General features: G+C 41.9%; 3 protein-coding genes across 6 annotated transcripts; 2 read left to right on the top strand and 1 right to left on the bottom strand.

Annotated features, from left to right (window-relative positions):
* Positions 1–18069: 18069 nt before the first annotated feature.
* On the top strand, positions 18070–83487 carry LOC101478573 (uncharacterized). Of its 4 annotated transcripts, none has more exons than XM_023152657.3 (15): positions 18070–18320; positions 23148–23213; positions 29515–29701; positions 33368–33802; positions 34477–34980; positions 40042–40188; positions 46063–46245; positions 49704–49780; positions 51602–51707; positions 58086–58310; positions 71636–71706; positions 72912–73022; positions 73126–73223; positions 78069–78138; positions 81482–83487. In XM_023152657.3, the coding sequence occupies exons 1-15, from the start codon at positions 18171–18173 to the stop codon at positions 81731–81733; spliced, it is 2682 nt and encodes an 893-aa protein (XP_023008425.3). In that variant the 5' UTR covers positions 18070–18170; the 3' UTR covers positions 81734–83487. The 4 variants fall into 4 exon arrangements, with proteins under 4 accessions (XP_023008425.3, XP_023008424.3, XP_004548510.3 ...); XM_023152656.3 differs by having other exon boundaries at positions 34474–34980; positions 46066–46245; XM_004548453.3 differs by having other exon boundaries at positions 34474–34980.
* A 2132-nt stretch (positions 83488–85619) lies between these two features.
* On the bottom strand, positions 85620–87998 carry ascl1a (achaete-scute family bHLH transcription factor 1a). The gene is made up of 2 exons (XM_024805574.2): positions 86540–87998; positions 85620–86449 (listed from the first exon to the last, which is right to left on the bottom strand). The coding sequence occupies exon 1, from the start codon at positions 87120–87122 to the stop codon at positions 86556–86558; it is 567 nt and encodes a 188-aa protein (XP_024661342.1). The 5' UTR covers positions 87123–87998; the 3' UTR covers positions 85620–86449; positions 86540–86555.
* Positions 87999–89591: 1593 nt separating this feature from the next.
* On the top strand, positions 89592–99581 carry itfg2 (integrin alpha FG-GAP repeat containing 2). Its single transcript, XM_004548455.3, has 12 exons — positions 89592–89795; positions 90516–90611; positions 90686–90727; positions 90819–90996; positions 91073–91212; positions 92023–92171; positions 92257–92351; positions 92764–92817; positions 93042–93133; positions 93730–93847; positions 95394–95567; positions 99431–99581. The coding sequence occupies exons 1-12, from the start codon at positions 89700–89702 to the stop codon at positions 99496–99498; spliced, it is 1302 nt and encodes a 433-aa protein (XP_004548512.1). The 5' UTR covers positions 89592–89699; the 3' UTR covers positions 99499–99581.
* The last annotated feature ends 1718 nt before the right edge of the window (positions 99582–101299 follow it).

The raw sequence follows: 101299 nt of genomic DNA, 5'->3' as shown, positions 1-101299 counted from the left end.
TAGACCTGGATGTTCTTTACATGGTCCGGCGGGCCATTGCTGGTGCTGTGATCGTTGTATGATATTCCCTAAACCTTTCTTCTGAAGTTCTGCTGTGACATCTAAGAAAAGTAAATAGTAGAGCAGGGCGATATGACCAAAAATATTTATCACGATATACATTTGAAAATTTGTGATAACGATATAACTGACGATATAATTGACACTAGATCACTTTACAACTCCATAACTTTATTAGTGCAAAAAAACCCCAACAATGTATTTTCACTTGAACAAGCAGCTGTTTTTTATGTGCATTAAAGTTATATAAAAATTTTACAGTGCAAATGCAAATCCTTGCTGACAGTTTAACCAAAAGGCATTTCCAGTGGAAATTGGCCGACATATCCTCAGCATAACCATGTATAATATCCACAAAACTTAAAAAGAGGTAATACACACACACAATAGACTATGTGCATGTTAGCATATGCCACTTCTGGTGCGAAAACTCCTGTGGGGAGCTTTGTTTCCGGTTTCCTATTCGCGCCTTGTTTACGGTCCAAAACAAGTTAAGCAAATGAATGAATCAAGCAGCGATTTACATTTCTATAGATGTCTTGAGCATTTACCCAATATATCTGTAAATGATGTTCATCAACTTGTCGATATTTTTCCCCCGCGCCTCAGAGGAAAAGAGAAAAGGGATTCAAATGTTATATTTCTCAGTATCTGTAAACAGAGGTCCCTCGTTTATTGCGGGTGTTATGTTCTAAAAATAACCAAGTAGCCAATTTTATTTTTTGACGGTGCAAAACGTTTCGTGGACATCGTGGACATACAGTACTGCACTTCAGAGTCACACTGATACCGATCAATGCAGCGATTCTGCACTGTACAGGAGAGACGTCATGGAGGAGATCGTCTGCAGTGATCAGGGCGCAGGACATGTGATGTAAAAAAAATAAGCATGCAAACTTGCACTAAAAAATCCGCGAAACAGCGAGGTGAAAGGTGAACCGCGTTATAGCGAGGGACCACTGTAATTTTGAAGGTAAGTCACAACATACCCTTCGTAAATACTAATGTATAGAAACCGTTACCAGCAATCATTCATTTTTTGTGTGGCTTTTTTTCACGGTTTGTTAACATGCTGTGTAAGTGTGTACTTGACTAGCTGGTTTGACTATTGTTCACCTGTAATTTGAATGCTGAACATTTGCCTGTTTAAATCATAAGACCAGTATACAGAGATGTGCTTCTGAATGTGGACAATGTGTCTTCTGATTTTGTAATGCAGTTCTGCTTGTGTTGAGTGATGTAAACAACTGATTGATCTAAACTCTTTAAACGTCAAAATTGATCATTAGATTTTTTTATGACACAACAGTGGTGAGTGTTCCCACCTTCTGCTCTTTGTAACTTAACGCGATCTTTCTCATTTTCGAGTTTTGGACATGATTTTGGAGTATATCTTCGCAGTAGTGATTGGCCGCAAAGTAAAGCTACTGGAAATGTACAACCCTACATCCGGTCTCAAACCATGAAGTTAGCATTTTCTCGTGCACAGGGTCTATACGGTAATATTGGTTTTGTCCAAATTCAAGGCTGCATCCTCCTGAGGACCCGGCCTTCGCGGTCTACGTGGGCCGGGTCCTCAGAAGGTCAGGTAGGCCGGAAGTAAACGGCTGGGGAAATTGGACGGTCTAGCCTTCTGATTAGCGTCACTGCTATCTCGGTGGAGTTTAATAAACTCAGCCGTCTGCTCCTTGCTATCTAAAACATAACAGGACACTGGCGTAAATTCTCGACTGTCTCATACTTCTGTTTAATCAGTTTTCTGTTTGACGTTTAGTCAGCTGTGTAAAAACCAAGGAGGAACCCACCAGGGGGATTAATAAAGTTTTATTTTATCTAATCTAATCTAATAACTTTAATCTCAGCCAAACCGATTTACTCACGAACAAACAAAACACTGAAAAAAGCCCAACAATAACATTTTTAGGTTGTCTAAGTGACTTATATATTACGTTTAACCTGAGTAGCGAAACTCCGCAGTGATCTGAAAATGATGTGCCGGGAGTTGTGCCGTTCTCGGCGGCATCAGTGACCATCGAGCTTCCGGCTAGCTATTGAGCTGGTGGGTAGCAGACGTCTCCGAAAACGTCGAAGCACTTTAGCAAATATGCGATATCTTGATAAACCGAGCAGATATTTGATGTTTACACAGCTACTTTCTCGCCTGAAAATATGTTAAAAGTTTATTTTGTGACCCAGAAAGATTAGTAAGAGTAATTCTAAAACTTAGTAACGGCTACCATTGTTGGAAACTGGAGTTTGGCTGGGCTGCGCTATGAATTCTGGGATATGGTAGGCGACGAAGGACACACCCGACCTATCCTTCAAATTCGGGGAAAAGGAGGACGCATTTGTCGGCTGCATTCGGAGGAGTCTACGAATTTGGACAGCCTTCGGCGCGTCGCTGTGACGTAATCGGTCTACAAATGCGGCCTCAGGAGGATGCAGCCCATGAATTTGGACACGACCATTATGTTGAAGCACAGTATGTATCACTCCGCGAGGCTCCTGCCTACGATAGCTGTAATGCTCCGACAATCCATCAAGCGGTGCAGGTTTGTAGCTTAGCAAAGTCGTACTAAAACATTTGACAGATTTTCGAGCACCGTGTACCACATAAAATCGCTTCGAGGTCAGTAAACACAACCAGAATTCATACATAAGGCACACGGGATTATAAGGGACACTGTCGATTTTCAGAAAAATCAAAGTGTGCCGTATTTTCCAAAAAACACGGTAATAACGACGGCCCGCTAGCATGCTCTACCAAAAATAGTGCTTTGTTGTGTATCTGACAGACGAAAGCTAAACCAGTTGCACACCACTGAAGTTGCAGCATTTTTACAAACCAATTCGGGTTCATCCGTTTCATTTAACAGTCCGCTTTTGCCCTCCTCATTCTCCGTTGCCGCCATGCTTTTTCCGCCATGTGTGTATGAAAACAAAGGCACTGCGCATGCGCGTTTTACCCATATTCTATTACCGTATGATATGGCTCAGCCCTAGTAAATAGTACATTTCCAGAAGACGCTAAAACCACTAGAGAATGTTTAAGAGAAGCTAATGTTGTAAATGTATTATTGTAGAGTCTTTACCTTACAATATAAAGAGCCTTGAGGCAACTGTTGTTGTGATTTGGCGTTATATAAATAAAATTGAATTGAACTAAATATGAACTTTCAGCAGACGTTTAAACTTCATGTACCAAGCAATTTTAGCAGTTAAGGCCAAACAAGGCTTTGAATATGCTTTTTTTTTTTGCACACCCTACTGGCCTCATTTAAATGCACATCAACATACAGTTTCTCTGCCAATTAGGACCCACAATGGACCTCTGTATGTGCTTGTCTCCTCTGGTTAGCAATTTGCCCATGAACCCATCTGGGACGTGATGTCACATGAAATCCAAAAGGTTTCTCAGTGTTGTCCTCACACTGTACAGTAGATGGAGAGCTCCCTACTGCGTCATTTACTGTCATTAATGGTGATGGACACAATTGCTCATTTATCACAAGAAGTGGTGCAGTGTGTGTCTACAATGGCCTTCTCCATAGGGCCTCAGCCTTATTCACACACTGAAGATCCATTCTCACACTGATGATTAGACAGATGCAAGTCAGAGTTAATGTCTGATAGGTTTAACATGTTAGGAATGAGCTTCTGAACATGCTGCAGCTGTCTACACTCTAAAAAAATAATAATTTGAGTTTTTCTCCTGATTATACAACTCCATGTTTTTTTATAAGTGGAAAAGTGCAGTTAAACAAGGAAGGCCGACTTCAGCACAGAGCATTGCTGTGCAGGAGGAGTAGCAGGGGTGCTTAGAGATGATAATCGGTTATAGAGTTGTGAGGCTCCTAATTGTGCTTTCATAAGACGTTGCTGATTAATGGACTAGTTGACAGACATCCTGTGAATGTTGTCCACATGTGCACAGTCCACAGGGGTGCTGAAGAATCCACTTCAGCCTTCCAGCAGCATTGTGGAGACTCTTTTCTGAGAGGAGGAGAGCTAGAGTGGGAGGGGAGGGGAAAAAAGGAGTGGGAGCAGGGAAAAGAGAATGAAACTTGGAGGCTTTCGGCAGCGCTGTTGTAAAGGAGAGTGAATGAGAGCAGGGGCCGTGCAGCCAGCCACATGGGCAGTTCTCACTCGGAATAATGGGAGCCTTTCTGTGGCTCTTAACCCCCTTGTCGCATGCTGGGAACGGGCAGCCGTCCGCCCGCCGCTCACAACAGACACGCTCAGCCACGCTCACCCGCTGGATAATTGAATTTTACACCCAAGAAAGTCATCCCTTTCCCTGGTCATGTCCCCTGTTACACGTGGCCCTGACAGGAACTCTCCCAGGATCAACTTTTTATCCAATGAGAAAGTCTGATGAATATACTGAGAGGCAAGTTAGCAGTGTGATTCAGTGGACAGCTGAAAAATCCCAAATACTATTGGCTGGATTGCCATGAAATTTGGTAGTTTTAAGTGAAACAAATGGTCAATTGAGTGGGGGTACTTTTAGCTTATTTCTAACAGCCCCTTAACTATAAGTGGTTATAACAGTTAATAGTGTATGTTTCAGACCCTTGGTGCCAGTGTGAACAAGTTCCTTTAGATGAGGCAGAACTAAAAACTTTGAAAATGAGCTTTCTAATGTGTTTTATGTTGGAAAAGACTCAGCAAACTATCTCTGAACAAGTGGGCGTGGTACCTAAAATGAACTAAATTTAAAAATAGACTCAGGTGAGACTCAGTCTCTGTATTCCCTCCAACCCAGCTTAGTTCCTAATGCAGATTTTGTCACCTTTTGGAAGGGGACTTGTGTGTTACAGTCGGTAGAAACAAATGGCTGATATCACTGTGTATTTGGGACACTTCTTGCATGGTTGACAGACTGACTTGTAAGTTTGGTGACCATTTGAAACTGGGGTAGGAAACCTGTTTCTCGCCATCTTGGGCAAACAAATCCATTGTAACTCTTCAGCATATTATACTTGAAGAGGCCTCACTCCAGTACCACCTCACAGTGTTTTAGAAAGTCTAGACCATGATGGGGCCAATCTCAGGTCTGGTTAAGTCATGAGGTGAGCAGGAGAAGTAGTACAAAGAGCAAAAAAGACCATGTAGTAAGGAAGCAGTGGTGACACAATAGGTTAAGTGGAGGACTTTGACCTGCGAGAAAGGAGATGTCAGAGACGGCATATTTTTGGTGTGTATAATGCACATGCACATGTGTGGGAGCTAACTGATCGAGACACTGGGCTAACCACACTACAGGGTTATAATGCATCAAAGGTCATGCTGGTCCAGAGAAGAAAGTTCACAGTGCAACAAAAAGAATTATGCAAAATTTGCACAAGAAGAAATCTAAGTGACAGAAACGTGATTTTATATATAAGAAAACCTTAACTATTATATTTATTTAAATACTTGTGCGGCCTGTTCCTATGTGGGTGTCTGATCACCATTTAGTGACCAGATTATTTGAACAAGAAAACAAAACAAAAAATAACAAAGACATTTTCAATTACTTTCTTTATTGCAATAAAGTGATTAATATTTCTTCTTCTTTCTTTAAGAAACAACATTAACATCTGTCAGTCTACAGCATCCAGTTTCATTGGCGTACCTTGGCTTCACACTGCTGCCTTCTGTAACATAACCCATAAGATAAGGTTTATCTCTAGGAAGTCATTATTATCAAGTTCTTGGGTCAATCACCATATTAACTTATACTGGAAAACCTAACCCATTTTGCAGCAGGTTATGTTTCAGATATAAAAGATAAACACATACTGACCAATCAGTTCTCTGAAAACTCATGGGAAAAGCCTGTTGACCTTAGTGCATAGGTAGCAGGAGTGCGTATAGGTTTGTCTTTCCCTGATGAACATCAGTCGAGAACTAAGCAACCAAGTTTAGAACAACCATGAAAATATAATCCAGAGCACGTGTTTGTACTGCCTGACTTTACAGGCGATTAAAGCAAAATTCCATAGAGGATACACATTTTTGCGCGGTCGATGCACAATGAACATGACACGTCAAACAAACGCAAACAATGAATACAACATTACATTTGCTGGGGGATGATGAAATGAACGTAGTGGATATGAAACTCAAAAGAATTTTATCTTCTTAAAAACCTATAGATGCTGATACTTGGTGTATGTGTGCTGATCTTCACCAATTGCACTCTGCTGCTTTTAGCTAGTGTTGTATGTATTTTTATAATATTACAGTTTGGCCCTCTGACCAATCAGAAAACATCAACAGTCACCACTGTTTCTTTCACGTTAATGCTCATTTGTGACTGCTTAGCCTGATTGCTGATGTTGGGGTAAGTCAAAGTAGACCTCGGTTTGTTAAAACAGGCCCTTGCTTGGCATTAGCATTGCAGCATTTTCAGGTTGAGTGTGCTGTCTTCTCATGACCAAAAAATAGGAACATCTTTTTGATATTGACTAGAAAGTATTGTTGCATAATGTATGTATGCGTGTTAGCTGCAAAATGCCAACCTGACTCATCTGCTTCTCTTTAGTGACATCTTCTGCTTTGCAATTCATCTGTGTATGCCAAGAGAAATTGAGGCTAAAAGATATATTGAAAACTTTATCACTTTATTCTTGAGTCTACCAATATCTGTGCTGACAAAGCTTGTAATGGGCTTGACAACTGTTTTGTCACCTCTGCAGAACACGCAGCAGAAAACAGAGAGGGATAATATTACCTACAGGTGGCTGCTGTGTTGTAATGGCTTTTTAAGCCATCTTGTTTAACAAATATAGTAAAGATTGAGATTAGATTAAGTTTGTTTTAAGGAGCAGACCTGAGGTGCCTAACAGAGGAGATATGGCTTCGACATATTGATGTTGTGAAGAGTGATCCATCCAGACCCTTCCTCCTTAGCCTTAGGCTGATAAGCAAGTTGGGAGGGGGACCCGGGTCACCGCCTTCCCCTGGCTCTGTGACCAAACACAAAAGGTGGTTTCCTTCTGTCAGTTGTGGTCACTTTCACCTGTCACTCAGACTCTCTCTGAGTGAACCAGCGTCCAGGGAGGGCGGCTCCAGGTGAGCATTCAAGCGTGGATAATAGCTCCTGTCCTCTCCTCACGTCACCTGGGAGTCCCAGGCACAAACCCAGGTTTATCAACTTAAAACTGATTCTTAGTGGTTTATTGTTATACATTTGTGCCACGATAGCAGTTGGAATGATGTTGGAAGAATGTAGTTAGGTTATTAAGAGAGTTGGTTGCACAAAGAGTCCTGATGTTATCTTAAGTGGATCAAAACCTGATCAGTTGGAGCTAAATTCTGGATTTCAGACTTTAGCTTCTCTGTGCATCAATCCACACAGGTATGAAGAGCCTCGAAGTTTTCTTAGCACATCATGAGGCAGTTGTTATTTTTCAAGCTCTTTAATTTATGATTAGCACGCAGCAAAACTAATGAAGGTTTTTTTTCTCCATACATGGATTTCTGCTGTCTTCCAAAGAGGATTCAGCCGAAGCCAAAGGAAAATCCTTAGCATTGCAAACAATCACAAGATTGAGAAAAAACATCAAAACATCAAAAACATCTGCGTGCCTTGTCATTCCAAGTACATAATCTGTAAATAGTTGCCTCTGGACCAAATGAAAACTTGTCTAAACTGTCAAAGTGTCATGGCGGGACAGTGCATTTATGAAATGGACCCAAGGGCGGAGACAGGAGAGATGAACTGAGGTTTAAACAAAAGGTGATCCTTTATCCTGATTGCATGAATGCAAAAGCAAAGAAACATGAACAGTGGCAAAAACGAAACAAAAACAAAACTGGAAAAACTAGGACTGATTTTGTGCAGGAGTATGAGAGCAACTATGAGATAGAGAAACATAAACTAGAAACATGAACATGCCCAAAATCATGAAAAACCTGGAAACTTGACGAGGTAGAAAGGAACACAGACGACCTGACAAAGACTGAATGAAAACACACAGACTAAGTACACACAGGAGGTGATCAGGGGAAGTGGAAGCACTTGGGGAAACAGCTGGCTCAAATAATCATGACACCACAGGGAAAAGTAGAACCAAGCACAATGAACTTAGAAACATATAAACAAGACTTTCAAAATAAAACAGGAAGCATGGAGAGGCATGAAGTGGGACAAGCTTGACGTTAGAAACGTAAGAAATCAACAATACAAAATAACACAAAACGCTGGGTCACTGACCCAGACAATAAAACCACTCAAATGTGGACCTCTGTACTCCTCTTTTTATTGGTTCTCAGTTTGTTAAGCCAAAGAAGATACCACCAGAAGCCATAGGTCAACATGCAGATCATAACCGATAGGAGGGGGGAAGACGAATAACAGCTCTCAATCTCATCACAGCACTTACAGTGCTTTCTGCTTAGTTTGCATCAAAATGTTTAATATGACCATCACAAATCAACAAAGCAAGCACAAGCTTTATGATGACTTTTAGTAAAAATATGATAATATTATGTCTCCACCTGTGCAAAGGCAGGCTGAACAATATAGCTGAGAAGTAAATAAGAGGTTTTTCACAATTCCTTTAAATTCTTGAAAATGACAAACTACAGAGACTTTAAGTAAGGTTCATCAGACTCACAGACCAATCACACTTACATACATAGTCCCTCTTTATAGCCATTAAAAATCCTGATTAATGATGTAAGTCTAAATGATGCTAGGTACTCAGACATAACCTCAAATTTAAGTTAGAAAAGGAGTAATATTTAAATATTTTTATGTATGTGTGCATGCTGCTAGACAGTTAAATGAAACAGTGAGGAGCTACAGTAAGAGTGGATTTTTTCATGTTCAAACAGGTCTGTACATATGTTCTCTCAGTCTCAACAGGCATGTTTTCATAATGTAATTTAATCCCCTGGAGTAATCAGATGTCGCTAAATCCATAGTGTTTAAATGAATCCTGAACAATGGAGTGAGTAAATAGATATCTGTCAGGGGATTTTAGATTTCCTTGGCGTAGGTTTCCTGTAATAAAAACACTATCTGACCTAAGGTTCATATTACAGTCCCAAATGTGACGTCCCAAACATTTCCAAGTACTGCTGGCTGACGCGTTCATCAGCCAGGCATCAGCTCTTACGTGTTTGCCTTTCGAGGTGCCCTCAGGTCTGTGTTTACCCAGCCGTCACGGGCAGAGCCAGCAGCGTGCTGTACTTGGCGGGTGACAGTGGTTTAAATGAGAAACCTGTGATTGATCTGCATTCATGCAGCCTGTCATAATACCTGCATCAACACACACAAAGGGAAAGTCACTCTGCAGCTGCTAATCAGGCTCACATATGACAAGTAATTTCCTCACTCTGTATGATGTATGGTATGATTTTTTTAAAGAGATGGAAGTGAAAAGATGTTGTGGGATGTGAATCATGCAAGATGTAGGATACTTTAATTTGACAATTTGCTATTCATATTAAGAATATGTATGTAAACTTATGAAATAAAAGGAAATGTTTTTCTGTTAACCAAATCAGTACTTTTTAAAGTTATGCTTTCCCCCCCAACAATCAACACGTCGGTCCTCTAAATAAACCAAACCATGACAGCCCACCAACTTTACATGTGCCCCAAGAAAGAATAAAAATGATAAGCACTTGCAAACCCAAATATTATTTGCTGTCTCTGAATATCACAGTCACCGTTACAATGAAGAGCTCAGCTATTCAAGTTACAGTTTCACCTTGAAACATCCTAAAATGACATTTTTAATTAACAAAAATTATTAATAACTGTCATCAGCGGCAATTATCTGCTGCAGAAATTAATGCATTATGTAGCCCATTTATGACTTTTAGAGATAACTTCACTTTATGGGACTTGAAGAGCTCTGAAGACATCCAACATACTGACCTAAATCTCACTAACTTTTCTCTAAATTTATTCTGTTTTCAAAGAAAAAATAAGTGATGTAGCGTAATGTACGATAAAAGTAAGAATTAAATGGTATCTACTTAGCTTTTCCATAATTCTCATCATATATTTATATTGTTGCACTGGTAGAACAGGTACTCGGATTAACTGAGTTTCAAATAATGACATCAGAATATGTACAAGTAATCCCTGTGAACCAAATGCTCGGACTTCATCTAGATCTAAATGCTCGGTTTCAGTCTTTTTAACCCTTTTCAGTCTGTGCGTTCACATCAAATACCTGAAGGCAGTCTTTTTGGAAATATATGAATACTTGGCAGTAACAGCCAATGGCACGAGGAGGGGAAGTACCCAGAGCTTGAGTCAAGTTACTGTAACATGTTTTCAGAACTTGCACTCAGTGGAAGCGACGTGTCAACCAGAGAGCAGATGAAACTGTCTTACCTTCCAGGATTGCAACTAAAGTAACTGCCAGTGAGAGTGCAGGATACCATTTATTGGCAAAGCTAGTGTTGCAGAGCATTCTCATTCCCGACGCGTAACATACCGACGATTTGTCACATCCTGAGGCATCCCATTGGAATGCAAAAGATAACTGTGATACGCGTGCGATTGTGGATGGAATCCAATAGAATGACGCTCCCAGCGGCAACACACGTTCCAGCCATGTATTCGAGCCCTAACCTTAACCTTAACCCTAACCATAACATTAATCGTGTTAGATAGTATTTTTCAAAGCTCGTGATGAGAAAGTAAAATAAATGTACATGTGTAGATTCAGTCCAAATGGTTCTCCTGTTTCTGAACGCGTAACATAGGAACGTGTTGGGTGGCCGAAAGCGTAACATAATGACGATTCGTCACATAGCGTAATATGTTACCCTTTGGGAGGGAGAACGTGACGTGTTGGGTGAATATATTAGTTGGTTACCTAGGTAACTTGATGTTGGAACGCCCACAAGCAACCAGCCATAAGCTTGAAATCGATGAGTGATATCGATAGTATTGATACCGATGCGGTTATCGATACACATTGATACTAGTATCAGTATAGGTGTCTGCAATACTGGCCCTGTATTTAACTATCAGATCGATACTAAAATTTGCACATTATTTTAGAGAACCGAAGTCCTACATTTGCAATTACATCTCCTTATCTTTATATATAAGAGAAGTTGAACCCTACAGCCCCAGCTGCTCTCACACAGCGTCACTTAGCTTGTTTTTCATTTTCAGACGAATCCTGACGATATGTGTATAAAAACTTTTTCCCCAATTCGATACATTTAACTTGCATAAATACAGGTTCGCTTCTGTTGCACAAATTCATGTCAGTTTGTCTGAGGTTACACAGCTATAACTATAATGACAGAAGCCCCACCCACCTGCTCTTCAAACCTTCTGTTTGTGATGAGAAGAAAGCTGACATAAAAAGAAAGGAACTAAAAGAGGTCAGAGAGGGTGCACTAAGAGGGCTGTAGCACAGCTCAGCATAAGATGAACTGATAAATAAGGATTATTTTGAGCTGTAAATCATGCAGAGCTGCTCTGAGCAAAAGCCTGCAAACTGAGAAACATAAACTTTTGCTTTTTTCCTCATTTTAATGGACCTGAGCTTTTCTGTCAGCTTCATAAATGCTCCAGGACTTTTTTTGTCTTTTAAATAATTCGTTCAACAAGTGTTTCAGCGTGGTTTGTCTCTGCAGTCCATGTGCAGTACTGTAAACCCCCTGCTCTAACACTCACCTCCAGCAGAGGACGACATTCGCCGAGTAACCTCTTTCCAATCAGCCCCCACCTCACCAGTGACCTCCTCCTCCTCGTCCCCATCGACGGCCCCTCCTATCAAAGCCATAACCTCTCCTAATCCCCCCTCCCACCCCTCGTTGCCCTGGAGACGGCTCAGACGAGCAGGTGATGCATTGACAGGGAGCAGATGGTTCCCTGTGGAGGTAAGCATGGCTGAACAATGCTTCCATATTCATCATAAAGTCCTGCTAACTCTCGGCGTCTCCCTCCTTTGAGTACATGCGTACACATAACTTCAAAGTTGGCGTTTGCAGAGACCGAGCAAGGTGAAAATGTTGTGACAGGGCTCAATAAATGAAAGCGCCTCCATTCAGAGGGGGCTGGTTTACAGTATCTCAGAGAGGAGGCAAGAAGGCAAGCATTTTTTCTTGCCTCGACCTTCCTGTGCTTGTCTCCTGCAGGTGTTTTTGGGCTTTTTGCCGCAGTAACTCACTCCTCTAAAGAAGCTCCTTCTTTAGCCCCTGTCTCCCCTGGAGATAAAGTACAAACACCCCACTCTTGCTGCCTCTTTCTTTCAGCTAACTCCTCAATAATCCAGCAACAATACAGGGCTCTGAGGCGGTGTGCAGCGATTCGCCAGAGGCCTGACTTGTTTTGGGGTGCAGCGGTAGGAGGGGAGGGGCCGGCGGTGGAATGGCATTATGGAGATCAGCTAATACATGTAAAACATTGCATCCATTTTTTCTTCTCTCTTTTTTTTATTGGAGCAAGTGGTAAAGAAAAAAAGTCTGCAGCACAATACGCTTAACCACCACACCTGGAGCTCACAACGGGGGCGAGAATGGCTGCCTCACCCGTCATCACCAGCACGGCAGCACCTATCAATACAGGCTGTAAGGAGCTTGGTTGGGCCGCAGGAGGAGGGGGCCAGCTGTATTCACAGCCTGACTATGATAAAGACACACAGTGAGGAGCCATTCAAGAGCCCTGTGCCCATAATGGAGTCACTAATAGGTGCCTATTCAGCAGGGAAAGTGTTTTCTGAAGGGGCGAAAAAAAAGTTTCAGGGAAGCAACAATCACTTTGTCTGCTGCCTTGTGTATGTAAAATGTATGCAGCGCTCCACCCCTCCACCCTTTTCCAACTCTTTCTGCTGTCTTTTTTTTCCTTTTTCCTTTAAAAAGCATCACCAGTGAATAGGCGACATGCATAGTTTGGAGTCGTCCTTTCATCCTTACTTGAAAATAAACTGAATGGTCTGTTCTCGAGTGAGTATAGTCCAGCAGGCGTGATCTCAAAACTGGGCTCTCTTATTTCATAGAAGTGTTAGCCACATGCACAGGTGACCAATAAGTCTTCCACTGTATATTTTCCTCATCAGATTCATGCTTTAGACTTTTAGAAATAAAGTTTGTAGAAAGCAGAGATCAGGGAAGTTTGTTTGAGCTTCCCCTGATCAAGAAGTTTTGAATGTAAATGTGAAACCTCTCTTCACTGAATGTATTTTAGGAGCTCCCTGGAACTGGAGCCCATTACTTACCATATTTTTCATTTGGTAAATTAACTGATTCTTGTATACTTCAATGCTTTTAAGTGCTTACTAACCCGCATTCGCACACATTCATACCCTGATGGATGCATCAGAGGCTACCTCCTGAGCAAACTAATGTTTAGTTTTATTCTTTTTGATTGTTTTGGCTTATTGATTTGAAGATAAAGTTAGAAAAGGAAAGATGAGATGGTTTGGATGTGTGAAAGAGCAGGGATGGTGGATGAAAATCGAGCTGCCAGGCAGGAGGAAAAGCGGAAGACCACAGGGGAGGTTAATGGATGTAGTGATGAAGGCGATGCAGAGGGTTGGTGTGACAGAGGAGGATTCCAGGAATAGAGTGAGATGGAAGAAGTTGATTTGCTGTGGCGACCCCTAAAGGGAGTAGCCAGAAAAGAAGTCTCGCTTATTACTTCTTAGTTTTATCTACTTAACTGTCTCTTAATGTAATTTACTTTGTCTTGTCTCTTGTCTTTTTCTTATTTTTTTTCATAATTTTCAAATATAATTTGTTGTGCTGTACTGTTGTTGTAGTTATAGGCTCTGATTGTTATGAGCTGAGCCTGGGGACCCACATCTAGGATGCAAAGGCAGGTAGAGGTAATGGAAAACAGGCTGTTTATTTGGCTGAAGGCAGATATCCCAAAAGCAAAAACACAAAGTCAGAAAAGGGAGCTTAAAACTAGAATCTTACTGAAATCTGGGGAAACATACTCGAGCTGGAAATGCTGGTGCTATGAGAGGGAACATTTAACTGCTGTTGTACATTAATAAAATGTTAATAATTTGTTTAACTAATTAGCATTTCTGGGACCAACTCAGTTGAACTTTCTAGCAGTCAAATCCCTAAACCCACCCGTACGATGAACGTTTAAAACTTAAGCTGTTGTTTAAGTTTTTTAAGAAAGTGCAACTAAAATCTTTTACGTGCAAAAAATGTGAACCTTTTTTCTGTGGTTCTGTGCTTCTTCCTGTCTGTCCTCTCCCCCGTCCTGATTTCTGGTTACTCTTATTACTGTTTTTGGTTTAACCTCGCCTGGTTGAGGCAGATGCCCACCCTCCCTGGTGCTGCTGGAGGTTTCTTCCTCCCCACTGTTGCCAGCTGCTTGATCACTACATGTCTCGTTATGTTTTAGTTTATCTTTCTGCAATTGCAGTTTTTCTTATGTGAATCGAATTATATTTGCATAAATCAGTTTGCAGGGGTGCCATATCTGCACAAAGCCTCAAACACACCCGTGTTCAGAACGCAAACATGAGCCAGCTTAAACAAGGCTATAAAATGTATGCATTCCATGTTAGGACAGAGCCCATGATCTGTTTGGAACTTGCAAATGTGTTGGTTTTGCAGGAAAAATTGGAAAATTCAAACTGCTTTTCAGGCCGTCATGCTGACTCACCCTGGATCCTGAGGCACTGGGGAGCAGACCTCGTGGGTGAGCTGACTAATCTTGAAATACTGGGACCATATTGAAAGAGAGGGCACACACTAAAAAATACTGGGACCATATTGTTTTGTGGTGTCAAAGGGCTTAGCTGACAGATTGATGAGATGAGGAAATAACGGAGCCAACCAGGGGGGAGGGAGAGGAGAGGAGGATCTCAGCATGGTGTGGCAACCAGGGTTTGGAGTCAGTGCAGGACTCCCTGCAGGCCTGCGGGCCACAGCCTGTGCAGGTCACCGCTCTTTGATTCTGGGTCCCACAGCCCACAAAGGGCAGCACGCAGTGGGCAGGGCTGCTTTCCTTAGAACAGCATGAAAGCCCCTTGTAATGGTATTTTTATGTGTTTTGTGAGAGTCTTTGTCAGCCTTTGTGTGCTGATGTATGTGTTTATTTGTGTGAGTGTGTGTATGCCTTTGCAGTCCTGCAAAATCCAAGTTAAGTCAAGTGTGTACTTCTAAAAGCCTAAGAGTCCCACGTTTCTTTTAAGTTTTATTTAGCATACTAGAAAAAAAATTACTTTTATGTTATTAGTGGAAAACATGACTATTCTTTTCAGCTTAGTGTTTTTTGCTTCATTGTCAGAGCATATATTTTGGACCGGGACCAGCTGGTTTCAGCAAATCAAAAGCTCTAAAATCCTACAGTATGATATACTTAACAAACACCACATGGCAGGCATTTATAATTAGCTACAGTAGCTCCATGTAGCTCTGGGAAGTAGAGTAGTATTTGGATAAAATGTGAGATATTTCACCTAATTACCATACCATACCATACCACCTTTATTTATAAAGCACTTTAACATAAAACCAGAGTTCACAAAGTGCTGTACATGCTAAAAGCATAAGTAAAGAAAATTAAAATGAGATAAGATAAAATAAATAACTAAAAAACTAAAATAAATTGAAACATGTCAAAACAAATTGAGTCAACCCCTCTAATCAATGCCAAAGGCTTCAGCGAATAAATATGTTTTAAGAAGACTTTTAAATTCAGAGAGAGAAGAGGCCTGCCTAACATGCAAGGGTAGATCATTCCACAACTTTGGAGCAACTACAGCAAAAGCACGATCACCTTTAGATTTATACTTAGTTTTTGGTACCTTAAGGAGCTGCTGATTGGCGGACCTAAGGGAACGGGCAGGTGTATATGGTTGTAGTAGCTCCGAGAGGTGGGGGGGGGGGTATCTGGTATAATTGTCAGATACCAGAAAACGAATACATTTTTGACAGTCAGATGCTTTACTTATTAAGTCAGTAGGCTTCCTTCTACTGTATGGTTGCCACCAGAGAGACAAACCACTTACTGAATCCTGAAAATCATTGGCAGATCAAGCAAAAGCTGGAAAACAAAGTCATTGACATCTATCAGTCTTGAAAGGCTTATAAAGACATTTCTAAGGCTTTGGGCCTCCAGTGAACCACGCTGAGAGCCTTTATCCACAAATGGAGAAAAATTGGAACAGTGGCAAACTTTCGTAGGAGTGCCTACCAAAATTACTCCAAGAGCTCATCAACAACTCATCTAGGAGGTCACAAAAGAACCCAGAACAACATCTAAAGAACTTCAGGCCTCACTTGCCTCAACTAAGGTCAGAGTTCATGATTCAACAATAAGAAAGACACTCTGCAAAATGCGATCCATGACGAAAACCACTGCTAAGCAAAAGGAACATAAAGGCTTGTCCCAGTTTTGCCAAAAACATAGTCTATGGACTGATGAGACAAAAGCTGAACTTTTTGCTTTGCTGCTTTAGGACGACTTGCTGTAATTGATGAAACCATGAATTCTGCTCTCAACAAGAAAATTCTTAAGGTGAACAGCCGACCATGAGTTCATGCCATTAAGCTTTGGTTATCTACCAGAACAACGATCTGAAAAACACCAGCAAGTCCACTGGTGAATGTCTCAAAAAACCCAAAGGTTTTGGAGTGGCCTAGTCAAGGAATGGACTTAAGTCAGATCAAGATCTTTTGGCATGACCTCAAACAGGCCGTTCATGTTTGAAAACCCTCTAATGTGGCTGAATTCAAACAATACTGCAAAGAATTTTCAAGTGGGCCAGAATGATGAATGGAAGAATATTTACATTTTCAGTAGTGGACAAGTAGTTTTACATAACTGATTATCATATTCACCATTGAATTATACATAAAAACATCTTGTATAAAGTCTGTAGGAGAGAAAAGAGATGAAACAGCAGATCACGAGAATACCAGTTTTATGTGCAGTTTCTTTTAGTAGAAAAGCCACACATTCCACAAAAATACTTACAGCTTCCTCTGACACGAGTAATTTTATTACAGTGTCTTAGCAGCTGGTATTGTGGGATGTGGATTACCCAAAGTGCACTGCAGGTTCCCCACAGGGCTGAACAGAGAGGGATCTCAGGGAGGCGTTGCTTTATGAAGGGAAATGTAAAGGAGAGGTCTTGATCTCAGACGGTCTCAAGAAGCTTTAGCTCATGTTACAAGTTGTGCTCAGACTATGTTACAGCAAAATCCTTATTCTGAAAGCATTTAAATAAAGCACTCATTTTAGTCCCTGAATGAAAGAACAAATGTCACAAAATGAGGAACTAAAACAGGTGCAAAAGCTGTTCTTTTTACGTACTTATTTATTTTATTTCAGCAGAAACTGGTTGTGCAGAGGTGGCTGATGGTGTCACTATTGTAAATGTTTGGTCCGGTCACCATGGAAAACACTCACTACTTCTCCCTTGGCCACCTCCCCTTGTTAATATTACACCAAGAAATTGTTTACTAGGATTTTCCTGCACAACAAACCTGAAGATGAAAAGCCCGAAGCACAAGACGCACTCTACATAATGAGCTTTGATTGCAAATACAGATAGAAGGCTGTTCCGGGCTTACAAACACACACACACACACACACACACTGGTGAACTCTTATTTGTGGAATTGATAGGGTCCATTGTTTCCACAGTGCTTTCCACTATATGCCCTGTAATGCAATTAAGGCCAGGAGATTTATGCTGCTTTGTAGCAGCCCAGAACCTGATCCGTGTTGTGTCTGGAGTCGGACTGAAAAGCTGCCTCTCTGTCCAGCTGGTCCTGGTTTCTGCTCTGGCCTCTGTCAGTGTGTGCAGCTATAGTGCTGTTCACTTCCTAATTGAAAGCTTTGGTTTATTGTAGGCCTGTTTTTGTGTCACATTATTTGCCTGAAAATTTGTAGTGAGCTGAGAAGGGAGATAGCCTCTTTGTGCCCAGTGTCTCTGTTATTGTGTTCACCAAGGAAGCATGCCTGAGAGAGTTGCACTAGTTTAGCTGGATGGTAATTATTAACAGCCATAAGCTATTTGAATAGGCTGCATTTTTTCAGCCTCCCACAGAGAGAGGCTCTGACTGCAAAGTGTAAATGCATAAAACACCTTCTGGGCGAGTGGAGACGTTTTCAGGCTCCTTTTAAAGAGAAAATGAGTAAACTGAAAGCCTAGAGTTCCCTGGACATGTCTGCTGTGGAGAGAAGAGAAGTTTCGGAGGCTCGCTGGGAAATTAGACCTTCCAGAAATCGGGATTTCAAGCATCCACTGAGGCCACTGGTTCTGCCCAGGCATCCTGTCTGCACGAGCACCTGGCCGGCTGATGGCTCCAATGGGGTGAGTCCATGCATGCCCACCCAGCAGTAGTGGCCTACTGCCGCCACCGCCCACAACTCTGAAATCCCAAATGAAAGACACGTCAAATGCTGCTGAATGAGCCCCATGGCGAGAACATGAGAGGGAAGATCCGTAACACCCGGCACATCTGTCCACCTCTCTGACACTAATGAATGTTAAGTAGGTTAGCTGCTGGTGTGCCAGTGTCCCACCGGTCATTGTGGCCAGTGGTGGCAGCGGGCTGTGCTTTTGTCATGGTGCGCCAACCCCCCGTGATACGTCTAAAATGGCTCGACCACTTACTCCTGCACACAATCCTGACACCAATAGTCACCATATTGATCCCTCGTGCTGGCAGATTAAAGTATAAAAGGAGGTCTGTCCTATCAGCAGGGGTCTCCGCTGACTTCGAGAGCTCATTTCAGGGTCACAGAGTCCTCTCAGCCTCCTGACCCAGACCCTAAGTGAACACACGAAAACACCGGTGCAGGGCAGGACAGAAACCTTTCCAGGGATGAAGTCCATTAAACAGGATTGGTCAGATGCTCACATTCACAGCTCATTATAGCTGACCCCGGGCTCTTTCTCTTTCAGTGTGCTGCTCGTCTTTTCTATCTCTGGCTCTAACCTGGCCAAAGCCATGCTGAGGTGGTCACTCTCGCCTTTTGTTTGCATTGATAGCTCAGCCGTTAACTTGATTGTCTTCTAGACTGGATCGCCTCGTCCGTTGTGTTGCTTTGTCGAGTTCCTCGAGTGTGCTTTTTAAGTTTAGGGACTGTGCAGCTCTTTTGTCTCAGTGCTCAGCGTTACTCAGGCTCTAAGCCTGGGGTGAATTTCCTGAATAGATTGGAAACTGTCATGTTTTCCACTTGTGAATAATCTTTTTCATTGAAGAATGATGGACTTCAGATTGTTTTTAAATGACTTTATAACCTTTCCCAATTATTCATAATGGGCAGCAACAGTTCCCTAAGAGCATTGCTGATGTCTCCTTGATATTGTGTTAACGCACACCGGAAAACTGCCAAAATGTGAGGTGCTCACACTTGCTGATGATCAGTTATTCAGATCAGATTATTCCAGTGGAAGCAGTTAGGGTATACTTAGGGTATACTCATTTGAGGGTGTATTTAATTAATTATAAGGCCTGCTGAGGACCAGATTTTTTTTTTTATCATGCCCTGATCCCTAAAGCCTACTTTCTTTTTCCTATTACTCAATATGAATATACAGAATCTGTATATGACAAGACTTTTTGTACTGGAAGCTTTCTGCCAAAAGGTGGATTCTGTTCATCTGGACATCCACTTGTAGCCTTCAAGTTATTGACCAGTCATGCTTTAGCAATCTGTGTGAAAAAGAAAAGACTGATACCAAACTGAAAGCTTGACACCATAAAGTATTTCTGCATTTGTAAAAAAAACGATTGTCATGAAAAATACCCTTCAACACTTCCAATATATTACTAGAAATTGTGCCAGAAACCTTTAGTCTGATTTTTATTCTAAGGTTTGCACATGTACCACCACCCTAATGGCAGCTTGTTTACTTCCGTAAGCTACCTGCATTGTTCTGGGTAATTTGTGTCCTTGGTGCTGACCTCACGAGTGCCCAGCTCACTGTTCGATTCCTGCTCCCTTAATTAAATGCTGATTAAATGCCTATTAATGCACAATGACTCGCAGACGGGGTGTAATCAGGTAAAACAGAGTTAATAAAACATCCAGTGTGGTGCTGGGGAGAAAAGGAAGAGCTCCCCTGAGAAAGACAGACAGATGGCGACAGGAACCACCAGAGAGAGGACAAAGCAGAGTGGGAGAGGGGATAAAGCAAATACCAGCCACCACTTTGGTGATTAGTTCTAAATTGGTAATTTGATCTAACCGCTTCCACCTACTCATTATTGATAAGACAAACCATATTTGACCATATTTCCCCCTGCTGGCTCAGACCGACAGCACAACACTTCCTGTCCACTTGCCAGCCCACGCCACCCTACGCTCAGCAGTTCTGACAGGAAGTGCCGTGAGGTGGAGCGTCGACACACGCACAGTGGAAATCCCATCTGCCAGGAATCTCCCTAATCTCATCATCTGAACTGAACAAGGAAAAGAGGAGCAGCAATCACTTTAGACAAACCCTCTGTTGGGATTATGTGATGATGGGTCAAACGGTGACATCAAAGGCAGAGCGAGGACCGCGAGTAATGAAATTCTGTTTGAGCTAATAGACCACTGGCTTTCTTTTTTTTCTTTTGTCACGAGTTTGCTTCTTTGTTTGGAATGAATAACATGAAGACTAAATGTTTTCATCGATGAGTTTGGGAAGTGATTTCCAGAAATTTTTAAACCTTTCAGGAAAACACACGTCAGAGATGTTAAAAAAAGTGATTTATGGAGCTATAAGATAAAATGCTGAGTAAATGTAAATTCATAACTTTTATCTGTAAATTTGTAAAGTAGTCTTTACCTCAGACTTGCAACAGTAATCTGATGACATTTGCCTTTCTTGGCCAGGCTTGATTTTTTTACCTGGCAGCAGAAAACATTAATTATGATATCAGAGTGAGGGGTTATCCTTAAATGAGATATCCATATTTTTATTGTTGGCTAGAGCAGCTTTACATGACTCACAGTTAAAAAAAGAAGCTTCTTTATCTTGCTGAGGGTTTGGTGCAGCGCCTCCGCTCCTCTCTTGCTAGGATTGGTTTTCCAATATTTGGACTGAACACTGAAACAGTATATGATCATGAGGAAAAGCCTAATAGTCAACTTTAGTATGATCATTATTTTGACATTTATAATTTACATTAAGTTTTCTTTATGTGACAAATGCACATTTAACTAACAGCTCATTTATATACCAGGATAGCAGGATTTAATGAGCCTTTCAAGGGACATGGGCTTCAGAGAAGAATCACCTTTCATTTTGTGTTCTCTGTTAGTTCATTGTTTCCTTTTGGATTCTGAGAAGTGCTGAAGTTCATGTTCTCTATCATTTCATAGTTTCTGTTATAGGGTTATTTTGCATTTCCTTGTGCTCGCGAGTTTTGTTATTTTCTGGTGCTTTGTAATGTTTCCTTATTTTCTCTAGATCTTAGTTTAGTTAAAGGTGACTCTAGGTTTATTGGTTCCCTTTAGCATTCCCATTCTGTTCCTTCAGCCTCGTCTTTGTGCAGGTCTTTATGTCTTTCTTGTTCCTGTTCAGTTGTGTCTCTCTTCCTGTTTAGTTTTGGTGAGTGTTACTCTCTGTGTCAAGTTTTACTTCCGTATAATCATTTGTGTCTGCAAATTATTCCACCTCTCACATACCCTTTAAATGACACTCTCAGGCCGAGCTTAGGATCAGGACTTTTTCACAGTGGTTAATCCAAACCACACAGCAACATATTAATGACTAACCCCATGTTGTGGATGGCTTCATCTCAGAGGTGTCATCTGATAGCATTTGTCTCTTCCTGCTGGGGACTCTCAACAAATTAACCCTCTTACTGCATTTTCCCTATTCTCATGTGTTCATTAGTCTAACCACAGCTTTGTAGTTAGGCTTATATCACAAACCCTCCAAGCACTGTTCATATCCAGACATAGCGTTGCCAAAAAATGTTAAATCCATAATGAGACGCATATTTTTTTTAAAAACTAACAATTCCGAAATTAAAATCTTTTTCTAATTGCATTTATTGAATAATAAAAACTGAACACGATGTTTTTTTCTGCTATGTGACTGCAGCCTCTTTTTTGTTTTGCCCAGTTTTCTCTTTCGGCTCATTTGATTTCTCTACATTTTAATCACAGGCCACCCCAGCCCCCAGCCACTCCATCCTCTGCTGTCTGAAAATGATGTACTTGATTTCACATTCAACGTAATTAGCGACAATGAGGTCACTGGGCCACAAGTGCCGTGATTTACTGAAAAAAACGGTTGTTTTTCCCCGTCCGTTCATTATTTGGCAGCAATTAAGGCGTCTATTAAGGACGAAGAGCTCGTGAGGTATTTCTGGCATAATGTGTGTAATCATACATAATGTGCTTTGTTGCATACAACAGGTAGGTAGACAAAGGAGGTAAAATGGGCCAGACCTGACGCTGCCCTCTAGCCTCTCATGGTGGCACTGAAGCTGTTTGAGAGCTCGGCAGCAGAGGAAATGGAGGCACGCATCAACCTCCATTGTCTTCCTCCTCCGTGTGCCACTCTTGCCCCATGTCACCTACTCTGGTCTGGGGTTACAGCCCATGAATGAAGGGTGAATCCTGGGAGGGTCTGCTCTCCTGCTCCCTGCAGTGGATCAACTCTGGAGCTGACTCAGTGCTTCTGGGAGCTGCCAGGAGCTGCAAAGAGAGATGGATGAGCTGCTGGGAATTGGCTGGTGTTGTGTCTCCGGGTGATTGATGAGTTAACACAGTGCCTCTTGCTCCATGGGTCAAACCGACACATCGGGACCACAGGACCACCGTACTGTCCCAAGGAAGCTTTATGTTCGAAGAAATGAGGAGCAGACGTTCTGTACACTGAGCAGATGTTGGAAAGCTGGTTGTGTGGGAGAGAAGACTTCATCACAGAGTCCTCAGCTTCTCCTGGAGGTGTTTCACAGCAGCTCAATAATCAAGACAGAGGGGGTTTAAATATCTCCAGAGAGCCCACTCCCTGTGTGGCATTATGTGTTTTCAAATGCTTCAGTCATTGTTCTCAGTCCCAAGGCCTGTGGAGTTAAAAGCATTTCAACTCTTTCAACTGATCAATCTCAATCTGATAGATCTGTACTTAAATAAGCCGTCTTTCTGCAATCAATACTGTTAAATGTGACTTATTTTCTTTTTCTTGCAGAGACCCATTTATGTCTCTTTTGTCAGCAAGGCTATCCTGTGGGACAGAGGAGTCTGCCACTACACTGTGAGTGCCCAATTTTACACTTCGTAGCCACAAAGAACCTGAACAGATTTTGGTATTCTTACCTGTTGTTTTTGTGAGATTGTACAAGTGATCCTTCTAGCTTTCCAAACTTGCCATAAAATCATGAATACCTCCTGTTTATAAGTGCGCTCTTGTGAGACTAGATTAAGGGTGTTTCAACCCCTGAATTGTTTAATCCATTTAAATCAAACTTCATTTCCCCTCCTTGGAGCAGTTCGTTTATGCAGATGTGAACACAGTAATCGCACTTGTTTTCAACATGATCTGACGCCGATATGATCATAGTACCAGGTGTACATTACAAGTTTGAGCTAAGAAACTTCCTGTATGCTTTGTATGGAACAATGGATGCACAAAAGTCTGTACAGGCTAGCAACTAGCCATGAAACGAACATAAAGTCTCCATTCTCCAACAGTTCAGAACACAGCATCTTCTTTCTGTTTTTTATCCTCTGTTATTACACATCTGAGCGGATTAAACATTGTGACGTGGTTTGTGCTGATACATTTTGGTTCACTTGGATTTTTCTCTGTGTGAAAAGAATCCAAATCATGGTGAAAAGCGGCAAGTTTACAAACTCATCAACTGATTCGGACCAGAACAAATTAACTACAGGTGCCCTAAAAGATATAAGATAAGTCGTTGGAGTCGTAGAAAATGTTAAAAGGGTAGGTTTTGCCATGGCTCACAGCAGAATCTAATGTGTCATAGCATAACAGGAAGTATATTTCATGTCTGCATCACGTATTTTGCTCAGGCAACGCAGGGATGCACCATCGTGATGCACCATGGCTTTTCTCTGCCTAATGGGGCGTCCAGACGGTGGTGAGGTGGCAGCCAGAGTCCTCAGAAAATCAGTGACATTCAGGAACTTCCAGTGAAATAGATGCTAGGACTCAAGATTTCTTAACTTCAAAGCAAAGGTAGTGAATAGATTTAGAAGGGTTCTTGGCAACCAGAGTCAGCAATGTCTGCTTGCAACCAACTGTCAGCACCAAAGTGATGGCTCACTCAAACAAGTTAATGTACAGGATCCAGAATCTATACTTTGGTCCAGATACCAAAGGCCGTTAATGAGTATGCCTCTGACATAAGGGGTATTCGACATGGAGCATGGAGGATCATCCATTTAAGGATGAAATCAGCAAATAAATGTTAAAGTTTTAGCTCTGTTTTCACTCAGAGAACAGGGCAATTTAAATTTTTTTCAAATTCCTGAAAGCTTTTTATAATTTGAACCCTTGCTTTTCCTCTAACAAGCAACATAAAACACACACACACACACATATTCTTCTTCTTCTTCATCTTCTTTCTCTTCAACACTCACGATTCCCCACCTCTCCCCTCTGCTGAAAAGCGTCCGGGAGTGGATGTGCCGCAATTAACAGTGGAGTTGCCATGGGGACAGCACAGTTGTGTGGGCTGGCTTCCTGTCTCGGCCTCTGGTTAAACAAACAAGTAAAGTCGTCGGACAAAGGGGCCCGCTGGTCCTTACAGCCTCATTTACATCCTCAACCGCTTTCACCGCTTCTGCATTCACAGAGTTCATCAGGCCTGGCATCACCCACTGCCATTCTCCAATCTCCTGCGCCCGCTCTGGTTATATCTAATAAATCATGAGGGCATTGTGATGGTAACAACTGCCCGCTGTCATACAGGGGGACAACTTTTACAACAAGGGTAGCTAAGCAGAGAGACAGAGAGGCTGTTGACCCAGACATTGATGCTCCTCTACTCTCACCCAGGATACGAGATGCAGGTCGGGCTGCACAGGTGCCCAAACATGGAGGCAGAGCACTCATATATAACAGGGTTTTTACATAAAAATGTGGTATGTTTGTTTGTTTTTTAGTTTAGGAGCAATATTGTTAGAAAGAATTTACCATATTTAGTTCATCTGAAACTTTATTAGTTCAACAACACCTGCTTCCAAACAATTTCACCAAAATGTCGGAGTTGTGTCAGCACATGGCCATAAAGGAAGTATTAATGGAGTCATTTACTAAACTTTGAGGCACATGCTGTTAATAAATTTTTCCCCAAACTCTGTAAAGTCCATTATTGTAATATTAAAGGTTGTAAACATAGACAGATAAAAGAAGGTTATGAGGAAATACTACTACTATTAATGTTCATATCACCGTTCATCAATAATTACTCTGTGTTAAGTCATTTTGGTGACTGTACATCAGAGGAAGGAAAAACCAATTAATAAATCCCTGATGTAAAAAATGGTTCCAAAACTTTTGTTCAGTTATACCTGAACTTCAAGGGCCTTAGAGGACTCTGAGCACAAACTGTGCGGCAGTATCGTCACATCCTTGCTGTGCTGAGTTGTTTTGGGATCTGTGCGTTTTCGGGGTAAAAGCTGCCGGACCCTCTGGGGCTGCGTGGGCCCGTAAATCAGGGTCATTGTCTCACCATCGAAAGTAGAAAGTTGCTCTGAATGCTAAGCTGCATCTGAGTCTGGCTTCTGACACGAGCTGATAATCAGATTTACTCCCCAGAATCCGCCGGACTCCACAATGTGCCCCACTGTCGTCGTCCCTCACTTTGCCTCTCGCCGGCCCCCTTGCCAGAGTCCCGACCCTCTCCCCTCCTCCCCCACAGCAAAGCTAATTACACCCCGCAGAAACACAAATCTCCATGATTTAAAAAGTCACTCTTTTTCAGGGGTTTAACCTTGTTAGGGCCTAAGCCTGGCTTTCTTGTGCTTCAGCTCTGTGAAGAATTCTCTGTTCCTGCAGACGCTGGGACATAGACACACTTCTGTCTTTGCTCGTAGTCGTCCGCCTGTCAGAGGGTTCACTCAGAGGCAGCATAATTAAGTGTGTGCATGGATGTGTGTCTGCACAACTGCTTATGTATGCTTGTATGCTGTGTACATATGTGTGTGTGCGTGTGTGTGTTTAGAGGTGGTGGTGGTGGGGGGGGGGGGGGGGGGGGGGGGGTGAAGGAGCACATGCAAGGCTGTCCTCTGCAGGCCATCTGGGACTCTGACTAACTAATAGACTTCCTACATTCATCTAGAAGCGCTACTTGTACATCTCAATCATGTAGCTGTTGACCGCAAACAGGCCCGTAATGACATTAGCCAGCTCTGGCTGTGTGAGGACAGCGTGTGGGTTGCCTGACGCCAGGAGGTTAGCCTGTTTCCTGGGGGCCTGTAGGGCCCCTGATGGAGCCCACACAAGTGTTATGGGCATCTGCAAAAACTACAGTCCTACCTACTGTCACTGCTGGAAATGCCTTCCTCTGTGACATGGGACAGGGAACCTATAAGCCAAATATTAAATACCATAAATCATATAATGCTGTCCACAAGTCTTGAGTCATTATTCATTTCTTTATATTTTGGAAAATGGGAAACAGGTGCAGAGTTGAACTATTCTAACAAGCTTGAAAGTCAATATTTGGTATGACCACCTTTATTTTTCAACACAGCCTGAACTAACTTAGGCAGTTTTCTTGGAATTTCTTTAGGTAGTCCTCAGGAATAGTTCTCAAGCTTCTTAAAGGACACTCAGAGCTCTGGATGTTGGGTGCCTTTAGATCAGGGGTGTCAAACTCAAATGCACAGTGGGCCAAAATTCAAAACTGGAACAAAGTCGCTAACATTTGTTCCAATGTTGTTTCTCATTGTCCACAGCCCCAACAGAGCTGTGGACAATGAGAAAGATGGTGGGCTAACATTAATATTTATTGAAAAAAAATCTTCCTCCAGATTTAAGAATGAATCTCTTCTTATGGACTCAAATAAGTTTTGCTGGAAAACTGAATATGGAACAAGCAAAGCTTAATACTAAACAATATATATATTAGCTGTATAATACCAGTAGGCCAGCTCTAATAGTAATTTGGTATGGCTTCGCGGGCCAAATGTAATTAGGCCAGAGTTTGACACCTATGCTTTAGATGATCTCACACTGCTTCAATAACATTGAGGTTGAGGCTCTGGGGAGGCCAATCCATGCCTGATACTGCTCCAATTCTTCTATCCAGGTATGCCTTTACTGCATACCGTGTGTTTTGGCTCACTGTCATGCTGAATAATGAAGCTTTTGCCATTAGGATGTTTTTTTCCAGATGCGTTGGATGGATCCTTGATGTGATTCTGGGTTAATGCTGCCCCAAACCATGACTGAGACTCCACCATGTTTTACAGATGCTCATCCTATCATTCAAGTTCATTCAGCTGACCCACAGTGAAACCTACCTGCTGTGTGACTAACCAGTAATGATAGTTAGCATTATCACATAACGTAGCACTCCATTAACACATTTACCTTGGTGAAAATGTCAACAAACCAGTGGGTGTCATTATAAGGATAAGACATCAGGAAGTTGTAGAAAGACCTTAGTCCATCATATAAATTCAGTCCATAGATAACTAATGAAGTAGAGGACTGAGTATTTAGACTTCCTGCATTGGTGTGATGAGGTAGGATTTAAATAGAAGTGTTTTTGAAGATTTGGCTGCATTAATAGTTTTTGAGTGGACTGCAGTGGTGTAGACTTACATTGATATTCATGCCCCGACCTGTCCCACAGAAGGCCACAAGCCTGATAACACCAGCCCTACAAAGAAATCCCTCCGCAGCCTTTTGAGGGCCTGAGTTTCAGGTATTAAGGAGGCCAAAAGGGTGGAAAAGCAGTGTGGAGGAGAGCAGCCCCCATCGCCACCTCTTGTCCTGCCATTTCTACCTCACTTCGCCTTCTTTACATCACAAGAATGTAAATCTTTAAAGCCTGTGCATCTGAGAGAAAGGGATTTAAAAAGCTGATCCTCCCTGTGTGAGTCACAGACAGTGCCCCCACCTTTCACCCTCTTTCTCTTTCTGTGTGAGCTATTGTTTTCAGACAGATGTTGGATCTGTACATTTACTATTTTTATTCTATAATAAAAGAGTAAGGAGCTGCACTTTGTTGCAGAAGGAGCTGAAATCCAAGTCAAATAAAAACCCTGCGTCCACGGGCCATTTATTACGACTGTTTGCTCTCTGAGGGCCGGAGAGCGACTGAATGACTCACTGGCACCAAGGCTGTATGCTGGGCTTGGATTTCTGTGGTTGGCATGCCGTCCCTCCTTCAATATTGACCGGCTTTTATCTCCTGTGTCTCCCTAACAGTTTACTCTAGAGTTTTATCACCCTCGCCATAATTTTCTGCCTCTTGTCATGAAGGAGCTGGGTAAAGAGGAGGAAGCAGGAGTTGCTTTGTGTGCTGATCTGTTTTGTCAACACAAGGGGGCAGTGGTGGTACCATGCATCATTTGAATCTCCCCATCTCCATATACAGCACACCCTACAGCAGGTTTTCTCTTTCAGGCTTTTATTTTGTAACAGCTTAAAGTTTGTATACTGATACATTTGCTGCTAGTTTAGTGACAAATAACAGTTGTTGTACCAAATAAAGTTGAAGGAAAATATTATTTTATTTATTAAATCAGAATTTTTGTGCATATGTTTTCAACCTTTTTATAAATTGGTACCTTATTAGATTATTAATATACAAATATATGTTTTTAATAAATATAATCATTTATGTTTTTCAATGAGGTTATATATTTAAATATGATGGGTATTTTCTTTTAAAGTTATGTTTAATATTTTTGAAATGTAATCAATTTTTTGTCTATTTTCTTTTCTTTTTTAATCTTTTAATTTTATTTATTATTTCCTCAAAATTATTTTTAATCATGTTATTTATGCTTTTACACAATGTTTAGATATTAGTTCATTTTATTTGAATTAGTATATTTTTTTATTTTCCAAATAAGTTTAAGTAGTTTTTTAATTTGTTATGTAGTTACTATGTGCTTTTAAATAGCCGCCTTTATTTAGTTAATTTGATTTGATTTTAATTTGATCAAATAATATAACATTTTTTGTTTTAGTCATTTTTTAATGATCTGTAATGTGCTTTTTATTGTGTTGAGTGCTTAATGTTGTAAGCATTTTCCCCTCTTTTTTAGTATTTATGTTGTTTACATGTGTCATTTTTTTAGTTTATTTTTATTTTTTATTATATTTTATTACTTTTATTATTTTTATTCAATAGGATGTATTTACATCATTCAATATACTTTAAAAAATTACAGTTATTTTACATCTTTTTGCTTTATTTTTTATTTGTTGGTTCTCCATTTACCTAATCTTCAAAATTCACTTACAGATAGAGTTGATTTTTCACTTTATTTATTCTGTTTTTACATTTATTTTAAGAATAAGAGCATTTCAAATGGTTTTTTTTGTTTGTTTGTTTTGTTTCCTCCTGCAGGCCCACGGTCGTCCAGCTTTCTGCACCTCTCTGTGTCCACGCTTCCTGTCTCACATGAAGGCTCGTCCTAAAGACTTCTGCCCTCCCTATTACCGGAGCTCCAAGTTCACACAGCAGCGTCCTTCTTCTCACGGAAAGGTCCAGAACACACACGCTTCCACTGACCCAAAGAGCCAAATGCTTCAGGGTGAGGGGTTATTAATGAAACATCTGGACCTTTCACTGCTGACTCCTTTATCTCCACAGGCCTGCTCAGTAGCAAAAGCTAGCAGCCATCAAGCTTGTCGTTAGCTGTGTGTGTAGTTGTGTTTGCTTAACTCCAAATCTATCCTCTCTAGCGAGGACGTACCCACAGCGCCGCCCTTCTGGTGGTCTCCTGGAGTGAAAAGCCTGGTGCTGGGAGACCTACCGCTCCTTTCAGAGCCCAGCCTCTGATGTGAAGGCATTTCTCCCACCACACACCTCAGCAGGGCACCACTCCCAGAATGCTCAGCTGAATGTGTGTGAATGTGTGTGTACAGCAGAGGAGGGGGCATTTCTTAGGATCGGGGTCTAATACTAATTATTCTGCCATATGGTGGTCGGCTCCCTCACAATCGTCTTTAACCCTCCTCTCTGAAGAAACGTGCTGCGCCCAATGCCATGGCTTTGCACTCTGACACATGTCATTCATATGCACATCAACACACGCACGTACACACCAGTTCATGTGCACGTGTGTGTGTGTGTGTAACAGATGGGAATGGCAGGGCATTGTAAGAGGAGGCAGTGCAGAAATGTGCTTTCCAGCGCGTTCTCTTTATCCCCCTGTGCTGACTCCTCTTGGCGACAGACCCCCAGGAAACAAGAGCAGATTGTCTGACACCCTCCACCCCTGCAGCGCCACCACCACCACCACTACTACTACTACACACACACCCTCACAGCAGTCAACAAAAAAAAAGGAGGAGTGAGAGGAAATGGGCGGTGTTGTATGGATTTGAAGTTTGTGGAAGAGAATCTTGGAGCTATGAAAGGAAATGTGGAAAGAAGAGCCGGAGAGAGGGGATAATAGCTGTGGTAGGAAGAGAAAGGAAGTGGGTTCAGGTTTGGACTGAATGTGGGCATTAAAACACATTTTGTGGATATTAAGTGTCACAGTGAAACATAGTAATTTATCCGATGCCACAAAGTTCACAAAACCGCCTCATTTAGTTTATTTTGTATATCGAATGTCTTTAAATCATCTTGTTTGTTGGTTAAAACAAGCGAATCTTGTTTTTTGTGTTTTCTGTGATTTGCTGTGTTCGTTTTCATTCCCCATTAACAGTTTTACTTACACAAGTTCATTTTACTACTTTAGCCCTTATACAAGAGAGAATTTATGTTTACTTCCAGTCTTGTGTATTCACTACGTCTCTGTACTTAAAAATGAAGATTTCAAACATAACATCCATATTCGGGCTTAGCGGGGGATCGGGGATCAAACCTCACATCAGAGATCAAAGTTCAGCTCATATATGTCACAGATTTTTACACATCATTTGCATTTTAATGGACTGGGTGACGTTTTGTGATATTAGTGTTACTCTGTTCAGAGCTGCTGTTCAGCTAAGATAGTAACACTGAAATTCACTGACTGTCTAGAGCTTTATTTTTTTTTATTATGATATTAATTAAAGAAAAGTTTGGTTTAGTTAAAGGTCAACTGTTAAGACTTCTTTTTAATCCTTTTTTTTTGTAAACCAGATTAATTATTAAGCTAAATGAAAAGGCAGACACATTTATTGTGTCTTTATGGAGTTTAGTTGACAGATTATGGAAGATGAAGGATTAAAGATGGACCTACCTCTGTTCGAAAGAATCAGAACTTTTCAAAACTTATAATTATTTGTCTTGTAAATTCTGTGTCTGAATTTAGGTTCTCACTTTTTCTTTGTTGTTAGCAGCTGCTTGAGAGCTGACAGGTTAGTGGAGTTTAGTCAAGGTATTTCTAAATATGTGCAATTGATTATAGCATTTGTGTTGTTGAGATATTTGTATATGTGTAAATATATGTTTGATTGTATTGTATGATTATTGAAAATATGTAGAAAATGAAGCCAGTTGTTTTTTAGAGGGGTTTCTGTGTGATAAGATAAGATAAGATAAGATAAGATAAGATAAGATAAGATAAGATAAGATGAGATAAGATAAGATAAGATAAGATGACCCTTTATTAGTCCCACAAGTGGGAAATTTGGTTGGTCATAGCAGAAAGTGGACAGTACAAAGTTGAAAGGAGCAAAAATTAAGAAATACAATAGAATAAAACAAAATAGAACGAAATAAAATAGTATGTCAAAATTGCACATGTTGCATCAGAAAAAGAAATAAAAATCCAATATATTGGCCCTCCGGATCAGCCTGTTCATCCCCAGCAGAGATGCTGCTGTCCCAGCAGACCACAACGTAAAAGATCGCTGATGCCACCACAGAGTCACAGAAGCTCTTCAGGAGTGGGCTCATGTCTCTTTGGTTGAACCTAAAGCTACGGCTGGCCAAACTGACATGACAACATGTTCCTGTTTTGTCTGAGCCAATGTGCTGCTGAGACAAAATAGTCAGCAACAGGACGATTCATCCTGTTGCTCACCATCCGTTTTGCTGTGAGCCGATCTCTTCATTTGTAGCATTTTGTAACGTGTTAGTAATTCTCTATTATCATTAGGAATGGCCGGGTTTGTGTTTCAAGTTAAACTCTATACTCATACTTGAGAAGAAAGTAAAGAAAACTCTGAAAGCTATAAACTTATCACACAAACATCAAAATTCAAAGATTACAACCAAAATTTAAAAAAAAAAAAAAAAAAAAAACAGTCTAAAGCCGCTACTCTTCCACATCAAAAGGAGCTAGTTGGGGTGGTTTGTGCATCTGGTTCCCAAATAAGCAAAAGAAGGGCGATGGATGGGAAAAATACATAATAGTAAATTGGAATACACCAAGGACCACGACAGGATGGTCTGAGATTTTAAACTGTGAAAGCGGTAGGGGTGTACTCACTAATTCCACCTGACAGATATGTTTTTTTTAATTTACTTATTTAAATTGTGTGTCATTTATTTGAGTCTGTCACCTTTAAGCGCTGCTTAGTGTTTCTTATTGATATACCGTACACATATACTGCACACAGCTGTACATGCAGTTGCAGGTTTGATTCATTTGTCTTCTTTTTTCTGTGCGTCTTTCTTCATCATACTTTGAAAAAGAAACATTCAAACTTTTAATTGGTTCCAGAAAGTTGGTATTTTTGTTTATCTTTAAGCAATCTTCTGCACATTTACGTTTTATTCTTTTCTTTTCATCTTTCATATCTGATTCATATGCCACTTTTTGAACCGACCCTTCTCTCTTTCATTTTATATATATCTTTGATGTTATTGTAAAAGCAGAGTGACGTCTGAATCTCTCAGTTCTTACAGAAACAAACAGAGCTTGTGATGTTTTCCACACACTTGTTGCCACAAACAGCTTGCAGGACGCCTCCAGTGTATACTGTTGTAAGTGTTTAGATAAAAGGTCCCCTGCCCTCAGGTCTGATGCTTGTTGTGAATATGGAGTTGGGAAACAGGCAGCTGCTCCAGTGGGGTGATTTCTTGCAGCCTTTGTTAGCAGGCCGATCCACTCAGCAGGGAAACAAGTGTCTGCTCCAGGACTGAGGAAAGTGGGAACAAAACTGTCACGAGCAGACTCTGGAAGTTTTAAAAATGAACCACAATGTGTTGACCTTTGAGGAATAGAAGAGTGGATTTATTCCCTTGATTCAGATCCATATTTAAAGTCAGCTCTGTGGCTGATGTGAATCTTTACTGATATTTATTTGTGTTTTTATAGAAGGACACTTCCATCATATTCCCATCAGAAGAGCAGGCTTCGTGGAGAACGTTGGTTTGATTGCAGGAAGTCGCTCTGCTATAGTCATTCCCTGTGCCCAGCTCCCCGCTGCTCCACCCAGCCTTAATCCAACACCACCCTACAACAACACGCCTCACCCTGACTCTGAAAGACAGGAGAACAACTCAAACCCCACTCCAGCATCTCCTCATCCTCTTCCTCCTGTGAAGGAGAAACCGCTTGGGGGGGAAAAGGTGTCCCTACCCGCAGTGCTGGAGCCCGACCTCAGACCTGCTGGATCAACCCTCTCACCACCACCCAGCTCCCTCTCCCGGGGGTCTTTTTCAGATTTAAGCCGTCCACCTTCCAGTTTATTCAGTCGGAGCGCCGACCTCAGCAGTGGCAGGAGCAGCGTCCTCTGTGACAAAACATCTGGTAAAAATCTCAGTTAGCCGTTTTCATGGCACCTTTAAGACTTGTATGAATTATAACTTATATTTACTAATCAAGTACTTCAGGCTGATTTAAATGATGTTTTCAAACACCCAAACCCCAAATATATTTACTACAAACTAATATAAATGGTACAGTATAGTAGAAATAAACCTGCCAATACTCCAAAATGTGAGAAATTTTATTTCTCAAGAAGAGATTTAAGCATTGAGGGAGTTGTAGCTCAGGTTGCAAAGGTGTTCTTGGGCAATATATTGAACTCCAGTTTCCCTTGATGGATTAATATCATCATACCTTATACATGAATTCAGAAACATAGAATATCTAGTGTGAATAAAACAGTCTACATGTAAGTAAACCAGATCTTAGAAAAGGTTAAAAAAGCAAAAACACAAAAAAACAGAAACATAACTTTTAAAAACTTTTGATGTTAAAGATTAAATTTCCATCTGGTGTTTCTGATGAGTTTCAGCTGATGAAGAAGGATATCTGCAAGGGTTTATTTCTGTCCCAAAAATATGGCTTTTTTTTCCTTTTTTGATTAGTGAAATGTGTCAGAATTAACAGGAGAGAAAGTGATGTCATTCTGGAAACTGCAAGCAGCAGTTTAGACTCAAACTTCTGATCAAATTCTTTTTTCTTCTGTCTTTCAGCAGCAGATTTGATGGTCTCAGCAGATCCAGAAGGCTATGTTTCTTTATCCCCATCCCATCCTTCCCCTCTCATGCAGTTACCCCTAGCTTCTTCCCCTCCAGAGGAATCAGACCTTCATCAATCCTTCAAGAAAAACACCACCGCCGACAGCACCGCCACCCCTGTGTTCTACGAGCCACTCTTCGGCCAAACCAAACCCATCTCACCTCGCCCAATACCAGCCATCCACTGTAATTCAGATAAACCTCAGAGCAGCAAGAGAAGCACAAAAATACCACAAAATATCCACTTAGAAGTATTTGTAGCTCCTGCCGATCTCAACACATCCTTGGACTCCGATCAAGGTGCCACTCTGGCTTTTCCCTCCACCACTTGGTCCTCCTGCCCAAGTCCACAGAGGACCACTCCCCACTCAGGGTCACTGGCAAAGCTGACCCCTTCTCCTCCAATGTCTCGGATGGAGTCTCATCGCTGGCCGGTCCTGCCTCCAATCTCCCCTGTCAGAGGTGAGAAATGAGCTTGGCGACATATGTGTCGTTCACAGCCTCCTCCCTGCCCAACACTACACTCCTACCCACTTTCTGAGGGCCCTGATTGTCCTGAACAAGGGTGGACATCCACCCCGGGACAAAGAGATCTGGTCAGACAGAGAAATCAAAGCCTACTTCCACAGTGAGGCCTTCAGATGCTCCTGCCCCCATCAGCACATTGTGAAAGCTCTGCTGTCAGCCTGTTTTTTCTCACCTCCTCCCACCACATAATAAATAACACATAAAGCTTTTCTTTTTCCTCTAAATCAGCAATAGAAAGGAGGGCTTTTGATGAAAAGCTGGTACCGTTTGAGTCGCTGCTCAAAGCTGTGAGACCCCAACAATAGAAGTCGGGGTGCCTACCTCGTGTGGCGTGCCTCTCAGTCTCAGCCCCCCCCCATGGCTTCACTTTTCTCTGGGCTCTGAGAGGGAAACGTGTAGCTGATGGTCATAAATCCACACTGACCACCGCTCGCTGACGGCGGAACACTGAGGAGGAACGCCACAATAGAATACCTCTATGGCTTTCCTGTGGCCCGCTAATTTACCGTTCCCAATGAGCATAAAGGACATGCCACTGACATCTGACTTCTCCAGGAACTTTATGAAAGAAAGCAAACAATGTGGAAATTGTGTAGGGATTTTCTCCTTTCTATCAGAGACATCTACTGTTCTCTGTGTGGTGCTGTGCTGCAGGGGGGGGGGGGCATGCTGTATCGGAGCACGCTGTTCTCTTCACGGCAGACACAGAGAGCGTGTCACTGGTTCATTTATTTCCTCGCAGATGGAGGCAATTCAAGTTCAATGCAGCCTCAGTGCGGCTCAGTTTGACGCTTGCAAGCTAATTCCAGTTTATTACAACCTTCAGTCTTGTTTGTTCAGGTTTACATGAATTATTATGTTTACTGTTCTTGCCAAAGTCGCAAAGGTGCATGGCAGCATTTATAAAAGACAGACAAAAACCAACGGACAGGTCCACAGTTGGGCTTGATCAACTTAATTACATCCTATTGATTTAAATGGAAGTGAAGGCAGCAACAGTAATTCAGCCCTCAGTAGGCCAGTTCCCTTCCAGTTCTTTCCCAAATAAAATGACTTTACCGGGAGCATTTCGTAAGAAATTACAGCTTTTCACTACAGTTCAATTTATCGTTTTTAGAATAAGCTAGACCTTGCTCAACATTCAGTACAGCTATTAAACTGTTTATTACATCTAGATAAGATACGGTGAGAATTATTTTATTTATCTCAAAAGTACCGGTAAGGATATTCCTGTCCTTCACACACAACCTATAACAATACAAGAACATAAACTGGATGCACAACTAAAAGGGATTTTTATTTTAATCTGATCTCACAAAACACAAGATGACATGAGAGGCAAAGCTATCAGGCTTTGAGGTGAAACTGAATGACAAAAAATCTGTGAAACACGAAGAGGAGGCCAAAACTTAAATATGTGATCCAGGCAGTTAAAAAGGAGGTAAAACAAAAAAAACACTAGATAACTACTAGAATAAAGCAAAATAAACAGAAAAATGCAAAAATCAACACGTCAAAGTCTGATGTTCTCAGCAGTACAGAGCAAGTACAAGGAGCTGCTCTAAGGAAACACAAAAAGTAAGGAAATTTGTGTTTATTTCTTTTTATTAACAATGCTTCTTGGCAATAAATCTTACACTGTTGGAAAGCCTGTTTGTTCCTGAAAAGCATGTCCAGTCTTCTCTGCCAATGCCCAACAGCCCTTCATTAATGTATTGAATGATTGAAGTCTGAAGAAAGAAAGCATACTGGATTCTCCCATATCTTCACTGGTCTGGTACCAAACTCTGTCACCTAAAATTGCCCCCACACAGCACAGCTTAGAAACTGACTCCAGAATTTGGGAGTAGACGGGAAGGAATGGCCTGCCTGCAGTCCTGACCTCAACCTCAATGAACACTCGTGGGATCAGCTTGGGAGTGCTGCCATAGTGACCAACACAACCAGATTGGCTCACTTGTGGAAATTGCTGATTGAAAAATAGCAGTGTGTGACCAAGCTGGTGACCAGCATGAGGAGGAGGTGCCAGGCTGCTGTAGTTGTGTATGGTCCATCCACATGCTACTTGCCGGTATGTCTGCTTTCTTTAGACTTCAATCATCCAATACATTAATGATGCCAAACAAGAGTGAATAGCAGAGTACGCAGTTTGGCATTAGCATAGAGAATTTTCATGGATGTACCTACATACTCAACTCTACTGCTCAACCTACAAATTTAAGAAGAAACAAATGGGCTTGCCAACGGTATAAGATTTATTGCTAGGAAGCATTGTTATGAAATGACACACAGGAAATGTGGTCCAGTGGCATCAAACCCATGGTCTTGCAGTACCCTATACCATACGGGTCATCTACTCAGTCAGGTGAGCTACAGTAGTGCCCAGATTCCTTTTTAAACTTATAAAGTAGTCTGAGAAAGGTAAACCTGTAGTTATCTTGGAAAGTCACAGCTTTTCTCTGTACAAGATCCGCACTTTGTGCTACTAAATGCTTCTCCTCTTATAAAAACTTCACCTTGGAGTTCTGTTGAAACCAGCAAATCAATCAAATTTAAATCAGGCAAATTAAGTTTTATGGACAGATTTCCACCACGTTATGGTCACGTGTCAGAAGTTCATCATTTACTTTAACTCAGCAGAAGATCAAATTCCAGCTCAAGTGACTTTAGACACAACAGACTGTAACTTTTTTATGTCTCACTTAGACAGCTGAAGTCTGAAGGTCTGACGGATTTGTATCACCAACTTTACACCAGATGGTCAAAAAAAATTTGCCTTCTTAAATCTGTGTCTGCAAAGTCATGTTTTTTAAAAATGCTCAAATTAAATTTGTCATAAGCTGGAGTTGTCACTTAAAAAGCTATAATCTGAGAGGTATGGCTTTGGAAGGGATGGCATGGTTTGTATCTATAGCAACAGCCCCAGTGTGGTACTGCGTTTGGCAGCAGACACTCTCCTTGTCTCACTCAGCCCTTTGTGCCCCCCAGCATGGCTTTCTCATATCCCATCAGTCCATACAGTGACCCCAGACTGACCTGTTTTGAGCAACATCTCCAGAGTTTAACTGTCCCTGACAATGAAGCAGGGCACTGTCCTGGCCTGGCCTGGCCTCTCCACTTAGGGCCTTTCAGCATGGCGCTGTGACCAGGAAAAGAAGGCCACAGGCACACAGAGGAGTCGTTGTTTTTATCCAACTCTGTCAAATCAAACCCACTGACCCCCCACAGCCACCCTTAACCTCCCCGAAAAACTCGCCCTGACTCAGTAGAGCCCTCGTCGACTGAGAATGACAGCTGAGTTGACAGCAGCAATATGCTTTGAAGTGTCAAGTCAAGTCCTTCCATTGTCTCTCTGAGTAGAGCGCCAAGCCGCTCAAGTGCACAATAGTGCAGTGGTGTGTGCGTGGCGTTGTTCACTTACTTGACTGCGCAAGGGTGGCTTCATGTGTACATTTATACTCGTCTGTGTGGGTGAAGGAGCTGAGTTTGCCTTTTCCTTTTAGAGCCTCTGTATATATTATCCTTTTGTCCAGGCCAAGCTGTTCTAATGTGAGAAAAGCCTCGACAAGCTTCTTTCATGGCAATGACAAAACACATCACCCAGTGAAACAGTTTCTCTCACTAATCCTCTGAGTTTTAAACCAGGCAGAGTGAAACAGTTTTGATGACGAGCCTGACCGTTTTTAACATTCCTCAAAGTGGCCTCTGTGCGCTTAAGGGAAGATTTTCCTGCTATGTTTAGTGTAGGCAAGTTGAGAGTACTTTTACCCTGAAGCCTCACCTGAGGGGCTTCACTTGTGGATGTCCTGTATTGTGTTTTGCCAACTTGTCAGAATCCCCCTCCTTGAAGGGGTGAGCATCAATATAGCTGACTACATCCAGCCAAGAGAAGCTGTGTAGTCTGACTTTTGTTTTCCTTTCTCTTTGGTGTTCTCATTATTATTAAATTATATAGCAATCTTTTATTGATATTTAAAGGATTTTGTGATAGTTTATGTGGGAATCAGTCAGTACTAATGAAAAAAATTTAAGGTACATTTAATGTTCCAGTCACAAAGGCCTAGAGACCAGCCAGTGACCCATTGAAATGTATCTGCTTCAACTGCTTAGTAAGTGGTTGCTGGCTTTTGGTAGGTGAAGTTGAGCCCAACAATTGCTCTTGTCGCTGGCAGATTACTGCTTTGCCCATAGTTTGTCTCGAAAAATTACAAACCAGACTGTAAACGGACACTGCTCACCTACAAACGAAAAGTTTGCATTACACTGCAACTCACCTTTTACTTTGAGGGGACATGGTCTCAGTTTCACTACTACTTAAAGAGTTGTCGGCAGGCTACAGCTGGTCATATACCACTACTACCAATTTCACCTTGCGACTTCCAACAACCACTTGTTTTCTAATAATCAGAAGTTAGCTAGTATAAAACAGCTAACCTAGCCTTATCTAGTTTTTTTTTCCTAGCCTTATCTAGTGTGCCTGCTAATGCTCTAGAGTTCATTCAATTGCACATTACACCTTGTTTAATGTATACAATATAGCTATGATATAAGTGTAAAAAAAATGTTATACCCATACAAAAACAGTTGTATGGGTTATTATGTGCCACACTAGCAAGCTGAGCTAACTGTAGCTTTATATATAGCTAATGGACATAGCTTAAGTAATTTAAAGAAAAATCTTCTAGCAGCAGAACATAAATATGGATTTAACTCCTGCCTTGGAAAAATCAAAACATTTTACTTCAAAAAAGTTGTTTCACAGAGTAAGAAAATGTAAATTGAAACATGTTAAAATAAAAATAATATGCAGTCATGTTATTTGGCGCTTACATTTTCTATTGTTTTCATGCACTGTACTGGGTCCTAATACTTTTCAAATGTAACAATCCACTGTGCCCACACATGTCATTAAAAATACATTTAATCCTTATCTTCAGCTTCATCATCATCTGTATTATCGCCATAATATTAAACACCCGCTCTGTGCTGTTGCAGGGCGCTCAGCAGCATCTCGCTGCTCTGAGATCAGCTGCAGTCAGTCTCGTGTGTTCGATGAACTGGAGGCCATTGCGCCACTGTCAACTTCCTGTTTGTCTTTGGACCAGCCATCTGACTCATCAGGCTGCCCTTCACCTGAAACAGGTAACACGTTCAGCACTTAAACAGCTTCAGCTAATGATACAGCTTAATAATTACAGTGTTTCCAGCTTTTTCCACAACTTTGGTCCAAGCACTTAGGTCTAGGGCTGCGTATCGATTTTGATTTCCATAACTGATTTAATTTGATTGACTGATTTGACTCAGACAATCAATTTATCAGTACATATCCATACTTTTATATCTATGTATAAAAACAAAACTGACACTTGGTTTTATACAAATATAAAACCCCCAAAAATACAAAATGACAATTATATTTGACTTCATCAGAGGTGTAAGCATCACAGCAGCTGCCTTTGTGTCAAAGTAACTGAGGATAAAACAAAGAAAAACATGATGGAGATTTTTCTGGCTTGGTCTTTTATAGCAAATAACCCCCTTAAAAATATTCTGCAGTAGACCAAAAACGGAAGAAAACCATGAATCAGCAGATGAACATTACCTGATGCTGCTGAAGTGAAGCAGCCAAAGTTACAGAGGTTTATTAGACACAGCCAAGCGTTTTGTCGTTTGACATAATTTGTAAGTTTAAATTTCTTTGGTGCTGACCAGCAGAAATTTGGCTTTCTTATTGGAGGTCATTTAAAAAAAATAACAGCAGTAGACAGCACTGTGCACAATGGTAGACTGGTGTGCAATAAGTAACCGAATAATGGAGAAAAGAGAGATTTTTGATGGTAAACTCTTGAAATACACTGAGAGAGAGCTGAGCAGGAAGTGTGATTTAATCGTGGTGGAAGCAGAACAGCAGAAGTAAGAGGGAGCTCATTACAATGTTTTTCAAACGTGAAGCGTAGTTTTGGTCTTCTTTTGCCGCTGCTAGTAAATTTTGGTTGGAGAGTGACGAAACCTGCAGCTTCAGAATCTGTGAGATGTCGGCTTTCAGCACTCGATGGCGTCCATACGTGCCATCGGGTGAATGGGGGGGAATCTTTTTCCATTTACCTGCTCTTTAATCGTTTGCTGTTTTAGCTGTTTTGCGGTTGTTGAAATAGTTTTGTGAGCTTTAACCTGAGATTTCTGGCAAAGTACATTTATATTTAAAAATCAATTCAGGATTTAATGAATCGATATCAGAATATTCAAACTAAAATTGATTTGAACTGGAAAAATCGATTTTTTTAAACCCACCCCTACTTAGGTCTTGGATTGTCCTGAAATTTTGTAGATACTTTTGTAATCCACAGATGATATAACCTACTGACATTCTCAGTCTTATTACCATGACATTGAAATTTCATGGTTTTAGTCAACTTTCTCGACAGCTTTTTGATGGCTTGCCATTAATTTTTTGTGCAGACATCATAAGGTTAATATAGAGGTCTGACAATAAAGGACCAATTACCAATCAAGTGGTTAATATGATGTCTTCAAAAAGTATGTTTTTTTCAGAGAATGGGGAAAGTAGGACCCAAAGGCAGGACTTTCTACGTTGAACATTTCTCCCAGTGTCCATGGTCCATGTTTCCATTCCCTTTGCGTCTGTATACAATGCATGCGGTTTTTCCTCTTGTTTCTGCAATACTCCTGGAAGTCACAGAGGCAGCGGTTAGTAACATCCACATCGGCGGCAAACTCAAACACTCAAACAATCTCACAGCTCAGCCACTCTGTTAAATAACTCCCTCGACGAGGCTGATCAGCAGCAGGTGCATGCGATTACGCTTTAGGTGCGGCAGGTCTCACGGTGGGAAAAACAGCCACACACACACAAATATAAGGGGAAACGAGGGACATCACACAATACACGACCATTGCAGGTCACCCGGCGAGGACAGTGAACAGTTTTAAGAAGCAACAGGTCATCAGGTATAAATACAAAACTAACAAATGTACAAATATTGAAAGGTAATTCATTCTCATCTTTGAGGGTCTGTCTGATGTGTTTTTGATCGTTCAGCTTACTGATTCATTTAGTAATTAAACCATAATTTAAAACAAAAGTATCCCCTTATTATTGTGTGTGTTTTTGTTTTTGCTTTTTTCAATTTAATTTCAATTTAATTTATATAGATCAAATCGCAACAACAGTCATCTCAAGGTGCTTTATATTGTAAGGTAGACCCTACAATAATACATACACACGTTGCGTTTTTGCGGTTCACAGGTTATCAGCATTTGGAAATTTGGTCAGGCTTTAGTTTGGCTCCTCTTTCTCTCTCTGTGATTCCAATTCAAAGAAAGTTAAGTTTGTTTATTGTTGCTTCCATCTATGTGTGGCTCCCATTCATGTCTCAATTAGACATGCTCTCCTTTCTCTCTGACATCTGCCTTGTTACCAGCAGAGATGAGCTTATCTGACCACTCACTCTGTCAGGTCCTTGCATTGGCCCACACTGGCCAACAAAGGCGGAGTAAATGTGATTTGTGTTAGTGTGCATGCCTGTATTAGATAGCATGTGTGTGTCCTGGAGGTGGTTGAGTGAGATGCGGAGAGAAACATTAGCCAATGAAGACTTCCTCCACGTCCCTCATAGCCTGCTAATCCCTGACAAGGTGTTTAACCTGCTTGCTTGACCCGAACCTCTGTCTGACCTCCACGACCTTTGCCCCGAGGATGTGAAAGGATCAGCGCAGCCGCAACCACGGCAACCAGTTTGATAAAATCAACACAGGGCTCAGTCCAGAAGCTCTGGCAAATGCGAGCTAATGCTCCAGACTGATTGTTATCAGGCTGACGTGAAGCACAATTTAAATTTGTATAGGATATACAGGATTTAAAAAAAAATACAGATATTTAATCAGGCTAAACTGCATAAAGCAGACTCAAGAACAGCCTTTTATTTCAAAACAGACCAAAGGAACTCAGGCCTGGACCAAGAAAACCCCAAAAGAAAATAATGGTGAGCAAATTGCAGCTTCAGATGAGAGACTTTGCTGCATGTGTTTAATTTGTCCTCTTTAATGACTTTGTAGAACTTGAAATCTGACATGAACCTCTTTTAAAAACCTCTGTCATTACTCATGACCTTTGCTGATGTTGCACAACATCACTTCTGATCAGCGCTTTGAAGAAACCGTACAGCAGTTCATTCAGGAGCGTGTCACTGTGACACTGAGTGGGTGGCAACCACAGTGTCCAACACCTTAGTCACAGGATTAGTCATTTGTTATCTGCCACTGTGTTTGCTGAGTGTTGCTCAGTCTTTGGGCAGCTTGTGGCTAACGATAGATTAATACCCGACCTAACTGAAAGTGCTTCCCGCCACATTATGTTACAGCCACAGTTATCCCAGGGATTTCCTCTCAACGACTTCTTAATTTATCAGCAGCAGAAGCAACAGTTCCAGTTTTCTCACCTGAGGGATTACTTTACCAGTTCCCAACTGAAAACACTTAACAGAGGAATGTGCTCTGTGTGGATGCAAGCGCAAAACTTTCTCTGATTCTCTTTTCTAGCACTGCTGGGATGCTGCTGGGAGTGCTAGTGTGTGTGTGTGTGTGTGTGTGTGTGTGTGTGTGTGTGTGTGTGTGTGTGTGTCCATGCAGCAGAGCGTAATGTGTGAAATCCCCTCAGATAGGAATGGTAGCTCCACACCGGGGATTTGCATGGGCAGTGAGCCACACTGTCACTGATCCGCTTTTAATTGGGTGTGACGGCGAGAACTTTGGAGTCTGAGGGGGGAATTGTGTGTGTGTGCGTAAGGTGGGGTAGATCTGGGGTGGTTTGCTTGAGGTGCTGTGCTGTATAATTTACAGTAATTTAATATTTCAGTTGAATCAAAAAAAATTTCAGCAGATTATTAATTTTTCCAACATCTTTATGGTTGGAATACAAATATTAGACTGTGTTCTACTCTTTCAAGACTATGATATGTTGTATACTAACAAAAGTCTCTGAATGCATATTATGTTTTACCTAATTTACTTTTACCAGCTCATTAAGATGATGTCATAAGATGGCTTCCTGCGTACCTCATTCCCAGAATATAAAACACCTTATTATACTAGACCTTCCAGTTTATATTCACATATTGGTTCTAAATCATTTCATAGAGTGCTTTATCTTACTAAAAAAAGCTATCCCAAAAACATTAAAATATCTGCATTCAGAAATTTCTCATTAGCACGACTGAGGTGAATATTTTCTCAGCAATTCTAATATTCACTGCAATGTTTTCATCCTGATTTCTTCAGCCAATCGACTGTCAGCTGTTGAAACTTGTATCTATTTAAGTAAGTAAAATATAGCATGTGTCAAGACAAGAAAGCAGTGACACAGTGCTTTACAGAGGTGTCAGTAAAATATAACAAACATACTTGAACCGATAAAACAACCCAGAACAGTTTAAGCTTTTTTTTAAGGATATTACAGAGTTGCAAAGTTTTATAACTAAGGAATGAAATTCAAAGTCCCTTTTAGTTTTCAGACGAGTAAGTAGGAGCACAAGAAGACCCAAATCTGCAGACCTAGGGACCCGACTTGGAGAATAAAGGTGGAGTAGGTCGACAATATAGGTGGGGGACACTCACCTTGTTGGGCCATAAAAGTAAGAACCCAGATTTTGACCTGACAGGAGGCCAGTACAGAACCTTTAAAAATTGGAAGATGTATGAGAAGATTTATGAATAAGAATAAGAAATATTGTGGTCATGTTTTTGTTTTTTTCTTGTTTTGTTTCTTGGGTGGACTCTCAGCTGTGGGTGGGTCTCTGGGCCTGTTCATTGGATAATCCAGCCCAGGTTGATGTGTTCTAAAGCCCTGTTGTTCTGCCCTTGAAATGGTACTTGTTGCTATTGTCTACCTTTTAAAATATACCTATTAACACCTTAATTAATGGGTAGTGAATTTTGTAACTTTTTTTAAAAGATGAACTTTTGTACTAATTTATTAATTTGTCTTAGACATTTTATTACTAATTTATTCATTTGTACACTTAGACGTTGGCTGGTATTTTGATCTATTCTTTTTACTTACTGACCACTCAGCAGACCTGCACAGCTGATATACATGGCAATGCTTTTTATTTAAATGAAACAGTAAAACTTTGTTCATATATTTATATTTTACTAATTGACAGCACACATATACTGCACCCCTATGTGTGGGAGTGTAGTATGTAGTTTTACTTCATTGGGTGGTTATTAGTCCACCCTGCTGAATGGAAGTAATGGGCAGGAGTGTTTTCTTCAATGGTAGCAATAGGGGTTAAAGTTTGTTTTGACCTCTTTGTTTCCCTTACTGTTTGGTTAGATTCAAGCACCAATACAATACCAGAAAGTTTAGTATAGGTTAATTAAGTAAATCAATGAGTACTTTTATTATTTAAGAGTACCTAATGGCAACATTTATATGACTTAAAAAGAACTCATAAATGCTGTTGAATAGGTTGATAACAGGCTCAGATTGGGGTGTGGTGTGTGGTTTTGTCGGACCAACTGGATATTTTCTGATATTCTCTTTTTGTTATCAGGTTAACTTGAAGTGAGGCAACAGTGCTAACCACCGTGCTGCTCGCTTCTATGACAACCATATAAGGAAATTCACTCCTACTGACATTTGTTTCGATTTTGTTCCACAGGTGTTACTTTTATATAAGATGACCTCCATTATTGGAACTTTGGCCATGTTTAATACATGTATCCACCATTATTCATATTTATAATAGCATGTGTTATTATACTGTTATAGGATCTTTTCTATCCTATCTAAATTAACATTTTACATGTAGATGTATTAATTTTAAACGGCTCCAACATGTCTGGAGCTTTAAAGTTTATTTTTCTGATTAATATTTGAAATAATAACTGCCTGGACTAACTGGTCTGTTTGTCTAATCTTCACTGCAGAATATCAGAGGTCTCTGAAAGATTCAGATCTTGTTTTTCTGGTGTAACATCTGCTGCCTCCCCCAGCAGAGCTGTCCCCCGGCCTCGCAGCACTCACAATGGGCTGCGACTCTGGAAATCTGGGCTCCCTGTCCCGGGTTCAGCTGCTCCTCCTGGACCGACCGGCGCCTGAGACTCTTTTGAGTCCCTTTGAGCTGGAGGAGGAGGTGTCCCCGAGGTCCGATCTGACGATGCAGTATGATTCAGCAGGTAAAACATCAGCAATATTAAGCATGATAAAGCTAAAAAACCAAGCTGTGTGGAAATGCAAAGACCTTAAATGTTATGAATGGAGGGAAGAGGGGTTGGTGGGTAGTTTGGGAGATTGCAACATAAACCATGGATTTAACACAACCCTGCACAAACATGCAGATACACCTGTAGCTTGTAGCTTGTTAATGATCAGGGGACACTGAGCCAAAAGAGGAAGTTCAGAGCCAAAGAACAAACTCTGACTAACACCCGTTATTTCAGTTAAGATGTTTCTGAACAGTCTGGATCGTTGGTGTGAGAGTGAGAAAGTGAATTCCTTCTGATTTTAATTGTGGTTTTGCATGTTTGTTGTAACTTAAAGACAAATCTGAGTTGACTGAGCGTAAACCTCCTGCTCTGACGGTTTGAGTGAGATTGTTTGATAAGCAAAAACCGTCACTGTAATAACAGGCAGCAGCTGGACAGGTGTGCCTGTGTGTGTGTGTGTCTGGAGAAAACACATAAGACCTTACATGGGGGGAAAATATGACCCTGAAGGTGTGTTTTCTCCATCTACGACTGGCCTTGAGAGTAAGCAATGCATTTATGGTGTAAATCCCCCCCCCCCCCCCCCCCCTTTTTTTTTCTTTCTTTAACAAGCTGTAATATCGACTCTCATCTGCTCCCAGGCATGCCGCTGCGAGCTCTTAACTGCTTTTCCCTCAAGGTGCGGTGAGGCAGAAAAAGGTTTATAGGGATATCAGGATGTGCCATATTAATAAAGATCAAACCGCTAGAGTAGATCATTAACTGGGAAAGTCCGACTAAGAAAGCCAAACACACTTCGAAACAACACTGACACATAACACAGGATAAGAAACTGAGAAGAGTGTGTGCAGAAAACCCCTGCTGATTATAGACTGATAAGGCACCAGAGAGGGAGATAAACACTGTGGATGTTTAAGAGGTCAATTCAACCCATTCATGAAGAAACATCTCTCATTTTAACTCGACTCTGAGATTTTTGCATCTGTTCAAAAGCACTAAAGATCAAGAGAGCTCGCTCTTCGTCGCTTCATCATCTATCACGTATCTACTGGAAGATTTTTTCACATAACCTCATGTTTGAGTTAATTCTGTTCATGTCTTTTAGACACGAACACTGTTGTGGATTAACAAAAGTGACATATTCTGATATTTTATTGTTAAGCTGATAATCTCTGATGGTGACTTAGACCTCAGATGGTTCACTTTTTATAATAAATGAAGCGTGTCTTTGTCCCTCACAGCCTCTGCCTGAGTCTGATTCTCCAGAACGTCTCTTGCTGTTTTTCCTTCCCACTGACACCAAGTGATTTCTCATAACAGGTTGTCTGATTGTTGTGGTTTTCTCTTTATGATTAGAGGATCTTTTTCTTACAATATAAAGCACCTCGAGGCAAGTGTTGTTGTGATTTGGTACCATATAAATAAAACTGAAATGAATAAATATAATGGCAAGCATTAAACTGATGTGCTTCCAACTTTTGTCCCTAGTTGGGCTTTTTTACCCCTCAGCTTCAAAGGCTTCAAAGGCAGCCCGCTGAGCAACCAGGCAGGCAGCATGGACACGCAACTTGGTGAATGAGGGGATGTAGGATTTTCAAATTGATACCACAGGTCTATCTACTAGATCGTGACAGACAGTTTTTTTCTTTGTTCAAACACAGACCTGTTTAAACAGACCTTGGCTTAATAGTATTAATGAATTAATAAGCTGTGTACTTTATTGTGAAGAAGAGACTGGGAATCGTGTTTTATCTGTACAAAAAACAGATTGTCTGCTTCCCTAACATCCTCCTCTGTCACACCAACCCTCTACACCTTCTCCTTCACTATAGTACAAGCTTCTCTGTGGTCTTCCTCTTTTCTTCCTCCCTGGCAGCTCCATCTTGAACATCCTTTATCCATAATATCCCAAATCCCTGCTCTGTCCAAACCATCTCAGCCTTGCCTCTTTAACCTTGTTTCTAAACTTCTAAACTAGACCTGAGCTGACCCTCTGATGTATTCACTTTTAATCCTGTCCATTCTGGTCCCTCCCAGTGAAAATCTCAGCATCTTCAGCTCGACCTGCTGTCTTTTTATCCCTCAGCCGTAAAACGCTGAAAGGGTATTATCATCCAAAGTGCTTGGCAAGCGGGGAGTGCACCCAAGTTTGTGAATGCGACAACTTGAGAACGAGCTGACATAGGGATTTGAAATTCGTACCGTAGGTGTATTTTCTAAAAATACACTCTCAGACAAAATACACTCTCAGACAAAATACACTCTCAGACAAGTTCAAATCTCAGCGACCCCAACCTCAAGGTCAGGAGCTCAAGGATAGGATGTCACATGACTTCCAAGCGTTTACTGGGTGAACCACTTGACAGCGTCACAATTTATGATGATCTGTCTTCTTCTTTTGTTGCCAAAATATTCTTCTAAAAACATTCAAGACATTTAGTTTAATTCAGTTATCTGTACAATGGCAAATAACAACAACAGTCGCCTGAATCTGGCATTAGATAAAGACTTAGCAGAGTGAAAATCCCAACAATCAGGCAACCTCCTGTGAGCAAGAACCTGCGATGGTGGGAAGGAAGAACTCTGAGTTTCTAACCTGCTAAATTAAATGAATGTTGTCTTCAGTTTGGTAATAAACAGTTAGTTTTGCAGGTTTTCTCAAGCATCCTGAGGTGCCCAGTTGCAGACCCCCTGATTTGCAAAAAGTAAATAAAAGACAGTGAGTGGGAAGCTTGAAAACGATGGATCTTGTGGAGACTTGCATCATCATTATCTGTATGATGGCAATGTTTTTGCTCTTCATTTGGGGGTCAGTCAGAGTTAGTCAGTCAATTTGGTCTTCATGTAATTATACCTTTGACCTCGTACTTTTTAAACTGTAACGGTTTGTGGCTTATTTATTTAATCAGAAACAAAATTTCTCTGGGTGAATTTCCGCTGGAATTCCTTTAAATTGTCTTATCAGTGGAAATCTCCAAACTGGGCTGAATAAAACCATATTTATCTGGCTCATGCCCAGCATAAAAAGAAATATAATCACCACGGTGTTGTTAGCATTCATGCATCCATGCCTCCGATGTTTACAAAAAGACAAAATCTGTCTGAGTTTTCTGAAAGCCTGTCTTTCCTCTCTCTGTGTCTGCAGAACAATGTTTACACCTGGCACGCTTCTGCAGACAGGTGCTCCTCTGGGGTTTTGTTGCTCCATTTTATGCCATTATTTGCTCAGAGATTAGGAGCCATAATTGGAACTACTACACAACATTACTCATATCTGAGCACACACACTCAAGTACAAAAAGACAAGCGCATAGAAGTGTGTGCCAGAGGCCAGCACTTATGTACACAGATGCATGAACACAACTGCTAACACACAATCGCTTCCTCTCCCTCCTGCCTGACGCTGTGTTCTTTGCTGGTTTCGTCAGGTGTTTCGAGGCCGCTCACAGCTGGCAGCGTCTCTGAAAGGTTCAACTCTGCAGGGAAAGTCCAAGAAAACAAATCGGTGAGTGCCGCTGCCCCTTGTGAAACCAGTTTTGGTTCTCTCACACACATACCCAAACACACACACACACACTCACCCCTCCTTCATTCATCTATCAGATTTCCTTCAAAAGCAGGACTGTGCTTTGTTGTCAACAAACACTAGACCTTGAGGAATCAGCTACTATCGCACAACAGCCCCAAGCAGTGCACACATCCCACACAAAGACACCCTTTTACAAACTTGAACCAGCATGCATTTATAACTGTCATGCCAGTAAGACAAGCCATGATGATAATTGAGACACAATATAACAGAGGGCACGCGGCGTGCAGCAGGTGTGTGGTTAATCAGTCACGCGCTGCAGGAGAAGGGGGAGGCCCGACTGTATGGTAGGCTTTTACACCACCTCATTGGTGTGTCGTTGTGGTGGTGGTGGTGGTGGTGGGGGGGGGGGGGGTTAGAGCTCGACACGATAGGATTCTTTTGGAGGATGCACCACCACCAGGATCAGACAGGGTTTGATGGGGTGAGGGGTCGGGAGGGTAAACAGGGCTTTTGCACGCTGGGCTGCAGTGGAATGGATGCAGGTGCTCCACGTGATCTACGATTAATCTCCTCTTTATGACAGATGAGAGGGAGCCCCTGAAAAGCATGAATGAGAGCCATAAGCCCCCCACAATTATGCCTGACCACGATGGGGGTCTAGCCGGAGTGCTCAGAGCAGGATTCATACAAACATTTGCATAATTCACCTCACTGAAACCAAGTATCCACCCACAGGATTATTTACAATGATGAGAAACTCATAAACCATTAGTAGGTTTTTCAAGATAGAAGCTGCAAGTTCTTCCTCACGTGCTTCTTCAGAGGCAAACCCGACGTTATTAAAAGTTTTGAACCAACTTCCCTACTTGCTCATTTTGATTACTCTGCTGTGTCTTTGAAGAAAAAAAGGAAGTGCATGTACTAGGTGTTGGTTTTCAGTATTGGTGGTGGGGGCAGGGGGGGGGTCCTTTTCTGCATCAATGTATGATAAAAAAAAAATTATAAAGATGGAAACACAAAAATTAGGCAGCGAGTGGCAGCTTACACAGGAACGAGCCATCTGCGTCCCCAACAAAAATCTACACTTAATAATGAAACAGAATTTTAATCTCAGTTTTTGTAATGATACACACAGATCAGCCACAATATTAAAACCACCGACAGTTAAAGTGAATAACACCAATCTTCAATGCCCAACAAAAAACTGTTAAAGCAGTCTTTGCAAAGACACTCCCCTATGGCAGCAGCTTCCCACAATAAATGGTAAATACTTTCTCCTCAATTTGAGCACTAAAAGTGCTTTCTTACTACAAGGAAGGATCAAACAAACATCTTTCCCATTATTAGAAGCACTGCTACACTACCTGAGCCCAACCATGCTGGAAAAATCACCATGGAACTAATAGAGAAACAAGCAAAGCCTCAGGATGTCCATATAGCTGAGATCTCCCAGAGTCAGTTAGGGAATTTGAAAAAGGGGAACATTATGTGCATCTGAACAGGGTTAATTTCCACCCCATCTATAGCTAGGTACATTATTTAATCATTTACATATAAAGTTGCTGTTTACACCTCAATTTGTTAGACATGGCAACAAATAGAACAAGAAGAAAGATCCATGTGCATGTGGAAATTTTCCAGATATGGTGGCTATCGCAGACTTGTACTCAAAGAACCGCACATTACATTACGCAGGTCAATCTAATTCCACCGAAACCTTAACCTAAAATAGCTCCTTCCTGTTTCTGCTGAAAAGCAGCCTAACTGATTTTTTTCCTTTCTGTTTCCATGCAGGATCAGTCCGAAGGAGGTTCAGGGTCGCCATCGTCATGGATCATAGACCCAAGTCCGTCATTCGACATGTTCAGATCCTCCCATTCTCCCTCCCAGTCCAGCCACAGTATGTTATCCATTAGATTTACTCAGAACACATATTTTTTTTCAGGCTCTGTCTGCGCTGTCATTACATACCACCTCTGTTTCAAAACTAAGAGCCTACTACAACAATACTTAATCAATACGAGAGCCCATCTTCACCATTAGCGCTTGATCCAGTAAAAGCCCACTCAGTCCCTGTCGGCTCTGCTTTATTAGAGGCCATTGTCTCCTCACTGTCAGCGCTGTGTTTGGCGTTCCCTTGCCTCCGGTACACTTAAGCCTGTTAATCCTCGCTAGGGCCAGCTGGCCTGCAGTATCACCTTCACCTGTAGGGCCAGCTTGTGCACATTCATGAGTGATGGTTTAGGAGCAGTGCTTTACTGTATGGACCACAAACACTAGAGAGCTGGCAGCAAAAGGCCAGAAAACAGGCAGGAGTGTTGTCAGCGCAGTGGAAATGGAGAGCCACCCTTGAAGTAATAGCTCGCTCTTTTTCCTCCCACCTTCATTTGACCACATCAGTCAGACTGTGATCATTTTCTTTCTTTTTCGCTGATGTCTTACTTATCCATTATCCGTCATTGTGCTATAACACTAATGGTCCATGGCCTGCTGTATTGCTAGAGGAAGTTACAAATGCATCCATCACAGCTGAGATTGATGCATCCGAAGGCTGAGCTGCAGGGCGCAGCGTTGTCTACCAAATCCAACATGTCTGATGCCACTGTCGGTTGATTGACATAATTAACATAATTACTTTTTTTTTTTTAAGTGTTCGGTTATGTTAATTGGATAAATAGTTTTCTAATATAATGCACTGCTTTTCCTTTTACGATCATGTCAGAATTACAGAGGCATTAAAATAAAAAGTATTTCTAAATCTTGATATGAGGTATGAGTCATGAAAAACGATGAAACACTTGTTTAGTTACAGAAAGTCTCCATGTGAAGGATTTGGCATATGTCACTTTTCAAAGCACACGTTGGCAAAGTGCTTCAGGGTTTAATAAATATACAGTACACAATCAGACTTTCAAGCACATTACATTCTTATATAAATTCATCAGCGTGTGTGATATGGACTGGGTGTGGGGGTGTCCCAAAAATGTCATACCTCAATAGGTCACATGATAGGGTGGGACAAACCTCTTGTGGTATTGACCCCATGCCTATTTGCACACCTTGACTCATGTGATGACACACTTGATTAATAGTGCGTCACCTACCCTCCTGCAGGACAACCCCCTACTGGGATTAAAACGCTGTGAATCTCCACCTTTTGATTTTAGAGCTGAAGAGAGGATGAGAGGGTAAAAACAAAGCAAAACAATATGAATTCCTAATAAAGTTAATAATATATAAATAAATAAAACGGCCAATAACTAAGATGGGCAAATATTGAAACGTGGATAACATCTGGTGTCACCAAAAGTTCTCTTTTTGTATCAAAGACAATAATTAAAATGCCCTTGAACATCTAGGCAGCCAAGGATGCAACCTGGACGTCCAAGCTCAAGTTCTGCTGTTTTGCATCATAGTGTAATTGTGTATTTGAAGAGATCCGTGTTTGCTTCAGTTTAGTCACTCAAGATTTTCTGATCAGGTGTCAGAACCTTTGGGACACCTTTGTACATTCAGATCCAGTCTCTTTATGGATGAAGACCTTTTCTGCAAACATGAACATACAAACTCAAAACTCTTGTTATGAAGACAAATTTTAGTTTCAACGAGGTACGGAAGTGATTGAAACTTAGAGAGGGTCTCCTAAAAAAGAGTTTGTGAGGACACCCAGAACCTCTTCTCTGTGTTTTACAGGTCTTTCCTAAAGGTTGACTTTACTGTGTAACATGTTTATTTACCTCCTCTGTTTCTGACTGTAAGAAGTGGCCACACAAGTAAAGAGCATTTTATGACTCTTTAAAGGCATTTTTACAAAGACTGATTGATTTATTAGCTTGTAGAAGGTATACAATGTATATCCATTGTCTAGTTACACAATAAGTTAAATTCCATTAAGCTGTAAAATGCTCCTTTTTTGGTTCCTGACAGATTTTAGAATAAGTCTTTGCTTGTTTAACTACCCTGTAAAACTTGGGCAAACATGAAAAAGATGTTATGTAGAGGATCCTGGTGATGGCTTATGTGCTTTGACCTTTTAGAGGCCAAAGACACGGTCACCCTCAGAGGGAAGGGGTCATTAGCAGGCCGTGGAGAGGTCGCTCTGGAGGTTACGGCGCCTCTAAAAGATGCCCAGTGTGTGGCATGTCTTTGTGTGGATAGGTGAGATTTGGCTACCCTGGACGTGCGAGCAGTTCAACCTTTCATTTAAGCCCCTAATGGAGGGAATGACCCCAATTTGACTCCATGAGAATATGGGTATCCCTTTTGTAGGTTTAGTGTGATGAACAACTTCTCAGAATGGATTTGAAGATTATGTCAGATTTCCATCCTGAATGAAGTTCCCTACATTTGTAGAAGTCATAGATCCAAACCCTACAATTATAGTATGTCCATCACTTTTATTAATAACAAAGGTTTTATGGATTGTATCATCCATAAAACCATACAACCAAACCATAAAGCCATCCATTGTTATTCATTGGACCCATGGAACTGCAATCGTTAAATTGTTGCTGGTGTTTCGAAGCAGCACATCTATATGCAGGCTAACATTGACTATAGCAGTGAAAAGACATATGTCCTGCCCTATTATCTTTATTTATTAATCATGTTTATTATTATTATGATTGTTGTATATATGGTACGTTATTGTACCATGACTGAGGGCCCAGCCAAAATACTGCAAACCATAGTTTAAGAATAATAAGATCATCACTATATGAATAAAACTGAATCAAACAGAACTTTATAATAATAAAGATAATAATGATATTACTATTAACATGTGACGGGGCTTAATGCACAAATTGCTCGTTACCCAAACATTACAGCTAGCTGACTAATTTTAGCTACTTCATTCCTAATAGTGTTAATGCTAATGAAATTCAATTTAAAGCACATAATTCATTTCAAGTTCAAGTGTTATTGTCATATACACAGTAAAAAAAACATAGTTCCCTGTACAATTAAATAATTCCACTGCAGTTCACAACAGAAAAGAATCCAATGATCATTTAAAACAACAGAAACAATTATAAGAGCAGCATATGAGAAATACAGTAGAAATAAATGCATAATATAATATAACATAATAAAATCAAAAATCAAAAAATATGAGCTGAAATAAGCTATTTACATAATTATACAATTTACATTCTTTTTAAGTTATTTTGTTCTTATATAGAGATTTAGGTGGTGATTATCAAAAGTGAGGCATTGAGGCAATAACCTCAATACCAATGTTGTTACCAATAAATTGGTAAAAAGAAAAAAAAAGAGTTAAATACATAAAAAAAATCTTCTGCACCTTCTACTTTGTTCTGGCCAAGCTCCATGAGTACTGATATCATGAATTTCCTGTAATAGAATTGAATAAAATAACCAATTTGTAATCTCTAGAAAGCTCCACCCCAGATCCCCACATCAATGAGTCACCCATCCCTTTGGATCGATTGAAAATGGTTGAATGATTTAGAGATTAAGCCAGACCCAGAAATCAGCTGCTACAAGATGCCCTGGCTCCCCAGTGAGGCCTGCGATAAGACCTTTGTCCATCTTTGCTCATTTGGAATTCATAGGTAGAATAATCCCTTCCCTCGTAATTGTTTCATGGCTGTTTCTCTGCTGCTCGGTCACTCTGTGTTCACCCTCAGAGTTTAGCATTCAGCTGCAACTAAAGATGTAAGTGTCCAAATGAATCTGGCGATGTACAGGGCCACAAAGAGCACTAATCTGAACTGACCTCAGTGGATTGTTTCAGGGAAGTTGAGGAAACTACGGGACAGATTAGGCTGCAGAAAGACAGAGGTGATGCAGCCAGAGATTAGTCATGTACTAAGCAAGGATCGTTTCACCCCCTGTGGACCACACACTAACAGTGTAGCCATGTCACTATTGTCTCTGAGCCACCATCACTGTGGACTCATTGGCTATTGTCTCTGAAATCCTCCGGCGTTTCCCAAAAACCTGGACTCAAGCCCATTGATTGGCACTTGTCAGGGCAGATAGAGAGGGTGACGTGTTGGGAAAGGCATCGATAAAGGAGGCCTGAAAGGAAAATCCCCTCCCCATGAATAATAATTTGAGAAGGATTTTCTTTTTTATTCCACCCTGCTCCTATTCTGCCATTCATTCAAGACATAGAGGAGTGAAGGCTCCGGGTGGCGTCAGTGAATGGCCTCGACACGTTGATTGTCTCGTTGATGCTCATCCCTTTCTCAAACATGCAAAGAAAGAGATACAAGTCCAACCTTATTGCCTTTGGCTGGTGCGCTGCATGGCAAAGGGCAGGCGGTGTGTGTTGTGGGCGGTGTGTGGCCTTTTTTCGAGATCAGCGAGGGGATTTGACTTGGCCACTCGCAGCCAAATCCAGCTATCTGCTGTGCTCAGATGCTGCGGTTGGTATGGTAACCTGCTCTGTGTGTTTTAGATGGGCTGTTGTTTTCAGCCTGAACTAACCAGCAATCACGGCTGTGCATTCATGGATTAGGCCACTGCAGGTTAGGATAGGAGGGCTTCAAAACGAATAAACTGAATACTGAATCCTTTCACCCTGATATAAAGATTGTGCAGGTTTGGAATCAGTCAGAAGAAAATATATATATAAACACCTCATAAATCACGGTATGAAGGGGATACATGAAGATGAAGGTGATTTTAATGTCGTCTTTATATTTTAGAACAATCAGTTTTAAAGTCTTGACAAATGGACACCCCCGTTCATATGCATCACAGTAGTTTGGTCCACCACCTACTGTTCACTAACTGAAGTCTGCGACTTTTTCTACAGTCATCAGAATTAAACACTTAGCAGCCACCATATTGTTTCGGGACAGCTGCAACTCCATATTTATGCAGACTGGAGGTCTCTCTGGGAATGATTTGGGGCTCAAACACAGGCCTTCTCCCAGGCAGCATATGTTACATAGTTTTCCTGCCTATGCAGCTGAGCTGTTTTGATGCCCAGAGTCTATTTGCTAAGGGGAATGTAATTTTCTTTGTAATTAGCCATTTCATGGCTAGTAAAATTAAAGATAAAGTTTTATTTAATGCTTTGACTCCCTTAAGTAAGGCGCCATCCACACTGAAAGTGATTTGCAGTGGCATGGCGACCAGAGACAGGAAAGACTGGGAAACTGGGAATATGGGCCCTGGACTTTAAAGGAGAGCGATGGAAGATGTTTGGAGTTGACCATAAACACTAAATAAGAAATGAATTATTGATTTTAGGCAGAGGAAAACAGATGAGTCTGGTTAATCATGTCTGTTTTGATGTTTCTTTTGTTCTTATGAGGGCTGTATAAAGTTTTGAGTCAAATTTGTCATTTCTTAATTAATGAATCAAGATGATTGATAAAATGAATTTTAACCAAAGCTTTTGTTTTCCTTTTGAAATCGTGTTGCTTCTCATCTCATTTGTCATCGTGTCACTGTTGAAGTTTTTTGTTGCATATGAAACAGAATGATAAATTTTTTGCTCTGAAGATGAATACATTTCTCCGTCTTTCACCCGTTTTGATGACATTGGGGCTTCAGAAGGACGTGGAGGCGTGTGATTGTGTGCACTGTGGTGGAAGACAGCCTGTCAAATGAGACATGGCTACATCAATCTGAGCTGCTGACCTCTGCACGCAGGATAAATGAACGCTCGCCACCACCACGTTCGTGAGGCTTATTGAATCCAATGTCCATCATCTACTCGACCGGTCGAGCTTTCTCCTCCTAATGAATGGACCCGTCTCCTGATGTATCACATTTTGAATTTTCGCTCATGTGCTAACACAAGAAACACTCGTGTTTGCAAAAGTAGCACGAAGAAAAGAGTCTGAAACTCTAATGGAAACTGTCGCAAAAGACAATTTGAGGCTCCTTTAAGCTCAAGTCTGCATTGATGGCGCTCTTTGTCTCTACGCTTCTACACCAAGAAGTGTATTCTGTGGACTTTGTATTTGGAGATAATGGGACTCGTAATTGGCTGGTCAGTGACAAAATAGATGGCTGTTTAAGTCTGGCTCTTTAGTGCGGCACTGAAAGGACTGAAGGAGATGTGACTGCAGCATTCGAAAAAACAATTTGATGAGAATTAGTGTTAGCTATTAACAGCCTGGAAATGGGTTTTAGTGCTTTCTTCTAAGTGGCTCCTTCCTCGAGAATCATGAATACAAATGTGTTTCTTTTGCAGCACTGTGATGTTTAAAGGGTTAAAATGTAGAGAGTAAGCATGGTAGAGCCAGGTCTTTCTTTTTAAATGTATATTTCATGTTGTATGCCTTCACTCCAGGTTCCCACACAGGCGAAGGGGGCCCAGATGAGGAGGAATCCAATTATCCAGGATGGAGGGACCAAGCTGAGTCCCCGGCTGGAGGGAGAAGGCCTGGGAGTCTCGAGGATAAGGAAAGCAAGATGGAGGAGAGGAAAGCAAAGGTGCTGAACGTGCTTTCCAAACTGCAGGACGAAACGCCTCGACAAAGCAAAAGCAGCAAAGGCCACTCAAACTTCGAAGATTGTGAGTTTATAAAAAAAATCTCAGAATGGTTAAAGTATCTTTAGGTTGTGTCCTGGCAGAGATTTTTCCATGTGAGTCTTATAAATCTCTGTGGCGATGGCATCTTAATGAAAAAACACCCTCAGGGAACAGCTTCTTTCCCCACCACGACCTCTGTAATATTTCAAAACATCGGCAATCTCTACGGTGTCACGCTCTGTCTTTGACCAAAATGGGGGCGGTGTTTATGATATCATCAAATGTAAATAAAACCTTGAAGAAGACCGTTTTTCTCACCATAAGCACTTGAAATAATCGTTTGGAAAATTAGGTCCCCTCCCTTAACTTTAAGGGAGGAGGGGACCTACTCCCTTAACAGTACTTAAAGTATTGTTTGTAAAAACATGTCACAAAAGGCCAGAGACCGGTAACTGGAACTGAACCCAAGCGCAGTACCCAGAGCAGAGGCAGAGAAAAGGTTTTAACAGAGTTTTATTGATCAACACAAGGATAATATGTAGTAGTGACAAACGGTACAGGATTTGGGTGGCGTGGCAATGTGGCTGGGGCAAAACAAAGGGGCAGGACTGAGAAGGAAACTGGAGCGGGAACAGTCACATTTGCAGGTGAGAGATGGATGTGTTGAAGGAGAGGCGGCGTAGGTCCGGGTGAGTTTGATGATGTGGATGTGGCTGAGCTGAGATCCTTGTGGTTCCAAGACTGAGGGACTGCAGGAGGGCAGGCAGGTGAGGCAAGGAGTGAATCCCAGGAAACAGAGAGGAAAATCCAAAGTCCAAAAGGCTGTGCGGTTTAAAGCCGTGGAGTGTCTGGGAGCAGCAGGGTAGTCGATGAACTGGTGGAGAAGAGATGTCAGCACAGCGCTTAAATCTCCCAGCCTAATTAGTTCAGTCAGCTCCAGGTGGTAGAGGGTGTAGAGGGTGCCTAACAGCTGTGTGTACAACCACTGCATTTGGATACCATTAAAGCTTGAAGTTATGAAGTGTGGCACCTAGACTGATGGGTGTGCAGGTGCAGGGAGCTGTAGCTACCTGCTAGCTGCCTCCCATTGGACCAAAAGGGTTAATGGGTGATGTCCTAGTGGTTACATCCATCTTTTATATACAGTTAAGTTGGAGGTGCAATAAAGCTGGTGTCTGGTAAGCATTTTGGCATTCCTCCGATCGTGTCATTTCACTGTTTGTTAACATGTTGAAGTTGTTTTTGCGGCCATTTGCATTTTAAATTCTATACACCTTGTAAAGCGTTTTCAGTCTGAACTGAAAAATAAACACAGACAGACATCAGCCTGGTTGAAAATGTTAAGTGTTATTCTTAACTGTTAGCAATTAGCAATATTTGAAGGCTGAATCTGTCTGTCTGCCAACCCTCTTCTTTGCCTCACTTCATAGACGATGCATAAAAAACACAAACGCATTTACCAACACTCCTCTCGACTCCAAAAATTTACCCTCAATTACAGCACTTGATTTTTACAATTGCCTTTTTTCTGCAAGCAGGAGTTTTAGCCAGGAGTTCTCGAGTTTCCCTCAAGTGCCTAATTTCTGGCATCCGAGCCTTTGTAAGAGCGCTGGGGACAGCAGCTCCGACAATAAGCATCTACACCTAAGGTCAAGTCTGAAGGGGCTGGCCCTCTGCGGAGGTCAGTCAGGTCAGAGTTGGCATGTGAGTGTTGGCACCCATGAATAGGACTGATTGGACAGGTTTGTTCAGAGAGTAATCAAGCAGGATGGAGAACCCAGCAGCTGGCCTCGCTACTTTGCAGAAAGGTTATTACTAATGGAAAGCCTTTGTGTTGTTACAGGAGTGTGCACTGTGGTTACTGTGTGTGTGTGTGTGTGTGTGTGTGTGTGTGTGTGTGTGTGTGTGTGTGTGTGTGTGTGTGTGTGTGTGTGTGTGTCTACTGTCACTGTTTATTTTTGACCGGAGCATGACATCTGTTTTCAGAGAAATGTTCCTAAAACACACTGTGAACTGGATTTTCTCATTACCTCATTATCAAACAATAAACGGGTGTCAGGGCTTGGTGGATACAAAAATTGAGGGAAAAGAGAGTGACTATTGACTGATTGCTATGCCCTAACCACAGTTAGGGCATAGCAATCTCAGATTCTGTTCTCAGTTCTCAGTTCTGTTCTTAGTTCTCAGATTCTGCCTCAGACCATTTATTTCAAACCCTCTCCACTCTCTCACTATATTCCACTCTTGCAATCTAATAAGGCTAAATATAAATCTCAAAAACAAATGATAACATTCAAAATACCTTTGCTCAACTAAATACTAAACCCCAAATTTCACTCAGTCGATCCACCAATGTCTGTAGCATCAGATGCTTTATGAATGTGCCCTTGTGGTCAATTAGACTAGGAAAGAATGGTAAATGGTCTGTATTTGTATAGCGCTTTACTTGGTCCTAAGGACCCCAAAGCACTTTACACTATACACAATCATCCACCCATTCACACACACATTCACACACTGGTGATGGCAAGCTACATTGTAGCCACAGCCACCCTGGGGCGCACTGACAGAGGCGAGGCTGCCGGACACTGGCACCACCGGACCCTCTGACCACCACCAGTAGGCAACGGGTGAAGTGTCTCGCCCAAGGACACAACGACCGAGACTGTCGGAGCCGGGGCTCGAACCGGCAACCTTCCGATTACAAGACGAATGCCCAGGTTTTTAAAGCTAGATTTATCACATTTACTATATTTAAATATACTAACACTTATACACTTATTTGCTAACAATAGAAAGCACAAATGCTCTGGATTCTGTAACACTAGTGAGATAATCCCATTAAAAGTTCTCTAGAAAGCATCGCATGCACACCTGTCAATCAAATTAGCCCCACTCCAACATAACACCTCGATTACATCCAAACAGGTGATTAAAAAAAGTGAATGGTGTAACTGTGTGTATTGTGAATGTAAGCCCAACACGGGGCAATGGCTGGAAGTGAGCAATAGCTATAAACCTATGTGCAGTACATCATTTGATATTTTATATTTGGACTATGTTAAGCTTCACTGTCCCTTTTAAATAAATAAAGAATTATAAAATGCTAAAATTAAAGGACTTCCTGTCCACAGAGACCAAACCTGTTGTTGTACCAGGCTGTGAATGTGTTGTTTTAATACAGTTTTTAAAAGTAATTCTAATAAAAAAAATGTACGTACATTAATAAAGTAACAAGACTCTCAAGGGGTGAAAAAAAAAAAACCCTTGAGATTTTTCTCTCCATATTATGAACGTCAAATAAATCCAGTTAGTTTTGAAATCTTTTGTCTTCTGTAAAAAAAATAGACTCCTTGTATTGATGCAACATGAAGGATTCTTTCATTATTTTTCAGGTTTAGAAAAACAGTTTTGGTTAGAATTAACACAAAATTATTAGCATTGAAAATTTAATTAACACTGAAATATGTTGAAATTATGAAGGCACTCAGTGACTGTGCTTGTGTGATTGGCTGCTGTGTTTTCTCTCCTGGCTCATTTTTGTATTTTTGTCTGCCAAGGGTCCTTTTGTTTTCTCGTGTTTGTCCTTGTGTGTGGCTTGTATCTGTATGTCTGTGAACTCCCTCTGGTTCATTCTTGTAACTGTGGCCCCTCATTAGTCTCTAAAAAGGACATAATTGTTGTTGTTTTGTTCGGCACCGAGCCCTTGCCAAAGGATTCCCAAAATCCACCCCCACCCCTACACCTGTAATGTTTTTGTCCATTCAGTCCCGTGACACTCCAGGTTGTCATCAGTCAGCAATCGCTGCCGTGCGCCTCGTGTCTGGAGTCATTCTGCAGAGATGAGTCAAAGCAGAGACAGTATGTACACAGGCACAAAGAGAAGATTTTATGTGATGAGCTGTTGGTTTCTTACACAACAGAAAAAAAAGTAAAACCTTTTTCACCTTTGATCTTCTGTGCCCCCTTTTTATAGAATAAGTGGCACCTAAATAGTGCTTCATATGCTTCATGTGCCCTTTTTTATGCTGGGACTCTACTAAAGAGAATCTTTTTTTTTTTCCTGAAATAAGCTATTATGGCTCCTGATTCCCCGAAAGCTTTGGAAAGGACCTCCTGCTTTTGAAAAGTACTGTGTGTACTTTCTGGGCATGCCATGCCTGGGTAAATGACCTTATTGTTATGGACACGAGCAGGTAAAGAAAAACTCATCTAAGCTCTGTGACCACAGCATGCAGAAAGAGGATGCCACACCCCAGATTCATATTATTTTTACTTGAAAGCAAACATAAACTAAGCTACAAGAGGCGCAAAAGAAACAAAATGACGTAATGCAAATAAGCCAAAAAAAAATTCCTCCCTAAACCAGTTAAAAACTAAAAATTAATTAAAACTATGAGAACAGGAAACACAAAGGATATATACTCAGAAGTCTATCAAAACATACAAGCTTAGCATGTAGCAGCTGTCTGATCTAAGAGACAGGCTTCGTTTCCAACCTCCCTTAAATAAGAACAGGATAACCTTTCCCATTACTTACTCCATCATGTCACACCTGAGAATGAGAGGGAGGAGGTGAGGAAGGGGGTCAAAAAGAGGGACTCCTGACTGAGAAGAACCTCCTTTTCACTGCTTGTATTTATGATGTCATTCTTTTGGGCATTAAACACCGCTTGTATGAACGTAGATGGACCAGTAACTCTCTTCTCACTAATGATAAGGACCCTAAGAGACCTTTTAAAGGCCTCCACTTCAGGGTTCATGTCAATTCCAATTCACCGTGGGTACTGAAAGCCTTGAACTCCAGTTCCAAAAACTGTTTCAAATGAACAAATATAAAACAACATATGTAGAAATGGATTGAAATTAATGAGAAATATTTACTTTCTCAAAAATAAAAAACTATTTACACTCAGAATTACCTTGCAACACAAAACAACAAGACAGGAAGGTTATAGCTGATATTCAGATGAAAACTGAGGTTTTCAGCTGTGATTTGAACTGTGTCAAAGAGTCTAGCTGACAAAGTTGTAGTGCTAATGAGTTTCTGGACTTCTAAAAGCCACTTTGGGCTCCATTCACCTCTATCTCCAATGGACAACCCAAGCGGATGTCAAGTAGTTGTGGTTTCCTTTGTGTTGCTAAAGCGTGCCTGTTAGCCAGCGGCTGGCTGTGGTGGAAGGGACCCTGTGGGTCTCTGATGAATGCCATTGTTGATATGGAACACCTGCCAGCCTTGAAACCAGCCTCACTTTGACCCCACCCAGTAACACCACCACCACCAGCCCACATTACTGCTTTCTACCTGTGGGTTGATGTCTAATTGTTGGCTCCAAACAGTGAATTAAAGAGAAAGTGAACAAGAAAGACCAGTTGCTTAAAGAGCAGGTAACAAGAGGTCATAGAAATAGTTACGTGTTTGCAGGGGGATGTCCATAGTGTGCGTTCAGGTACAGTGCTTTTATGTAAGCCCTGTTTGTTCAGCCTTTGGTGTGGCATACCTCTATGTATTTACCATCAGTCCAGAATGACTAGGCAAACAAACAGCTTGTCTATTGATGAGCAGGAGCGTGGAATATGCCCGCTGTATTCATAAGAGAGAAAAAAAAGAAGGGAGAGAGCAAAGTAAATCTGTCAAAGCGTCTATTATATGGTGTCCAAACAGAGAGTGCCCTCGACAATGGCCTTATTAATGGCACAATGTCAAGGAGCGGCAGGGCAATAATAGCAAATGATTTGTCTTTGTAAGGTTATCTCTGGAGATCAGGTATTGCAGCAAAGCAGATGATTTGGACTCTTGGGAGCATATCAGGAGGATCTGCGGCAGGAGCTGATTGGTCGTAGGCGTGTGTGCATGTGGAAAGCGTAAGTTGTGGTTTGTGGTGAGGCCGATGGCGTGCAGCCAGAATCAGGAGTGTGGCCGCTACGTGCGTCTTTGTTTGTTTTCCTACCAGAGCTTTAACCCCCCCCCCCCCCCCCCCCCCCTTCAACACACACACAAACACAGTCTTTTTGGAGAAAGTGAGGGGTGGAGTCATGAGTCCATGTAGAAACAACAGAGGCTTAAGGATAATGCTGCTGTGCCGTCACCTGTTTTAGCACGGTAGTACCTAACTCTGCTACACTGTGTTTTGAACACTGGTGACCTTTAAAAAAAACTGTTGCATTTAAAGTTCTTGCATTTCCCATGTTTGCAACAATTATGATTATAATGTAGTCTTTCACCACAGTCACTGATATGACAAAATTACACCTCACTTCTTGTTTTCTGTTTTCTAAGCTCCTTATTTACCTGCTAGTATAGAAAACAAGTCGGCATTCTGAAGGTGTTTTTAAGCTCCATAAATGTTTTCCATGTATCCAGTGATACAATTGCCTGCCTGTAACTTAGTTTCTTGTTGTAATTTAGTCTTTCTGGACTGTGAGTGAATGGTGGGCTACAGTTCCTCTTAAACAATATATTCTATTAGGCCATTTCTAAATGTGATGTAGGCTTTGAACTGACATAAGGAGACACAGAACCACCTCAAAAAGACTCTGAACCACCAAAAATGTACCTGCGATGTTCCCCTTTACTCCCGATGTGATCTCCTGTGCTGTTCCCTCGTGTCTACACCTGCAGTTTGTATTTTGTGGATTTAATATCAACTAATAAATGTAATTAATTTAATGCGTAATGTGACATGCATTGAATTTGTGAGTACAAAGATAACAGGTTAGCTGTTTATTCTTTAATATTAATCCTTTGCAGGCTGAGTTAAATATGCATGAGTTGTCTGTTGTAACTCTGAACTCAGGTAGGTTTCATGAAAAATGTACAGGTACAGGGGGAACGTTATTGCTGTTGCACAACTTACTCATACATTTGACTCTATGTGTTCAGTATAGACTGCACCTCCTGCTGGTGTATCATGTGGAGGCTGACATCGCCACCTCATCTATATTCTATATATTCAATATTATTGTGTAATGACACGCTCAAAGCTCCTCTCACCTGCTTAACACATAGGGTCTCATCACTTTTACAGAATCATCTCATTTTTAAGGACCCATTTCTCATAGATTTTATCCTGTCAAAACATGTTTATCTGCTTCTGTATGAACGCACTTTGTTCTAAATCTGCGCTCTTAATCACATATTTTAGTCCCGTATATGTGGGGCATGTTTCACCCTGACATCTTCCTGCTGTTAAAAACGAGGTCACCTCCTCTCTGCTGCTGAATGTGACCTTTGTTGAAGGAATTATGGATCACAGCATACAGTGTGATGATGAGCAGAAACAAAAGTCTGGGATTAAGCGGGAAAGAGAGCAACAAACAAGTGGACACGTTACAAACACAATGAACCCCTCTGTGTGCCCGTGTGTTATACATCACAGCCTTACATTGTTTTACAGAGGTGTTTTTGTGTAGGTATGCACAAATTGAATGTGGGCTGTATTTTAAACTTAAGGCATTAAAACAGTCAGAACTGGGTGTGATGATCTGTTTTCACATATTTCACTTTTACTCCCAGAAAAGCACATTTTTATGCTTAACCCTAAAACTTACCGGAATTTTTTTTGTAAATACAGCACACACTTTAACCAAGTGTAGTTTTCCTGCTGAAACTATGATATATCCTGTTACATGCTCAGAGTTGAGGGGGGGATATTTCAACCCTCCCCCATGCACTTTGAGGGCTTGTCATTCTTTCATTTATTTCATTAAATATACTCAAATTACCATAGAAAAACTATGTTTTTAATCCAGGGGTCACGTGGTAACGTTTTGCAGATTTGTCTGATTTTACATTTGTGTCTCTAGTATGCTGTTCAGTTACAAGTTCAGTTTTGCTGTTTCTATTCAACAAGTGAAAGCTAAGGGGAAAAAGGTAACTAGCTTAGAATTTGTGGGGAAACGAATTAAACCCATTATCGAGCACAAATTCCACCAAAGCGTTAATTTAAAATACTTTGGTGGTTAAATTATAAAGGACTGGTAACCTTAAGAGCAGAAGTTATTAATAGCAGATATTGAGACTCAGGAAGGGCAAAACACAGCTAAATCAAATGAATATAGGAGCTGCTGAAAGTAGCTTTATTAATGGTTTATTAACAGTGTTAATATGCAGAGTAATTGGTAACTAAAATCTTTAACATCTTAGGACCTGGCGTTCACATGTGTGGACATCACATTTTGGGTTGTCTAGACCAAAATACTAAATTTTGCTCTACAAGGGCCTGATATCCACTAAAGAGGACATTATACTGCCACTTTTCTATCAAAATTTAAAGAGAATGTCCTTATGTGTGGCTCTTATTTTTATCAGAAACAAAAATCAGGTAAAAAAAAAAAAAAAAATCATGTCATTCTTTGTTTTTACATTCATCAGGTCCCAATTGGCCCAAATAGCAAAAAGAAATTAAAAATACATGCCATGAAAGAGTTTGGGTCTTAGGAGGTTAACATTCATGGCCCTGCTGCTGCCAGCCTGCAGTAGGATTTATCAGAAACCTGCCAAATATAAAGAGCTAAGGGAACTAGAGAAGCAGTTTATCTGCATACAAACACGTATTTATTTTTTTGTTGTTGTTGTTGATTCAGGTGCTTTGTGCCTATTTAAAACAAACCTCCGGTGGTTTTAACGTTTTGAAGAGGAGGTCAGATAATTAACTTTTATTGGCTTAGCTCAAAGCTTTTGATAACAAACATGATTAAAAAGATGTCGTAAACTCTTCTTTCACTCCACCTGGATTCACTTTCTTGGTCGCAGCAAAGAGGCAGGGCTTTAAATCCACCATGAAACAGATGCTGCTGGGCATGACTTGGTCATGGTGACTTTATTTATTACATGTTTGTTTCCTTCATTACAGTCCATCTACTTCTAGTTGCACGTGCGAGTGAAACGTTTCACTACCGAGTGCGGCACACGCATTGTCCACTTCCTGCTTTGTTTTCCACAGCACTAAGACAACCTCTGTATTTACTACAGACTGCAAGAAACAAGCGAATAATTAATGAGGGTTGCATCAGCCGTTATTCAGAGCTGTGATTACTAGAAACAGCATCAATATTTGCCATAGAGGGAAATATAAATCATACACAGACTGATAACGGTCAGTGGAGCAGTCAGAAGTATTTTTCATCTGTCAGCTGCAGACGTTGGAAACAATGTCCGAGGGTGTGTATTAAATGAGCTGTGACCTGCGGCTCTGTGCCGGTGCAAGAGCACTGACTCCACGAGAGAAAAGAAACAAAACAGAAAAACAAACGCCGGTAAAAGAGTGAACCTCCCTGCTCATCATCATCATCATGGCCCCATTCTTCCTCTTTCAATTGCAACTGAATCGCCTCGGTCTCATTACAGATTATGGCCTCAACAGAGTGACTCTCCCCTTTCTCTCGCCTTTCTCCACACAGTCCCTCTCTTGATTAACATTTTCTGCTAGGCTTCACACCAAAGGCACAACCTGTGCGCTTTAAAGGCAGGGTGAAAAAAAAGCCATCGAGCGCTGGAGTAGAATCAGATAAGGCTATCAGGCAGGAGGCTTTACTGCCTCGGCTTTGTCCCGCTCCTCCACCCGGCCTCGCTTCCTCCCTCAATCTCTCACTCCACTGCACCTTTTGTCCAGCCTGATTCCCTGACAGTACGCTCTTCTCAGCCGGGGACCCCCCAACCTCCTCCAGCACCACTGCACTGTGAGCCTGAGCGCTGCAAACAGCAGCTGAAAGAGAAGGCGAGGCTGATGTTGAAGGTGAAGCCCCAGCAAACGGCTTTAACTCTCAGAACAAGCCTCATTCAGCGTGTTTCACAGAAACAAGTGGAAAATAAAGTGCAGTTTTCATCCGGAAGCAGTACTTAGAGGACAGTTTGGCCCCAGATTTCATTCATGTGAACCATTGGCTCTGGTGAAAGCTGAGAAAAGTTCCTACCTGACACCATCAGAATCAAGTGATTTATTCATTTATTTAGCTTTTATATTGTAACATTAATATATGTTTATGAGGCAAAACGTATATATAATATACTGTTGTTAATAACAACAGGTCTTGATCTAAGACCAAAATCTTGCTTTGTTACATAAAACTTCAGATGCATTAACATCATGGGATATAGCAGAGTTTCAGTAGCAAAACTTCATCAATTTAATGTCTCAGATTTAGAGTATCGGTTAACATGCTTGAATATTTGTGCACAAATCTGCCATATTGTTTTAAGTTTAAGTTTTAAGAATGCAAGCATGTTTGTAGCTTAACGCGTATCATTAGACCAGGCAATGTTTCCCATCTTCTGAGAGCGTGTGAATTGTAGCCTGTAGAGGAATAGCACCTGGCGTGGTCTTCTGCTGCTGGAGCCCGTCTGCTTCAGGGTTGTGCTTTCAGAGATGCTCTTCTGCATAGATGTAGCGAGTTTTGTTTTACGTACTTTAGCCTTTATGTCAACTCAAAGCAGTCTGGCCACTCTCGTGTGACCTCTGACATTTTCACCCTGAAAACTGTCCATGCATACACTGAATATAATATATATTGTCCCGTCCCGTTGAGTGTAATTTCCTTTGCTAAAAAGAGGGGGGGGGGGAAGTATTCAGTGGAGTTTTTTTTTAATGTAGATTGTGGCTTCCTGTATTAGCTGTGTTGTCATATATTTCTGGGGTGAAGTCTCAAAATATAAAGTCTAATGGAGTGCAAAAATTAAAAAAAAGAAAAAAGATCCTGCCTGAGTAAATGATCGGAAAAATTATTTTAAAAATGCACCTTATATACGCCTGGATGGTTTTTATTATTAGCGGTATCAGTGTGTGTGTGCGTGTGTGTGTGTAACCTCATATTGTCATTGTGGACTCACAGACGTCAGCACAGGTCAGCTGCTCACTCTCCTCCAGATGGTCAGTGAACCTCAGCCTCCTCAGAAAAAAGAGGAGGAGGATCCATTCACTGTGTCACACAAGGTGCCAGTTCACTTCAGCAGATTGACCGGTGCACTGATGCAGCCACCGAGGAGGATGAGGAAAGCCTTTAAATCCCCGCCCGGGCCCGCTGCAGGCCGAGCTGCGGCTGCACGCATGTGTCCCTCCAGATCCTCGTCCCGCACCCTCGTCTCATCGCAGATATTTGCAAACAGATGCGAAGAAGGCAGGCCGCCTTGCTTTTTTTGATTAATCAAGCTTTAACAAGTCAAGTTGACTGGATGCGAATGTAACATTTAGCATGTGAAAAGAGGAGGCCTGGTTTTGATTAGGCCTAAGCTGATAAATGGCAGATTCAAACAGGCCCCCCTGCCATTGGAGAGAAACCCCAGAGGTCCAGAGGTTTAAGTCCAGACTGATATCAACTCTGTTGCTTCTCTTTCTTCTTCACACCAATGAATAGATCCATTATTCAGTAGACTCATTCGCATCTCCTAAATTGAAGTGGCAGCAGCTTAAAAGCCCCGTTTTCTAACCCCCCTTCTCGCTTTTTATACGGAGTCGCTCTCCCTAACAAATTTGCCTGCTGAAATATTCATGGGTGCGATTTGTCTCAGTTTGTGCCCCTCGTGTAATCATCGCTTTTACATTTGGGATTTTTGCACTGAATCAGGGAAATAAGCTCATGTTTTTCTCCTAATAGAGTATGTTTAAAAGGAGTTTACATGAAAGCGGCATAAAAACATCATTTAAAACAATATAGAATTGAATTTAGCAGATACTGTTTCTGTACTTTGCTTTTTTGCATGCAAAAGTACTGTATTGTAATCTGCTGGCATGCTTATCTCCCTTCTGTTTTCCTTTGGGTAGCTTTACATTGTTATAATAATGATTCTCACTCACAAGCTACAACTTTCTCTTTTTTCAAAATCAACTCCTAAAAAGAATTTTTTTTGTACATCTTGTAAATAAACTCCAGCTTGATATACTTGGTATCTTGGGAAACTTGTAAATCGACAGTTTAATTAATGCCCCATAAAAAAATACATGTTTTTTTTAAAAACTCTTCTAGAAGGCCAAAAGTGATGCCTAGAAGATTAGCCTGGTTTTAAAATAAAAAGAAGACCGTTCATATGCCAGAAGTTGTTTTGACCAGCCACCAATTCCATATGGTGATCAAACAGCTGGGACATTTACCCCAAATGTGCCAAAAAAAATGCACAGCAAGTTATCAGAAAAGACTTTGTTGCCACAACAATGCAGTCCGATGGTCTATAACTCAAAAAACCTGAAGGTAACATTTTGTCTGGCTTCATTAAATATACTAAAGTCAATATATAAAAACAGCTGAGCCTCTGAAAAGCTGAAAAGCTCCGTGTAGTTCCACTGTAAAGTTTGCATGGAAACCTGCCTCCCAGTAGACCCACATGTGGACAAACTGCCGTCAGTACAGGGAAGCATATCGTTATTGGGTTGACACTAGAGCGAGGGTCGAAACTTTGTTTCTATCTAAGTTCAGTATGTAGGCCAGAGAATTTTGTTAAAGCGATTCATTTTTTAAAATGAAGAAATAGAACTGAAGTTGTAAACAACACAAGTTGACATCACCAGAGTTAAATGTTATGCCTTTGATCTTCGAACACATCTGGAAACAGTGTTTTGTTTTTTTTTGTTTTTTTAAGTCCTTAAAATAGAAGAAATTTAAAAATAGAAAGCAGAAAAGTTTGCTATCACAGAAACCTCAGAAAAGTGGTCAGTCTAGGCCAGTGGTTCTTAACCTTGTTGGGGGTACTGAAGCCCACCAGTTTCATATGCGCATTCACTGAACCCCTCTTTAGTGAAAAATAAAATGTGATTTTTTTCAAATTCAAGACATAGATATGTTTTTTACTGGTGTACAAAATGAGCCGTGCATGTCACGGCGGAGGTTCTGCCGAACCCCTGAGACCGACTCACCGAACCCCTAGGGTTAGTGTTTTTCCTAAGTAGAAATGATTTAATACAAATGCTAATATTTCCCTCTAATATACTCAAACTCAGGAAAAACCTTTTCCCTATTCAACCACAGCAGTGCCGTTCATTTCGAGGCCTTGACCGCTGCATCTATTCATCTCACTTTCTGTCTTCATATAAAGACCCAGCAGCCAAGTGCCACTCTGACCCCCTTCCTCCCCTCCTTCGCTCCCTCCTCCCCGATCTTGGTCAACTGGACGTCCTGTGAACCTCTCGCCCCGTATTGTCCCCCCTCCCTGACCCCGGTGCGACCAGAGGAGAGAAATATTGCCCTAATCCACTCTGCACACACACACATGCACACACCGTGAGAAGCCTGACGTTGTTACTCGAGCTGCATGTTTCTTTTGACTATCACACATAAAGATGATGAATTCACCGTCTGAAATTTAGTATGTCTAAGAGTACAGTTAACATGGCTTCCCCTAGCTCTCAACTTTTGCCTTTGTTTTCTTCTCTTTCCAGTCGACTTTTTGGCAAAGTACTGCATTTTCAGTCAGGAGAAGCTGGCCGAGTACAAAAGGGCTTTTGAAGCAGTAAGTGAAAAGGGATTTAAACCCTTTATATTCCCCTTTTTCTTTTAGGATATTCTGTTTCACTCACTGTAATTTGCTGCTCTCCCTCCCAGAAATACAGATTTTTTTTCTCCTAACAGTAGCAATGGCTTGCAAAATTTAGGAAAACTGTAAAAATGTTTATCTCAGAATTTAAGAATTTAAGAAAAATCACTTTTTTCCAGTTCACAATCACAGTCAACAAAGAAAACCAATGAGTATTAAAAGAAGGTTGAAACAGATTTCAGCCTTAAGAAAAGATTCTGCTAGTTAATTAATGTGATAATTCACACCTTGGTTGGATTCCTACAATATTTCCAAGGGTCGAAACGAAAAGTCAAAAGAAAAGACTTTAAATCTCAAGTTTTGAGTTTTTGTTTTGCTTTTTTGTAAAATATTTATCGTTTTTTCCACTTTAACCACTATGCTCTGCAACTGGTTGCCGAGTGGTTGCTGGATTTTGCTGGTTGTTACTAGGTGAAAGCACCAAAAGCCTTCTATGCTAGTGATTGCTTTGGTGGTTAGCATGGAAGACGGCGACTTGTCTGCAAACAGTTGACAACTACTCGCCAAGCAGTAGTGAAATGTGAAAAAGTATGAGGCAACCTGGAGTCTTTTTCCCTTCAAACTAAAAGTTCTACCTTACCGCCACAACCAACATGTTTTAAAAAGCACAGTTTTTAGTTTGAAGGCAAAATGTTTCTGTTTCCAGTTTGCGTTTTGAAGTTTCACTACTGAAAAGACGACAAGTTGGCATCATTCATGCAAACTAGAGGCAATCTGCTACCAACAAATCTGGTGGTGTAACCTCGAGCAACCACTCTCCAACTAGTTGGGGAATACACGTTTTCCTCTAGTCCTGCGTGATTCAGGTTTTATATTCACCTTTATTCTTTAGTATATTCTCTTTCTTTCACTGTAATTTGCTGAACTTCCTTTTAGTAATAATGTAATTTTTCCCACTGATGGTAGTAAGGTTGACAATAAGTTGGCTTTTAATTAATCAGTTAATCCAATCATCCTCAAACTGGATGGATTTATTTCCAAACATAATAAAGAAAGTAAAGGTCAAGCTACAGATTTTAATCATCTATCACAACTTTCTGTTGTTTCTTTATATAGTACCCAGCATTTTTCCCTGTTTAATCCTTTAAGTTAAAGATGGTAATGGCAGTCTTCTTTTGCAGGAGGACAGTGACGGTGATGGCTACATCTCCTGTCTGCAGGTCCTCCTCGCTCTTAAAAACATCATCCCTCCTGAGCTGCTTTCCGAAGAGGAAGAGATCTACGTCTACAGGGTGGGTCTTCGCTTTGCCTGCACACGCTCACATCACACATTCACGACGCTTTAACAGTTGCATGGGTTTGCTTTTTGGATTTCTTTTCTTTCTTATTTTTCAGATCCTGGAGATGGTGGACTTCAGAGTGACAGATGGGCTCGTGGACCTGAGGCTGTTTGCTGTAATTGCAAGCCTGGCACAGAAAATTGCATCCATGGAGTAAGTGACCAACTAACACACCCCTCAGAGAAGCCGGAGGAGGAGTCGCTGACCTCCCATAAATAAGAATAAGACTGTGTATGCAAGTTTGTTCCAGTGATTTTGCCATCGTGTGTGGGACTCTCTTTGATCCACTTTGCCTTTTTAGAAATGTTTTATACGACTTTAGAGGTCAAGGTTTCGAGTCTGGATGTGATAACTGTGCACTTTGCCCTTAAGGGCTGAAACCAATGTTGAATAGTCACCAGAATTTGACTTAATTCAAACTTATCTTACCATGAAAAAGTTAGATATCATATATATCCATTAATTTGGAAGAAAACAGCTAGAAAAATGATGCAAAAGCTGTAAAAGAGTTAAAAACTTTATTTAAAGAGCTGTGTTGTATTACTTTAAAAAAGTAATGCATTGCCTCCTTAAAGAGAGTAAAAGTTATATAATTACCAAATAAACAGTATAAAACTAACATTACAGCCACACCGTGACACAAATCCCTGTGCTAATGAAGGCACACGCTACTCTTTCTTTTAGTCTTTAGGTTTTATTACAAAGATGACCAATGAGTGCATCACAGGAAACACTGACTGCACTGTGGCCGTGAAGCAAGTCTGCTCAACTGGTTTTAGCTTTCGAAACTCAAGCTTTGGCTCTTTTCTTGTAAGAGGGGTCTTCATACACTCACTCTGGGGTCGTTGCCTACATGGACCGTCGACTACTGTGTCACAAACGACCGTTCTGTGTGTTACTCTCACGTGTGCTGTTGTTGGTGCTTGAAGGTGTCCACTTCAGACACTTTCTGGGCTTCTCATGCTGCTTTTTGGATCTCTGATGTTTTTTCGTGCTTCTCCCGTTCCTAAAGAGCTCCACTGTGGAGCTGGTCTGCAATTAATACATGAAAAAAATTCAACAATTTATTAATTTATTTATTTAAAACAACCCTGAAACAAAACAAAACAAAAAAATTCTCCTCATATCAAACGCTCTACAATCCAGGGGCTGCTCGCTGTGTGTCTGTGTTTTTAGCCAAAAAGATATCAGGTGTTTTCACTCCTTTCTCACTTTTCACGGCGTAAACGGGAGAAAAAAGAATTAGCAGGCGAACAGATCGTGAAAATAACCGAACCCTGAACCCTGCTCGGGCGGCGCTCGGCCTCCGCGTCCTTGTGTCTCTGCATTGTGCCCCATATGTCGCAGATTCCCACACACAGCGATCTCTCGCTGCCCCGGGCTCTATAGCTTCCTACACACAGGAGAGTGTGGAGCCAAGCCAGCACCAGAGGTCCCCGAAGGTCAAGGCCTGCACCCAAAACCTTCACCCCAGAGTGAGAGCTCCCTCTCAGCGAGTACGGGGCCAGGGTCATGGGTCCTCTGATTTACGGCCAGCCCCTTTGTGTGGTGCATTAGAGGAGGCCTGTAGACTGGCTGCCTCGCTGGCACAGAAAGCCCAGGGTGTCTGCGCTCTATAGAGGCAATTATAGTAATGATAATGAATGTCCATATTAAACCTCTTTTCACAGAACTCCTTTCTGCGATTTAAATGATAAGAAGAGAGGAGATCAGCGCTCCTATCGCCACCTCCTAAACAAGGAGAAAACAATAGCATCCTTCTGCCGTCTCATCCCAACTGAACTCAGCTGATCCTCTTACCTGTTTCACTTAATCCTGTTGTCTGTAATCCTAGCTTCGAAATGAGCTGCAACAGTAGTTACACAATCAGCCTTTCTGATCATGAAGGGCTTAGAGGAGGCGGCTCCCTCATGTTCATAGATGTTTCTTGCAGTTTAACGGCACAGTAATTACACCCTCCTCCCCCGTTTGCTCTCCTCTTTTCTTTTCATCTTTAACTGTCCTCCCCTCTCGTGTCTCTCATCTCTCCGGCTCTCTTTTTGCCTCCCTCTCACCCTCTCTGTGCTCTCCTGTTTTGGCCCTTGACTCAGGCCATCTGTCCCTGTGTGGCATTGTGCTTCCTCACAAGTCCACCTCACACAGCGCCACATTCCCTCAGGCAGCATCACGTGGTCTGACGGGAAGCACATTACCATGCAGAATTCCCGAACGGCATCGAGCGGAGCCGGCTCATCCTCGTGCTTTCGCTGGAAGCTCACGCTGACGATCTCCCCACTACGTAAACTGTCTGATAGAGTTTCCCATCACCCGTCAGCCTGCTCAGAATATCCCAAAACAACCCTCAACTCTGTCAAGTCGAACTAGGTCAGGATATGTTTGCATCCCTTCACCTCCTGCTTCGCCAGCTCCCCAGCGAGGGGACCGCCAAAATTTGGGGAGTATTACGCAAGCGAGAAGTCTGCTGTGCTGGCCACAGCGGGGTGCCGGAGGAGGTCCGACAAAAGAAAATGGGTTAGGCTGCTATTATCCTCCCTGCAGTCCATCATCGGTCCCCTCGCCCCTCATTTACGCGAGCCATTATCACGCCAGTGTCCTTAGCGCACCAGCATTTGGACTCTTTTACTGCAAACCAAGTGCAATTAATAATCATTAGCTGCCCTGTCTCTCTTCATCCCCATCAAGCCCCTGCCTGCACCGTGGTTGGAGGACAAGGGCCAATCATGGAGCTGGGAGCACTCAGGCGTGCACTGCACTCGATGGCCTGGTGCTCAGCCATTCTTTGGTCTAACAGGCCATTGAGCGCTCGGCGAGGAGGGGCTCATTAACACTGGGCGCTCGTTAGAGAAGGGACGGCCGTCGCTGTGCCACACGCTGGACAGGAGAGGCCTGTGCCCACATAATCGGACCAGTCTCCCTCTAATTATCCGAGCAGACCTAGATTGTGCCGGTCTGCGACTTGTCACATTGCTGCAGAGTGTGCGTCCGGTCGCTGACACCCCTCCCCAAACCTCCACATGGACTCAAAACCAGAGCAGTTTTATCCGTTACTGTGGCGGGGTGTCCCCGTTTGCCCACGCATTGTTTGGCTACTGTGAACAACCACAATGGACTCAGAACATTTTACCATCACGTCTGCTGTAAACACGACGTCGCACAGGACAAACCCGCCAAAAAATGCCGCCAAAGTTTTTCCTATTTTTGGAGCGATTACATGACCACAATTATTTGTATTCACAACAATCCCGTTTGTCCTTAAAGGCCAGCTGCTCTCTTCTTTTACACTTCATGATTTAGTCAATAAAAGAATTAGTGCAGCGTGCTATGGAGGCTCATGGAGCCACTTTGTGTCTGTATTATGAAATCAGAACAGGTTTGCAATCAAATAGCAAAACTATACAAACTGGAAATGTGTAAATAAACTTAACCCTAATCTGGTTTCCTCTGCAAAAAGTTGATCATATTTCTTCTTTTTTTTTTCAGTTATTGCAAAAAATAAGCTCTGTTGGAAAAACATATTTCAGACACTATTTGGTTTGGTTAGATGTAGGAATCTTCCAAATTTTAAAATAATATGTTGTTTTTATCTGTTTCAAAACATTAGGGAGTTTTTTTATGTGTCTCTTTTTAACTCTGTAAAGCCTGAACCATGAAATAACTGTCATCCATCCATCCATTCTCTAAACCTTATCAGAATCGGGGGGGGTTTGGAGTCCATCCCAGCTACCACAGGGCGAGAGGTGGGGTACACTCTGGACAGGTCGCCAGTCTGACGCTGGGCTGAAATAATGCCAAAATAAACCTCATGTATCAGATATTATACACTCGATGTTAAACAGTTAAACATGTGTCTCTGAAAACCATGAAACCTTTACATGTGAGTTTGGGCTGCAGAAATACAAATGACTTGACAAACAAATAAATAAATGCATTTAAACAATAAATTTAAAAAATGAAAATAAGGTTATAAATAGCTCTAAAAAAAAAAAGCAGATGTTCTATGAACTAAATGATGTGCATCCACACGTTGTATAAGTGTGTGTCATACAGTTTGGTAGCTTGTATTGTGTATGGGATTATTTAGGGTCTTTTTTATGTTTTTAATCTTTAGGCCAGTAAACTACTTGTGTTTTTTCCCCTCTTATTTAAAAAGAATAATAAACAATTCTATACACACAAACAGCGCACGTTAGGCATTGAACATTACAAACATTTCTGGGATTGTTACTTTTGAGCTCATGGGTGTAAATCTTGTTTTAATGATCTGCAGTGTTGTAACCGGTGCTGGGTGTAACACATTCCAAACTAACATGTTACTGTAATCACATTACATTTGTCAGTAGTAATGTAGCTAAATTGTACTAACTTCATTAATTACATTACAGTTAATTGTGTTGTTACTCGTGTTACATTTACTCAACACTGAGTGTTCGCCAGCTCCTGTTCTCTGGAACCGGCTAGAATCACTGTGGCTCTTTGGGCTCGTTTCCAGCTTTGCATTGGATCTTGTGTGTCCTCATTAGGATAGGGATTTATGTCAGTATGTGGGACTGTAGCCTCAGGTTTATGTTGTTAGCTGGTAATTGTGTAGCAATGTATTTCAGGTCATGTTATAGAATAATGCCAAAGTAATGCAACAATTACTTTTTCCGGTGAGTAATTAAGTAACGTACTGCACTACTTTTAAGACAAGTAACATTTAAGAAATCACATTTTAATTGTGAATTTATCTGACTGGCAGTAAAGCTTTATTTCAAAGCAGCTCTCAGATCCGTTGTGATTTCACTTTATAGCTTTATAAAGATATAAACGTAGCTCCTCTCTTTCGGGAGTTTCCCAAAGCCTGAAAAATACCCTGATTACATCATCGGGGTAATCTCACTTTGGACTTGGAAACATGAGTTTAAAAGTGAAGATATTCTGGATGTGACTTCTCTACAGGTAGAATTAAACCTTGAAAAGTTTTCAGCTCATGTTCTTATTTTTGCTTTTTCCTTTCAGCGAGTTTATGCGATCGCTAATCAGCAGCATGGACTTCCGATCCTTGGAAGTGAGACTCTTCAAAGCTAAGGTGCAGTGAAAGCTTCCTTTGCCTCATGTTTACACTCTGGAGTTTGTTTTCATGATGTGCCCTCAATGCAACATCAGATTAACTCACACATTAGTCACATTTATTCCACACAAGCCGTCTCCGCCTCTTTTCATGGCCTCGCTGGTATAATTATAATGAAATAAATGCTGGCAAACACTTTGAAGAGTAATTCCAAGGCATCCTTTAAACAGCAAGCTTTTTTTATGAGAGGCACTCACCCCTCATGCATAGAAATGAGGGAAGCAAGTCAGGGAGAGAAAGAGAGGGGTGCCTTTCCCTTTTCATAGATTAGCACAGCCTTAATCTCATTAAAGTGCCCAGCAGTGAACATGCCGTCCACTCCGCCCAGCCCTGTAATCAGCCTGAGACACACGGCTCATCTTAGATGGACCAGGATGGATCTACCAGCTGGCCCAGTACTCAGTCACAGAAGGAAGTACTGAGCAATAGAAAGGCAGGAGGAACATGAAAGCCTGCAGCCATGGGTTTGGAAACTGAGCCCCTGGCCAGGTAGGGGAGGCTTCGTAATTACAGAGCTGTTAGGGATAGGGTTGTTAACTGGAGAAGTTGGGGGGGGGGCAGCAGCAATGGGTGTTTGCCAGAGGGATTATAACCCTCCCACCCCTACTCCGCCTCCGCGTCTGACAATTAGTACCTTGACTGCATTAACTGTGCAAACAGGTGCACTCAAAAAAGACTAGAAACAGCCTGTGGTAATCTGAGGCTTCCCTAAAGAGCACACACACAATAACAACACACAAGTGTACTCTGTAAAACAGCAGAAATTTACTTGGGCATTCTGCGAAGCTCTGCCAGAACCCAAATAGCCAGCGAGAGAAGAGCCACTGAGCCAGACTGGCTGTAGTTAAACCTTTACTCAAAAAGCCATCTCTAGACCCAGCAGTCTTAGCTAATTATAGGCCAATCTCCAACCTTCCTTTCATATCAAAAATCCTTGAAAGAGTAGTTGTCAAACAGCTAACAGATCATCTGCAGAGGAATGGTTTATTTGAAGAGTTTCAGTCAGGTTTCAGAGTTCATCACAGCACAGAAACAGCTTTAGTGAAGGTTAGAAATGATCTTCTTATGGCCTCGGACAGTGGACTCATCTCTGTGCTTGTCCTGCTAGACCTTAGTGCAGCATTCGATACTGTCGACCATAATATCCTATTAGAACGATTAGAACATGCTGTAGGTATTACAGGTACTACGCTGCAGTGGTTTGTATCATATCTATCTAATAGACTCCAATTTGTGCATGTAAATGGAGAGTCCTCTTCACACACTGAGGTTAATTATGGAGTTCCACAGGGTTCAGTGCTAGGACCAATTCTGTTTACATTATACATGCTTCCCTTAGGCAGCATCATTAGAAGACATAGCATACATTTTCACTGCTATGCAGATGACACCCAGCTCTATCTGTCCATGAAGCCAGATAACACACACCAATTAGTTAAACTGCAGGAATGTCTTAAAGACATAAAGACCTGGATGGCCGCTAACTTTCTGCTTCTTAATTCAGATAAAACTGAGGTTATTGTACTCGGCCCTGAAAAGCCTAGAAATATGGTATCTAACCAGATTCTTACTCTGGATGGCATTGCCTTGGCCTCCAGTAACGCTGTGAGGAACCTTGGAGTCATTTTTGACCAGGACATGTCCTTCAACGCACATATTAAACAAATATGTAAGACTGCTTTCTTCCATTTGCGCAACATCTCTAAAGTTAGAAATATCCTGTCTCAGAGTGATGCTGAGAAACTAGTTCATGCATTTATTACTTCCAGGCTGGACTATTGTAATTCATTATTATCAGGATGTCCAAAAAACTCACTGAAAAGCCTTCAGCTAATCCAAAATGCTGCAGCCAGAGTCCTGACAGGGACTAGAAAGAGAGAGCATATTTCTCCTGTTTTGGCTTCCCTTCATTGGCTTCCTGTTAAATCCAGAATTGAATTCAAAATCCTGCTCCTCACATACAAGGTCTTAAATAATCAGGCCCCATCTTATCTCAATGACCTTGTAGTACCATATCACCCTATTAGAGTACTTCGCTCTTGTTCTGCAGGCCTACTTGTTGTTCCTAGAGTATTTAAAAGTAGAATGGGAGGGAGAGCCTTCAGTTTTCAGGCCCCTCTTCTGTGGAACCAGCTTCCAGTTTGGAAGCAGGCCTACTTGTTGTTCCTAGAGTATTTAAAAGTAGAATGGGAGGGAGAGCCTTCAGTTTTCAGGCCCCTCTTCTGTGGAACCAGCTTCCAGTTTGGATTCGGGAGACAGACACTATCTCTACTTTTAAGATTAAGCTTAAAACTTTCCTTTTTGCTAAAGCATATAGTTAGGGCTGGACCAGGTGACCCTGAATCCTCCCTTAGTTATGCTGCAATAGACGTAGGCTGCCGGGGGATTCCCATGATGCATTGAGTTTTTCCTTTCCAGTCACCTTTCTCACTCACTATGTATTAACAGACCTCTCTGCATTGAATCATATCTGTTATTAACCTCTGTCTCTCTTCCACAGCATGTCTTTTATCCTGTCTTCCTTCTCTCACCCCAAACGGTCGCAGCAGATGGCCGCCCCTCCCTGAGCCTGGTTCTGCCGGAGGTTTCTTCCTGTTAAAAGGGAGTTTTTCCTTCCCACTGTCGCCAAAGTGCTTGCTTATAGGGGGTCATATGATTGTTGGGTTTTTCTCTGTACCTATGAAGCGCCTTGAGGTGACTTTTGTTGTGATTTGGCGCTATCTATCCATCCATCCATCCATTCGCTTCCGCTTATCCTTTTCAGGGTCGCGGGGGGCGCTGGAGCCTATCCCAGCTGTCATAGGGCGAAAGGCGGGGTACACCCTGGACAGGTCGCCAGTCTGTCGCAGGGCTAACACACAGGGACAGACAACCATTCACACTCACATTCACTCGCACATTCACACCTAGTGACAATTTGGATTAATCAATTAACCTATCCCCACAAGCTGCATGTCTTTGGACGGTGGGAGGAAGCCGGAGTACCCGGAGAGAACCCACGCAAACACGGGGAGAACATGCAAACTCCACACAGAAAGACCCTGGCCTGATGGTGGAATTGAACTCAGGACCTTCTTGCTGTGCGGCAACAGTGCTAACCACCGTGCCACCGTGCCACCGTGCTGCCCATATAAATAAAATTAAATTGAATTGAATTGAATTGAATTGAATTGAATTGAATTGAATTGAATTGAATTGAATTGAATTGAATTGAATTGAAGTGGTTCAAAGAGCAAGACCAGAGCCAGTTTTCCATGTTTGAGGTCATGTCAAAAACTATGATTGTTATTAACTCCTGCAGCAACTTTTCCTGTTCCTCCTGGAGGACCAGCAGGGCGATGCGGGTGCTCAGAAGGGCTTCATCAGCGCAGAGCAGCTGCTGCTGGAGCTGAAGGCCGGGGGCATCCACCTGGATCAGGAGGTGGCCGTCAGACTGGAGCTGCAGCACATTCCTCCTCTGGACCTGCTGGACTTCTTGGCCTACCTGCCCCTCTTCATGCTCATTCACAAGTCGGTGATTTCCAACCCTTTTGATGACTCCAGCAACCTTTGACCTCAGCACTCTGTGGATGATATCTCAGCTGAGCCACGTCTGCTTGTATGAAAAGACGACATGTGACAAACAGAAAAATGATTTTAAAAAGGACATTTGTAGTGGAGATACAAAGTATTTCTTTTAAATTATGCAACTTTGTTACATTTCACTTCTAGCTTTAACCTTTAAATTTGCTGGTAACAACCAGCAAGACTGAGTTTAGAGTGGAAGAAACCATTATACCTTGCTATCTCCGCTGCACCTGAAACTTATTTCTTTCATTTTAAATTGCTCTAAATTAGACATTCAGCATTAGTTTGGGTTTCATAAAATGTATATATATAAATAAGCACTAATATTTATGCAATTAGATATTTAGATCTTAAAGACGAACTCGCTGAAAGAATGCTTTCACATTCTAATGATAAAAACTATGAATACAGGATTTTTAATAATTTAACAGACTATCAGAGACAAGTGTTTGTTGTTGGACATTAAAAAAATAACAGAAGCCTTGGTGATAAAAGCCGCCAGAACAGAAATTACACTGGATGTTTATGACACACTGATAAAAGATAAGTCGATCATTAGACTGACGATCCCTTAGGGACTTCTGTGGGGTGATGTTCAAACAATCTCTCTCCTCGACAGCTGTGTAAACACATATTTCCATATGAATACTTTGAATATAAACAAGAGTCAAGATTTTGGAAGCCAAAATGTTTTTGACCTTTTATAGTTCAATTAATGAATAAACCATGGAAATACAGTTGTGAAACCATCAGTTATCTTCTGTCAAGGAGTCAGATTTTTATTGTCTCCTTTATTTTTTTCTGCATTAATAATGTAAACGCTCTGCAGCATGTGTGTGTGTGTGTGTTTATATCCACGTTACATTTTACACTTTGTTTGCACTGCGCTCCCTTTAGCAGTCATTTCAATTCCCTGAAAATAGAAATGAATTTACTCTGCACTTCCCACTCCATCTCTCATCTGTACGAGTAGCTGAATTTTATTGGCATCGCACAGTCTCAGGTGGTCACATTGCTGCTGGTCTCTTCCTGTGCGCATGTCCTTTACGTCACACGTGTGCTGAGTATGTTCTGTTTCCAGCCTCTGTCGTTTCTCTGAGGCATGTGGATCACGTCACAGAGCAGTAAAGTGCTGTCTGTGGTCCTGAAATCTTCTGTGGCTGCTGTAGTTTCAGAGTCTGACGCTCTGATTCATGTAACAAGTGTTCATTGTTGTGGAGTTTATTAAAAAAAAAAAAGACACAAAAACATTTGAGAAAAATGCAGCAGCGCAGCAGAGCTATTGGCTACCGTCCAGTTCAGTCCAACTTAATCAACACTGATGAATGATGTTCGCTAAGATACTCAACTGATGTGGTTTGAGCCTTTGTTTTGCCTAAGCTTTGCCAATTAGATATGGCCGCGCTCTCCTGCCGCTTGTGCACGCTTGACAGACTGCCGCTGAGGGAAACATAATGAGCTGTGACAGGCAGCAAACCTTTGTAAGCTCTATGTCACCAGAGAAAACAGTCAAAACTGCTTTTATTGTGACTCTTTAGATGCATGTTTTGAACTCCATCTAGTTTGAAAATGTGGCTGCAGGTGAGCTTAGGGTCTTCTTACCAGAGACTACAGGAGGAAAGTAGCTTTGTATTATGTACTGTCCATTGTTCCTGCTAAATAAATACAGCTAAATGATAAAAAAGTAAACATTAACTTTCAGCATCCTCCCCTTCCCTCCAATAAACACTTTCCTGTGGACTTCCTGGGCTCAGTCACTTGTTTTGTCTTACTTAAAACAACTTGATTTTCATTTTGTAATTTTGGTCCTCCTCAGATTCCAGAAGGTTGTTAGTATAGTTCATCATGTGACTGGGTCATTAGTCAGTGAGCTCAGATCCATATAGATTGGTTTTAAAACACTCAACAAGTCCATAAGCCTAAATGCATCTTTTATATAGACTCTATAAGGTTAAATGCATCTTTTATTTACAGTCTATAATAATAAACATGTATTTTGTGTACACTCTCTGGGCTTGCCCTACTTGCCATAAGTTGTCGTTTTATATTTTTAAAACAATCCAAAACATTGATTTTATCTTTAGAGAAACAAAGTTCCTCACTCCATAGGTTCCTTGAGTCATAAAGTACCACTGTGTGGCTTTCCCCCCACTGCTGAGCCCCATGACAAAGTCTGCGGACCTCTCACTGTTGGTTGTGTGTTGGAGGTCTTTTTTATTTATTTGTTTTATGTTTTATTTTAATCCAGTCATCATAATTGTTTACTTGTTAAACTGTGATGGTGCTTGGCTGGAGGCTGCCGTGCCTCTTACTTCACTTTTTTAGACACTGAATTAAAGTTAAATTTGAAAACTTAAAAAAAAAAAATCACATCTCATTTTTATTGAAGTTCAAGATGCCTTTCAAAATAAAAGGTCTTGAAGTAAATTGAAAGAGGTGAGGAAATTAGAGATGTATTTGCACATACAAGAGTGGGATCAAACCTTTCTCGTGTGCTATTCTGATGGAAAAGTTTTATTCGGGTTTAAAGTTATTCCAAGCTGGCAGAAAATTTTACTCACATCAGAAAATATATACAGAATTTAGAGGTATCATCTGTTTGATCTGAAGTGTTGCAGGTCCTCGCCCGGCAGTGTTTGAGGTGGGGAAACCTGTTTGTTTCTGTGCTTCTAATAAATAGATTAAGTGAATAGATATTATAATTGTTTATTAATTATTGTACAAACAATGAAGTGTCTGCAAGTTAATGCTAAACTCAGACAGTTTTCTAATAACTTGTGTTTTTGAATGAGCCAGGAGGACCCTCTGCCTCTCTCTCAGGCCCTCTGGTGGTCCACGAACTCTCCTTTGTGCGCTCATATTTACAATAAACACGAGTTTTTCCAAAGAATTTCACTAAAACGTGTCTTATTTATGTATTTAACGCCATTTCTGCATAAACACCCACATTAACACCAACATGTTGAACCCCACACTCTGACGGATGTTTTTCCCCTCCCAGGTGGTGGTTGTGTGTTCAGCGGCATGCTGCTGTCAGGAGGCACACGCCATCAGCCAATTCAGCTCCGTGTCTCCACTCGACCACCATTCAGACCCCATTCACTCATTAAACCAGACACGCGTCCGGCTGCAGCCTCCGCCCTACCTGTCAAACTCAGTTGTGCAGAAACCTCAGAGCTCTAGTTCACAATCTCACGTCATGCCCTCCATCTGCAAATTTTAAAGCCTCCTGTTTACTTGAATTATATTTCTCGGTGTGAGTTAAATTGGGGGAAATAGTGTCATTGTAATCCTACAACTTGGGCGATCCACCTTCCAGCCGCTTCGTGCGCACAGACGCTAAGGAAGACTAGCTTGAAAAGCTCACTCGAGGGTTCATTAACTGCAGAGGTGTGTTCATTTTAAGGTCATGTTGTTAAGAGAAATATCACAGCAGTATTTTTATTTTTCACGACATCAATGTGGTGGAGGAGGTGTATGTGTGTTTTTAAAATGGAGACAAAGTGGAGTTTTACGCATGTTTTGCGAGTGTGAAAAAATGCGTCTGTTGGGTTGAAGGTGCTGGCTGGTATTACCAAGGAGAAAGAGATAGCGGTGTGAGAGTTCTCTAGTAAAAGACCTGCGGCTACAGAATTAGTTGAGCCACTCTGCGCTCAGCTTCAAACAAGAAAAGAGAAAATGCATCGTGCGTAAAACGTGCGTTCTTCCCCTTTTATCTCCACGTATTCCATCTACTCATGTTGGTTTTAATGGCCACACAAGGAAAACTGTACCCAGTCGTCGTCGTCCGTCCCCCCCCCCCCCCCCCCCCCCCCCCCGACACACACACACCACCACACACACACACTTTAAAATTAAGACATGAACAGTAATTCAGTAGCATCTCGTTTTATTTTTAGACTAGAGTGTAGAAAATATGGTTATAAGACTTCTTATCTTCCGCTTATGTGGAGAGGATATAGAGCTGGCAGTATAAAGAGACAATGCGTGGCTATTGCACTCTGTTTGGACAATAGCTGCATAAGTTTTTGATCATTGTGACATGACATAATGCAATAACGTGGTTCTGCTATTAAATAAGACACATCGGTGCTATAGGATAAAACATCGGAGTATCAAACTCCCTCTGGAACCTCGTGAACACAACAGCCAGAGAATAATAGACTACACGTCTACATAGGCAGGAGGTATAGAAGCGACTTCGCAAATATATAGACAAAATATATACAAAAGGATGTGTACAAAACATCTATAAATCTCTTACATACAAAAATATCTTAATATATCTTAAAAAAAAGAGCGTTTGATATAGAATTTTATAGAATAAATCCGTGACTTGGAAGCATTTTTCTGAAGTCAGCGTCTGAGAGAGAGTTGGTGCTACTGTGATGGGGTTGGCATAGAAGAGTTTTTAATGTGCTGAGAGCGTGAATCGCTTTAGGGTCATTTTCTTTTGTTTTTGTTTTGTTTTTGTTTGTTTGTTTTTTATCAAGGGGACACACAGAAAGTTTGGATTCCCACGCTGCATGTGGGAGACCCGTCTTCCTTTAATCCTTTGGCGCTGATCTCCGGCCTGATGTTCAGTTAAGGCTCCGGGACCCTGCTGAGACTGTCAGGTGGACCGGGGAGGACCATCTTGTTCTTCTCCTCCTCGGGACCATCCCAAGCCCAGGAGAGCAATAAAGTGAGCTGATCCATATTTCTGCGAGGAGGAGGAGAAACGGGAAGTTAGGTTTGTCGGGAGTTAAATGACGATGGTGCCTGGAACGAGCGCGGTGACGTGTGCGCTTACCTCGCACGGATGCTCTTCAGAACCAGTTTGTGAAGTCCAGCAGCTCCTGCTCCTCCGGACTTAGGGGGTCATAGGAGCCCTCGTCGGATGAGTAGGAGGACACGGGGGAGCCTGCCATGGAGTTCATGTCTGCGGAGTATCCCTGCGACATGCCGGGCGACAGCACGCCCGCCTGGAACGCCGCGCTCACGGCGTCGTGCTCGTCCAGCAGCTGCTGCAGCGCGCGGATGTACTCCACGGCGGAGCGCAGTGTCTCCACTTTGCTCATCTTCTTGTTGGCGGCGCCGTTTGGCACGTGCTCCCGCAGCGTGGCGAAGCCGTTGTTGACCAGCTTCACGCGGTTGCGCTCGCGCTCGTTCCTGCGCGCCACCGCGTGCGGCTGCTGCTGTGGCAGGCTGTAGCCGAAACCCGCGAAGTTCAACCGCCGCTTGCAGCGCAGCAGCTCCGGGGAGGAGGAGCGCGGACGCTTCGGTTGCTTGCTCGCGGACTTCCCGCTGCCGCTCGCGCTCAGCTGGACGCTCTGCGCGGAGAAGAAGCACGCGGGCGGCATCAGCTGCTGCTGCTGACTCGCGTTAATTTCCATTTTGGTCGTGAGGTCCCTACCCGCGTGTGGGGAAAAAAACAGAAGTTTTAAAGAATCGCAGAGATTCCGGGAGCGCGTCCCGCTCGTGCCGTTCACGTGCTGTGGCCGCTGGTCGCGCACTTGCTCCAATGTGGAGGGGGGGGGGGGTGCTACTATTGGTTAGGAGGGCAGTCGCAGCTCCGCTGATGCTGCCTCGCGCTCCTCAAAGCTGCTCTGAGCTCTCGGAGAAAGACGCCACTGCTTTTCAACACGGGTGGCTGAGGGGCTGGCCACGCCCTCCGGTCGCGTGGATACACCTTGGGCTCCTGCCCCGGTACCGGTGCGCCGCGCGCCTGACGCGTGCCACTTGAAGCACTAAACAAACAGTGAGAGGAGAGGGGTTTTTTACGAGAAGGTGAAACAGACTCATAGAAGTCCACACCGAACTCAGTCTGATGCATTTCCAGGTGGACAGTCACGCGTTTTGTTTTGGGTTTGTTTTTTGTTTTTGTTTTTTACAGGTCAGCTAAAATACAGAGGAGCGAGAGAAAACACAAACTGTGCATAAAATCTATTCACAAAGTGAAGTGTGCGACGTTCTCTCTGCCCGATCCTGATTCTGGTCCCTGTCTGTGCCATTTCTTTACACACAGCCGCTCGTTTGCGGGACTTTGTAAAATTTTCCACTTTGCGCGCCTCATCGGCCGCACAAGCGGAACGAGGAGGCGCAAATCCTCGGTCTGTGCGCGTAACTGGACTCTCTATGCGGGACTGAGAGGTGCATAACAAGAAAACACGCACAAACTCCAACACGCTCTCTCGCGTCTTTGCGCATGCACGCACAACTTTGCGCACTAAACAGAATTAGGATTGTTTTGGGGTTCAGTTTTTGCGGGTGAACTTCTTGCGTGTGTGCGCGCGCACTCTTTTCTCTCCCCCCTTATTCTGGGCACCCGTGCATGCGCGCCTTTAGAGGGGATTGCCATAAATAGTTCAAATTTTCTGTGGCATTCACATTCAGGCACACACACACAGATACACGCACACACACACACACACACACACACACCACCTCCACTTTCTCCTTCAAAGCCCAGCCGGAGAGTTTAGAAAAGAGGCGTGGGTCCTATTCAGCGTCCCCCCTGCGCCCCTCCGCCCTGCCTGATCTTTCTGAAACATATATCCACGCTGTTAGCGGGCTTCCACAGTCCAATTATCGTTTTGTGAGGACTCTCTCTCTCTCTCTCTCTCCGCTGCTGCTCGTCGTCCAGAGGCTGGGAGGGCACTCACTTTACTCGAGGGGCCTTCCACTCAAAGCTGGGTGTAATAATTAATATGACATCTGTCTACCCGAGTTCCCTCTTTAACCACTTTCTGTATTTTTCCCTCTTTTCTTTGGTGTTGGTGTGTGTGCGGGGCGGGGGGGGGGGGGGGGGGGGGGATGCGAGGGATTATCTCTCAGTTTGTTTTGTGGCAGGCTCAGTCACCCAGAAAGACCGATAAACACTTCATCTCTACAAAAATAAATGTAATTCATCATAGTATCATATCATTTATTGTTTTTTGTTTGTTTGTTTTTTTAAACTGAATTATAATTATGGCTGACAAAGTTAAAAATAACTCTTCTGCAGTGGAGCTTCTCTTCTCTTCTAGAATGTTTGGCTTCACACTGATTTAACTCCCTCACGCCTGCGTCGTTTATTGCTTTACAGGTAAAGTTGTAATTAACGGGCGCCCTCTAGAGGACAGCAGTGGACGTTGTCACCGAGAAGTAAATCCTCCCATCCTGCCCTGTTTCAGATTGATAGATAGATAGATTCCACAAGAGAAATTGTTGTGTTAAATAAGCAACAATGTTAAAATAAAAATAAAAAACAAACCCGAATTTAGTTAAAAGGACTGACACTGTGTAAGAGAGAAGTGCAAATTGCATTAATAAATAATATGTGGACTATGATCTAATAACATCTGCAAGTTTAAATAACTTTTTTTTCTAATTTTAGCTTATGTTTATGTTTAATAGCTAGTTTTCTTCACTTTGAGTGTTCGTTTTGGTGCTTTTCACGCTTTAATATGTTTTAATATCGTGTTTGTTTGCAAAATGTTTAAATTAATAAGATAACGATGAGATTTACTTTTTCACCAACTTGGGGAAGATTCAATAGATCACCAGGTGCATGGTCTGGGTACATAATGTAATTTTCTTTGCTGTTATGGGGGTCCAGCAAAGAAAGAACAGAGGCAAGAACGAAAATCAAACTATTTGAAAGTATGCACTTACGCTCATTGACCGCCAGGTGTCAGTATTTCACAGCGTACGTAAACTAGCTCAGTTTTAAAAGCTCTCTTTCTTCAAACATACACATGTGCGTACATGTTTTTACTACTACTAATAAAATATATATATGGAAACAGGAACACGTCCAGGCAGATCAGTGCTTTGGTTTGCGGATCACCTTTTATGTCTCTGCTACGATCCCGTAGATATTAGGTCACGTGGTTTTGTTTACTAGGAGGAGGCGGTGAGCGCGTGAATGAGGTAGCCAGAGCAGTATCGGTAAATCAGCGGCCGTAAAGGGAATACAAAGACTATCAGCTATGCGCTCTCTGAACTATGTGCACCGGGTTAGCTTAGACTTCACAGGGACTCTGTTTCCTCACGCCATCTGTCTGGGAGACGCAGACAACGATTCGGTACGGAAGCTAAGCTAACTTTTGTTTATTATTGTTATCGTTAATGTTTGTTTTGTCTTCTCGGACCTCTTGAATGCAGACTTTTAAATGTTTAAATTAAATTCTAAATATATTTAGTAATGTATTTATTTATGGTTTGATAACTAGACTTTTTGCAGTCTGTTCTTATTATAATAAGTCTTGAGTCACCGCTCATTTCTTTCTCCATCTTGCTTCCAAAGAGGAAGAAATTCTGGTACTTTTTTTCAAGTTCTCCTTGGTTGTTCGGACACTGGCTGCTTTTTAACTTATTTTCAGTTGAGTGCTGTTTGCTTCCTGATCTTTTTCATTTTTACCTGACTGAAAAAACAATTAAAAAGGCACCACACTAAAGGGACGAATCAGTGCTGTGTCTGCACATGACAACTTAGGGTTTCAGCCAGTGTCGTGTTAGAGAACTCACATTTTGATCCACTATTGCTGATGTGTGCCAAATTACCTGGAAAACATCTGATTGGCAGTGGCTCTGTTTATCAGCATGACAGTGATTCCAAACACAAACACATCTATTCCCCATTTTCCTAGCAAAATATAATGATGTTTTGTCTCACAATTAATGACTTTTTAGCTTCTCAGTTTAGAATTTGTCTTGATCAAGAAGAGTAAAAAAAAAAATTTTATGACCTGTGTTACCTGATTGTTCAACTGCTCCACTAACACGGCTGTCTCCCTTCTCTGCAGCTGAACGAGCTGGTCGTAGGAGACACCAACGGAAAGCTGCTTGTTTACAAGAACGATGACTCCAAACCTTGGATCACAAGGTCCTGCGTGGGCATGGTCAGTGCAGGTGCTAGAAAAATCCTTTTGTGTCATGTGATCTGTGGCTCATGTGGTGTGTTGTGCTTTCCCAGCTGACCTGCGTTGCTGTTGGAGATGTGTGCAACAAAGGAAAGGTGAGAACAGAGAAGTCAGAAGCTGCATATTGTCTGAAGGTTTAGGATTTGATGTGACGGCGTGTTTTTATTTTTATTTTTTCTGTGTCAGAACTTCGTGGTTGCCGTGGGCGCAGAGGGCTGGTTTCACCTCTTTGACCTCACAGCTGCTGCCGCGAGCAAGGCAGACTCATCCAGCCAGCACGAGTTTCAGTCACCTGATGACCAGAAGCCCTTCCTCACCCAGCACATTCCCGCCAACACCAAAGTCATCCTCATCAGTGATATTGGTAAATTCTCGCTAAATTCTTCTGTGATAAATGTGGATTTTTGTGATTTTTGAGTGCAGCGTGTGCGTGTCTGCAGATGGAGATGGGCGCTGCGAGCTGGTGGTGGGATACACAGACCGAGTGGTGCGAGCCTTTCGCTGGGAGGAGCCGTCTGACAGCTCTGATGCAGGGCCTGGTCAGCTGATTCTGTTGAAGAAATGGCTTCTGGAGGGACAGGTGAGCTCAGGTGTTGTTTCTTACCAGCATGTGAAATCACTAAACTTGATTTGATGCGGGGGGGGGGTATTTTCTGGGCACACTCTGGACCCCTTTGTACAAACTGAGCATCATTTAAACCCCACGGTCTACCCGAGTGTTGTTCCAGACCACATCTATCCCTTGGATCACAGTGCACACATCTCCTCATGTACTCTGTACTTCACAGGCTGTCATCAGATCTCAGTACAATAGAGCACCTTTGGGATGTGGTGCAGAGGGAGATTTGCGTCATGGATGTGCAGCCAACAAATCTGCAGCGACTGTGTGATGTTATCATGTCAGTATGGACCAAAATCTCTGAGGAATGTTTCCAGGACCTTTTTAAATCTGTTCCACAAAGAATTAAAGCACTTCTGAACGCAAAAGAGGGTGCAGTCTAGTGCCAGTAAGGTGCACCTTATAAATAAACTACTTTATATTTTCTCAGCAAACTTTAATGAAAACTTTCACCACTAGGTGGCAGCATTTTACCAAATTATTTTAGCGTAGTCCACCCCAATGAGCGGTACCTCCGCCTGTGTAGACGTGACATTATTTTGTATTACCACTGTGAAAACGTTCAGTTCAGTTCAGTTCATTTTTATTTCAAACATTTCAAACATGTGCCTTCACAATCATTACAAACTATTATTCCATTAGACAGAAAACCCATAAAACCATGGCGAGCTGACCTTAGTAGGTACTGATGGAAAAGGGCGTTTGGGCACTCAAGGCCCTCCATAGATGAGACCTAGCTGAATAAATAATCAGGTATTGGCTGTTCTGCAGGTGGACAGTCTGTCAGTGAACCCGGGTCCAGAGGGGTTACCTGAGCTGATGGTGTCTCAGCCAGGCTGCGGCTACGCCATCCTGCTCTGCTCCTGGACGCAACAGGACTCCTCCGACTCTGGCGACGACACCCCCACCACGCCTGGGAGGTAGACGCCTCCTCCATTATAATGTGAGTGTCGGTTAAATTGATTGATGGACTGGATTAATTTAGCGTGATTTCCCTCCTCACAGCGAGGGGCCCTCCAGAGACGTAGTTCTCCATCTGACCACCGGGCGGATACACAACAAGAACGTTTCCACTCACCTCATCGGCAGCATTAGCAAAGGTAGACGCTCTTACCAGCCGGCTCGTTTTACACTCGCACCTACGCTTGTTTACTGGGTCGCTGATGAGGTAAATAATGTGGGGACAGAGGGCGTCTGCAGGTAAACCCGGGCCCTGTCGCTCACCTGGAGACACTTTTAAACTGCAGCTGAGTCTCGTCTCAGTGGGTTTCTTTAGGTGTGTTGTAATTGTACAATTTCTTTAAGTCTCCTCTTCTCATCATCCTGCTGAGATGCAGAAACACAGATGATGCAAATGATTTCCTTTCATACTGCGATCGGTGTGACAGTAAAAACATATAAAAGTGCGTTTGATATGGTTTTAAAAAAACTCACAAAAAAATGGCTGATTGCATATTAATAGAAGAATTCAGTTTTTTTGTGTGTGTGTGTTTTTTTGGGTTTTTTTTACAGGATCCAAGGAAGAGTCGTCAACGTGTGGACTGTTTGCTCTCTGTACTTTAGATGGTAGGATGGGAATTTTAAACACTTAAAATTCACATCTCTGTGGAGAAGTCTGTGCTTTTCTATCAACTAGAACAAGCTGGTTAAGCAGGAGAAAGAGTTTTTTAATTTGTTGGCTAAAATGCATATGACAGTGACAGTCTGTACACAACAGCAGTTTTTAGCCGTGTTGATTTATTTTTGACCATTTTTAAGGCCGACCTGTTTTCTGCCTCCCCGTGTCACAGGGACGCTGAAGCTGATGAACAGTTCGGAGCAGTTGTTGTGGTCGGTGCAGGTGGATCATCAGCTGTTTGCCCTGCAGAAGCTCGACGTCACAGTGAGTCTCTGCGACAGGCCGACACTCGTGGACGCTTTCAACTTTTAACAAAAATATAAACCTTTTGTTTGTTTTTGTTTTTTTAGTTTCCAGTGAAAAACAGATGTTTTGCTAACTCGTCTGTTTTTAATGTTCTTACGTGTGTTATTAGAAATTGTTGGAGCTGATGGGACTCATTTAACTAACATTTAACTTAAAATGCAGATAAAGCCGGCAGGAAGTCAGACGTAACAACAGCACAGAAAAGCCATTTAGTTTTCAAAATAAAACCCCCCGTGTAGGCTACACGTGACATTGCAGTCATGCAGCCGCTGTCGAGAAAGTCTCTCTGTTCTTCTCGGCACTCATGGGTATTTCAAGTTAGTCACTTTAGTATATACTATACCAGTTTGATCTCCATTAAGCCACCACAGCAAGAACAATATCCGACCAAATTCAGATTTTTACCCTTTACCCTGCTCACTTAAAAACTTTTACCAGACAACTGTTTCTACTCGATTACATGCTGAATTAATTCAGAAATGTGCGTTTGCCTTTGTGTATGCGCTCAGCTACGCAGCAACCCTGTGTGCGTCTGTGTTTGTGTCTTCTTCCAGGGGGACGGCAGAGAGGAGGTGGTGGCGTGTGCTTGGGACGGTCAAACCTACATCATCGACCACAATCGGACCGTGGTGAGGTTCCAGTTCGACGAGAACGTCAACGCCTTCTGTGCAGGTGAGGGACGTCACACCACCTCCTCCTTGTTTTTGCTCCGCCGTCGTTTTTCTGTGACGGTCACAGACACTCGTCAAATTTTCGGCTAATGCGACGACGCGCCACTCGGACCTTTCCAACAGTAGATCTAAATCTGCAGCTTTGTCCAACTTATAATGCGACTTTCAGCTCACTGTTGAATGTGACACACTTAAAAACAAGCCGCTGGGGCGTTTTTGGCTTTCACGTTAACTCACTCAGCTCAGTATTGATGGTGAGCTTAAGGCAAAGAGAATAAATGATAAACAGACATGTGTATGCTCAGATCTGTGCTCTGTAAATCGTTTACACATTTTTGCAGGTAAATCCACCTGGAGTCTTCTAATCCTCTGGATTAGCGGAGTTGCTGAACATCCATAAATCTGTTGATTCTGCTTAATGTGTCTCTGAGCCTCTCGCAGCGGAGCTTTCAGCAGCTGAAGACACAGATATTTCCCTCAGGCTGTCCACACAGCTCCAGATTAATGCAGATGAAACCATTTTTCACTTGAGGTTCTGACTGTTTGAGGAGAAGGTGTTTGGAATATTTTCCACTGTTTTCCTCTCTCAGCAGGAAATGATCTGCTTTACACTTCTGGATTTGAGGTTAAGGTACCTAAATGTTTGACAACACCTCAGCTACAACTCCTCCCAAGCTCTAGCTTCAAACTCCTTTTAGTTCATGGGCCACAAACATGTGCGTACTGGGCCAGAGATAACAAGCTAAAACTGTGAGCTCAGGTGAAGGACAGCTCTTTACCCCACACCCTTAATAATAACCAGAAAACTGAAGGTTCTCAAATTAAATGACTGAACCCTTTAGAAAATGACTGCATTGTCATCAGTATATCTCAGCTTTCCCACATGTTACATTACATTTTGCAGGTTAGTGGAAAATCATTTTTGTAGCTAAGTGACGAGGATATTTATTACACTAACAGTTCAAACAAGATGTGAAAATCCTCTGGACTTTTCATATATTTTCACTCCCGTGGCCTCACTGCAGTTTTCGTGCTCTCTACAACCTGATTTCTTACCTTAGTCCAGGCGTTTGTAACCTCAAACAAAGGTGGAATTTCAAACCTGCTCCACCAGATGGCAGCATAGAACTTTAGCCTCGCCTTGCTTTGAGCTTTTCCTCCTCTCCTCTCCTCTCTCTGTCTTTCTTATCTGTGCTGTCAGATCTCTCTGCAGTGTTTGGACAGTTAATCTGAGGCGCCTAGTGTGACATGTGTGGTTTTAAGTGGATTAAAGAAAGAGACAAAAGACGCCTGAGATCTCTGATTCCAGCCATTTTTGCTGCTTTCCACCTGCTGAGTTTAAATGAGGTGTTCAGGCCTCACTCCCCTCTGCTCTCAGCTCCTCAGACAGATCAGACTTGTTGTGTTGTGTGGAGGCTACAGTAGCCCGGCAGCGGAGGATTGCTGATTTGTTTATTTGTATTCACAAAGCACGGTCCCTCATATCACTGCCACCACCTGTTGAGTAAAAACTGTGTGTAAGATTCTCAGGTTTTCTCTGGTTGCAGGTCAGTACACATGTAAGGAGGGCAAAAACGGGCCCTGCCTCGTCTATGTCAGCTTCAACCACAAAATCTACATCTACTGGAAGGTGGAGCTGGAGCGCATGGAATCCACCAACCTGCTGCGAGTGCTGGAGGAAAAGCCCGGCTTTAAAAGCCACCTGAAGATGCTGGGAGTCGGTAAGTACGTCGGCAGCTCAGCGTTCGGAGTCAAGCACACACCTCCTCAGTTTGAGGGCGAATAAGAGCCCAACTGGGGCTCTGATCTGAATACTGATGAGGAGGAAGGAAGAAAATGACCCCACCATGACAGACTTTACAACTAACGAGGCCCTGCCAGCAAGTTCTTACTCTTCTTTAAAGAAACAGTTTGCAGCACAGTCTCTGCAAGAATTCCTATTGATCACCAAACAAATATAACTAGGATATTGTAAACTGGTTAGATGTAACGTTGGGTATTAATTGAGTGTTAATTCAAGTCTTGTGGCTTTTTCTACACGTCGCTGTAGTGTCAGTTTATGCTCTCCTCCTGCAGGCACACACTTTAGCTGCTTCTGGCTGTATTATAAAAACTGGTTGTTTATTACCCAGCCTTTCCCTTTGACTGCTCGCTTTACATGCAAATATAGCTGAAATTAAAGAACAGTTACCATCTACAGTGTATGTGGTTAAAATGAACTGCGTGTCGCTGCGATGTATGCATCTGAGTTTTTTTCTGCCCAGTGTTCTCCATTAGAGGCCTCAAGTTGGTGCAGAGTACACAGTCACGGTGCAACTGTAAATGTGGGGAGAAGTAAATGACTGTGGTCCTGCTTACGCTTCCAGTCGTCTTCCTTATCTGTTGTTTAATCGTTGCTGTCCATCTGCCATCTACAATTTCCAGTAGTTTGAAGGAAAAGAAGGTAAACTGTTCTCTAGGTGTCGATGGTTTTAGCTGCCTCACCCTGACCTCCTTGAAATGTCAGCAGCAGCTCTGAGGCGCTCCCCTGCTGCTTTTTCACCATAATAAGCTCCCTTTAGCCAAGCGCTGATTATGAGTTTGCCAGTTCTCCATCACAAAGAGGGGAAGGTTTCTAAATCAGCTGCTCCTACGTGGGCATTTTCAAATTTGTGACGGACGAGTTCAAACATCAGCTTGTAAAGTGTCAGCGATGTTTGCTGAGCGGTGCAAGGTAAGCGGCGCATACCTGACATCAAAGTAGAGATGAAGGTGGGAGGCTGACTGTGAAGTTAGGCGTTTATGTCCACAAAAAGTCATATTTATCCAGTGTGTAGTTCAGGACTAAATATAGCTGCTCACTGATGTATTAACTCACTTAATCTGCAGCTGTTTCCCAGAAGGTTCTGAAATTTAGGGGCAGATGTTCCCAACAATAGTGTCTGATAGTCACACACAGAATACCTCAGCACAGTGCCGTCTCTTAAAGATTCACTGGGATTTTAAAAAAATCCCTTTTACGATGTGGTGTGACCGTTTCCAGGACCTTTTCAATGATGCGCAACCAACAACAAAGTCGTCGGCCTACAGGGAACCAACATAAGTGATCTGAAGTAAATACAATGAGTGGATGCTTAAGACCTCTTTCAAATCTGATTTCTATTTCTTTCGCAATCGAGGCCTGGAGGGCAGTGCAACGCATTGGAGGGAAAGCTGAAATAGCATCTACTTTCACCCCAGTTAACAGCCTGGATTCAATATGAAGGGTATTTTTTCTTCTGGAGACAGATAACAGACTATGTAAACAACTGTATTAAAAATGTTGAGTACTCTGACATTTAAAAGCATGCTGTGTAAATTTTCAGTGGGTGTTGCGGGATTAGTGATCCTAAACTGGGACAGACCTGAGAGAGGGAATTGAGATCACAGAAAGTATGTGAGAGGACAATTGGAATAATGATTTGTACCAATTTAGAGCACTGCAGCTTAAAATCCTGCACTCAAATTCAATGCTATGACTTCACCTTCATATCCTATGTGTAAAAGAAATACTGGAAGCATTACACACTGGAAAATATTAAGGATCATTTTAAAAAGTGCAGAAGATCTTAGTCTCGTCTCCTTGTCCTCCCAAGTATTTACATCATACTGGTATTCGATGGCAAATGCCAATCGGGCTCAATGGTGCCAGGCAGCGAGCACAGGGCCCACTGATTGTTTGCTCAGACATTCACACTTGTGGCCTCGTGGAGGTTATATTGTAGCTCTGGCAGTGCTCATCCTATTCTTTGTTGCACAAAGGAGCAGCTACCTGTCCTGCTGATGTGTTAAGGCCTTCTACGGCCCTGTAAAGACTGTTTAGACTCTTGAGACTGTGCTGTAACACTGACTCTAGCCAAATGCAAAACTACTTAACAAATGTAATACTTCTTGGAGAAGTCAGAAATGAATCAGGAATAAATAATAATCAACCACTTAAAACTAATTCTTCTGTTTAGGAAAACAAATGCAATTTAGCATCTTAATGTCTCAAAAAATAATAATGTGCTGGTTTGATTAGTAGGTTTATATTTGAAAGTCTGCCAAATAATAAACTAAAGGTTTAAAGCAAATATTCTTGAGTATAAACTAAAATATTTGCATTATGAATGTAAATTGCACGATGATTGATTATTACTTCCACAAAAAGGCTGAAATTTAGGGGGGGGGGGGGGGGGGGGGGGGGGGTTTGCCTTTTTCCCCTATGTAAGACTTCTTACGATTACCCAATAGAAGATGCAAGCTAACATCTTTTCCATTTGAGCTTGAAACAGTCGATATGAGTCGATATGAGTCGATATGATCTGCGCCTTTGTTTGTGTAAATTCCTGTTTAATCCCGGTGACATCAACAGGCTGTGAAAGGCTGCGAGCTGTGATTGGTCGATCTCCAACATGTCATCAGTCACGGCCATAATGTATGGCTTTCCTAATTGTGTAATCTGACACGGTGCCTATCAGACCGTGCCCGAATGCACCGTGAACGTTTGTGGAGTCATTTCCTGTGAAGTCATGTTAATCTGGTCACATGTCAGTTAGGGCTGCCACGATTAGTCGACTAGTCACGATTATGTCGACTATTAAAATCGTCGACGACTAATTTAATAGTCGACGCATCGTTTGAAGCTTTGTAAGATCACAAAGGACGCAGGAATGAGTAGTAGGATTTAAGGGTGTAATAACGGACTGAAACAGAAGATGGCAGCACTGCATGTACAAGGATGCCAGCTGCCGTTAAACCCCGAAGAAGAAGAAGCTGTGTCCCAGAATTCATAGCGCAGCTGTCAACAATGGCGGCAGCTAGTTAGTTTTAACTTTACTCTTATTATTCTTTCTGGGTCACAAAATAAACGTTTAACATATTTTCAGGCGAGAATGTAGCTGTGTAAACCTCAAATATCTGCTCAGTTTATCAAGACACCACATATTTTCAAAAGCTCTCCGACGTTTTCGGAGACGTCTGTTACCCACTAGCTCGTTAGCTAGGCGGGGGCAAGGCTAACTAGAGCCGTGAGAACACCGGACTCCCGGCAAATCGTTTTCAAACCCACCACTGTCTTTCGCTACTCAGGTTAAACATGATATATAAGTCACTTAGATAACTTAAAATGTTATTGTTTGGCTTTCTTTAGTATTTTATTTGTTCCTGAGTAAATCGGTTTGGCTAAGATTAAAGTTATAGTTTTTGCACAGCTAAATAAACTTCAAGCAGACAGCTGATCATCAGAAGTTTGAGACGCTGGATAATATACTCCGGTGTCCTGTTATATTTTAGAAAGCAAGGAGTTTATTAAACTTCACCGAAACAATCTGCAAATTTCATTAAAAATTAATAAACTACCATCTTGTCTTTATTTTCAAGCTGTAAGCTAATGATAGTTATATAAGACCAGATGCTGCTGGTGCAATAAGCTGTACGCTGTACGTCCAATGGATGATGATCTGATTAGTCGACTAATCAAAAATAATCGGTGACTAGTCGACTATCAAAATAATTGTTTGTGGCAGCCCTGATGTCAGTACTCCGGTTTCAGCGGTAACCGTCACATTGTGTTTCGCCTCCACAGATGCTGATGATCCGGCCGCAGTGCGAGCCCTGGTGGCAGATGTTCTCTACAAGGATGCGCAAACGTAGCTCGGTGACATGCATCACCACGCTGCCTTCTCTGTTTTCCCCCTGACTGTAAATACTCTGTAAATAAACACTGACAGACCGTCTTCTGTGCTGCTGCTCTTGTTACTCGCGCTCCCCAACAGATAGATGTTGGGGTTTGGGTTTCTGATCGGCTCGCCACTGGCTGTTATCTCAGACCTGCACGCTGCCTCTGTCATTGGTATTCTGTCCGCCCAGGTTGCTTTTAACAAGGTGGGCAGAGGATGAGAGCAATGAGACATAATGCAGGGGAAATGCTGCACTGTTTAACCTGCTGTTTTCACCGGTGACTATGTGAATCTGGGAGCGAGGGGAGGGCGGGGGATTAGCAGAAGCTTTATGTGGCCGTCAGTCAGCGGTGACAAGCGGCTGAAAAGAGCTCCCCAATCAAACAGCAGTGCCTTCCTATTATTCATTCCCTGTAGTGTCTGAGAAAATTCTCCTATCCAGTGTATCATCTCAGACATGAAGCGCTTCTGATTATGCATAACACGATTACTTACATTTGACTAGCAGTGAGTTAGTAGTGTTGAAGTGATGATGGGAAGGACTGGGGGAATCTCCCACTGTTCCCAATGGGAGGATCCTATTACCACCTGTGTCGACTGCCTCTGTCTTTCCCATGCAATATTAATAAGATGAGCATGTGGCTCAGGTGTCCTGGTAGCCTCTTATCTCTCCTGCCCTTTAGAGACTTACAAAAAGAAGGCTTTCCTTTGAGGACCAAGTCCATGAACTTTTTCTTAGTCTTGTTTTGTTTGCATCCCATCTAAGAAAAATCCAGCAGTTATAATTTCTTCTTAATCCACTCTTAATCACGTGATTGTCTGCATTAGCTTCAGCTAAAGATAAAACTCCTTCAGTGGAAAAAGTTGATGAGGTGAAAGATATTTTACATTTTGAAATAAAATTTTAATTTTTTTTTTTTTTTTTAAAAAGGAAAAGAAATGATCACGCATATAAAGGAAAGTGCAAAACAGCCCAGTGGATCATTCTGGTGGCAAGTTTGGAGGCAATTATAGCAATGTGGGACACAGAAATGCATAATCTGTTCTCTAATTGTTTGTAGGATGATGTATTCTTTGTGGGCTTTACTAAGATTTTAGTCAATCCCAAAAATGCTGAATGGAATTGAACTTATTATTTATTTATTTTTACATTTAAAAAAAATTGTCTGCAGAAGCAAGTCTCACTGCAGTAAAATTAATATTCTATACTTTAGTTGTTTTCCTCCTGTGGTCTGGAGACATAACAACTCTGTGGAGATGAGAGTGTGGTTGTCTGCTTCTCTGTCAGCCAAGTGACCAGTCCTCGGTGAATCCCACCTCTCCCGTTTAGCTGCAACCCTAAATGAGACGAGTGATCAAGAAGATGGATAATTTTGCCATCATTTCTTTGGGTAAGCACTAAGCCCAAAGAGGTTGACGATGGTAAACCATGGATATGACAGTTTACAGAGAGTTTGTTTGCTCTAATCTGGATTACTGGAAACAAACACCTCTTCTGCATCAGCGAACCAACAAATCAATGATAAAACCACTAATGCAGCAGCCTCACTTAGCGCCTGCCCCAGAGGAGCTGTTAGCTCACAGATGATGAGAATAAGGACTTCAACACGGACCAAACAATGCTAGCTCTTAAATGTAGCTTGATTGCTGTTGACCAGTTGTGTATATATCTATTGGCTCTACTAGAATGAGAGTCTTGAGTGCATGGGTTCCCAGATCTTTTCCAGCTAATTACTGATAAGGACTGCTATTTCCACATTGTGTGTGTGAGTTTG

This window comes from Maylandia zebra, linkage group LG17, assembly GCF_041146795.1.
Source record: "Maylandia zebra isolate NMK-2024a linkage group LG17, Mzebra_GT3a, whole genome shotgun sequence".
Taxonomy (NCBI): Eukaryota; Metazoa; Chordata; class Actinopteri; order Cichliformes; family Cichlidae; genus Maylandia; species Maylandia zebra.
This window is presented reverse-complemented; position numbering and strand designations above follow the sequence as displayed.

Excerpts from the sequence above, each read along its gene's own strand:
- itfg2 (XM_004548455.3), top strand. The coding sequence starts at position 89,700 with ATGCGCTCTCTGAACTATGTGCACCGGGTTAGCTTAGACTTCACAGGG. Across the intron at positions 92,172-92,256 it reads ACCCCCACCACGCCTGGGAG|CGAGGGGCCCTCCAGAGACG; the intron begins GTAGACGCCTCC and ends CCCTCCTCACAG. Across the intron at positions 92,352-92,763 it reads CATCGGCAGCATTAGCAAAG|GATCCAAGGAAGAGTCGTCA; the intron begins GTAGACGCTCTT and ends TTTTTTTTACAG.
- LOC101478573 (XM_004548453.3), top strand. The coding sequence starts at position 18,171 with ATGTCTGCTGTGGAGAGAAGAGAAGTTTCGGAGGCTCGCTGGGAAATT. Across the intron at positions 40,189-46,062 it reads CTGCCCTTCACCTGAAACAG|CAGAGCTGTCCCCCGGCCTC; the intron begins GTAACACGTTCA and ends TGCCTCCCCCAG. Across the intron at positions 73,023-73,125 it reads AAGAGATCTACGTCTACAGG|ATCCTGGAGATGGTGGACTT; the intron begins GTGGGTCTTCGC and ends CTTATTTTTCAG.
- ascl1a (XM_024805574.2), bottom strand. The coding sequence starts at position 87,122 with ATGGAAATTAACGCGAGTCAGCAGCAGCAGCTGATGCCGCCCGCGTGC.